This window comes from Dromiciops gliroides, chromosome 4, assembly GCF_019393635.1.
Source record: "Dromiciops gliroides isolate mDroGli1 chromosome 4, mDroGli1.pri, whole genome shotgun sequence".
NCBI lineage: Eukaryota > Metazoa > Chordata > Mammalia > Microbiotheria > Microbiotheriidae > Dromiciops > Dromiciops gliroides.
The window spans coordinates 183,195,089-183,338,933 of NC_057864.1; the positions used below are offsets into that span (position 1 = coordinate 183,195,089).

At 45.4% G+C, this 143,845-nt stretch overlaps 4 protein-coding genes across 14 annotated transcripts in view; 1 reads left to right on the forward strand and 3 right to left on the reverse strand.

Annotated features, from left to right (window-relative positions):
- The first annotated feature begins 5,813 nt into the window (after positions 1 to 5,813).
- On the forward strand, positions 5,814 to 6,833 carry GJD3 (gap junction protein delta 3). The gene has a single exon (XM_043964174.1). It carries the CDS (start codon positions 5,814 to 5,816, stop codon positions 6,717 to 6,719), a length of 906 nt encoding a protein of 301 aa, XP_043820109.1. The 3' UTR covers positions 6,720 to 6,833.
- A 3,698-nt stretch (positions 6,834 to 10,531) lies between these two features.
- RARA (retinoic acid receptor alpha) lies at positions 10,532 to 67,816 on the reverse strand. 11 transcript variants are annotated; one of them, XM_043963612.1, is made up of 10 exons: positions 67,702 to 67,816; positions 41,748 to 41,800; positions 41,217 to 41,266; positions 23,390 to 23,538; positions 21,382 to 21,523; positions 18,647 to 18,807; positions 15,179 to 15,355; positions 14,579 to 14,783; positions 12,910 to 13,068; positions 10,532 to 12,502 (listed from the first exon to the last, which is right to left on the reverse strand). In XM_043963612.1, the coding sequence occupies exons 1-10, from the start codon at positions 67,768 to 67,770 to the stop codon at positions 12,279 to 12,281; spliced, it is 1,389 nt and encodes a 462-aa protein (XP_043819547.1). In that variant the 5' UTR covers positions 67,771 to 67,816; the 3' UTR covers positions 10,532 to 12,278. The 11 variants fall into 11 exon arrangements, with proteins under 11 accessions (XP_043819547.1, XP_043819543.1, XP_043819544.1 ...); XM_043963608.1 differs by adding an exon at positions 48,989 to 49,078 and having other exon boundaries at positions 41,217 to 41,800; positions 67,702 to 67,786; XM_043963609.1 differs by lacking the exon at positions 67,702 to 67,816 and adding exons at positions 48,989 to 49,078; positions 57,410 to 57,617 and having other exon boundaries at positions 41,217 to 41,800.
- A 5,302-nt stretch (positions 67,817 to 73,118) lies between these two features.
- Positions 73,119 to 87,296, reverse strand: CDC6 (cell division cycle 6). The gene is made up of 12 exons (XM_044005499.1): positions 87,059 to 87,296; positions 86,248 to 86,414; positions 83,833 to 84,111; positions 83,504 to 83,703; positions 83,112 to 83,287; positions 82,280 to 82,386; positions 81,264 to 81,403; positions 80,693 to 80,793; positions 79,586 to 79,650; positions 75,121 to 75,332; positions 74,216 to 74,356; positions 73,119 to 73,854 (listed from the first exon to the last, which is right to left on the reverse strand). The coding sequence occupies exons 2-12, from the start codon at positions 86,393 to 86,395 to the stop codon at positions 73,765 to 73,767; spliced, it is 1,659 nt and encodes a 552-aa protein (XP_043861434.1). The 5' UTR covers positions 86,396 to 86,414; positions 87,059 to 87,296; the 3' UTR covers positions 73,119 to 73,764.
- Positions 87,297 to 93,819: 6,523 nt separating this feature from the next.
- The window catches only part of WIPF2 (WAS/WASL interacting protein family member 2), a 63,576-nt gene continuing 13,550 nt past the window's right edge, over positions 93,820 to 143,845 (reverse strand). Inside the window, exons 3-9 of the mRNA XM_044004608.1 lie at positions 112,765 to 112,896; positions 110,189 to 110,321; positions 109,330 to 109,446; positions 108,246 to 108,908; positions 96,298 to 96,510; positions 95,253 to 95,354; positions 93,820 to 95,084 (exon numbers count right to left, since the gene is read on the reverse strand). Of these exons, the coding sequence (XP_043860543.1) occupies positions 95,044 to 95,084; positions 95,253 to 95,354; positions 96,298 to 96,510; positions 108,246 to 108,908; positions 109,330 to 109,446; positions 110,189 to 110,321; positions 112,765 to 112,833 (1,338 nt within the window). The 5' untranslated portion in view covers positions 112,834 to 112,896 and the 3' untranslated portion in view covers positions 93,820 to 95,043. The remainder of the gene's footprint in view (positions 95,085 to 95,252; positions 95,355 to 96,297; positions 96,511 to 108,245; positions 108,909 to 109,329; positions 109,447 to 110,188; positions 110,322 to 112,764; positions 112,897 to 143,845) is intronic.

Here is a 143,845-nt window from a genome sequence, read left to right on the forward strand (position 1 = left end):
ATAGAAATTATACAAACTTTATGATTAATATATAAATTATCATGATATTAAAATTATATCATTCATATCAATTTATTTTATTGTTTTATTGCATTTATTATTTGTAACATTCTAATTTATTGTATAAATTTTATAAATTAAAAATAAGATGAAACTATTTTTAAAATAATCAAAACATTTCTATGGTCACACCTTCAACATCACCTTCACTTTCCGCTCCCCTCTAGCTGAAGCCAAGGGTGGGGTCTGGTCAGGAGTTTTTCCAGGCTGGTCCAGTTCAACCTGACCCGACATAGCAGGAAATGGGGTGGGGGTGGGTGTCAGGCCCTGGGATGGAAAGATGGGCAGGACATGGGGTATTTATGAACAGTTTAAAATTGAACACATGTAAATAATATGTTTGACAGCAAGTGGCAGAGCAGGTCTATTGAGGCTGAGATTGATGGGGACTGGGGGACAGCAGCATCCCCCTCCTCCCCTTCCTGTTTCTATAAAGAGGGCTCCAGCCCTTGATTTCCATGTTTGAATTTCATATAACCCCATCTCCTCCCTCCAGAGCCCTGCCCCAGGCCCCTAGCCCTGTGCAGGAGCAGCAGAAACGTCACAGGTACCACCAAGAGGATCCAACCAACAGTTACCTCCAGGCTGGGCCAGCCCATTGTAAACCAGCAGGGTTCACAGCAGACGGGGCAGGGAAGGGAGTGAGGCTGAGCCTGAAGCTGCCAAACCATTTGTCAGGTAGAGGAGATCACGGGATGACAGATTTAGAGTTGGAGAGGAGACCTCAGAGATCACATGGCGCCGTGGAAAAAGTGGCAGATGTTGGACTCAGAAGACCCGGGCTGGGGCAGAATCCTAGCTGTCCTGCCCACTGTCAGTGTGACCTCGGGCAAGTCACTGTGATTCTCTGTGGCTTGGGTTTCTCACTTATAAAAAGAGTGGAGAGAGCTAGATCCGGGATTCTTAACCTGGGGTTCATGAACTTTTTTTTTTTGTCACTTGTTTCAATAGAATTGATTTCCTTTGTAATCCCATGTATTTCATTTTATGCATTTTGTTTTTTGGGGCAATGAAGATTAAGTGACTTGCCCAGGGTCACACAGCTAGTAAGTGTCAAGTGTCTGAGGTCAAATTTGAACTCAGGTCCTCCTAAATCCAGGGCCGGTGCTTTATCCACTGTGCCACCTAGCTGCCCCCTCATTTTATGGATTTTAAAACATTCTTCTGAGAAGGGGTCCATGGGTTTCACCAGATTACAAAAGAAGGTCACAATACAAATATGGTTAAGAAACTCTGGTAGATGATCTCTAAGTCACTTTCAAATCAAAATCCATGATTTAATCCAACCTCTTCTCTTTCTAGATGAGGAAACTGAGACCCAGAAAATTGTAATGAGTTGTCCAAGATCTTTCAGATACTATGGGTCAAGGCCAGGTCTTCTGACATCAAGTCCAGGTCTCTTTTTTTTTTCTTTCTTTCCCTTTGGAGGCAGTTGAGGTTAAGTGACTTGCCCAGGGTCACACAGCTAGTAAGTCTCAAGTGCCTTGAGGTGGATTTGACCTCAGGTCCTCCTGACTCCAGGGTGGGTGCTATATCCACTGCCCCCCAGGCCTCTTTCTGCTCTATCCTGGTACCCCTCATGTGGGAGAGGAAATTGGCCCAGCCCATGATGGGAGGCAAAGGACATTTTCTCTGGTTCTTGATACTGTGGAAGGTCAAACTGGGATTGTGACTAGGGAACTCTGCCCAGAAAATGAATCCCTGGACAGAGGACAGGAGCATGGACGATGGACAGGAGGAGGGGATGAAAATGACAGATGGGTGATAAATCAACTTCTACCCAAATGGGGAATAACAGCTGAAAGGAAATACCAGCTCCACCCCACTCTAAACCACTTGGGTAGCCACCCCTGCCCTAGATATTAGGCAACAGAACAGTGCCTATGGGCTCAAGCAACATTTTAAAAAGAAGAAAAATAATAAAAACAGAGTTGTTCCACAGGATCACAAAATATGGGGTGGGGAGGTTAGAGTTCATAGATTCAGAGGTGTAAAAGACCTTAGAGGTCATCTAGTCTAATTACCTCATTTTACTGATAGGGAAACTGAGGCACACAGAACAGAAGTGACTTGTCAAACCTCGCCTAGCTAGGTAGAGCCAGGACCAAAACCCAGACCTTAGCCTAGCTCCCAATCCTGTGTTCTTTTCCACTCATCAGCAAGGCAACTTGGAGCTTCATCCCATGACCCTTGAATTAAGAATCTTTTGGCCCTTTGACCAATAGCTCCCAGTGCTAGGCAAATACCCACAGAAATCAAAGACAGAGAGAAGGGTCCCATGTGTGTCAATATATTCGTGACAGTACTTTTTTGTGGTTGCTGAGAACTTGGAACAGAGTAGATACCCATCCACTGGGGACTGACTAAACAAATTGTCGTACAGGAATGTAATGGAATGACATTGGGTTGAAAGAAATGAAGAGAAGGAAGAATTCAGGAAAGTGATAAATGTGCCCCCAAAGAGCATCAATAAAACATTTTAAATAAACAGAAGAAAACATAGACCCAAAAATAAAGCAGTCGTGTTATTATTTTCTGTGTGTATATATATATAATATATGTGTGTATACATGTATATATGTGTACCCACACACATATGCATGTGTGTATACATTGTTGTTGTTCAGTCATGTCCAACACTTCATCACCCCATGGACCATAGAATGCCAATACTGTCCATGGGGTAGTCTTGTCAAAGATACTGGAGTTGTTTGTCATTTCCTTCTCCAGTGGATTAAGGCAAACAGAGGTTAAATGACTTGCCCAGGGTCATGCAGCTAGTAAGTGTCTGAGGTCGGATTTGAACTCAGGTCTTCCTGACTCCAGGCCCAGTTATCTTTTTTTTTAATCATAAAAGTTTTTTATTATTTTCTAGTTACATGTAAAGATAGTTTTCAACATTTGTTTTCATAAGATTTTTCATTCCAAATTTTTCTCCCTTCCTCCCTTCCCTCCCTCCTCCCCAAGACAGAAAGCAATCTGATATGGGTTATATATGTAAAATCACATTAAACATATTTTTGCAATAGTCATGTTGTGAAAGAAGAATCAGAACAAAAGGGGAAAACCTCAAAAAAGAAGAAACAAAAGTAGAACAGTATGGTTTAATCTACATTCAGAATCCACAGTTCTTTTTTTCTGGATGTGGAAAACATTTTCCACCATGAGTTCTTTGGAATTGTCTTGGATCATTGCACTGCTGAGAAGAGCTAAATCTATCACAGCTGGTCATCACACAGTGTTACCGTTACTGTGTACAATGTTCTCCTGGTTCTGCTCACTTCACTCAGCATCAGTCCACTTAAGTCTTTCCAGGTTTTTCTGAAATCTGTTCATCATTTCTTACAGCACAATAGTAATCCATTATATTCATATACCACAACTTATTCAGCCATTCCCCAATTGATCAAGCCCAGCTCTCTATCCCCACCTAGCTGGATCTCTGTGTGTGTATGTATATATACACACATGTATATAAGTACATGAATGGATGTATATATGCACACATTTACATTACATTACAATTCACATTGTATTGTATATCACATCACATCACATCATATCATATCACTAACTTTACTTTACTCCCTCAAATCGTCTCCTCTTCCACAATCACCTTGCTCATGAGCCTTTCCCAAATCGCTCCAGTTCTGGAACCATGAACCATGATTAAATCAATTCTGGGACCACCATTCTTAGATGGGATGTCAAGCTATGTTCCTAAGACACCTTCCTCCCCTAAGACTTTGCATAGCACTGTAACCACCCCTCCCTGGCAAATATTCCTCTATGTGGTTGTCTCCCCATATTGGAAGTAAACTCTTTCAGGACAGGGACTGGCAGTCTTTGCTCTTGTATTCTTATCCCTAGATAGTAGTGGTAAGTGCTTAATAAAAGAATGCTTAAAAACCAAACCATATAATATCAGAAATTCTGTTCCCATATAAACCTTCTTATTTTTTGTAAACGGAAATGTTTGTATTTGTTGATGATTGTTAATTTCATAATAAAAAAGAAAAATTTAATTAAAAATAATTTAGGGAAGTGGGAAGAGTTATATGCAATACGAGATGACCAAATCCAGGAAAACAATATACCCAGTGACTGCAGCCCTCTAAATGGGAAGAATGGAATAACTGAAACAGTGCTGTGCGATTATAATCTTCAATATTGGCAAAAAGGGCAAGAGAATGTACCTTCCTCCCTTCTTTACAGAGGTGGGGGCTTACTGGTATGAAACATTGCATACACTGTCAGACTTCACTGATGGCTTGTTTAGTTTTGCTGAACTGCTTCAATCCTCTTTCTTGATTTATTACACAGGATGGCTCACTGTGTAGGGAGTAGGGTAAACACATACGTGGATGTGAGGGCAATGTAAAAACAAAACAGCAATTCCTTAAAATGTAAGTCTTTTTCTCTGCTGGGAAGATCTTTCTATGACTTCCTCCTTGCTGTAGTAATCAGTCCTAAGTCTGGGAACAAGGCTTCTGCCACTATTTCCAAGCCTGATGCTCTCGTTCCAAAATGGGTGGGTGGGGAAGAGAGGTGAAAGACTTAATGTCTGTTTAGTTGGTTGCTGGAGGAGGGAGTTAATATCCTGTCTCCTAGTTTTCAGGATGGGTGGGAGGGAATTTCTGCCTTCTTTGTAACTCCTTGGTCCCCACATTAAGATGGGCAGCTAGTGCTGGCCCCTATTTCCCACCTGGAAAGAGAGAACTGTAAGTGGGGGACATGAGCTTGGGGACAGAGGCTATCATGCATAGCATAATCCTGAGAAGACAGGCAGAAGTATCAGGTCTTTATCTCTGCCCCCTCCCAGCCATTCCCCTGGAGGGAGGAGCCAACTGGACAGGCCACCCTTGTCCCTTTAAGAGAGGAGAGCGCTCCAGCCCATCCTGACTACTGTGTTCTCCCCCTTATGCTGGCCAAATCCCAATCGGAAAGGAAAAATGAAAGATTGAAAGAGAAAATGAAAGAGCAAAAAGGTCCCTACTTTCTCCTGGGCTCCTGCTGCCCACTCCTCTGATCTCTTTAGCCCAGGGAGCTGCAGCTGCCTGGTAAGCAGGAGAGGGGCATATGTGGGGAGGAGGGTCAGGTGGGGAAAGAGACCAGGAATATTAAGTTTGAAAGTGTGGGCTGAATCCCAAGGAATAGAGAGGCAGGTGATCCAGGACTCCCCAGCCAGGTATTGTGGCAGTTAAGTAAATGAGGATGGGGAAGCTGGACTGGGGGGGGGGGAAGGGGGAAGTGACAATAAGGAGAATAGAGAGAATACAAGATAACCTGGAGAGGGGCTTCGAGGGAAGAGACTGGATGAAGCTGGGGGACAGGGGACACTGGGGAAGATGGCTGGAGGAGGAGGAGGAATGTGAAGGGCACCCTGGTTTGAGACAAGTGTCAATGTCATCATCCTTTGATGTTTTTGTCCCTCTATCCCCCAATCCTGGGCTGGGATTTTTGTTCTTAACGCTATTAGGTTGGGAAAGGGGACTAGGAATGGAAGAGAGGCAAACTATCGAGAGAAAGGGATTCTGGGGCAGTGGTCCACAGCTCTCTGAGCCCTTTCGCTGAAGGCTAAACTAAGCCTAGAAACACCTGGTCTTTCTGGGCTGGTAGGGAGAGGGCAAAGCTTGGGAAGTTCTCAGTGTGTGAGTTGGGGTGGGGTTCGGGGTTGGGGGGTGTGCCTCCCTCTCCAGCCCCTCTAACCAGACTCTCCCACCCCCTGACTCCTCAGAGTGCCCACTGCTGCCATGGGGGAATGGGCCTTTCTGGGCTCTCTGCTGGACTCGGTGCAGCTGCAGTCTCCCCTGGTGGGCCGCCTGTGGCTGGTGGTCATGCTGATTTTCCGAATCCTGGTGCTGGCCACAGTGGGAGGTGCCGTGTTCGAGGATGAGCAGGAGGAGTTCGTGTGTAATACACTGCAGCCCGGGTGTCGCCAGGCCTGCTATGACCGCGCCTTCCCCATCTCCCATTACCGCTTCTGGCTCTTCCACATCCTGCTTCTCTCCGCTCCTCCCGTGCTGTTTGTCATCTACACGATGCACCAGGCCAGCAAGGACCCTGGGCCCCCGGGGGATGGGGAGAGGGAGCAGGAGGAGGGCGGTGGCGGCAGTGGCCACGGCCAGCACCTGGCAGGGCCCCGGGCTCGCCAATGCTACCTGCTGAGCGTGGCCCTGCGTCTGCTGGCTGAGCTGGGCTTCCTGGCGGGGCAGACACTACTGTATGGCTTCCAGGTGGCACCGCATTTTCCCTGCACCCAGACCCCATGCCCCCACACCGTGGACTGCTTTGTCAGCCGGCCCACGGAAAAAACAGTCTTTGTGGTCTTCTACTTTGCCGTGGGGCTTCTCTCCACCCTCCTCAGCGTGGCTGAGCTGCTCCATCTCTTCTGGAAGGGGCGACGGAGTCGGAACAGAGATCCCCTGTGGCCGGGCAAGGGGGGCACGGGGGAGAAAGACAACCACTGCAACCAGCAGCAGGAAGAAGCCCAGAACCTTCTCCTGCCACTCTCCCCCCCGAGACGGGCCCCTCCACTGGGTCCTACTCTGGATGCCCCACCTGCCTATGCCCACAAGCAGCAACAGGGTGGCAGTGAGGGCAGCACCAGCAGGAGCAAGTCCTCCTTGTCCACCGTCAGAGAGGACCTGTCCATCTAAAGGAGGACCCTGCCCCCCAGCTCTAAGATGGGGGATCGGGGTAGGGGAATGAAGATGTGGTGCCCGGCCAACCTCTGCCCTGGAAGATCAAAAGCAGGAAGCACGTGGCCTGGAGGAAAGGATCCTGGATACAAAGCCAGGAAATCTGCATTTAAAGCAGATCTTACCTCTGATGTGCAGTGTGACCTTGAGCCATTCACTTCCCATCCTGGATCTGAGGTTCCCCCTCCATAAAATGACCGGGGAGGGCTATTTAAGGTTCCTTCTAGGTCGGGGCAGCTAGGTGGCGCAGTGGATAGAGCACCAGCCCTGGAGTCAGGAGTACCTGAGTTCAAATCCGGCCTCAGACACAACACTTACTAGCTGTGTGACCCTGGGCAAGTCACTTAACCCCAATTGCCTCACTAAAAAAAAAAAAAAAAATGGTTCCTTCTATGTCTACCGGTCTCTGGTTCTAACTATCCAGCCTCCCCCTGTGAAGTCATCGATCTGAGGTCAGTGGTGGAGAGGGCCAAGAGAGAAGCATCCACACTCCCCAGGGTGCTCCCAGATAGCTCCAGAGGCAGAATGCAAGAACTCAGCTTGCACTGGGGGCTGCAGGACTACTGGAAGTGTGGAAAAGGGGGAGAGACTGGCTAAACAGACTGCTTGTTATCTTGTAGACCACGCAACAGGCAACAATTGTGATTTGTGCTCAGTGTTACTGGACTCTGCATTTCATGTTATGTGACCTCAGGGCTACTGTTCCCAACGGGACTGTGTGCCTGTGTTTCTAACATTGCTCTCAGTGCCTCAAACAGAGCAGGGAGACATCTTTGCTCAGCCCCCAAATTCCAAGGTTCTCATATTTAAGAGCATCCCCTTCTCACATCAGCAAAGGAGGCAAAGCCAGAAGGAAGGTCGGGTACATACCACCTCGGGCTACACAGCGCCCTGTTGAGGCTGCCCAAGATGTTCATTATAACCCACTATTGGGGTTGGGAAACCCATGGTATAATTTTTCCTCTTTGCGACCCCAGTCTAGCTACTTGTTTCTCAGTGCAAATGCACACAGTTGGTCTGTCTGTCCTGTGTGTGTTTTCTTCTCCTTTCTGAATTGTTACCATAAATAGAATACTGTATTTGGAGTCAGAGGCGTCTGACTCTTCCTGACCCTATTTGGGGTTTTCCTGAGAAAGATACTTCAGTGGTTTGCTATTTCCTTCTCCAGCTCATTTTACAGATGAGAACACTGAGGCAAATGGGGTTAAGTGACTTGCCCAGGGTCACATAGCTAGTAAGAGTCTGAGGTCGGATCTGAACTCAGGAAATGGGATTCCCTGACTCCAGGACCAGCATTCCCGTTGCACCACCTAGCTGCCCTCTAGCTGGAATCAGAGGACCTAGGTTCAAATCCCAACTCTACTAATTTTCTTGCCTTGGGCAAGTCACTTTAACTTTAGGCATCAGGAAGCAGTGTGGCATAATAGGAATACTGGACATGGGATTCAGAAAAACCTGGGTTCAAGTCCCACCTTAGATACTTACTAGCTGTGTGACCTTGGGCACATCACTTAACCTCTCTAACCCTCAAGTTTTCTTATCAGCAAAATGAGGGATTTGAACTAGACGGCTTCTAAGGTCCTTTCTAGTTCTAAATCTATCATCTGTCCACACTTGCGTGTGTGCATGGTATGTGACCCAGATCCCGACCCCTTCTACCCACCCGTGACCAAAATCAGGTTACCCAGTCACAGCAGGAAAGGGCTCCCCTCCCCTGCTGCCCTGTGCTGATAAGGGTCCAAACAGGAAGGGGAGGGGAGGAGGCAGAATAACTGGGGGTGGTGGGAGGGGGGACAGGCCTTCCAGGCCAATGCTAACCTCAGGTGGGGAGGGTGAGCAACAGGAAATCATCTGCTCTCTCACCTCCTGGCCTAGTACTGAGGGCACAGACTGAGCCCTTGCCTCTCAGTGTGGGGTGGTGGGAGGCAGGGCCACAAAAGGAACTGGTGGGAGAGAAAGCAGGGGGCAGTGTGCCCTGGGGGGCCTGGGGGAGCCAGTGACTAGCTCAGGATGGCTAGCACCCAGAGGGAGGGAGGAGGAATAAAACCAGAGGCAAGCCAGATGCAGGCTGGTGGGCCGCTGCTGCCATCCGGCGGCTAAGATGGGTAAGAAAGGAGCCCCCAAAGACAGGCCTTGAATAGTAGCAAAAGAGCCTGCCCTTCTCAACCTGGCCCCTGCTCTAGGACAGTCTGAGGCTACTCACTGCTGCTCCCTCCCTTTTCTCACAACAGCAGTAACAACCAGGAGCACAGCAAACAGAGAACTTCTTTGGCCTCCCCGACCCCAGATACATACACTTTCCTAAGCTAAGGTGCTGATGCACTCCAAGAAACCCCCTTTGGCCCTCTCCCACCCCAGTATAGACCGGCCTGTCACTGCAATGAGTATAAGCAGAATTAAGCCCTGCGCAGCCCTCCCCCCACCCCACCCCACCCCAGTTCTTAAGTGAACTGAGTTTCAATTCCTCCACTAACTAGCGGCTCATGACCTTGGACAAGTGACTGGGCCTCTTTGGCCTCAGTTTCTTCCTCTGTAAAAGGAGAGTAGGTCTCTGGGGGCTTCCAGCTCTAACATTCGAGGGTCGCGCCCCTAATCTATTCCCAAGAGTGACTCTGGATCTGCCGTACCAGTCAGTGTTCCTGATGGGACGCTCCAAGCTCCCCTCCATCTCACCCCGGGTGCCCTCACTCCCTGAACACAACCCTATGGGACAGAATGAAAGTCAAACCTGGGCTTAGGGATCCAAGAAGACTGGGCCCAAGGTGGAGAAAGACCTATGGCAGGCTAGGGGGCTAAGTTCTAGCTGGAGAGTGGGCAGGAGAGTTGGGTTCTGATTATATAATCCTGTGATCCCAAGGGCCCCTTCCCCTCCTTCCTTAACTCATCCCTAGGGCAGAGACACTGACCCTAACCGTTCTCCCTCTCACTGTTCCCTGGCACAAGATCTTCATTTCACATACACCATGCCTGCCCCCATTCCCTGCTCAGGCAAAATCAGGCCCTCAAGCTCTGTGCCCCCACTTCCTCAGCCTCCTTTTCCACTTAACCACAAAGCGGACCTCTGGCTCTCATGGGGAAAGGCCACTCCCACCTCTGAACCTCCCAGACTGAGAACCTTGTTTCAACTCTCCGTCCCCACCGGAGCCAGGGCTGGGTCCCTATGAAAGGGTACTTCCTCAGGGAACTTTGGGAGGACGGGGCTACTGCCTTCTTTCTTTCTTTGGCAGCAATTGGGGTTAAGTGACTAGCCCAGGGTCACACAGCTACCGTCTCAGTTTGGATTTGAACTCAGGTCCTCCTGACTCCAAGATCTGTGTCACCTAGCTACTGCCTCCTTTCTCTGAATCCCCCCTGGTCCCTATCTCAGGGTCATAACCAAGAGAAAGGGGTAGGTGGGGAAGATTGAAGGCATATATCTATCCCAGATTCTAGGCAAAGTACTTCACATAGGGACCTGGCCACATTGAATCAATAACTCCCACATTCAGCCCACAAACTTAATGGAAAACCAAGCATTCTGTACAGACTGAGCCCAAATTCTAGGGGCCCAGTCCCCAAAGGACATTTGTGGATATAGGCTGGAGGGAGCAAGGCTCTGAGGCATGTATAGAATAAATATAATTTTATTCTTTATCCAGTAGATCTCAATGGAAAGTTCAACAGTAACAGCTGCACCAGGTTGGGCTCCCTAGGGGCAGAGGAGGGAGCCTGCCCGGAAGTGAGGGGAGCATTGGAGGGGTCCCCACCCTCCCCCCCCAACCACCCCCCAGGCCCCTATGGAGAGGCTGGCAGGGCCAGCTCTCCCAACCCTGGGAGGGAGAGGGAAGAACCCCCCAGCAGATGCCTGCCCTGCAGGGGGGGGACAAGAATAAAGGGAAGGGGGAGATGCAAGGAGGTGAGCAGAGGAGGCCGGGTTGTAAGAGATGTTGACTCAGGAACTCAGGTATCTGTGTCGTCTGCAGTGTGTGGAAGGGGGTGGAGGGGGGGGGCGGGGGCGGGTGTAAGGTGGCCACTGCCCCAGACCACGGTGGGGAAAAATAGGGTTGCTGGTGGCTGTGAGGCTGGGGTGGGAGCAGCAGAGGCCAGTGTCTCTAAGCCTCTGGCTCTCCTCCCCGGCCCCTGTCGCTGTCCAACTCACAGTGGGTACAGGGCAGGGTCCCCAAGGAGAGGAGAGGCCAGATGGGACATGGTGGGGGAGGGGGGAAGGAGGCATCAGCTCTCAGCCGCCTTGTGAGGGGGTGGGGTGTGCATCTTGCCCAGCTCCTCTTGATTTCCCCCCAATCTCTCAGACCAGGACCCTCCAACCCTTGGCGGGGGAGGAAAGAGGGGAGCACCACACAACAGGAGTTAAGGGGGGAGAGGAGGAACAATAAGCCCCTTCCCCAGAACCTCCTTTCTCCCCTGCTCTCTAGGAAAGCCCACACCCAGTGGTTAGGAGTAGAGAGAAGTGGGGTGGGGGCCTGGACCCCTCTTCCCCAGATGGGGAAGTGTTGGCGGTATAGAGAGAGGGTCTGGCTTTAGAGCGGTATTTCACAGTTTGAGAGAGAAAACTGAGGCGAAATGGGCTTGTGGGGGAGAGGAAGGGGTGGGCATAGGAAATAAGAAGGGGGGAGTTGCCTTGAGGTTAGGGTTTTTTTCCCCTCTCCCATTAATCTCCCCTCCCCCTCCCCAGGCTCTGAGCCCAGCTGCCCCCAGGGCAGCACCCCTCCCCCCAATGCACAGCACAGATTCCTTCAGTACAAATGTGCTTAAAATGAAACTTCTTATTTAAAAAAAAAATCAAAACAAAAAAATTAAAATAAAAACAAAACCAGCGGGGGAGGTGGTAATATCTGGGAGGAAAGGGAAGGGGAGGCAGGGCGGGACTCAGTGGGGTATGTACAGGGGAGAAGCCCTGCCCCCCATCACCAACCTGAGGGGATTCCACAGCATGGGGACTCTGCCCCCCCCACCTGAGCCCCCAGACTTCCCCCAGCCTGGGGAGGGGGCGGATGGCTTGCTAGTTTTGAAAATGGTGGGGCCGGAAGCCCCCGGAGTTTGCTGGTGATGAACATGAAGCTGGGGGGTGGAGGGTGGAGTGGAAAGTAGGGGGGTGGTGAGCAAAGAGGCGCCTCCATGAGCATGGCGTTCTCTCCACCAGGCAGGGTCTCACTGCTAGGGCCCAGGCCTGGGATTTGGGAAGAGGGCACCCTTTGGCCCTTGGTCCCACGGCCCAACCCCCACCGTGTCTTGGAGGTCCGTCCAGGACAATGGATGATATCCACTTCAGGCTGAAGTTAGGTCCATCACAGGGACGGAGGGGGCGGAGACTTGGCTCCATCCTTCCCACCTCTTCCATCCTCCCACGCAGACTCCAGGCCCCCAAGAGGTTCAGAGACCTCCTTCAGTCCTGGGAGGGGAGGGTGACGGGAGAGGGGAGACGTGTTTCTTGGTGGTTTCTTTTTGAAGGCAGAGAAAGCCAGGTTGTGGGGTGAGGGCTGTGTCCGTGTTTCCGCAGGGGGGAGAGCTGGGGTTAGGTCAGGGAGAATGGGTGGCTGGGCTGCTTCTGTTGGAGCTGGGGGAGAGGCTGGGGCTGCAGCTGCCCGGTGGCGGGGCCAGGCTGCTCCCACCCCCTTCCCTCCCCCCTCCCCCCTGCTGTCCACTCAGAGTGTCCAGTCCCTCTGAATTCTCCAGCATCTCCTGGATGAGGGGTGGCATAGAGCCCGGGATCTCCATCTTCAGCGTGATCACTCGCTCGGCTCCTAGGAGGGGAGGAGAGAGGGAGGTCACCCACCGACACCACCCCATCCCCGAGGGAGGGTGGAGTCTCCCTCCCCCATTCTTGTTTGTATGTTTCAATGTTTGTTTTGGTCGATGGTTACAATAAAATTTTTAAGGTTACAATAAATTTTTTAAAAGGAGTCTCTCCACCCCCAGGGTACTCAGTGAGGGGGAGGTGTCTATTTGCAACTGGCATTGCCAGAGCAGGAGAAGAGAATGGCTGGGGGGGGGGGCCCGGCGGCTCAGTCCTTCTGAGTAAGGAGAGGGCATCTTGGGCACAGGCAGGCACCCTCCTCACTTAGTGCCCAGCTCCAGGGCCCTGACTGCAGGGGGTCTCACTTGTGAGGAGGGTGAAGGTGTGGGGCTCTGGGCCAGCTGCCTTCCTTACCCTTGGCGCTAATGCTTCGAAGGTCCGTGATCTTCATCAGCATTTTGGGGAACATGTGAGGCCGACTGGGCCGCCGTTTCCTCACATAGACCTTGAGGGCCTCCAGTAGCGGCTCCTGCAGCGTGTCCACTTTGTCTGGCTGTTCCAAGTCCTGCCGGTCTAAGAAGGGAGAGGTGGTGGGGTGAGCCTCCAGCCTCCCTCCCCTTCCCTCTCAAGCGAGAACAAAAATAATAATAATTAATAATAATAATAATAATAATAATGTACTAATCATGCAGTTCCAGCCTTGACCACTGAAGGGCACTGCTGCCCAGGTCTCTGAGCAGAGTCCGGGAGCAGGTGAGGATGGGGGTCATTTTACCTACTGACAGTATCAGTTGTAGAAGAGGACATGTCCCCTTATCTACTGCTCTGTCAACTATAGCTTCCCTTCCCTTCTAAATCCTTGACCTGGTATCTTCAATTGTTTTTTTTCTTTCTGGACTTGTGATTTATTCAGTGTGAAAGAAGTCCCAGAGCGGGGCATCTCTCCCCAGCTGTGCAAACCAGCAACTTTTCTGTGACTTAGCTCAGAGAGCTGTCTTGGCCCACTGAGACTTGGTCACTGTCAGAGCTGAAGAGGGGCCTTCAACCTATGTCCTGCCTGACTCCAAGGCTAGCCCTTTTTCCCTCCACCAGGCTATCCCACACCTGCCATAATTTGTAGGTGGACAATGAAGTGAGACTAGCCACAGTTTAGCAGAGGGGACGATGATAGAGAAGAAATTCACCGTTCTTAGCTGAGATTCTTCCAGACCAGCCGTTCTTGACTGACCTTTTTGTGTGTCCTTGATCCCTCTGGTAATCTAGTGAAGCCTAGGGCTTCATATTATATTATAAATATAATATATAATATGTAATACATATTATATATTATAAATATAATATATAATATGTAATACATATTATATTATGTAACTAACATTGTGGTCCTCAACCTGGGCAGACAAAATTGTTTTCTTGAACATTCTGATTTGGATATAGTTGGGGTTTTTTTGGAATACTATATATTTATATATATATATATATTTTTTTTTAATTTTGTTGAGGCAATTGGGGTTAAGTGACTTGTCCAGGGTCACACAGCCAGTAAGTGTTAAGTGTCTGAGGCCAGATTTGAACTCAGGTCCTCCTGACTCCAGGGCTGGTGCTCTATCCACTGCGCAACCTAGCTGCCCAGAATACTATATATATATATATTTGTGTAGTAAAAAGCATCATTCTGAAATGTGGTCCATCCATTGCTTCCCCAGATTGCCATGGGTGGGTGGGCATCCATAAAAAAGGTTAGGAATCCTTGAATTAGATGGACCGAGAGGACATCACAGGGACCAGAGATGCACCTCTTCCCTGGGGAATCCCCCCAAAGGCTAGGGCTTGTATGGCAGTATTCTGATGGAATCTCAAGAGAGTGTGAAAAGCTACATAAGAATCACCCTGGCTTCATCTGAAAGGCATTATCATAGTATCTCCCCTTCCTCGGCCCCTTCGTGCTATCTTCTATTTTTGTTTCACGTACTCCTGATAGGAGACCCTAGAGGAGGCTTTGGGGACCTGCCCACTCTGCTCCTTGGCTCCTCTCCCACTCTACATCCCCACAGTTCCCTCTGGGTTCCTAAAACCCACCCACCTCCACAGATGAGGCAGATGGCACTGAGGAGCCCGGTCTCAGCATCATCCATCTCCAGTGGCAGCAGCTGGTTGGCGAAGGCAAAGACCAGGTCGGTGAGGGGCCCAAAACCTGCATTGTGCATCTGCGTCCGGTTGAGGGTCAGCCCATCTGAGAAGGTCATTGTGTCCTGTTCTGGTGTGTACCTCGTGCAGATCCGAAGAATCTGAGCAGGGAAAGGTCATACTGGTTCAATATTTTCCTGACACACCTAGGTCCCCTTTAGCCCCTAAGGATTTCATCAAGGGAGTTCAACTTGGTCATCCCCCCGTTTCCAAGCTAAATGAACCCTACCCCAACCCAACTTCCCCAAGTTAAGTACCATTTCCCTGAGGAAGCTTCTGCCAGAGTCTAAAAAGCAATTTCTGCAAGTAAATGTATTTTCCTTTCACAAGAAAGGCAAATAAATGGAAAACAGACTAGCACTGGAAGTATTCTAACTCTTTGAAGACACCCCCTCCCAGACCCCTCTCCTTGTTGGGGACTGGGGAGAACAGGATCATAGGGAAGGTTTCAAATGGAAGGCCAACAGGGAAGACCAGGTTGAGCAGGGCTCCTCACCAGGATGTCCAGACAGGCAGCCTTGAGAAGGGTGATCTGGTCAGCAATGGTCAGAGTGGTGAAGCCGGGAAGCTGCTTGGCAAACTCCACAGTCTTGATGATGCATTTGGTGGACAGTTCACTGAACTTGTCCCAGAGGTCAATATCCAGGGAGACCCGCTGCTCTGAGCTGTTGTTCTATGGGACGGGAAGGAAAGAAAGGAGGCTTGTGACAGGTACCAGCCAACTGCCCCCCAAGGGCTCCCCTACCGATGCCTAACCGCTCAATTGTCCTCAGGACGCACCAAGCTCTGCCCCTGACCCAAAAACCATATTACTGAGGACAGCTGAGGCTGGGCCAACATTGCAACATAGTCAGTGTCTGTTTCCGTCATGCTAACCAAACACTTTCCTCCCTATCCTTGAAGCAGGTGATGTTTCATCAGGCCTAGGCAGCTAGTTGACGGAAGTGAAAAAAAATGCTGGACTTGGAGTCAAGAAGACCTGAATTGGAATTCTGCCTTAGACACATTATCGGTATGATCCTGAGTAATATCACTTAACCTTTCTCTGCCTCAGTTTCCTTATCGGTAAAATGGAGATGATAATAATCACCTACCTTACAAATAAGATAACATGTTGTAAAGTGCTTTGCAAGCTTTAAATCAATATATCAATGTTTATTATTATTATTATTATTATTATTATTATTATCCCTACAGAAGAGACTATAGGCTTAGGATATCAGTCAGTAAACATTTATTAAGCACCTACTATGGGCTGGGCACTGTGGTAAGCACTAGAGATACAAGAAGAAGCAGGACAGTCCCTGCCCTCAAGGAACTGACAATTTACCAAGGAAGACAACAATAATATGTACACTGAGGGAAAGTATTGGAATTAAGAGGGGTTGGGAAAGAGGTCCTGCAGAAGGTGGGATTTTAGCTGGGATATAAAGGAAGCCAGGGAAGTCATGAGGCAGAGATGAGAAAAGTATCCCAGGCACAGGAGCCTAAAGCTTTAAGAGGTGCAGGTGACTTACCTAGGGTCACAGAGCAGATGATAGCAATAACAGCAATATGTATTTCATACTTTAGGATTTGCAAAGGGCTATAATATAGAAGGGAAGTGTGATGCCCTGGGAAAAACACTGCACTTGAAAACAGGAGATAGCTGGGATTATATTGCACCTCTGACCCATCCTAGCTGTGTGACCATGGACCGGTCACTTAGTACTTCTCTTCTCCTAGTAGAAAGATGAGGTGCCCTGGGGATGGTATGGGAGGGGAGGGAGGAGGAGGAGGAGGAGAAGAATACTGAATATACTGGTTTTTTTTAGTTTTTTAGGGTTTTTTTTAGTGAGACAATTGGGGTTAAGTGACTTGCCCAGGGTCACACAGCTAGTAAGTGTTAAGTGTCTGAGGCCACATTTGAACTCAGGTCCTCCTGACTCCAGGGCCAGTGCTCTATCCACTGCGCCACCTAGCTGCCCTTTGGATATACTATTAATGAGGTCTGTGTGCCAGGTGGCTTAGCTTAACTGTTTTTCTTTAACACAAGGAAGGACTCAGTGTAGGGTAGGATAGCACAAAATGACTGTAGTGGGGGGGGGGGCAGCTAGGTGGTACAGTAGATAAAGCACTGGCCCTGGATTCAGGAGGACCTGAGTTCAAATCCAGCCTCAGACACTTGACACTTACTAGCTGTGTGACCCTGGGCAAGTCACTTAATCCCCACTGCCCCCCCCCCCAATGACTGTAGTCAGGCATCAATAGATCTTTTCAAAAAATTTGAAATACCTAGTATTATCAACTTCTCAAGTTGTCAAAACTCAAAGATAACATATGCAAAGCACTTTGCAGAGCCTAAATAAACTGCTATTTAGGGTACCCCAAAAACTTTAGTTCAAATTTAGAACTAGGCCCAAAGGGCTATAAAATGGCATACCCTTTGACTCAGCAATATTGCTTAGTAAGTCTGTATCCCAAAGAGATCAAAGTAAAAGGACCTATATGTACAAAAATATTTATAGCAGCTCTTTTTTTGTGGTGGCTAAGAATTAGAAATTGAGGGGATGTCCATCAATTGGGGAATGGTTGAACAAGTTGTGGTCTATGACTGTCATGGAACACCACTGTGCTGTGGAAATCATGAGGGGGGTGGTTTTAGAAAAACCTGGGAAGACCTAAATGAACTGATGCAAAGTGAAGTGAGCAGAACTGGGAGAACACTGTACCCAGTAACAGCAGCATTGTAATGAAGATCAACTGTGAAAGACTTAGCAACATTGATAGATATAATGATCCACAATTTCAAAGGACCAATGATGAAAAATGCCATCCACCTCTGGAGAGAACTGATCAACTCTGAGTGCAGACTGAAAGATATTTTTTTTCCACTTTATTTTTATTGCCTTAAAAAAAAAAAACATGGCTAATATAGAAATATGCTTTGCATGACTTCACATGTATAATTGATATCATATTGCTTGCCTTCTCAATGGATGGGGGAAGGGCTGGAGGCTGAGAAGGAATTTAGAACTCCAAAGTTTAAAAATGTTCAAAATAAAAAAAAATGTTCAAAATAAATAATAGGGCGTGTGTGTGTGTGTGTGTGTTTGTGTGTGTGTGTGTGTGTGTGTGTGTTTAGGCTTCAGTTTTTTAAAACAGCTAGGCAGAGCAGTCAATAGAGTATCAGGCCTGGAACCAGGAAGATTTGAGTTCAAATACAGACTCAGACACTTTACTAGCTATGTGACCCTGGTCAAGTTGCTTAACCGCCTTTCAGCCTGTTTCCTTATCTATAAAATGGGGATAATAAATGCACCCACCTCCCAGAGTTGTTGTGGGGATTGTTTGTTCATGAGAATATTTGTAAAGAGCTTGGCAGAGTGCCTGGCACATAGTAGGTGCTTAATAAATGTTTATTTCCCTTCCTCTTTTGGTTAAAGGTTAAAACTTCACTAAGATTTTTGGGACACCCTGCATATAAATGTCAGTTGTTATTACTGGGTCTCCCTCCCTGGCCCTGCCCTGCGATTTCATCAACACAGAGATCTCCCAGTATGGAAACCCCCTCCAGCCAACAGCAGGTAAAACTTTACTGACAATGATCTAATATGATTTTCAACAGAACTCTGTTAGACATGGAAACTGAGGCCCTGGCTTGTTGCCTACATCCACACAATCCCTAAGAGTTGGATGCAGGATTTTTTGGACTCTAATCTCCAGCACTCTGTTCTATGCCACCACGCAGAGTACACAGAGCTCCAGAGGCAAGAAGGCAGGGCAGTGGCAAGACTGACCCCTCATGGATGCCTCCAGTGTCCCCATAGCTGGGCCTTGTGGTTGTCCCCCATGCTGCCGATATTCAGCCCCACAGCCCATTCACCTACCCATCTGCCCCATTCCCCCTCTTCCCCAGCCCTTTCGAGGTCTCCATGCCACCATCTCCCCATGCTCCCTGCGCCCTCCCCCTGGGTTCCCATACCGTAGTGTATTTCCCGAGCTGACAGAGGGCAGGAAAGGTTTCCTGATGGGCTTTTCGGACCTTCTCGATCAATTCCTCCACCTCAGGGGTCAGCGTATAGCTCTCAGAACACTCTGCTTTGGGTGTCTCTTTCTTTTTCTTATTCCGATCATTTCTCACGGCTGGAGGAGAGAGAGCAGGGGAGGAGGGTCAGAAGCTGTGTGATGGGTGAGGTCCTTTCATGAGGCCCTGGGCCCCCACCCCAGGGGGCCCCTCATATCTTAAAGGGGGGGATTTCCTTCCCAGGCCAGCACATCTGGGCCAGGCAGAACTGTTATCTCCTTAGCAAAGTCATCTTTGTGAATGCAAACACACACATATAGAGTGAGAAAACTGCTCCTCCAGCCTCAGTGCGCCCTCTCTTCACTTGAGTCAGGAAGCAAGGTTCACATGTGGACATACTATAGGTAGCAATGTTTTGACCGTCTCTTCGAGCCTATAGCATGGCTAGGAATAGGCCCCAGGCATTGCCAAGAGGCATGAGTATGTGTGGGTTTTTGCATCCCCACACTCTGGGCTATGAATTTGTTTGTGCCCATCCATGTCACCTAACTCTGTTCCTCCAAGGTCCCTTGCTTTTCTTTTCCTCTTCTTCCTCCCCCAGGGCCCTCGCACACCTTGAGCCTTGGGCCCCAAAGTGAATGATGCCAAGGGTCCCTCTATCACTTCACCTGAGCAGAGCACCTAAGGGTGACTGGGAGGTGTCAAGAGGAAAGCCTAAAGGAACAGTGATCTCGGGAGGCCCCGAAAAGGAAAGGGAACTGGGCAGGAGGGTGGGAATGGGGGGATCTCTTGGCCCATTAGCCAGGGAGCTGACAAATCACCGTGGGCGCTGAGCCGCACACACCACTCGCCTTTAAAGAAGCGATGGGGTCGTTACCAGCCGATTATCCCCGACACACAATCACTCACAGGGCAGGGACTCAGCCGCTGCTGGGTGGGGGAAGGGGGGAAGGCTGAGGAGGAGATCTTGGAGAGTGAGGGGGATGGGGGGGCTGGCAGTCGAGGGGGGGTTAGGGAGAAAGGAAGGGAGGGGGGAGAAAGAGAGAGAGAGAGGGGGAGAGAGAGGGAGAGAGGAGCTGGCATAATTTGGAGATCACTCATGTCGACTCTGCAAATTCAATAAAGTGCAGAAGAGAGAGAGAGGGCGAGGGTGAGGGAGAGGAAGAGAAAGCGGGGGGATAATTTGGGAAGAGAAAATTGCAGCTGTGACAAGACGTTTATCATTCGGAAGCTTTAATTCTATTGAAATGGCAGCTGCTCAGCTCCAGGGCACAGAGCTCTGGGAAGGCAGGGAGGGAGGAAGGGATGGGGGGGGGGTCCCCATGGCTGCCTGTCCCCAACCTATTCCTTTTTCTCTGAGCACATATATACAACTGAGGTGGAGTTAAGGAAAACCTGAAGGTGAGGTAGGATCGGTTCAAAGGTGGGTCCATCTCTAGGGGTTCAGAGCTCCCTACTCCACCATGAAGAGAGCCTGGGAAAACTCCTATGTGTGTTGGTGTGGGTGTGGGTGTGGGTGTGGGGGCAGGTCTTGGATAACAAGGGTAGCAAATCTTATCCTCTACCTCCTGCAGTGAGCTAGCACCAGCACAGGCTGGGGGAGAGGGGGGAATAGGAAGGGTGGGACAGAGGGGGTGGGGAGGGAAGGCAGCGCATGCTCAGTCCCAGAAAGAAGCCAACACTACACAGTATCTGTCACCAAGGCTGGGGCACAGTGGACACTGGGAAACTCTGGGCTTCCCAAAGGTTGCAGACTAGCCCTGCTTATTCCCCCAGAACTCATGTAGCTCCCACTAGGAAAGGGGATGGGAATGGAGGGGGCTCTACATATCTGTGTGTCTCTATCTGCATGTGTCTGAGGCTCTGTACACACGTGGACATGCATCTTTCTTCCACGCCTCCATACTATCCTGGGCTATGGATTGGGGGCAGGGAAGGGGAGTCCTGCCGCTGCCCACCTCCCCCAAGTCTGAAGGTTCCGGCTCCATGACAACGGCCAACGCAGACGGAGGCTTCTGTCAGCGTCATTTATCTCTGACATCATCAATCATCGGTTGCCATAACAACACCCATGATTCAAACACAAGAGGGTTCCCCCCCACCCTGGGTCCTGCCTCCTTCTAGCCTGCCCTCTGCTCAGCCCAAATTCGAAATCCGTGTTCCTCAGAGTCAGACTGAGAACCCCAGATCTGAGACAGCCTGGAGCACAAGGAGGGGTGGGGAAGGAAGGGGGTTTTCAATTCTCTTCCACTGCCCCTCTCCCCTAGGGATTCCTCCAGAGCTCTTCAGTCTCTGGGGCCTCAAGGCCTTGGTATTCCTACCTCTGAAGGGAGCTGTGCTAAATGAAATTTAGTGCCTCTCCCTCTCCCCCCAGGGTCATAGGGAACCCAGGGGTTCTTCCTGTATCTCACCATACACTAAACAGTGAATATGCAGCTTCTACACACACACACACACACACACACACACACACACACACACTCTCTCACTCTCTCTCCTCCTTCACTGCCAACTCCTTCATGGAAAGCTGGGCTTCTCCCTCAGCTTTCCCCATCTCCCCAAAGCCCCACAGTTCCTCCTGTTGCCCAAGGGACAAAAGGGAAACCCAGGTCACATATTATACAAAGCGCCATGCCCTCCCTGCTTTGGCTCCCCAGCTGTGGTGGGTGAGGGTGGCAAGGTGTGACACTCACACTCCTTGGACATGCCCACTTCAAAGCATTTCTGCAGCCGGCAGTACTGACAGCGATTTCTCGTCACCTTGTTGATGATACAGTTCTTGTCCCGGTGACACGTATACACCATGTTTTTCTGGATGCTTCGACGAAAGAAGCCCTAGAATTGGAAGGGGGGTGGGTTGCAGAGGTCAGCAACCACAGAGCAGGTAGGGAAAAGGGGGCATTTCCCCATCTGCAGTCTTTGGGTGAAGACAAGCCAGCATTTCTTCCCTGCTCAGACTCTTCACCACCTCCCTGGGCAGAAGAGACCCAGGGTCAGAAGAATGTGATTCAGCAGCAAGAAAGGGAACTCCCAGAGGAGAATCCCAATGGCTGCCTGCTGAGGCTGCCACTTCCGCCACTGCCCCTCCAGCCTCTGGCATCCTTAGCTGCTTCTCCTCAGAGGAACTAGCCCCAGGGTAACTGATGAGTCAGGGAGGGGTGTGGAGGGGTAAAGATGGGGAAGAGGCAGAGCCCACAGTCTTGGTGGCTAAGAACACACTGGCAAGCAAGCACAGGCACAGACTGACGCACAGTAAGCAGATATACAGGCACAAAGGCCAGCAGGCTGGCAGGCAGACCAATAGAGGCAGACAGGAAGAGGACCAGACAGGCAGAGGCAGGCATGCAGAGAGATGGACAGACGGGCACAGAGGTGGGCAGACAAGTAGAGAGGTAGGTAGATGGGCAGAGGTGGACAGACAGGCAGAGAGGTGAGCAGACTGGCAGAGAAGTAGGCAGATGGGCATAAATAAAAGTGGGCAGAGGGGCACGAGAAGCCAAGAGCCAGGCAGAAAGAGGGACAGACAGGCAAAAAGATGGACAAACTAGAGCACAAAGACAGATAGGGGCTGAAATATAGATTCACAGGCAAACAGAGAGCCAGCCAGACACGGGTAGAGAAAAAGGTAAGAACGAAAAGAAGAGACCAGAAAGAAGGCAGAGAAGCGTACCTACATAGGCAGATGAGCATGCAAGCAGGACATGACATGAAGGTAGTCAGGTGACCACACACAAATTCACCAGCATTCCCAGGGAGGACCCACGTAGCATACAATGCCACACATGTATGCACACCAAGACACAAGCACAGGGAGGCAGTGTGAGGACTTGGACTCTGCCTTGCTCTCTCTCTCCCCACGTCCACAGACAATTTGCCTAGAGTTGGAGAACTCAGCTGTGTAACTAACTTCTCAGGCCTGACTCCGGTGGGAGCTGGAGGCCTTGGGGAGGGGAAAACAGCAGGATGTTCCTGCAGTGCCGGGTGACTGACTGTGCCATCCTGGGAATCTCTGACCTGTCCTCTTCCCATTCGAAGGGCCAATTCTAGGGCAATGGGGTCGGAACAGGGCCTGAGTGAGTGGCTGGGGGCTATAGGAAACCAAGATAAGGCAGCCTTGGGAGAGGGGGATCCTGGGAAGCCAACCACTATGGCACTTTCTGAGAGCGGGATAGGCAACTCCCAAGGGTTAGCTCTACACCTCCTCTCACCGGGCACTCCTGCCAGGTTATTCCAAGAGGGTTCAGGCAGGGCTGCTAGGGGAGGCCTCCTGGGTCTCTTGCCAGGAGCAGGTCAGATGCCAGCTCACCATGGTAACCCTAGCAGCAGCAGTGGCGGGTACTCACCCTGCCATAGCCAAAGGCATCAGCCTTTAGTGGGGAGGGAGAACTCCCCACTTTGGGAGGGCAGGAGATAGCCTGAGGAGGTGTTTGAGGGAAAGGGAGAGGTCGATCATCACCAGACAGCCCTCCCTTCTTAAAGATCAGAACAGCCCTGTTTGTTCCTTGCCCCCCTCTATGCTCTCCCAAGGAATGCAGACAGGACAAATCCAAAAGACCCAGCTCCCCCTTCCCCTTGCCCATATCGAATTATTGAGGGGCACAGACTGTAACCAGGAAGGAAGCGGGGAGACCATAGATACCTTCTGCATTTCACAGTTATCTCTTCCCCTCATCTTTCAGCGACTCAAACAAGCTAACTCACCTTACAGCCTTCACAGGCACTGACCCCATAGTGGTACCCCGAAGACTTGTCCTGGCAGACAAAACACGGCTTGTAGATTCGGGGGAGAGGAGGTGGTGAGGGGGGGCTGGGCACAATCTCCTCCGAGCTGCTGCTCTGAGTTTCAATGGCTGAAAGATTTGTCAAGAGAAAAAAAAGAGCAAAAGCACAGGTTAGAAACCCTCGACTTCAACCCCCATTCCACAACACCTCCCCTGACTCTCATAAGCAATAGGATGGACTGGGAAAAGCATGGGGTTAGAAAGAAGAGGACCTGAGTTAGAATCCGCATCACTTCCCCTCACTGGACTTAACTTCCAGCTTCCAATCTGTCATTTCTGAAGCCCCCCTTCTAAACTCTTCCTGGCTCCATCGCACCCTGGTGGCCACACAAGGTCCAGGGAGCACTGGCCAAACAGACGCTACCTTACACAATGTCATCATAGTTGGATAAAGGATCGCTAGTGGGGGCCTCTATCACTCACTGGGTCAGACTGAGCACCTGCTGAAAGTCTTTCTCATTAATTCTTCTCTCCTTCTACATAGTTAGGAAGGAGTTAAGGCAAGATGGGAAGAGGGGGGAGGGCCAGAGTCTGGATCAGAGGAAACTGGGGTCAACAGGATGTTCAAAGGCAGTCCACTCCCCCTCCTTTCTCTGCTTCCGTTCTCTACACCCCCCCCACCCTGAAGCACTCATGGCCCCTCCCCTGGCCAGGAAACTATGGGGTAGACCAGGAGGGCAGAGACACTGCTAATCTCTCTCTCTCTCTCTCTCTCTCTCTCTCTCTCTCTCTCTCTCTCTCTCTCTCTCTCTCTCTCTCTCAGTTCTTGGCCCACCGAATGGGAGAGGGACAGAGGTCCTCTAACAGTGTCCCTTTCCAGGAGTCAAAGACTAGGGAAGCTCTTGGCACTCTCTACCAGCCAGTCAGTTGTGTGTGGATTTGTGCTATTGAAGGGATGTGTTGGGGTGCTGCCCCCAAGCCCAAGCGTGGGGGAGAGGGGGAACCAAAGGGGTTTGTTCCTACTCAGTGATCAGCCTGTCCTGGTCTTTTTACTGTTTAGGACTCATGCCACTCCTCATGCTATTGGGTTTCCAGCAAATAGGCAGGTGAGTGACCTGGTGGGGTGGTGGCTGGGTACACAACACAGGCCAGATTCTCCACAGCCACACCTTCTTCCTAGGGGCTGGGGGGTAGGGGGGAGAGTTTGGGGGTCTATTTGAGGGTAGGAGATCCAAGTTAGAACTCTTGAAGTAGGGCTGGAGTGGGTCCAGCACACTACTGCAATGCTAAAAAGCAACAGACACCTCTCCCACCCTTTGGGGTCACCTTTTTTCCATTCCTACAAAGCTCTCACCAACAAGTCATGGGCATAGTGTCCAGCCTCCTTCCTCTGTGTTAGTCCTCTCTCTGACCCCCCAGCCAAGTCAGACAGTGGAAGACAGAGAAGGTTTGCCCATATGATGATGTAAAGGGAATTCCAGCCCCTCAAAACTGATTCTTTATCCTACCTAACCACTCCTCTATTTACCTAGCTCTAGCAAGAACAACTCTGAACCCACAAAATGACAATCCCCAAAGATGCAGGAACCCTCTCACATCACAACATCATCGTGTTACTGCCAAAAGTCTGTCTGTCTATCTCTCTCTCTCTCTCTCTCTCTCTCTCTCTCTCTCTCACACACACACACACACACACACACACACACACACACACACACACACACACACACACACACACACACACACGGCTCTCCCACTCCCAAAGCTTCCTGCTTGATGAGAAGGGAAGGGATTGGGTACTAGGAGACAGAAGATACTACTCCATTCCCCTTCCCCCACCTCAACTTCAATGATAGACCGCTTTCTCTCTGGGGGTTGCCAGGAGGATGGAGAGAAGGGCACTGTGCCAGCCCAATTGGCTAGGGCCTACCATCATCTCAGAGAAAGGCATCTAGACCCTAGACACCAACCTGCCCTGGTCACCCCAACCTGAAATGTTAATGGTTGCTGAATCCAATCTCTCTATCCTGACCTCAGTTTCTCCTATGAACCAGAATTCAATGCAGGAAAGCACACAAAACTTAGATCTCCTGGGGGCCTTCAACCTCACAAAACTGTCTTATACCCTGCTTCCCAAGTCACTTCCACTCTCCCTTAGCACTAGACAAGTAAATCAGACAGACAGGGAGGGCTGAGAACAGCTGCTGGGGGGGGGGGGGATAACTGGAAGGGGGGTGAGGGGCCAGGGTGAGGCTGGGGGGGGAGGGGATCTGGACAAAGGAGTCCTTTGTTGTGCTAACTTTTTCCAAGACGCAAACCAGCAACAATAGACAATCCAGCCTGGAGAAGGTGGGGGGTTGGGGGGGAAGCGATATCAAGGACAAGGGGGTGTGGGTCCCCACTGCCTGACCAGGAGCCTAGCATTCCAACAAGCAGAAGGACAAAGGCGATGACCCCTCCCCTCCTACCCCACCTGGCCTTTGGCCTCCTGGCCCCGCCTCCCCTAGGGGACCAGACCCCACCCCCAAGTGCCACTTTCAGCAGAGGATTGAAAACGGTAGCTTCTCTATGGGGAGGAAAGGCAGAGACAGAGCCCTTGGGGAGCAGAGGGAAGGAGATGGGAGACGGATGAAACAGGATGAAGAGCCAACAGAGAGAGCTGAAGGAAACAGAGGGGGGCTGGAGAACTGCAGACGATGGGGAGGGAGAAACTGATGATGGGGGGGGGGGGAGTCTAAGCAGAGGAAGAGAGACTTGAGAAGAGAAAAGTGATGGGGGGAGGGGAAATGAGGAAAGCAAAGGCCAAGCAGAAATATGCAGCAAAGGCAAAGTCCAGAGGGTGTTGGTGGAAAAGAAAAAATTGCTTTGGGGAAAGGAGGGGTAAAAGAGAGCCAGAGAGCCAAGCAAGAGAAAGGGACACGAAATGGGCTGGACTTGCTTCCAACCACTTCTTCACCCCACTTCTGGAGCTGGATCAGTTTGCCCACATGCACATGCACACATGCTCGGGCGCGCGCACACACACACACACTCTCTCTCTCTCTCTCTCTCTCTCTCTTTCTCTCCCCCCTCTCCTCTGTCTCTGTTTCTGTCTCTGTCTCTGTCTGGCCCAGTCACCCAGGTAAGCCCAGCCCTGCTCCTGACACAGCTGCTTCAGAAGCTGAAGGTTTGGGCCCCCGCAGTCCACCCCCTTTTCTCCCCAGCTTTATTGCCAACTGAGGAGAGCATGAATGAGGGACTAAGGGGCTCCAGCCTCTCTCCTCTCTGCCCGCTAAAAGTGGAGGGAGATCCTGAAGCTGTCTTCACAGCCACTAGGTCCGCCTAGGAGGCCACTTCCCTGCTGCAAACACCACAGGGTTGTCAGCCCCAGGGAAGGAAAAGCTTACTTACTATCTGACTCTCTCTCACTCTCTATCAAAGCTCCCACCCCTCCCCAAGAGAAGGGGAAAGCTGAGATTAAAGGAGGGCTAGAACCTAGATCAAAGTCCAGAACTCCCCAGAGAACTAAGGTGCCTTGATTCCCAGCCAGGGACAGGTTAGGCTGTGGAGAAAAGGGGCATGTTCCCATTCGGGTTTGGAGGAAAGAAACTCCCTGGACTGACCCCACTCTCCACTACCTCCCTAGCACCCCTCTGAGGGGCCAGTTTCCTGAAGATCAGCAGGAAATCGGATGGGCCCTCGGCCAGGACCTCCCTTTCCCTCCCCCACCCCAAGTCTGGAACTTCTACTATTGCCCACCCTCAGCAGCCCCCAAGGGGAAAAGGAGAGGTCTCCAGGGACCAGCCCCTTCCTCAGATTCCCCAGCCCAGAGCCCAAGATGGGGGTAGAGAGGGGTAGAGTGTGGAAAATGTGCACTGGAGAGGGGCAAAGGGGGAGGAAGGGGGAGGAGTAGGAAGAGGTCTGGCCTGGCTGGGCTAACTCCGATAAGCATCTCCCCCCCTCAACACTCCCCCCTACTCCCTGGGGCTCCCACGTGCTCCACATTCTTGGATGTCTGGGAGCAGGCAGAGGCGTAAAGCAGTGCAGAGTATTAAGGCAAAGGAGGGGGAGCTACATCCTGTCCCTTCAACATCTCTACCCATCTCTATCTCCATGCCATCTCTAACCCCCAACAGGGGTGGAGTAAGGAAGGGGTCCCTGGGGTTCTGACGCCAAGCCCTTTGGCAAGGTAAGAATCCAAGAGTCTTCACCAGCCCCCTACTCCCAGCCTGGAAAACTCCTCCCTCTCCCCCATTGGAGGGAGAGGAGAAAGAACTCTCCGTTATTAAGGGGGAAGGAGAAGAGATTATAATAACAGGAGCTGCCCTGTCTTCCAAGCTTTGTGTCTGTTGTTGTGGGCACAGGTTGTGCCCTTCCCTCGAAGGGCATCTGCCCCCATATCCCTGTTCCTCTTGACCTCAACTTTGTGCTCACAGCTGACCACAGCCTTTCTTCCAACTGGGAAAGTGGAGGGGGAAGGGCACAGTAAGTCTAGGAGGGTTAGTCCAGGCCCCTTGCCCTCCAGATAACTGGCACACGCCACGGGTCTGGGATCCCAGGAAGCGAGGATGCCATTCCTCAGCTTACAACAGCCCACGACTCAGTTTCCCCATCCATCTGGGGACACAATCTCCCTCTACCTAATGGGCACCTGAAAGGGTAAGACAAGGGAAGGAAACTGATACTGGAGTGGCCTAAGACCCAGTCCTGGGAAGGGGCATTCAGGGAAGATGGATGAAAATGAAAACACGGACACTCGGTCCCCAACCATTGGAGGGGGATCCTTTGGTGATAGGAGTGGGGTAAGACAGGAGAGCTATCAGCAAAGCCAGATAATTCCAGCAGTCACCTTCTTCCTTGAAGTTGGGAGTCGGGGTGGTAAAGAAACTTCATCCAGAGTTCTCACTTCTTCCTCTGCCTGACCTCAGTCTCCACCCATTATCCAACTAAAGTCAATAAGCAATCTCCCCCTCCCCAAAGCCAAGCCCTCCCCCCTACTGGATTCCTGGATAAGAATCAAAGGTCAGGGGCCAGAACAATGGGAAGAGATGGGTGGGGTGGGGGTGACCACAGCCCGGGCCAGGAGAGTAGGCTGGCCAGTGCCAAGCCAAACCACAGATCTCTACCTGGTGGGTCTCTATGTCCTTTTCCAATTTGCATGGTCCCCACCCCCTCCTCCCATCCAGGAATGCCTTCCTCTAGACGAAGGGATCCACTCTCCAGCCTAAGAAAGAAAGAGGGGAGGGGAGGTGGGCAGGCGGGCAGGCAGGCAGGGAGGGCGGATTGGAAGCGAGAAGCAGTCAGTCCTCCAGAGAAACCCAAGAAGCCCAAGGAGGCAGAAATCTGAGCCCATCTAGCAAAAACCCTCAGGAGAGGGCCTTCACGGCCAGGTACTCTGTACACAGAGACACACAGCTGGGCACAACATACACACACAGGTGTATACACAATACACAGCCTGCAGAGTGCACGAGCGCGCGCGCACACACACACACGTGAGGTGGAAGACTCTACACCAAGGGTTCCTGTGTCAAGGACCCCTTCTGCAGTCTGGTGAAGCTTAGGGACCACCTCACATTGTTTTCGAATGAATAAAATAAAATTCTAAAATGGAAACTAATTATATTTAAATAGTCATCAAAATATTAAAAAGTTCCAAGTTCTCATCACCCTGACACTCATCCAAGGACCCTAGATTAAAAACTCTCTAAAACGCTCTAAAGGGTCCCATAATATGGAAAAAGAATAGAGGGTTGGATGAGATGTCCTGAGTCCCAGGATCCCTAAGAGAAAGGATAAATAGCTAGGAGGAAGTGTTATGGGCAGGGGGGTAACAATTTATGTTGGCAGGGTAACAAGCTGATTTTCTCCTTTGGGAAGAAGAATAGAGGCACATCCCCCCCCACCCCCAGTGACAAAAGGATTAGAGTCAACTTCCTAAGCTTCAAGATCTTCACGAATCACTTTGCTTCCACATGCTGACCTGCCCCCCCCTCCCACCACCACATTCCTGACACCCTGGGTGAGAAAGGAGATAGTCTAAGGCAGAAAAGAGCTATAGGAAAAATTCCAATTCTACCCCCAATCCCATACCTTACTCCCCTACTGGGGAGAGGTGTCCTCCCACCTTCCACTGGAGGAGAGGGCGTAAGGATGCTTAAAAGCACAAAAGATACCAGTCAAATAAAAGAGGCTCAGTCTAACCCCAGCATGCCCCACTGGGTACCGGGCTTCATCTGGATTCAGGAAGAGATAGAAGAGGAGTTAAATAAAGTTCTTTCTGGTGCACAGCCTCATCTTTCCAAACAATACACACACCAACATACTCCCCTGACACCCACATTAATGAAGTGTGAGCTATGAATTGGAAGCAGCAGCTGTCACCATGGAGGGGGGGGGTGCCAGTTTGGGGGTAGGGAGATATTTTTCCTCTGGGCATGACAGCCCCCAGATAGTAGCCCTTTGCCCTCCCCCAAGTTGATATCACCCCTTTAGTTGAGGGCAAAATAAATGAAAGCTCATCTAAAGGAGGAGAGGGGGAGGGTGCCTATATTCCTCTCTGCAAGAAGAGGTACTGGGGTGGCAGGGACAGAATTGTCCAGTGAAGTGTCCAAGTTGAAAGGAAGGGAAGAGAAGACCAGAAAAGTGGGGTGTCCAAAGAGAAGATCAGGCTTCCTATCCCAAGCCCCTAGAGGCACCCCACAATAGGAAGAGGGGAGGGCTGGTACCTACAGCGGCTCGAGTTGTTCCAAATCGGAGTCCGGAGAGGGGTGGAGTAGGGACCGGAGGCGGGAATCCCCTTCTCAGGGAGCAAACAGGCCCGGCTCTGATTATAAAAATCCACCACAAGGAAGGGGTTCGGGCTGGGGGTGAGCACCCCTACATCCACGCTCTCATACATCTTTCCCCCAGCGAGCAAAAAGAGGAGCAGGAAGATTGGGGAGCGAAGTCCCCAGCGGGGAGGTACTCCGAGGAGAACCCCCCCCAACTCACTCTCTCACTCCACTGGCCAAGGCACCATCCAAAGAGTGGGGCCAGGGAGCAGTCGACAGCCCTCTACCCCAAAGTCCCTGAGTTCAAATTCCACAGCAGCAGTGACTGCTACTCCAGTCCTGAGTGGAAAGGGGGGGGCGTCCCCCAGGTCCTCCACAGAATAGCCAAAAGGGGGCCCCCAAATTCAGTCCAGCAATTTCACCTCAAGAGAAACCCCAGTCTCCAGTCTCATGACGTCGGGTGTATTGGGGGGAAGGTCACAGCAGAGGCGGGCTGCTCCCCAACTCCGCAGGCTAGGGCAGCGGGAGGGGGAGACGCGGAGCACAGGGGTTTTAGGCGCTTCCTCCTGCTCTCTCTCGATCCTGCCCCCCAGCCCAGGGTGGGGGCGTCCGTCCGCCTTTCAGGAACCAGTCTTCCCCTCCTCCTCCCAGAACCAAGGATTCCCAGGTCACGGTCGGGGTGGAGACCCTGGCTCCGGTGGCTCCTCCCTCCGCAAGGGCCCCCTAGTCCTTTCCCTCTCGAAGCCGCTTTCCTGGGCTCCCTCTGGGGTTGTAAGAGCCTCCGCAGCCGTCCACCTCTGCTGGGGGAGGGAGGGGGGCCTTCCCCAGCCCGCCCCCTACTCCCAGTCCCCTCCCCCTGGACACCCCTCCCCCTCAGCTCGCCCCGACCCCGCCCCGTCCAGGTTCCGCCCCTTTAACCCCTTGGCTGTCTGGTAGGTAGCAGTAGCAGCAGCAACAGCCACCACGGAAGCCACGCCGTGGTCCAGACCAGGGAATCAAGAGGAGAGAAGAGAAGGGAAAGGACAGGACAGGAGGGAGGGAGGCCGGGCGGGCGGGGTAATGACTCTCTCCAGAAGGGGAGGAGAGGGGAGGGGAAAAGGAACAAGGGGAGGAGGAGTACAGATAGTACAAGGGAGGAGGAGGAGGTAGTAGGGTAGGAAGGGAAGGGAGGGAGGGAGGGAGGGAGGAAAGGAGGGAAGGAGGGAAGGAGGGAAGGAAGGAAGGAAGGAAGGAAGGAAGGAAGGAAGGAAGGAAGGAAGGAAGGAAGGAAGGAAGGAAGGAAGGAAGGAAGGAAGGAAGGAAGGAAGGAAGGAAGGAAGGAAGGAAGGAAGGAAGGAAGGAAGGAAGGAAGGAGGAGAAGACAGGAGAAGAGAGGACAGGGCAGGAGAGGACAGGACAGGGCAGGGCAGGAAAGGGTAGAGGTGTTCTGTCCTTCCCCTGCCCCAAACCTGGGCTCTGGCTCCCGGACCCCTGGATAGCGAGCTCTGTGGCCTCAGCGGGTTGGGTGAGGGTAGCCTAGGGGGTGGGGGGAGATACAAGGGGGTGGTCCCGGTGCCCTAATCCATCGGAGGCCCGGGTTCCAGACTCATTTGCCTAATGCAATGCGGCTGAACTCTCCATGAACTCGCCCAGCACTGGCGCCTCACCTCCCAGTGACCCACCCACCCACCCACCCACCAGCCAGCACCCCCGTTGATGCCCGTGACATCACGCCCCTTGCCCTCAACCAGAGAAGCCTGCCTGGCCAGTCCCCAGCTCCTTAGCCATTCCCACCTGCACTTTGGGAGGGGGAAGGGGGAAGGGGGAAGGGGGAGAGAAAGTATCTTAGGGGAGGGGGTAGCAAATGTGTGGCATTCACGAATGTGACATCGTATGCCACGAAGTGTAGCACTGTGGCATGCCTTGTAAAAATTGGTGGGTTGCTTTGACACTAAACTTTGATATTGTGAGACCTAAAAATATTTGTGGAAATGCTATTTGTATATAGGGGGAAATGTCCCCTCCTCTGATACCCATCACAGGAAAGAAAGGGCCCATCCATTGTCCCTCATGCCTCCCCAAGTCCTTCGGGCTCCTTGCTTTACCCAGAAAATTCTGGTACATCAAAACTCTAGGCCTGACTAGCTTCTCACATGGCAAATACCCTTCCCTGTAGAAGAGGGGCACAGAGCAGTTTCTTTCTCCCCCATTCTACCCCCATTACTGCCCTTAATCTTAACCAAAATAAATGAGGTGGTGAAAGGGAAACCTTGGCCAATGTGGGTGATGGGTGACCCACCCCTCCCTCAAGAGGCAGACATCCCTCCCAGAGGATAAAGTTCCTCTGTGTCCTTATTCTATCCCTAGTCTGAATCCTATCCCAAGAGGCCATGGCACAGGGAATCACATAAAAGCTATTCCAAGCAGAAACCAAAGTCTTAGTACAGACTTGATGTCCCTAGAAATCTTGCCCAGCTTTATCCACCTGCTGTATCCTACCACACTCCCTCAACAGGGCATTGGACATTTTTGGCCATGGAGTTGAGTTCAGGTCACAATTCATCCTTCTTTCCACACCCACTTTCACCACCTCAATTCAGGTCCCCAAATCACTAATAAGAGAAATGCAAATTGAAAATAATCTGTCAGACCCAGGAAAAAAACAGGTAAAGATGACAAAAAATGATAACAGTCAACGTTGGAGGGGTCTGTTGGTAAAACTGAATCGGCCAATCGTTCTAGAAAGCAATTTGGAGTTTTTCAAATAAATATACTAAAAGGCCTATGCCCTTTGACCCAGAGATACCACTGCTAGGCATCTACATCAAAGAGCTCAGTGACAAAAAGAAAGCTTCTGGGTACACCAGAATATTTATGATGGCACTTTCTGTAGTAGCAAAGAAGTGGAAGTCAACTAGATACCCATCAACCAGGCAATGACTAAAAGAGTTATGATGCGTGAATAATGGAATATTACTGTGTTGTAAGAAATTATGAATATGAATATAGAGAAACTTGGGAAGAATTATATGAACTGATTCAAAAGGCAGCAGAACCAGGGAAACGATATGCTTAATGACTACAACAATATATGTGGAAAGCGTAACAAAACAATAGAAACTCAATCCTATCAAAATATAGTAACCAATCTATCTCACACTCATTAAACTGGCAAGATTGACAAAAAAGGAAAATAACAAATGCTGGAGGGACTGTGGGAGAACAGATACATTCATTGTTGGTGGAGCTGTGAACTGGTGCAGCCACTCTGGAAAGCAATTTGGAACTATGCCTAAACAGCTCTTAAACTATATATACCCTTTGACCTTGCAATACCACTATCAGGTCTATTCTCCAAAGAGTTCAAAGAAAGAGGTAAGGGTGCCATATGTACAAAAATATTTATAGCAGCTCTTTTTGTGGTGGCAAAGAACTGGAAACTGGGGCAGCTAGGTGGCACAGTGGATAGAGCACCAGCCCTGGAGTCAGGGGTACCTGAGTTCAAATCCGACCTCAGACACTTGACAACTTACTAGCTGTGTGACCCTGGGCAAGTCACTTAACCCCAATTGCCTCACCAAAAAAAAAAAAAAAGAGGAAAGAAAGAAATAATGAAGAGGATGGCTGCAAAGAAATCTGGGAAGACTTGTACAAACTAATGCCAAGTGAGATAAGCAGAACCAGGAGAACAATTTATAAGACAATAATATTGTAAAGATAGACAACTCTGAAAGACTTAGAGATTCTGATCAACATAATGACCAACCACAATTCCAAAGGATTCATGACAAATCATGGTACCCACCTCTTGATAGAGAGGTGATGGTCTCAGAGTGTATATTGAGACATATTTTTTGGACATAATGCAGGAATTTGTTTTGCTTGACTACACACGTTTGTAAGAAGGGTTTTATTTTTCTTTCTTTCTTTCTCAGTGGGAGAGGGGAGTAGAAACCCCCCCAAAAGAGGTGGGGATAAGGCATATCTTCATTTGAAAACAAAATTTAATTAAAGAACAACAAAATGGAGTGACTAAGTTTCACCCAAGAGAAGAGATCAGAGAAGGCACCTCCCCTGCCTCTTTGCAGAAGTGGGGGACTATGGGTGTGGCACATTGTATAGAATGTCAGACTTTTTTTGATATGTTGGTTACTTCTGCTCAACTAAACTCTTATTTCCTTCTTTTTAATTCTTTGTAAGGGATGGCTCTCTGGGAGGAAGAAGGGGACAGGATACATTGGGAAATATAGATGATATAAAAACAAAAGGTATCAATTATAGTTTTTTTTAAGAAAAGACTACATGTTCTCCCACTCAAAAGGAAAACTCCCCGATACCTCCTGAATAAAGTTCAAAATTATCCTAGCATTTGAGGTCTTCAACTCTGACATCATTCTGCCTTTCCAGTCTTGTTTCATATTCCTCCTCTATGCTCCACAACAGAAACTGGGTTCAAATCCCAGTTATAGCACTTATTACTTGTATGATCTCAGAAAAGTAAATCTTGGGACCTCAGTTTTCATATCTGTAAACTAATGTGGGGGGGGGGGCAGGGTTAAACTAGATGATCTCCAAGGTTGCTTCCAGCTCTAAGGCCTAGCTTGTAATCCTGAGACTCACTGTTCCCCAGCTCATCCTGTCCCCTTGCCTAAAATAAGCTCCTTCCCCATGTCCTTTGAAGTCCTCACCCTCCCTGCCCCTCTCTAAGCTACAGATGAGTGCCTATTCCTTCCCCCAATTTCTCATATCACTGTTCTGCTCTCTCCTGTGCACTTAATCACATTCTCATTTGCATACAGAGCTCATACAGCTACTGTAGAGTAAGGTCTTTGAAGGCAGGACTGTGTCAGAGACTGTGGTTTACTGAAAAGAGAACCGGATTCGGAATGAGAGGACAGGAGTTCAACTTACAGAGCAGAATTATGTGACTGAAGGCTCGATTTCCCCACCTGTAAAACCTACTTTACAAGAGTTGGGGAGAAACCCAAATGAAACATTTTTCCTCTTTGCATCAGCCCCACCCCTACCTGGCACACAGTAGCTATTTCATATATTTTTTTAAGTTTTTTAAATGAATTGGAATCTAAAGATCTGTCTCCACTCTACCCTAAGGAGATCCAGTCCCCACTAATTTCCAGTCTCAGAGAGCTTGAGAGAAGAGAAGCAAATGAAAGATGCCCAAGCAAGCTAAACGCACCACCCTGCTTCCTGGAGTAACCTGGGGAAGGGAAGAGGTCTCCTTTTTCAGGAATGAGCTTTTCCTAGCTCCAGGTCTTGTCTCCCCAACTCCTTCAAGGGCAAAGTAGGTCAGTTTTGCCCCTAAACACATTCTCCATTGATTTGGAGAGAACCTCAGTAGGGGCCATCCCAGCTAAGTTTCCCCACCCCAGTACACATTCTGGTTCCTGATGGGACTGGGTAGGGGGGCCCTCCATCCAACAGGGAAGGGGGAAGAGGGAGGGCCTAGATTCCAAGTCCTAACTCCCTTCCCTTCACTCCACCTGGGTTAATCAGTGCTAGGAAATGAAAGGTAAAAGGGTCTCTTTATAAAAAAACGGATTTTACAGTGTTTGGCTGACTCAGCATCTTGGACCCTATGAATGGAAGGGCTCTCTAGGCCAACCACCCCCCCTACACACACACATACACCTCCCTCTATCCCCCCCAGCCCTCAGTGCTTACTGTCCTATTATTCTGGGGAAATGGGGTGGGAGGGAGTGTCCAGCAGGAGGTGGTGAGGAGGAGAGAGGAATGCTCTAACAGACAAGCACTTTTCAGCATGACTGCTAAGACTCAAGAGTTCTTCAAGTCACTCAAGACATTTTCTCCACAGAGAGACACATACACACAGAGAAAGATACCCACACACAAGGGGTGTGGCAGAGAAGGACCTCAGGCCCTGCTGCTATGGTTCCTCTATGCGGTCACATGCCAGGCTCTATACTAACTGCTGGGGAGGCAAAGGCAGCAAAAAAACGGGGTGTCCCTGCCCTCAGGGAGCTTACAATCTACATTCATGCTTATAATCTCATCCTACCACCGGCACCCAAAGGACAAAGCCTGTGATTCTCAAAGCCTTCTTTCTAGATGTGTGTGTTGGGGGGGTGGGGGTGGGGATGATGAGTTATACAAACTCCCAGTGGTGGAAAGGGGGCAAGTGTGGACAGATTTGGTGACAGGGGAGTAGGTGAGGACAGATTTTATCTACAGCTTTCAAAGCAGAAAGTAGATCTCCTCTCCCTCCCCTGGCCTCTTCCTTAACTCTCCCTCCTGGGGTGGGGGCCTCCAGCCAAAAGAGAAGGGGGAGAGGGGTGGGGCTTAGGTTCCAAGTCCCGACTCTCTTCCCTTCACTCCACCTGGCAGAAAGGGGCCTCCCCTCCCCAGCCTGCCAGGAGATCAAGGGAAGGGAGGAGCAGCGATCCATCAGTAAGAGGAACCAGCACAATGGGAGAGGGCTGATGAATGCCTATCTGGGCATTTCTTTCCCTCTTAAATCTGATGGGAAGATAAAGGTAACTTCAATAATAATACTCTCTCCCTCTCCTGAAGAGTTAGCCCAACAACAGATGCCTTGGGCCCCTTATTCCCATTCCCCTTAGCTACAGTCAATTAACAAATGCCTTCTCCAGTTGGCAAGAGGGGGGCCCTCAAGGGGAGGAGATCTAATGAGAATCTCCCTTATCTCTTTTATCCTCTCACTATGAACTTAGATCCTTTTCATCAATCCTCAGGTCAAGTTTGGAGGGCATAATAATAATCATCAGCTCAGGATTAGGGGCTGACCAGTGATTTCATTGATAAGGGAGTTGATATCAGGGTAAGGAAGCTCCCTCCACTAATGCAACTGAGCTTCCAAAAGCACCCCTATATATCAGAGGGCAACTCAAATTCAGGTCTTCCTAGAGTAGAGGACAATTTTCCCCATACAGCTGCTCTAATGTGTGAGATAAGAAAGATGAGCACTTGCGTTCTTTTTCCTCTCCCCCAACTCATACAAAAACTAAATAGGGGGCATGGGGATATGGCATACTAACTCTTTCCCATATACACAATTCACTGATATGTGCCTGCCCCCCTCCCCAGTACTCAAATACCACTGAATCAGAGCTGATCTTGAAAAACACAGCCGAAAACCCGTTTGGTTGAGGTCTCATATACCTAACTTCCCCTCCTCTCCCCATACACACATACACACACACACACACACACACTCTCTCTCTCTCTCTCTCTCTCTCTCTCTGTCACCTCCTTTGTTAAATAACAAGGGGGAATGCAGTAGTCTCTAAAAAGCCTTGAGTCTCTGGCTCATAGCTCTGGCTCCTCTGTCCAGCACCCATCCCCTGCCCCTTCACTGGGGCCTTGATATGGAAAGGACACCTGCCTGAGTCTTCTGGAAGAAGCCAGACAGAAGGACACTCCTCTCCACCCCTCCCCCAGCCCTACTTCCCCCAACTCTTCCTTAGGGAAGGCTTTGTTCTTACCTGACCACTTCCTCTATCAGCTGTCCTCAACCCAATTCTGCCCCTATGCCTTCCCACGAAGAATGAGGGAGAGTAAGGAAAAGAGACGGATCTATTATCTGGAGGTCACCCCTTCCCAGAGTGGACTCTTGTCTAAAGAGGAGGCTACACTGAGGGCCATTCTGCTCTTGGGAAAGAGGGGTTCTCATCTTATTCTCCAAAATCCCTGTACCAAGCAAGTAGCCAGAGGCTCTCGGGAAGGAGAGGTTAGCTTTAAAGGCCCCCTAGAATAGACCTGGTCCCCCAGGCCCACGAGGCAGGATCTGCCTGCCTTGGGAAGGCTGCCTCCTAAGGAAGCATGAATCTTTTATCAGCCATGCTTGGATGCATCCAGCTAGAGAACTGCCATCACGAGGGAGAGGTGTGTGTGTGTGTGTGTGTGTGTGTGTGTGTCTGTGTCTGTGTCTGTGTCTGTGTCTGTGTCTATGTGTGTCTGTGTGTGTGTGTATCTGTATATATGCCTCTGTCTCTGTGCCTGTGTGTCTGTCTCTGTGTGTGTGTGTGTGTGTCTGTGTCTGTGTTTGTCTCTGTCTCTGTGTGTGTATCTGTATGTGTGTCTGTGTCTGTGTGTGTGTGTTAGGGTACAGAGAGAGGAGGAGCAGGAAAGGCAGGCTCCTGCAAAGAAGATTCACACGCCCCTTACCCAGGGACCCTCACTCTGGTCACAAGGAGAAATCTACCTTCACATTTCCCTGGCAAAATACCACAAAGTTCTTCCCCAATTACTGCGTGTGACAGGCACACACAGATTGGCGTTTGGGGGGATGGGGAGAAGAGGGAGGTTGGAAATGGTCATGGTGTTATTGTTTATGTGGAGGGGAGGGGGAGTTGCCTGGGGAAAAAACAAGACCAATTTGGGGGGCAGGGAGAGGGTAACAGGAAAGAGTATTGCCCAAGTGTGGGTGAGGGGGCCCTACCAGGAAATTATGAACCCACACCTCTTTCTTCCCACTCATCCCCCTCCCCTGCACCCAGAGGAGATGGTTCCCAGGGTGAAGAGTAGACAGGGGATCCCGGAAGCCACACTCCCCCTCAGTGAACATCAAGAAAGAGGAACCAGCTTGCAACATTCCTGGGTAAGGGGGAAACCTCTTCCCAGGCTGGCATGGGAGTGGTAATGGGGTAAGGGAGGCAAAGGATAGGCAGGATGGCCCTGCTAATGCCAGTTGAAGACCCATATTCCCCCATTATGCAGTATCCAAGGATTTGGGCTGCTACTTTTCTGCCCATCCCATTCTAGAAAAAGGTGTCCCCCCAGACACTTGGGCACAGGACCCAATGCCCAATGGAAGTGCCAACCTGGCAAGAAGGGGAAGCTTTACAACTTCAGTTCCTGGAATGGGGGCTGTGCCAACTTAAGGGAGGGATCAGTCCAGCTGCCCGCTCCCAGCCCCACCTCCAAAGGCCTCAACTATTCCGGACAGACACCAGATCCCTAGATAAAGCATATGGGGTACAGGGGTAGGCAAGATGCAAAATAAAAGAACCCCTCTCCACAATCACCTCAGACTTGAAGCCCTTTAAATGTCAGTAGAGAGCAGGGTGGACAGAGGGCGCAAAAGACAGGAAATAATGAGAAGGGAAAAGGGACTGAAACCAGGTGCTCACAGGGCGACTTTGGGGGTGGGGGAGATATGCAGAGTGGCATTCAGGCAGCTCTATGGGGTGGTACCTTCCCAAGCAGGGCCAGGGTTATCCTCTGAATACCAAGAAGTATTCCTTCCCCTGAAGTGGAAGCCTGGAGAGTCAAATGGGGAGAGGGGCACCAGAATGGCAGACACATTTGCCCATTTCAATTTGATTAATTTAACAAGGAGCATTTATGAAATGTTGACTGTGTACAAGGTCCTTGCAAGTCCCTTGGCTTTGGGGGGGGAGGAGACAGAGACAGAAGAGGAGCTCCTGGGAGGGTTAGATGCCATGGGCAGCTGGCCAGAGCAAATAGGGTGGCACCATTCCCAGGTCAACTCCAGGGACAATGAGACTCCCCTGGTCCTAAGGAGGAGGGCATTGCCCTGACCCAGAGAGGGGAGAACTGACCCAGGGCAGGGAGCAGAGGGCAGCCTTGCCAGGTGCCCCACTGGTACCAATAGGCGAGGCAGTGGGTGTCTGGGGCAGTGTTCATCCTGGACAGGCCAGGGAAAAGCACAGAGGAAGGAGGGAGGAGGGAGAACAGGACATTTCCGAGGTCAACAGCTGCCCTGTCCATCCATCTCCCAGCCTCTGTTCCCTCTTCTCCTGGCCCAGCCAGGCCCCAGATCCCTCCCCCTCCTAACTTGGCACTGTGCCCAGCTCGGCCCTAGGGGCCAGAGTTACAGTAAGAGGCCTGGCAGGCCTCTGGTCTGAGCTATGCCAGCTGGCAGCAACTACTGCCGCCTCCCACTACCTGGCTTCAGACAGGCCAGGGATGGAAGAGACCCCCACCCAGCCGGTGCAAGACTCTCATGGGAAAGATGAAGAGGAAGGGGGAAACAGGGGAAAAATCAGAGACTGAGCAAAAGGGAAGAGGGAGGGGCCTGTGTCTTTTCCTTACAGCTCAGGTCCCACCCAAGACCAAGGCAGAGCTTCCCTCCCCACCCCCATATTGCCCCCAAAGCTCTTCCTCTCGGTGGCCTCACTCCCCCCCACATCTCATCAGGTTCATGATACTGCCTCCCTCCCTTCTCCCTCCATTCAGATGGGGGAATTAGCAGCAAGGTATGCATGTGGGGACAGGCTAGGGGGGGCAGTTGGCCTTCCTCCTCCCCCCTTTAGATGCCTCCACAGAAGGGCACCTGGTACAGGGGACCCTGAGGGTAAGGATAAAGGAGGAAGAGGGCATGTGGCTGCCTCTCTAGGTCACGATGCTGTTCCCGCCAAATGTCGAGAGGTTTGTTTATCTACCAGGGGCCTTTGTCTGCTGCCAACCAAGCTATTTATAAGATTCTCAGTGATGAGGTGGAGGGGAGGGGGGAAAGCGGGGGCCGAGAATGCAACACAAATAGCCCTAACCTTTCTGCAGCCCTCCGGCCTAGCATACACTCAGGCAGAGTCCAGCAGCCCCTATCTCGCCCCTAGGACACGGCCCCTGCATTGTAGCATGCCCTGCAAAATAGACGATAATAATAAATAGGATTCATACAGTGCTTTGAAGTTTGCAAAGCACTTAATCTATCTTATCTCATTGGAATCTCACAACAACCCCAGGAGGTGGGAGCTATTATTATCCTCATTTTATGGATGAAGAAACTGAGGCTGAGAGAGGTTAAGTGACTTCCCTAGGGTCACACAGCTAGAAAGTGTCTGAGGCAGAATTTCAGCTTGAGTTTTCCTGATGCCAAATCCAGAGCTCTATCCAGTGTATCCCTTAGCACCCTTACCTGCTGAGTCCATTATTAACCACTCTCTCCTCGTCACCCCCCAAGTGACTGACACCCTGCCCTCCATAGTGTTTATTTATACCAAAGGCACCACAAACCATCCCCTTAACAAAGCCCTAATGCTAAGTCACCGGGTTCTCCTGTGATATCTATGCCCTCAATCCTGCCCCCCATTCCCGCTCTGTCCGGCAACTTACTGGCTGGTGACGGAGTGCTGTACCCACTGACAGGAAGCTGGTGCTGGATACTTGTCAGGGTGCCAGGTGGAGAAAGTCCGCCCAGCATGGGAGGGAAGAAGAAGGCATAGTGAGGCACCGGGTACCCGTTAAGGTGCCCACCCCCAGGCGTTGGGCATGAGCTGCTATTGCTGGCCATGCCCCGATGAGAGTCAGAGATATAGGCAGAGAGTCCAGCTGGGAGGGTTTGAGGGGCTTCTGGCTGCCCCTTCTCAGCTCATTGGGGCCTGGAGTTGGGAGGGGTTGTGGGTGATCAACCCACCCCCTCTTCCTGTCCTGCAGCTGAAGAGGGCAGTGCCCAACAGGGTGATCTTGGCCTTCTGGAGCCACCGCCCAAACCAGGGGCAAGGTGGGGAAGGGAGGGGGGGTGCTGCTCGGGTCGGCGGTGGCTAGGACAAGCTGGAATGAAACTTGGAAAGCTCAGGGCAGCTTCCTGAATGGCCCCCCGCCACGGCTGGCTGCTGGGCAGAGTGTCGAGCGAGGTATCCTCACCTAGATGAGTGCAGATAATGCTGGTGCTGTTGGGGAAGCCATGTCTTCTGATCCTGAAAAGGAGAAGACAAGACAGGTGAGTAGGCACCAAGCACAGGGAACAGGGGTTTTCTCCATGGGGCTCCCCCCACCTGGGCAGCTGGAGGTTTTCCCGTGACACCAGGCTAAGCAGACAGATGGCACAGTGCCTGGCTGGCACAGACAACTTGGGAGGAGGGCCCAGACACTGCAGAGGAGGAGGTGGGGGTGAGAATATTCCCACAAAGAGAAGAACCCAAAACTTCAGACCCCACCTCTCACCCTAATGTGGCCAAAGGGCCTGTTATGGCTCAAAGGGGGTATCCCTGGAGATCAAGAGTGGCCACGGTGGGACACAGCCAGACCCAGAGACCTCTCCAAAGAAAGGTTACCTAAGGTCAGAGATGCAGAGAAAGCTTGGGGATGGTGGAGGTAAGCGAGGGAGGGGAAGGGGGAGAGAAGCTGCTTCCCTAAAGCTTGCTACTTCTCAGAATCATGACGCAGCAACCCTGGGGGCCTCTTACGCCACTTCCCCCCCACCCCCACCCCTGAAATCCAGGGACCTGACACCCTGGACGTTTATGTCCCAGAGGCCCTGGGTGGGTCTAGGGATGCTCAGCCTGGAGAAAAGGAAGAATGGGGGGGGGGGGGCCGGGGCACAGAGCCACCTTCAAGTTCTTGAAGGCTGGAGTGTGAAAGGAGGATTACACCTGTTCACTTCAGCCCCAGAGGCCTGAACTAGGAGTAATGGGTGGAAACTGCCAAGAAGCAAATATAGGCTTGATGAAAAAAACATGATAACAATTAGGAGATGCCCAGGACGGGGCAGCTAGATGGCACAGTGGATAGAGCACCCGCCCTGGAGTCAGGAGTACCTGAGTTCAAATCCGGCCTCAGACACTTAACACTTACTAGCTGTGTGACCCTGGGCAAGTCACTTAACCCCCATTGCCCCACAAAAAAAAAAAAAGGTCACAGGGCAGCTAGGTGGTGAAGTGGATGGGGCAGCTAGGTGGTGAAGTGGATAGAGCATCAGCCCTGGAGTCTGGGGGACCTGAGTTCAAATTCAGCCTCAGACAAACCCCAACTGCCTCCCCCCTCAAGAAGAATGCATTGGTAAGGCTAACGATTATCAATAAAAATGGTCTTTCAGCTCCTCAATAAGCCAAAAAAGCCCTGGGGATGGGATGGAGGGGGGGCAGGGTGGGATGGAGGCTCTTCGCCCCTTTACCTCAGGCTAGAGTTTGCTTCCCTAGCCTATCAATTACCATGATTATTAATTTTGACTACAGAAACACACTTCCAGGTCTCTGATGAAGTCGTCCTAGGCCAATAAAGGAGGGTGACATCAGAGGCACAGGGAGCCCCACCCAGCCAGCAGCCAAAGTGCCACACCCAGGACCTCTGTGGAACTTCTCCAGATGGGTAAACTTCAGCAGTGACGGGAGACAGTGACCTGGACCCTCGGTGTGCACACAAACACACACACACAGAGTCATAGGTTTGGGTGGAAAAGATAAATAAGCCCCAATCACTCTTCTGTGTTCTTTTACTTAAATGTTTTCAGGGATTTTACTTGTGGGGAATCAATTAGGTGGAGGCTTGATGTTTCAAGAATAAAATTTATCAATACAAATTTTTGTTAAAAAAACAAACAAACACATTCACCTCCAAAGGGATAGGGGGTGGGTGGGGGAGAGAGTGAGAGTGAGTGTGAGTGTGTATATGTGTGTGCACGAGCGCTCCCATGCGTGCGTAGCCAGGAGATAGTCATCACTATACCATACAATGAACACAGTTAATTACTTTTGTCCCTACACCCAGAGTACAACCCCACATGGGCACACAACCCCCCACACCCCCCCACACCCACACACAGGAAAAGGCACAGAAAAGTGTTTATTCCACTGTAGATAGATTCCCAGGCCTCCACCAGCAGCCTGGCCCTTCCAGCTGCCTCTTCTGAGAAGAGAGGCCCTAAAAGCAGCACCCCTTGGTAGCCCAGCCATGCCACCACACAATGGGATGATCAGACAAACACAAGCACTTGTGCCCGCCCTCCCCAAGACATGGAAAGTGGTCACTCTCACAAGGCCTGAGCTCAGTCTGCACAGATAAGCTCAGTGTGAGACAGCAAAGCAAAGGGAGGGGCAGTCTGACCAGGGGAACCCTTGCACACCCCATCTTATCCAACTTAACTCCTTTTTGAGCTTATCACTTGTTGGCCTACAGGCCCCTCTCCAGCCTAGCCCCCCACATCTTAAGGAGCCCTAGGCCACAAGACACTCCAACGGCTATGCACCCCAGAGACCCAGCTGGACAGAGATCTCAGCTCTTGAGGTTCCCCCTCAGCTCTCTGAGATCCCACAACCACCCCCAGAGGGGCCAGAACCTCGGCTACCTTGGACTCACCACTGAGTACTGTACCGATGTAGAGGCAGCCCCCTGACCCTCACCTAAAAGGACCAGAGACTGTGTCCAGTCCACAGTTCCCCCTTCCCTCCAACCCATCCACCTCCATGTAAGGGCTGACAGTCTCTCTCCAGTGTAACTCAGCCTCTGCTATAAAGTTTGGGGCAAAGTTACTCAGAGTTCTCAAGGGAGGGACTTCCAGCCAAGGGGAGGGGGAAGCAACAGAGGCGGGGGTAAAGGTCACAGAGATCCTGCCAAAGGCCTAGGCAATGCCAACTGAACAGGGCTTGGCAGAGGGGTGGAGATGGTGGGAGGGACTGAGGAAGCATGGACCCACAGAGTCCGAGAGTCCCTGAGAGCCCAAGGACTCCTATTTACTCCTCAGGAAAAGTTCTTCCCCCCAAAGGAAGGGCAAGACATGTATATGTGTGTGTGTGTGTGTGTGTGTGTGAGAGTGAGAGAGAGTGTTTTTGAGCAAGTGCGTGCCCTGTATTCACCCACTTAGTCCTTCAGCTCTGCACCACCTCATCCTAGAAGCATGGCACCACCTCATTCTCCTGAGGTAAGAGGGGCACCTTCAGAGAATCAAGGCAGAGAAGGGAAACAAGACACCCACATCCAACCCACTCCTATACCTCGTGGGCTGCCCACAGGGTCCCCTTCCCCCCAGTGTGGGCAGCAGGGGCGGGAAAACCACAAGCCCACAGTGCCAGGATATCCTGAACCCTTCTTGTGCCCCACCTGGTAGTGGCAAATAAGAGGGAGGAGACACAAGCACAATGTCAAGGGGATTTCAGAGAAGGCGGCAGACACAGGAATGGTTTGCTATGTCATCTACCCTTATAGAGTCTACCCCATGGACCTCCTCTCCCTCTGATTTCCTTCTCATGCTTTAGCCCCATACTAGCATACGAGAGGTCCCCGACAGGATGTCATCTTCTCTAAAGCTGAGAGGACTGAACTGATTTGAGCTGCACCCTCCTGGTTTCCACACAAAAGCTCAGCTGCCTGAGGTTCCTCTCTACAGCACATCTTCCCATGACTCCCAGCACTAGGCTTATACTTGGTTTACCAGAGTGATACAAGCATCATATTCTCCAGGCAGCTTCTCCCTTTCCCCCTGCTTCCCCAAATTAGAAGGGGGATAATAATAATGGTGATAATAAATGATATAAATGTCAAAAAACCTACACAAATACTTTTGGAATAAGCCACCATCACTTTACTAAGCAATAGTGATGGCTGATAACAGGTGCCTGCCGTGGAATTCAAAAAGTGGTTTACCAGGGCAGCTAGGTGGCACAGTGGATAGAGTACCGGCCCTTGGATTCAGAAGGACCTGAGTTCAAATCCAGCCTCAGACACCTAACACTTACTAGCTGTGTGACCCTGGGCAAGTCACTTAACCCCAATTGCCTCACCCCCCCCAAAAAAAGTGGTTTACCTCTGGATGGAATCAACGAAATGACTATAAGACATGAGTAGTATCAAAAGGCCCTCCACAGGTAACATCTGCATAAACTCAGCCAACAATATGCTGATGAAAAAGGCTCAGACAAATAGTTGAGTCACATGGATTTGTTTGTGGAAATAGAGGCGTTAACAATGGCAACTGAGGACCAGATCTTACCACCAGAAACTACAGGAGGGTTATATTATATACTTATATTTACAGCCATACCACTCTGAACACCCCTGATCTAAAAAGGGGACACTACTCAACATGTTGCTACGGGCTATTAATGCAAAGTTTAACATCTACCAAATACCTAGCAAGATGTGGCCTGAATTAAACAAGAGAAGCTCTGGATCTTTCATTTTCTGACAAAACAACAATTCCCCAAACTACAAAAATATAGACTTGAAAATATCCTGGAGGACTTTACCAATAAACTATATTGGAACTAGATCACTGTCACAGACTAAATTGTCACCCATCATCTCCCAGATGTAACACTGAGTCATCAAAAACTTTAAAACAATGTTTTATAGTAGATATCACTATTCCCCAAACTGATGGGATGAAAAGCCTGCAAAGTGTGGAGCTCTGCCCAGAGAGGTCAAAGGTTATGTGGGAGCACGCAGAGGGGCTTATCATCTCCATCATCCTGTCTGCTGATGCATTTATATCAAGGATTCTGTGAGTGAACTACTAAGGATGAGTTTGTCCTAATCACTTTATCTAACTACACAAAGCAGTTATTTCATCTATCTGTTTAACAGTCCCTAGGATAGTTCATACAAGGGAATAATAACACAATGATGACTTGTCCTCACAAACCTTTTGTATCTGAACCCCTTTGAAAAAGAAAAGAACAAGATAACAATAGTAAATACAACAAGAATTATATCTGTGATTTCATGGGTATAGGGAACTCCCAGTTGAAGAAAGTCCCTCTACTAGTGTGGGCTGGCCCAGTCTCTACAACTTAAGACTCTTGAGAGACTCCTGGAACATCTAGAGGTTAAATGACTTGCCCAGGTTCATACAGCCAGTAGTTATCAGAATGGGGACCTGAACCTAGCTCTTCCTGGCTCGAGATCAGCTGCCTAATCACTACAGCATGCCACCTCTCTAATAATAATAATAATAATAATAATAATAATAATAATAATAATAATAATAATAATGGCTATAACAAGTCATGTTACTACAGAACTGCAAAAAAGCATTTTCTTCACAACAATTCTGTGATGTGGGCAGCATAACTATTATTCCCCTAATTTTATGCAACAGGAAACTGAGGTTGAGAAGAGTCACACAGTAAATCTCAAAGGTGAGATTTCAAATCTCCTGACTCCAAGATAAATATTCTTGCCTTTACTTGGGGCTGTATGGATGAGAGTGTTGGGGAGAACATCCTACCTCTAACCCCCCCACACCCAGCCTAGGTCCCCCACTTCTATTTTTACAAAACCAGTAGAAACCTTTGGATTAATAGGGAGGGGCACGTGGAGAATGACACAGAGTACTACCTTCATCCTCCAACCCTAGTCAGGCTGAGAAAGCCCTTAAGGAGAAGAGGGAATGAGACCCCTACTCACTTACACTCCCTCTGTCTGTCTCCCCACTACCACCAGAGACTGGATGACCACTTGTAAGGAGCAGTGTGGAGGGGATTTTGACTTACAAATGAGATGAACTAGGATGGCTTTTGAGGAAGCCCCCAACTCCTATGACCTCTCCCATGATCCCCTCTACCACAGCATTGACTCAAGTCTTTCCCTTCATTCCTTCCTTCTGTCCTATTGGGGGGGGGGACCCCCATGAGTTGTGATGGTTCCATTTAAAATAAGTAAGCTTGGCATTCTAGGGAGTTAGAGAGACCCTGAAGGGAAAAGGTGGGGCCCCAATTCGATTGGGGTCAGGGGATTCCCATGCATTTTGCTAGTCAGTGATTCATAAACAAATGAGACTCAGAAAACAAATTTCATTTTTGGGGGGAGTAGCTTCAGTCACAGCCTAAGTGGGTGAAGTCAACAGCTGCCCCCCAGGACCCTGTCAGAGGAGCCAGGCTAAGCTGGGCTGGGCAGGGTGGGGCAGGCAGGGCAGATTTCAAACAAGGGATAGGGCTATTTATAAACTTTCCAAGAAAAAAAAAAGCCACAGCCTTTCTCTTCCCTTTACTCCATCAGCTTTAGAAAGAGAGCAGGGACTCTCTTCTCCCTTGTCCCAGCAGCCTTGGACACTTCAGGCTCCAAAGCCAGAGACAGGGAGAGCTAGAACTAGGCTGGGCAGCAGCTCCTTCCAGCTCCTTCCCACCCCAACCCCTCCACTAGGCGATCAGACAGCTTCAGTCTCAGTATTTACCTTCCCTACTGCCAAGAGCTGGGTGGGCAGGAAGCCAGGCATCCAAGTCCAGGCCTTTGGCCAGAGCCCCCCCCCAATTCAGGGGGGACAGGGCCTCACACTCCCTCGGGCCAGGGAGGATGGGGGAAGATATAAGAGGGCGGTGCTGGATAGAATCAAAACAGGGAACTGGGGGGGGGGGGTGATAGGGTAACTACAGACCACCAACTGGACTTAAGAAAACAGACTGATCCCCACTTCCTGTTCATTTACTAGGGGAACCCCAAATGTTCCCTTGCAACCTCCTCTGTGCCCTGGTGCTATTATAACCCAGATCTTTTCCTCAACACCCCCCCCAAAAAAAAACCTCTAGAAACATCCTTAAATCTGATCTCTGAGCATACCAGCGCCTTTCCCAGATAAGGCTCAGAGATCCTGGTTATAAGGGGCCTTAAAGATCAAGTCCAATCCCCTTATGTTTCACATAAGGAAACTGAGACCTACAAAAATGAAATGACTTGCTCAAGGTAACTCAGCCATTAAGTAGCAGACCCAGAATTCAAACCCAGGTCTTTAGACAGACACTAAAGTCAATGTCTGCCTTCCCAGAGTGGGGGGAAAGACCCCTAGTCTGGCAAATCGGAGGGGCTTCTCGGCTCTAGCCTGTCTCCCCGACTCATCTCCACCTCCTTCCTACCTGACTATACAAGAGTATGCAGGAAGTCCTTCTTGCTGTCTACCCTCCAATACTTCAGCAGCAAACCTTAACAGATTCCCGAGGAGGCCTTCAAGAACTTCAAACCCTGGGGCCTCTTCAGTCCCCTTCTTTCATATTTCTAGCGGAATTGACTATAGCCAGCCCTACCAAGAAAGAGAAGCAAGAATGGACCTGCCCTAGATTCGAGGCCCAATTGGGATATAGGGCCCTGGATGCCCTCCCTTTCCCCAAAGTGGGTAGAGAGACAGAAAAGCATGGAGGGCATTCTGATGAGGCGGGGGGGGGGGGGGTCCTCCAGCTCACCTCCAACAGTTTCTATTCCCAGACTTCCCCAGAACGTCCTGCTCCAAACTTCAGGCTGGCCCCAGGAAGGAATCAGCTTGGGAGAAGGGTCTGAGGAGGAAAGAGAGGATGGCAAATTTGCCACGACTTTTCCCTAGGTGCCTTCCAGGTCTTTTCCCCTAAGGCCACAGAGGCAAAACCCAAGGGCCCAAAGGATGCCCCATTGTCTTGTCTTTCAGAGAACATCATAGGTAAAAAGGTGGGGGGGGGTGGAGAGGCAGTGGAGGGTAGTAGTCCCCGAGACTCAAGGAGAAGGACCAGGGAAGGTAGGGGAAGGAAGAAAACAGGAAGAGGAAGAGAAAGATGAAGCGGGCGAGGTCGGTGGCCTAGACCACAGGATTGTTTGGTCAATACAAAGGCAGCTTTGTCTGGGGGGGGCGGGGAGGGAGGGTATGCTGGGGCAATACCCCTAAAGAGGACCCCACCTCCCCCCACTCCTGGATGGAAATCACCACTCACCCCCTCCCCACTCGGATCCTGGCACAGGGCTTTCCCCACCCCCACACTGGCATATGCCCCTTCTCAGTACCCTTTCATTCTCTTACAGAGAAGGGGAGGAGGCCACAGAGAAAACCAGAGGGCAAGAGAAATAGTTCCTTTCTCCCCTTCCAGATTCTCCTGGCAGAGCTCATCCTGGGTCTGCACCAGAATCTACCCACCTACCCACCCTCAGATTTTCATTCCCACCAACCCACAACTTGTTCTAGTGAGTCGTCACACTCGATGTCTAAAGCCAGATGCTCCACCACGGGGATTCTGTGTGACCCACCCCTCTTATTCACTGGAAGGCCCAATTCTATTCCCTCCCACTACGGTACATACACACACACACACACACACACACACACACACACAGAGTCCCTTCCCCAGGGACCTAGGACGTGGGGAAGCCGGGGAACGCCCCCTTCTCTCCCTCCTGCCTCAGGATATCCTCTTGGCACTGACCCCAGACCAGGCCTGACTCAGGCTGCCTTTCTCCCACCCCACCCCTAGGACCCCCAGGAGTTTCCTGCTCCAGACACACCCCACCCAGTTGAGCCTAGATCTAGGGTCTCTCCCCACTCACCCTCCTCCATTAAAAACACACAAACACACACACACACACACACACACACACACACACACACGGTCTAGGGGAAGGATAAGGAAAGCAGTATATTCCTGATCTATCTTCTCCCCAAAGGATCTGATACACTAAGACATACACGGGACAGGGGGAAGTTGGAAATAAAGGGGTGACCTGGGGGAGAGGTAAATTTAATTACGCTATTCCCCTCCCCACCATACACAGTTTGAAATATTTAGCCAGCCCCACAAGTGCTCTCCCAATCTAGCAATGCCGGGAAGACGTGAAAACTTCCTGGAAAAAATGAGCATTTCCAACTGCACAGGGTGGGAAAAGGAGTCCCCGATACAGTAAGGGTGGGGTGGAAGCGGCTGGGTAAAGAAGAATCCCCATGAAACCTAGCATCCTTATAAGAAATACCGGTGACTCTCTTACAAACACACAAACACAGCATCAGACACAGCCAGAGCTCTGCCACTATCCCTGTGTGAATCCAGTGGCTAGATAGGGACTGGACCGGCGCTGTCAGTGATGGAGGGAACTTCTGGCAAGGAAATTCCCTCTACCAGTTCAGGTCTCCACCTGTGCAACTTGGGTTCTTTGAGGATTTCCTAGAGCTCTGGGACATTAGGAGATTTGCCCAGGGTGGCACAGCCTGTACATGTCCAAGGCAGATCTTGAACCCAAGTCTTTCTTGGCTTTGAGGCCAGCTCTCTTTAAGGACTACACTATTACTGCTTCTTACTCTGTGTGACCTTAGGTAAATCACTTCTGGACTTTAGTTCTCTGATCTGTAAAATGAAAGGATTTAGGCTAGATGGCTTCCCCTGAAGCTCTGATATTCTGTCTAGCCATTTATAGCTTCCAGATCACAAATGGTCACTCACATACATACATACATACATACATACACACACACACACATACATGGGGTAGAGAAAGGCAGTCATCCCCTATCCCACCATTACTAACATATCCATTCAGCCCTACACAAAGGGAACCTAGGGTACAGGCCCCCCAAAGCTGATCGGGCCCTCTCCCCAAGGGCAGGCCTACACACTGTTGGGAGGGTGGGGGAGAAAACATCTCCCGAGGGCCCCAGGGGTGGTGCCCACGGTGGCCGTATCCATGGTAACCAACAACAAACACGGCCCTGAGGAGCCCAGGGGTGAGACAGGAAGTGGTAGCCACGTGATTGGAAGTACTTTTTTATGGGGAGGGGGTAGCACCCTTCTGATAGTCAGTACCCCTCACCCAACCTGGATTGGAACATGTGAGGGGGCAAGAGAGGAAGATGTGGAAGTGACCACTCTGCCCCTCCCCTTCCCTCCACACTGAGGTAGGTCAGGGCCCTTCCCTCTCTGCCACTCAAGGGCCTGTTTCCCTCCCCCCCCACCCAGACCCCCTCCCTTCAGCTTCCTGCCGTGACTGTAGATCAGAGAACTCCTCACCACAGCTTCCCCTTCTGAAGTCTCGATTCCTAGGCCTGGAGGGTTTCATTTTGGACTAGAGAGACTCAGAGAGCTGGGGACAGGGACATTGTGTGTGTGTGTGTGTGTGTGTGTGTGTGTGTGTGTGTGTGTGTATGAAGGGGGTGCATGCATTAGGCTCTGGGCTCAATGGAAGAACAAGATGCACTCCACAAGAGGTGTATACACTTATATACACACACACACACACACACACACACACACACACACACAGGGTCACAGTGACACAGAGAATCGGTCACAGTGACGCACACAAACACCCAAGTGTCTGTCCTTAAGTGACTCTAGGATGGGGGGAAATGGGAGTTGGACCTGAAGTGTGACAAGCCCAGAGCCCTAGGACTTGACTGTCTCCTCACACTCCCCCTCCAAATGCCCCCCTCCCTTCTCAAAGTCTCAAACCCTTCCTAAATTCATCTCAGCCGTCTCCTAAGACCGGCCATGCTCTCTGCGCCTGGGAAGAGAAGCTCGAAGCTCTCTCAGCTGCTCTCTCTGTCCTATGCCTCACACATGAGTGCCAAGGAATACCCCTCCCAGTTCCAAGGTGCCCGGTCAGGAGAGGGCACCTTGGCCCGAAGGAGGGAATGGAACCTCCCCCCTCTCTCCCCCTTCTCTGCAGATGTCCTGAACTATATTTAGCCCAGGCCGGGCGGCCAGCCAGACCCAGACGCCCCACTGGTCCTGAGCTGAGCTCCCAATTTTCATGCCATTAAAATATTAAGAGAGAACTACCCCCCAAGTCCCCCAACCATCAGAGGAGCCACAGCAGGACCTAGAAGGAAAAGGGGGCAGATCCGAGGGTGTGAAAGGAGTGGCTTCAGGGCCTCTCCAGGCTCCTTCTCCTCCATTCTATTTGTGGTCTTTGTCCCACTTCCCCCTCCATGGAGAGATAGGGTGGGGCAAGGGGATAAGGTAGACCTGAGTAGGTTTGGGGGGAATCTAGGTTGTTGGGGGAAAGGGGAGGAACACCTGCTGAGACTGGCATGGGAGGAGGGGATGTAAGTCCCTAGAAATTCCACCTGTCACATTTCAGCCCCCACCCCTATGAGCTCTGGTTACAGGACAAGACAGAGTGGGAGAGGTTGACAGGTGCAGGACCCAGGCTGTGGCATCAGCTTAATCCCTGCTGGGGCTGACAATGGGGTGGGGGGCCCAGTTATGCCTGTGGGGGCATTGACCAGGGCTTGTTACCTCCTCCCTGGCTGAGGGAGGAGAGAGCAGAGTAAATCTGTATATGTGTTCCATCTTTTCTGATCTCCGACTCTGTGTAGGAACTTACTGGGGAACAGGGCCGGGGGTAATAGGACTCTGGGGAGGCACCTCTTTCCTACCATACCTATCTCCAGGGAAGGAGGGAACCCAGCATGCCCCCTCTCTCCTCCCCTCCCCCTAAGATGCCAGGCAGGCGGGCCAGAGTGTGGGAGGTCTGTCTGCCTCCTCCTCCTCTCCAAATTCCAGAAACAAGCAAGAAGAGGCTCCAATTGCAGAAAGAGCAGCAGGCGGTCCAGGCTGTGGGGGCTGTGGGGAGGCAGAGACCCAGACTGAGAGGGAGACAATACCCCCCCACCTAGACACAGACACCCCTGGACTCTGGACAGACACACAAACACAAACTCTCCCTCCCTTTCTCTCTTTTACACACACACACACACACACACACACACACACACACACACACACGCACGCGCGCGCGCGCCGCTCTCACCTCCCACAGAGACACCCAGACACCCAATCCATACAATTCCCAACACACACCCGGACACACACAGAGATCCAGGCACACTTTGAAAACAGCCTCTCCCTCCTTCTCCCCCAAACTGTGTGGGCTACAGACAGCAGGGGTGGGCGGGGAAGGTAGTGAAGGGGGAAAGCAGTTTTCCATGCTAAAAAAGAGAGGGAACTAAGAAGGGAAGGAGAAAGAAGGCGTTAAGAGGCATGTGAAGCAAGCATCACTGATGCCAGGAGGAGTCAGCCACACATTCTCTCTTCCCAAACCCAACGGGACGAGACTCCACCCTAGGGACTCACACCCCAGTCATCAACTCCCAACACCCCAAACTAGGCTTTCTAGACAAGGTCAGAACAGCTCCCCAGTAGTGTGCACGAAGATGATGTTGGACAGAAGAGAGATTAACCCCATTTATCCTAAATCCATTTGTTACTGGCACGGGATTACAGGGGAGAGGGAGGGTGGGAAGGGCTGAGGACCTGTGGCTAGGGCAGGGAGAAGAGTCCAAACCAGGCTCCCTGGGGAGCCTGCTACTCTTAGCCTGCTGCCCTCACAGACTCTCTGAAGACCATCCTGTCCTGTATGTGCCACCCCACCATCCAGAGGGCAGAGAGCCAGAGGCCTGGGGCTTATGCCCATGTTGTCATCAGTGCCAGGGGCACAGCTGCCAGGTCCTACCCTTTTGGTCCCTCTCCACAAGGTCCTGGGAACCATCCCTGTCTAAGATTCTAAGGAGGGAGTGAGAGAGAGGGAAATGCCAAGCGCACAGGCCCAGCCCTTTGGGTAGGGAAGCCCAGGAAAGGGGTGGCTCCAGACCCTTGAAGGATCTTCGCCAAGACCTTCCACAATACTCCATAGATTAGGGGCCAACTCAGATAATGCCAATCCCCTACACACGAGTAGCAGGAACTACGTTGTGGCACGTGTGGGTGACTGTGCCAGGCAAAAAAGCAAAGTGGGGGTTGGGGTGGGGGTGGGGAAGGGACAATGAGCCAAGTGAGATGGGGCTCCCCACAGCCAACTTCCTGCTAGGCTGAGACATGAAGGAAGGGGCCCCCAGGGTAATAAGCCAGAGGTGCCACAACTATCCCAGCCCCAGTGTGGGTGGGGGCTGTGGCTAGCCCCAGCTCCAAGTGGGTGCAAGACTGAAATGGAGGGGAAGTAAGAGGATATCTAAGAATCACTAGGCCAGAGTTCATCTCAGCCCTTCACCTGTGTCCACAAAGGGCTGCCCTCCCCCAGATCAGACTGTGAGGCTAGGCAGAGAGATTCCCCATTGAAAAAGGTACCTGTCACACACACACACACACACACACACACACACACACACACACACACACACTCACACACACTTCCCCTTGCCCAAAGAGCAGGGATCTCCAGTTCCCAATGGCTAGGAAGTCCTACTTGGTCTGACCTCAGTGACCTTTCTGGCTCAGGACATTGCAAGATTCCAGTCAACACTGATCTCACACTTCCCTCACCCAAACAAACTCTCGACTGCATTCTAAGCTCACTTGACTCCGCCAAAACCTGGTCCTTTCAATTTGCAGGTGATATAAGGGCAAGGTAACAACCAACCACAAAATGTTAATACCCTTGGCTCCAAATGGCTGGGCTTGACCCTCATAGCACAGAGATAGGACTAGGAGGCTGGGCCCAGGTAGGAAGTGTTTCCAGACCCTTCCCCACCCCCAGGGGAAGCCCCAAGGCTCAGAACATACCCCACACACTGGTTTGGGGGATTCCCCAAAATCGCTACCCTCCCACAACACAGGAGATGAGTTTGGGGTTTGCACTCTGGTCTCCTCCCAGGAGCGAAATGACTTTGGATTGGGTGATGGGAGGGTTACTTGTTCCCAACTTGGACATATGGCAGCTCAGGATTAAGGAAGGGACAAAAAGAGGCTCTAGATCATCCACCCACTGCCCCAGGAAGAAGGAATATGCACTTGGATGAAGACAACTGGGAAGTAGGGAGCAAGAGGGAGCAGGGTGGGAATCCTTGGGTGGGGGCGGGGGCAAGGAAGTCAAGGAGATGTAAGGGAAAGTCTCACAGCAAATCAGGGGTACCACATGCACACATGTGAGAAAAGACGCAGACACACAAACAGGCCAGAAAAAGGAGACTTGGAAATCTAAACATTCAATAGTCTGCGGCAGAAGAGGGGGGTAGAAGAAAAACTTGGTATAGTTTTTTTGGGGGCAGTGGTACCAAGAACAGTTGGGGATCCTTGCCTGAGCTGAGGGAGGGGGCATCCTTGAGATAAGGGGACCTTTCTGCTCAGATCTCTAAACTTCCTCCCTGTCTAGGAAGAAGGGGGAAGGCTTCCCTCTTGTTTTTTCCCTGACTCCCCCCACACACTATTAACTCATCACATAGGCCCAGGTAGAGGGTATGTGCCCAGGGCAGATAAGGGCAGTGGGTAGGATAAGAAGAAAAACTGATTTCTCAGTGACCACCCCCCCCACACACACACACATCTGGCCCACAGCTTCCCAGCCTCTGTGGGTGGTACTGGAGTCAGCAAGAATCAGGGTTGTACCAGGTCCCAGACAGTTCCCAGCAGAGCCAATCCTGGGCAGAACAGACAGCCATGTTTCTCCTCCCTTCCCCTCCCCCCCAAGACAACCCCCTCATTAAGGAAGGAGTCAATATAATCCCCCGATGTCAGTGCCATTCCTAGTGAGAATAACTGGACTATACCCCAAACCACCTCTTTGTAATTCTACCACCAACCCTGCCTACTACCTACCCTATGAGCGTCAGCTCCAGAATCTCAGATTGGAAAGCCTGTCCTTAGCTCTCCCCAAGATCCCCTCCAAAGCTGCCCAAGTCCTCTTTTCCCCAGCCTGCCTCCCCTGGGTGGGGGTGGGCCCCCAGCTAATTCTCCCAAAACCACAGGAAGGCTCAGATAACAGGAGGGAGTGAGGGAGTGGGCCAGCCCTTTGGGCATCTGATCTCTCCCCAAACAGGTTTGAAAGTCTCTTTTTTGTTTTGTTTTTCAAAAGTAAAAAGGGAAAGTTTTCTATGGTGTCTCTCCCACAGACACCCACAGAGATAACACACATATACTCACAGATCCAGTCATGTATACACACACACACACACACACACACAGAAGTCCAGACACACAGAATCGAATCAACACACACAGGCCCAGATACACATATACATATACAAATCCAGACCTAGGGATACAAACAGAACACACAAACGTGCACAGACCCAGACAGATACAAAGATTCAGACAAACACACCTAAGCACTGAGATCCAGTCAGATGGACATAGAGAACCAGACAGAAAGGCACAGAAGATTGAGGGGGGGGCATACAAGACAGACTCAGAGGCCCCTCCTAGCTCTCTCGATGTGTGATCCTGAGAGACACAGATGTTGATGGATAAAAACACAGCCCCAGACAAGGACAGAGAGACACACAGACCACACATGGGCACACACACGAAATCATAGGCACAGAGACCTATACACATCCACATGCAGACTCAAGCTCAGACACCTATACATACACCCCCCTCCCCATTACTCAGATACACACAGAAACACGGATTCAGACACATTCCCACCGATACCAATAGACACGCCCCCACAGACAACATCCCCATACGGTCACATCACATACACACCCCCAGACACATAACACTCATCCACAGTCAGACACCCAGACACCCAGACACCCCTACAGATACACACACCCAGACCTTACACAGACACTCACTGACACATACACACACCCAGACACCTAGATACAGTCTCACAAAGACAGACACTCATACAAAGACACCAACACGCACGCAGAGGCGGCCCCTCACACACAGGCGCGCACGCACGCACACCCACACACAGCCAGAGCCACCCCCACTCCGTGGGTTTCCCCAGACACCCTCCCCCCCCCTTCCATGCCGGAGGTTACGTCCGGTCTGGGAGCCTGGTAAGCCCGGGCTCCCCGGTCCCGCGCCTAGTTGTCCCGTTCCTCGCCAGCTTGCAGAGCCCGGGCGCAGCTGGAGCGTGGAGGGCTGGGGGTTGGGGTGAGGTCTCCCCAAGTCTGGGGGCGGAGTGAGGGCGGCGAGGACTACCTGGCAGCCGAAGGAGCTGGTCCGTCTGTCTGTCTGCCTGTCTGCCGAGCGGAGTGGAGCGCGGCGCGCCCGGCCGGGCCCCTCCCTCGCTCCCTCCTCCTAGTCCTCCGGCGAGGGCTCGGGTCTGGGACCTCGGAGGGGGAGAGTCCGGGACAGGGGCCGCGCCGCTGGGCTCAGGGGCGCGGGGAGAGCACAGCGGCCATGGCGAGTCACGTGCCGAGCATGAAACTTTACCCGGAGCCCGGGGCTGAGAGGTGGGCGGGGTGCTGGAGGGGTGGGGGTACCGGCCTCCTCCCCACGGGTCCGCCTCCCGCCCAGGCGAGCCGGCCAATCCTCAGGCGCGGGGGCGGGGCCCTGGGAGCACTCCCCCCCACACTTCTCCCGCAGCTAGCCGAAGAGGTGTGTTAAAGGAGCGGAGAGGACAGGCGGGGGTGGGGGGGATACGGGAGCGTGGGAACCGGGGTGAACCCCCACCTCCCTCCCCCGACAAAGGCGGCTCCGGGAGGGGAGGCTACAGCAGCTTACTGGGGGCGTTAAGGGAAGGGCCCCAGAGCAGGGGTGGAGGACTGGATCGGGAGAGGTCAGAATGACACCCATCCACCTAGAGTCCCAGGCGGACCCACATCACCTCTGCCGAGGCGCTGACCTACACAATGCCGGGGGAGATCGGCGAGGGGCAGGCTGGGGACCAAGTAATCCTATTGACCTAGCCTCTGACTCCGGGGGTTTCCCCTCCCCTAATGTTCCCGAGGAAAGGGAAGGAGAATCCCCGCGCACCCCGGGAGAGGCAGGTATCCGCACGGTAAGGCACCAAAGCACCAAGCAGAATTTGAGAGGACCCGGACCCCGAAAATACCACCACAACTCCCTTTCTCTCGCTCAAGCCTAGGGGGCGTAAGGCCCCTTTTCTTCACCGCCACCCCTTTTAAAAAGGGGGCCCCGCCCCCTCACCCCCAAAGACAGCAGGTCTCTAAAGTTCCAGTAGGGGGAGCCTGAGAACCTTCTTCCCTTGCCCCCCTCCCCCCTTTCCGCGTACCTCTCCCCCCACCACCACCCCCGGGAGAAATGCAGACTGATTCATTTTCCTTCTTTGGCTCTGCTGGGGGCGGGAGTAGAAAGAAATAAGAGCCAGGTCCCAGCTCTTCTCAAATAGAATCAAAGAATGTCAGAGCTGGAAAGGGCCTTCCCCTCGATTTACCCAACAGAAAACTGACGCCTGAGTGAGGCAAGTGACTCGTCCAAAGTCACATGGATAAGAGGCTTAACCCAGGGCAGCAATGCCTTTGAGACCGAAGATGAAATCTGTGCATTGGGATCCCCAAAGTTATGGAGAAAGGGATGGGGGCAGGAGCTCTCACTATTTCTGAAACCTAACTCCCAATCATACCCATGCAAACGTATTTTTAAAAAATACACATTTCTATCCAGCTTCCCCGGAGACAGCTGGCTACTAAGACCTATGCTTATTCTTGGGCGGGAAGAGGCTTAGACAGTAGGAAACCCATGGGGATATATCAGAGCGAAGAAGAGATAGACACAGGGCCCTGAGCCACAGGACCTCCTGAAGGGCTTCCCAGCTTTGGAGGGGGCCAAAGGCCTGGACCTAAAATTCAGCAGAGACAACCTCAGAATATTAGAGATGGAAGGGTCTTTAATACATAGACCGTCGGAGAGGGGTGCCACCTTAGAGATGGCCTAGTCCGACCTCATTTTACACAAGGAGGAAACTGAGGCCCCAGGATTCACAGTAAGCTCCTTGGGTACAGGGGGTTTTAATTTTTGTATTCTCAGTCCCTAACCCCATATGGCATATGACCTATCCTGTTTTTATTCTTTTTTTGGGGGGGGAGGGGTGGTGGTGAGAGAAATGGATGAACTGTTATGACCTGGCATCATGGTGGTATACCCAGCTGGCTCTGGAGAGAGTCTCTATCCCCCGCCCTCCCCACTCCTTCCTGTCGGATCAGTGCTCTATCTCCTCCTCCCGCCTTGATTTCCGTCTGCCTTTTCAGCCGCCCATCCCCTCCCACCCCATCCAGGCCAGATCCATCCGCAAACATGTGCTCAGCGGGTAGGAATGCACCAATGGCTCCCAGATGTGGATGCTAATGCTTAACTCCTTCTCCCACCCACCCCCACCTCCCTACTGAATCAGTTCAGCAACACAGGGTGCTGCTGGGGTGGGGGTGGAAGTGGAAGCAGAGCAGATCAATCACCTGCCCCAACCCATAAACCCACCTACCCCCACCACCGGCCAGCCCTTCCATCCTGTCTTGGCTTCCAACAGCTGGATTGAGCTTGTGTTGCCTGCAAGGGGCAAGGGGCTCACACACACACACACACACACACACACACACACGCAAATAGCCTCACACATAGAACAGGGACATGTAGTGGTAAGACCAGACTGACAAATGAATCCTTTAGGTCCCTCTACCCCAGGAAATGGACCAGAGTTTGATCCCTGTCAAGCTCATTGCCCAACAAGCTTTCTCAGCTCCCCCTCAGGCCCTGCCCTTTGCCATTTATTTCCCACCCAAAAGTACACAGATTTGAGGAAGGTAAGATAGAGAAAGGAAGCCTGGGTGTCCCATAGCCTACAGGGGGCCTACAAGAGGAGCAGGGAGCCCCAGGGACTGCCCCAAAGTCAGCTTTTTTCCAGAAGCAGCTGAACTCCAGCTGTGTTGGACACACACACGTCTGAGCAGGGGAAAGCTGCTTCTCCTCCCCATCTCCTCCGCCCCCCCCCCCAATGACCTAGAAGCAGAATTCCAGACCAAAGAGCCAAGGAGGCTTCAGGGGAAACAGACACAAATGGTAGGAGATACTGAGAAATGAGTGGCTTTTCAGGGCACACAGAATGAACAGAAAATAGGCTATTCTTTGACTTCCCTCTCCCCCCCAAAAAAAAAATTCTTAGTCTTTTCAAGACCCAGCCTTTCCCTTCTCCTCACAACCCCCTCAATACATATACACAACACACATAGAGCAGAGATTCCAACCACAAATTATCCCAGACTAGGCATAGAAGAGGTCGGGATTGGGGGGATAGAATCACACAAGTTAACACAAGATCTAAAACCCAAACAGGCATCTCCTCACTCCCCATCCTGAGTGCTTTCCATTATACTACCCTGTTTCACCAAGGGGTTTATGTGTAGTGTAAAGACTTGAGTGAGGGTGTGGTGCAGGGTCGAGAGGAGACATTGTCCCCTGACCTCCAATTAGCAAACAGATATGTAAACTGGCACATTTTGAGTCAGGAAGAGGAAAGGTTTTTTTCTGTTACAAGTAGGATTCCTCTGCACCTTTTAGTCAGCGTTTGAGAAAGGAGCTACCCGCTTCAGAACTTTATATACCTTCTTTCCCATCACCAGCACAAGCCATCAGCTTCTTTTTGGAATACTTGAAAGGTTCCCCATACCAAGGCAGTGCCCCCTCCCCTACCTGCAGCCTGCCACATCTAGGAAATGTCACCCTTACCTGATCACTTCTATAAAGGAAGAACTAATTGGAATGGGCAGGGACATGACTGAAGAGATTAGGGGAAAAGCGGGGGAGGGAGAAGGGAACAGAAAAATCTGTTAGATCCAGGACAGACCAAGACACCAGAGGCAATGTCAAAGGAACTGTCTGGGGCTAGAGTATAACCCAAATCACAGGCCCCTGGGACCCAATACCAGCCACCCCATTGGACACAACTAGGGTGACTCAGCTGCATCCGGAAGAGATGCCAGGGCAGTGACTCACCTGCCGAGAAGAGCTGAAATTGGCATCATGCCAGCTTCTGGGACAGAAGTGACTTAGTCACTGGGGTTGCTGTGCCTGTTAGGCATTGCCAAGGGAATAAGGGCTGTGGGAAGGTGGTGGTAGCATTAAAGAGTTGGAACCTCCTGCATATTGCCCGTGACCACCCCTGTGTAGAGACACAATTCAGGGCGTTCCGATGTCAATGATTCCCATTCCTGTCCTCTGCCCCCTCAAGCTGGTCATTCTCCACACTGCCAATGCCCAATCTCTAGTTCAAACAAGTTAACCAAGACCCCTGGGATGCCCTACCCCCATGACAATCTGCCCTCTGCCCATCACTCACCACCCACACTACTGCCAGCTCCACCTCCTTCTGCCACCCAAGTTGTACCCAGGCGCCATGTCTCGCTCAACATGCCCTGGCAGTACCCCCCCTCCCTGCCCTTGTTACCCCCACCCCCACATCCCAGCAGCTGCTGAAGTTGTCAGGCAAGAGAACTGAGTGGGTGGGGGATTGGGTTACTGGTGGCTGGTGGGATGGGCTATTATCCAGTTCCTTTCCCTGGTCCCCCCCCAATGGCATTCTTCCTTCCCACTGTCACCCTGGTGCCAGCCTGGCAGAAAATGTCCTAAAATTGGACTCCTCCACTCCCCTTCTTTACCACTACCAGTCGGCAAATGAAGGTTCAAGAATATTTGCCAGGCATAAGACTTATTTCCCCACCCAACTCCATTCCCCCAGCAAAATAATTTCCATATCCATCTGATTCCCCCTTCCCCAAGCCATAATACTTTCCCCCAAATCCTTTACCATTAACCAACAGAGGGGTAGAGGAAGGTTAATCCTAATGGTTCAAATTCAGTGGGATTAAATTCTCCCCCTGAATCCCACCTCATTCCCATGTTATCTGGAATCTCTAGTCCCAGAAGATTGGGGGAGGGGATAGGGGAGCCCCTAGGGGAACCAGCAGGCCAGACAGCCTCAATCCTCAATCCATTTGCACTATCGATTTCTCACACACGGTGGCAGAAAGCCCAGAGGTTGGGGGTGGGGGGATGACATAGCCCCCCAGAGACAGAGACACAGACAGTGACTGAGAGGAAAGGAGGAGGGGCGATATCTGCCCAAGTCAACTAAGATCAGATGAAGGTAAGGGAGGAAGAGAGCACATCCTTCCAGCCAGATTGAATATTAGCATGAAAGGTTGGGAAATCGGGGTTGGAATACTGAAGGAGTGAGGGCCTTAGTAGACACTCCCTGGAGCACCAGTTATCCTGGTCAACTTCAGCCCACCCAATAACCCCCACCAGTTTTCTTTCTTCCTCTCTCCTCTCTTCTCCATCCAATTCCTCATCCATCTTTCTGCTCCAAGTCTCAAATTTCTGTCTTTGTTCTCCTTCCTCCTCCCATTTCCAAGGGGGGGGGGGAATTTCGTATAAGGAGCCTCAGTCATACCTGACTATGCCAGTAGGGTACAGTGAAAATAGTGCTGGGTTTGGAGTCAGAATACAGAATACAGATACCTACAAGCTGTGTGGCCTTGGGTCACTTTTCTGAGAGTTTTGGATCAGATGACCTTAGAAGGTCCCTCCAGCTTGAAATCTTTTTATTTCTTTGGGGGTGAAGACTAGGTTCAGGACCCAAGAAATATAAGGTTTTGTCACAGGAGTGGGTGCAGAGAACCCTAGTAAGCTTCTTCTTTTGAAATGAGAGCTACATAATAATGCTACAGAAAGTCTCAGTCCAGGAGCCAGGAACCTTGGTTCCCTGTCCTGCCTTTGCTTACCTTGGTACCCGGTTTCTTCGTGTGTGTGTGTGTGTGTGTGTGTGTGTGTGTGTGTGTGTGTGTGTGTGTGTGTGTGTGTGTGTGTGTAAAGCAAATAGGTTAAATCAGGGGAACAGAGATTTAGAGCTAGAAGGAACCTTGGAGGTAACCCACTTCTAAATTTTAGATATGAGGAAAAAGGTCCAGAGAACTTATGAGATGAGTGAAAGAGGCAAAATTCGAACTCAAGTCCTCCAATGTCAAATACAACACAACATTCTCTTTGTTGTACTAAGGTCCCTTTTAGATCCAACATTCCATAATCCTAATCCCCCCATCTCAACCTGACTGTCCAAAATAATCCCCAAACTTCAAACCTGTCTTCGTTACGCCTTCTGGGAAAAGCTGTTTCCAGAAATCAGAGACTGATAAACCAGGGTATGACTCTGCATCCACAAAATGTGGCCTCAGCAGATACCAAAGAAATTAGGACTGACAAAAGAGACCCTAGGGAGCGGGTAGGTGGCACAGTGGATAAAGCACTGGCCCTGGATTCAGGAGTAACTGAGTTCAAATCCGGCCTCAGACACTTAACACTTATTAGCTGTGTGACCCTGGGTGAGTCACTTAACCCCCATTGCCTCACTAAAAAAAAAAAGAGAGAGAGAGAGACACCCTAATGCAACGTTCCGGGGAAGGAGGCAACCTTTGGCAAGACAAAGACCCAGATCGACCAGCCAGAAGAGCTCAGCATAAGGATGAGGAAAAGGCTAGGGCTGCCTTTCCCTCCTCTCCTGCCGACTTTCTCTTAGCTGCACTCTCTCGGGCTGGGTCAGGCCACATTCCAGCCCCCTGGCTCTGATGCTTATATCTCGGATCTGACTTCACGACCCATCCTCCCACAACCACCCCAAGTCTAGTGCCCACTCCTACCCTTATGCAGCTCACTCCCCACTGCCAGCAGTCCCTCCTCTCTTCTTCAGCCCCCACCCACCCACCTTGGCCAACAGTCCCCCTCTGCCCGGCTGCCCCGTGCCTTTCTGCACGTCTCTCCTGCTAGGGGACAGGCCAACTAAAAATAGTCCCTGCTGCCTCTCGCCCACAGCTGCCCAAGGAGCAGGAAATGAGGGGGGAGGGAAAGGACTGTGTGCCATCCAGTCCCCCCCCCATTCTGGGCTCAGAATGACGTCCAGCACTTCAGCCTAGGGCAGGTGCCAAATTGGCCATCCTGAGGGCATCCTACCCTCTTGGGCAGTTCTAGTTGTCTGTGTCCACACTCTCAGAACCAGCTCCCACCACTACCAAAAAAGAAAGGAGAGAGGGGGCAGTCGTGAGGATTCTTCCTTCCAACCCTCAACCAATCAAGGTCAACCACATTGTGGGCATCAAACAGGATGGTGACTAGCCCAAAAGATTGAGATACTGGAAGCAGGAGGGGACAGGATAGATTTGAGAGTTGGGTGAGGAAATACCAGCTCCCTGGCCCAATCTGAAGGACAGGGGAGTGGAGACTCCCTCCCCTTCTCCAGCTCTCCTGGGCATAGAGCCCTTTCTCCCTACCAGCTGGAAAAGGTCAGTGCTCTAAGAATTTAACAAGGATTCAGAGCAGAAGATAGTTAGTTTAGTAATCATCCACCTATATGAAAGGGCCAAGCAGGGCATGAAGAGGCTAAAAAAAAAAAACCTCAGCTCCCTAAATACAAAGCTGGAGGCTGCTATCTTCACTGGACACACTACTAGGCTATACATGCCTGCTTGATCCATTCCCAATGGCTTTGAAAACCTGGGAGTTAGGTTGGGAGTGGGAGTTGTGATGACATTAATGGTGTCCTGGGATTTCCAGTCACCTCCCAGCCCAGAGAGACGGTTCTCCCAACCCCATACAAAAGGAAACCAGCTCAACAACTCTCCACAGGCTGCCAGAGAAGACATACACAGTGAAGAGGCAAACCCAGGAGTCCTGGATCCCAGCCCAGAAACTGAGTGAGAAATACCTTGGAGGTGAGGAAAAGCCACAGAAACACCCAGACTGTAGGTTCAGTGGGAAGTTCCAATAGATGGACTCAGAGGTAAGTACCTCCCAGGGCATCAGGAAAAGACAAAGGGCATTAGGGATTGGCAGCTGGGAGCATCTATGGATCTTAGAAAGCATATTCAATATTTATTTATTAAGCCTTTACTAGGGTAGCCAGGTGGCACAGTGGATAGAATGCTGGGCCTGGAGTTAGGAAGATTCATCTTCCTGAATTCAAATCCAGCTTCAAACACTTTCTAGCTGTGACACTGGACAAGTCACAACCTTGTTTGCCTCAATTTCCTCATCTGTTAAATGAGCTGGAGAAAGAAATGATAAATCATTCCAGTTGATCTTTGCCAAGAAAACCCCAAATGGGGTCATTATGTGCCAGTCACTGTGCTAAGTATTGGGAATACAAAAAAAAACCCCAACAACCCAACAGTTCTTTTCCTCAAGGAGCTACATTTTATTGGACTGCAAGCAAGAGACAAGGGATATCGTCTATTCCCAGAAGAAAGAAGTCCCAGCTGTAGGAAGCCATTGGCTCTGTCCCACACTATCTAGGTCCTCGTCTTCACTCCATCCCAGATGTGAAAAACATTAGCAAGAAGCAGACACCAAGTATCTGGCAAGCTCTCAACAATCCCTGGCCACCACCACTAAAATCCCCACCAACTTGCAGTCCCTCCAAACCATTCATTTCTAGTATCCCTCTTCCCCCTGGCCATGCCAGGTGGAGTTGAGGCATGGGTACAACCAGGGTGGTAGCGGTCTGGGTGCCACTCTCTGCCTATCCCCACACCCCTAGACTGCTTTCTCAGCTACCACACATCTCAGCTGTCCAATCTGATTAGTACTCCTGCCCACTGAGCCGGACAAGGAAGCCATGGGGCAGGGGAGAGACAAGGCCAAGGACAGCATTTGAAGGATGGAGGAAAGAAGGGGGAGTCAGGGTTGGGGTAAGGAGGTACAGATCCGTAGTGCAGAAGAGCCATTAGAATTCATAGGGGAACAAGAGCCCCTGAGTCAGGGATGATGGGAGAAAATTGCAATAGCAGCAATGCCCTCCCCCTATAATAAAACCTGATCATTTATTGATTCTCTTTCCCCAAATCCCAAACTACTTGAATGACCTGAAATCAGAGAATATTTTTTGGAAGGTAGAGGAAAGGTAAGATAGAGAAGCTGGTGTTGAGCTGCTAGACAGCTTTAGAAGTAGACCATAAAAGCTGCCCACCCCCAGGTTCATATTTTATTACAAAGAAAAAAGCAAAACCTCCAAATCAGCCACTCCTGCCCCCCAGGTCAAAGGCCAACAGCACTGTGGGGTCACCAGAGCACATGCACCAAACCCAGGCTCATGCTGCCCCAAGAAAAGATAAGAGCCACATTTGGTGGCTCCAAGGCTGCCCTTGGTCATTCCCAGTGTCTTGTTCTGCCTCCCTTCCCCTCCCCAACCTACTTCCCCTTTCTAAAGGGGAGCAAGATACACATGAATACAGAATAACTGAGATTGTCACACACATTGACACAAAGTCACACTCTAGAACTGCTAAGGATAGGACCAGTTCATCTAGCTACTCCTCCCCACGGAAGGAAAAAATAACAAAGGGTGAAGATGGGAAAGCAGAAAGGCCTCAGGGCCACCCAGCCCCAGGGTAACACCAGAAGCCCAGGGCTCTGGAAAGAGAGGAGCCCAGGGAGTTGGCAGGGCTGGGCGACTTCCCGGTGGCCTCCTCCATCTGGCTCACAACACCCCCCCACCCCCCCAGCCATCTGGGCTCAGCCTGCCTCCCTCCTTTCCTGGGCCAGACTCTGGAATCCCTCTGCTGCTCATTCAGCCACCTCTAGGACAGCACAAGATCCTACAACCAGACACCCAGGGCAAGGCTGATCAAGGCAGGGACAAGGTCGTGTCTGTTTTGTTGCGCGTGTGGTTTTGGTCTGTTTGTTTTGGGTAGGGGGGGGGCGAGGGAGAAGGGGAACAGGTGCTGAAGGAAGGAAAAGCTCAGGAAACTTCCGAGAGGTTTGGAAGAGAGGGCCAATACAGGGCAGGGCCTCACTCCCAGGCCCACCCAACAACCCTTAGAGCTGCCCATGAAATTCCCTCATAACCCGCTCCCCTAACCTTTACCTGTGACCAACACGGTGAGAACAAGGGCAGGCCCTGGGAGGAAGTATTTCAACTCCTTTGCTTCTCTCCGATGTTCAACAAGCCCCTCCACCCCCATTCAACTTTACCTTCTTCCCCTCACTGGCATGAAGGGGCTGAGAGACAAGGGTAGCCAGCTTGTTCTCTCGGATGTTCTCCATCTCTCCATTCCCCCTCCCCTCCCAGTTTACTCTATTTTCTGCACACACACAGACACACACACAGACACACACACACACACACACACACACACAACTTGCTGAGTCTTCTTTTTTCTTGGGGAGGAATAGGCATTATTCTGGTATTGGGTTTGGTTGTGGGGCCTGAGCAGACCTCTTCTCCACTTTCTGCTTTTACCCCAAGCAAGGGGCAAGGACAAGAAGCAAGAAGAAAAGAAATGCCAGGGAATAAATATCGAAGGTTGGGGATCCCAGAATTGGGAACTTTCTGGGGGAACCCCCGCTGTTCTTGTTCCAATAGCCCTAGACTATGGTGGCTAGGGTTGGGGGAAGGGATGGGGATAACCTGAGATGGCAAAAGAGCTGAGGCTCAGGCAAGTGGCCAGCCCTGGGGACATGTGGGTGGGGGCGGGGGTGCATAAGCCTACCTGCTCAGGTGTGTGCTGGCAAAGGGGCGATGGGGCTCCCAGGAGATACGGGGAAGCCCTCAGCTCCATTCAGGATTCCCCCCTGCTTCTGGATTAGGCTGCTGCAAGAGGCGCCGATTCCCGTTGGGTCCTAAAGCCCATGCTCCAACTCACGTTCTCTCCGCCCTCCTTTGCCAGCCCCAGCTGGATCAGTGGGCACAAAAAGCTGGAGCCTGATTTTTTTTTTTTTGGATGGGGGAAGGGGAGTTGAGTCACAGGAGGGGCTGAAAACTAAGGGGTATCTCCACACACACCACTGTGGGGGTGGAGTGGTTTCCACCCTCCTACCCCTTCTATAGGTGTTGGAGTGAGCAGACAAGGCCTTTCCTTCTTTGAAATAAAAAGGACTTTGGTAGTAACACATAGAAATCTAATCTAATCCTCTCATTTTACAGATAGGAAAAGAGGTTCAGAGGGGGTGGGTGGCATGTCCAAGATGGTGGAAGCCCTGGATTGAAGATTTGAACCCAGCTTCTGGAACTCTGAATCCAATATTTCCTTGGTCCTGGGCTAACTTTGGGCAGTTTGGAGAGGAGAGGGGTAGACTTCAGGGTCACTTTTTCTCCTACCTCAACACCCTGGCAGTGATGTAGAAATCTCTGCTCCCTCCCAACTCTTCACCAATGCTACCCTACCTTATCAATAACTTGTACCTAGGAATCTTTCAGACCATTGAGGGAAACAGGAACCTGATTTCTAACATGAAAGAAAGACAGGATTGGCTTCAGAGTTGTTGCTAGAAGCTAAGAATCTATGATGAAAAGCAAAGTATGGCTTAAGCAGAGATTCTGTTATTTGGAGAAGGAATACTAGAGTTTCAAGACAACAAACTTCATCCCCTATATGGAAATTAACCTGACCACCTCACCCCACTCACTGACAGTCGGTCTATACTGCCAGTGAGCAATCTTTAGAAAGGATTTTTTTTTTAGTTACATGACACTCATAGGCACCCTTTTAGAAAGGATCGGTGAACAGATCACTTGGCAAATTAGATCAACACCAAGGTTACTGACCTAATTTAGGGTGGCCAATCATCCTAAGCATCTTAGAAAGTTCAGGCTGGGACAGGGGAGAGGGGCCAGGTAGGTAAGAGGGGCAGAGCTGGGTAAGACCAAGCCCGAGCTGGCTGCTTGGGAGCATTTTGTAAGTAGTTGCAGTTCTCCTCAGCTTAGAAAAGCTGCTGGCGGGAGAACAGGGAAAGTGTCATGGGGTGGAGGGCTAGGGGAGCCCAGGGACAGATTTCAGTGAGGGAGAGGGTGTGGACCTTTCCTTGAGAGGAGAGGAACTTCAGTGAAGCCTGTAAGGCCCAGACACCTCCCACCACTAACAGCAGCCAACTGAAGAAAGAAGTAAAAGCAGGCAGGGTGGGGATGAAGACCCTGGGGTGGAACCAGGCAGGGTGATCTGGGGCCAAACTTTTCACCCTGATGTACCTCAGACCTCTTCAAGCTGTAAAACAAAGCTTATAGTCCTTCCCAGGAAGTTAATAAGTATTTATAAAAGGGCTTGGAGATCCTTAGATCTCAAAATGGGCCACCGATGTTGTGAGTCCAGTAAAGGAGGCTGTGAATATGTTGGAGTAGGGGTGGGGGGATGGACTAGTGCCCTGCAAAATAAAGACAAAGCCAAGTTTAGGGAAAAGTACAACGCTCCGCCACAGGATATCCTTGTGCCCAGAAATGGAGGTCACCCCCCACTCCCCAGCAACCACCAGAGGCTGGCCCCAGCTGGTTATAGGCAGAGCCCAGACCAGCAGCTGGTCTTCGTTAACTCCAGCTTTTTTTCCACCCCCCACTGGTAGCCCACAGCTTCTGCAGTCCTAGGCTGAAAGGGGGTTGCCCAAATCAGACCTTGCAGCTAGCTCTAGAGTGGGGGTACTGCACCAAAGGCCAAGTGGTTGAGAGGGTCAGAGCAGAAGCTTCTTTCTTTCATAAGGAATAGGGAGATGGGAAAGAAAGGAGTATGGGGGTGAAAGGGTGGAGGTGGGGGAATTTAGGGCAAACAGCAGGCAGTGAAGTCAGCTGGATTTAAGCCCAGAAACCCCCACACCCTGGGGCCAAGTCTTACTCTTTACTCTCAGCTCTAGTCTTGGCCAAGCACCAAACTGCAGGGAAGGCCCCGGCTGCCCCCTTCCGCCTCCTTGCTTCTCTACCCCCCCCCCCCTTATTAAATACACATTTTATCTCTCAGCATCTTCATTATCTTAACTGAAGGAGACAAGCAGTGTATGGCGGCAGTAGAGAGCGTCAGGGGAGGGGGGGCACAGTGGCGCACCCTTGTTAGAAAGTGCTGATCTAGCTCTTTCAGGCTGTGTGGGAAACAGAGGCGAGATCAAAGGGATTGAGGCTGATTCAGAACTCAATTAGTGCTTTTTAAAAAGGGAGCTCTCTCTCCTCCTGCTAGTAGTCAAACTGCCTTCACCCAGGCCCCCTGCATCCAATTAGCTTCTACAGCCAGTGCCCTGGGGCTAGGGCTAAAAACCAGTGGGGAGACAGCCACAGGAGTAGACTCCCACCATCACTCTTGAAGTATCACGGTTTGAAAATTCACAGAAATTGAGGGTATCTTGGCTAGGGTATATTTCGGAGGGCAGAATAGGGTGGGTGGTAAGGCAAGATAATTTGACAACCTCCCCAAAAAGGTAAAAAAGGAAAGGTAAGTTTAAGATTTTGATAGCTGGCAACTCCCACCTTCTGGGTATACCAGTCACAAGCCTCTACCCAACCCATGAGGCCCTTTCTTTAACAACAGAGGCTTCGGAAAGAGAGCAACATGGAGGTCGCCTGAAGCAAAACACTAAATCAGAGAGGATAGGAACGCATCTGCGAGGCCAATAAACGCCCCACAGACCATGCCAAGACACATTTTGAAAGACTGAGCACCCTCCTTGTGCAGGGGCCCAAGGGAAGCCAGTTCACTGCTACAGTGCAAAGGTACCAATAACATAATTTCTCACCTTGTAAGCCAGCTCTCCTCAAAATGGAGAGGTGGTACCTCTGCTGGACTCTGGGATGTCTCTCATCTACAGTTAAGTTATGCTAGAACAGAATGCCATCAGAAGGAATCAAAAATTCAACGTTTCCTTTCTCAGGTCTTACTCGTTAAAAGGGCACTCTAAAGAGATTAGTGGTAGTGGGCAAGAGAACGGGCTCTGCTAACTTTTGATCTCTAGATTCCCTACACCTTAATGGCTCTCTTGCTGGGTTTCTGGCCATATGCAAATCCTTATCGACTGAACCAGAAATGCCTAGGCTGAAACTGGTTCACATTAACACCACTGCACCTATATTCTTGTACCAGCAAAATCCAAGGAATCCAATGCACTAACAAAAACTGGAGGGAAGAAAAGGCAGGGAAAATTCATCTGGTACAAATTAAAACAGGTATAAACACCACACACACACACACACACACACACACACACACACACACACAAATGTAGGTCAGCATCTTTGCCATCACCTAGAACTCCTAGGAACAAGCCACCATCCTGGCTAACACTGGCCACCACTAAAAATCCCACCACCTTCAATAGCTCCCATGACTAGTTGGAAAAGCCAGCAAGGAAAGGACTTTCTTCCTCTACTCAATTTGCTCACTGGCTGTGTGAGTTACACTTAAGACTTCTCTGACAAACACACATCAGCTTCTGTTCCCACAAGAGCAGCCGAAGCCAAGCTGGGACTCTAAGTCTGCTTTACGCATCATTGACAGAACCAACCCTGTTCCAATTGCTGGCTTCTTAAGAGCAGCAATGACCTAGAAATTGATTTGGGGGAGTGGGAGGGGGAGATAGGATTAAAAGGAAGGAAAGTAACAAATCAATGCATATTTACACAGCCTCATATCCTAATATGAGGGAAAGGGGGCAAAAAGGGAGAAGAGGTAGATTAAGAAATTTAGCCCCTTTTAATCTGTAAATATGATCTTGGCTGGAAGTTACAGAGGATACATGGAAGTCCCACTGTGAGTCAAGCCATGTTCCTGACTTGAGCCCCAGAGTTAAGAGGAAGGCGCCAAGCCTCAAACACAACGTGGTAGGGAGGCTGCTCCTTTCTGGGCAGAATCCTACTGTGGACACAGAACAGACAGCAGCTGCCCACAGTGTGGAAACAAACTGTAAAGCAGTCATGTCTCTTAAGGCTGCAGCAACCAATAAAATGTAATTTAAATCAAGGCTCGCATCTGTTCCCAATCCCATTCAGTCTCTGCTTTCCATCAGCCCTCGGACAATCTTTGCAATTATTCCTGTTAACCCTTAGGACCCTGAATAGGATCCAACCTTTAAGGCATGAAAGTAAGTATTCACCACTGCCCTTTACCTTCAGACAGAAGGTTTCAACACAGGTGTGTGGGGGAAGGGAATGGTATTTAAACCCCTATCTACAGAACAACTTCTGCCACACACACCATGGATGTGGTCTTCATTTTACAACATACACCATGGATATAGTGTTCATTTCACAGAGGAGACTCTCTCTGTGCTCTTCTTCCATCCCATACCACCTGCTATAACAGGATCACATTGCAGGGATAGAGCAGGCAGAATGAATGAAACAGAGGCCAACAGATCATTTGTACCTATATCAAGTTCCCAGTCTAGATTCTCTATGTCAAGAGGAAAGTAGGAGACACAGCAGGAGTACCTAGGTATTGCCCAAGTAGGAATAAAAACACGTTAGACTCAGTCTTGTCTTCAGTCCACTGATACCACACACACTCTCTATTTAAAACATTTGTTTTAAACACAGGAACATTTTTAAATCTGTTGAACAAAACAAACTTCTAGGACACATTTACTCCCGCAAAAGCCCACCTCAAGCCCCATCAGTGTTATAATGGCGCCCTCTGGTGTACAGACCACACTTTGGCTCAGAGCTTCCATTAAGTTTACTGGAAACCAAACTGGAAAGAAGGAAGAAACAATAACAAACGGTTTCAGATGAGAGGGAAAAGAGGTGGCTTAAAGAGAAATATAAATTCATATTAAGCCAGTATAAAATAAGTAACTTCGGTGCCTGAGGAAGATATTGAACAGCAGAATTTCCGGCTTTCAGTCCAAGAAACTTGAAAACTAGACACATGAACTGCTTTAAAAAACAACCAATGGGGGGGGCAGCTAGGTGGCACAGTGGATAGAACACCGGCCCTGGAGTCAGGAGTACCTGAGTTCAAATCCGGCCTCAGACACTTAACACTTACTAGCTGTGTGACCCTGGGCAAGTCACTTAACCCCAATTGCCTCACTAAAAAAACAAAACTAAAAAAAAAAAATTAATAAATAAAAAACAACCAATGGGGCAGCTAGGTGGCGCAGTGGATAGAGCACTGGCCCTGGAGTCAGGAGTACCTGAGTTCAAATCCAGCCTCAGACACTTAACACTTACTAGCTGTGACCCTGGGCAAGTCACTTAACCCCAATTGCCTCACTAAAAAAAAAAAAAATTGCACAACTAAGATTATACTACTCAATAAATATATCCCTATATAGAGTTAAAATTTTTCTCACAACCTTGGAACTGCCCAACAATATATCAATGGGTCTTAAATGGCATAAAGAATGACAGTCTCCATAATGTGAACAAAGCAGCACTTCAAAAAGAACTGAAGGCTTTGACCAGTGCTTTCTCCAATTCAACAGGAACGTGTAGGTTTTCTGGATGGACTTCTATTGTTCTTGTTATACCAGTCTTCATGGTTCTCATACAGACCCTTAGCTATTTGATGAATCTTTACTTCGTAATATACATGAGATAAAGATACACACAAGAGCTGGAGATGGCACCTCTCTTAGCCACCATTTTTTTTTTACTTTGATAAGGCAAAATAAAAGGACCTCAAGATATTGGTTCTACAGTTATGACTGCACATGCCATGAATATAAATTCATCTAATTCAAGTAAAAACAGGTCATTTTTCTGGGACCTGAGGATAGCGTGCATACAGTAACATATCACCACAGTTGTGAGGTCCTGTAAAATGCCATCGGGAGGGACACTCAAGGTAAAAGACCACAAGAATTTAAGGCAATCCATTAGTTAAAATGGTGCCAATTAAGACCCTATCCTTCAGTGCATGCTCCATCTCCCTTTCTTCAATCTTCAGAGATACCTGGGAAAAAAAAAAGATTCCTTGTAAAACTCACAAAAGCAAAGACAGTAACAAGGGATGTAGTAGTAGTACATGTTATTCCTCAAAGTGAGATTTCTGCCATGTTAAGCTTTTCTCAAAGGAGGAAGGCAGACCATTAGCCCTGCTTCCCTTGATTTCCCATGGTGACTTCTGCCTGATGCCTCCCCCGCTTCAATTCCCAATCATCACAGATAAGATCTAACACCTAAACAAACCTATACACAAAACTGTGGGTTTTAAATTGTAACTTAAGCAAAATATAAGAGTCACAAAGCTTTCTTAGAAACAGCAACTAGGACCATCAGCAACAAAGACATAGCTCTCTAGAGAAAAATGGTACCTTTGTGAGTCGGGTTTCTTTGCTTTTCTTCAATCCTAAAATGCCCCTGGTCTCTAAAAGCCCTGAAAGTGACAAGCACTCTGACTGGTCCACTGCTGCCACCTGCTGTTTTCGACAGACTTTGCTATAGGCTTCATATAACTGGGAGGAAAGGAAAAAAAAAATTCTGCTTAAAAGTCATGTCTCTTGACTATTCACAACAATACAACGATCCAAGACAATCCCAAAGGACTACTGATGAAACATACTATCCAGCTCCAAAGAAAGGACTGATATTGATGGAACAGACTGAAACACACTATTTTTCACTTTCTTTCATTTTTTCTTTTAATCAAGTTTTCTTCTACAAAATGACAAATAATGGTAATGTCTTACATAATTATATATGTATAACCCATATCTGATTGCTGCCTCAGGGAGAGGGGAGGGAGGGAAAGAGGGATAAAAATTAGAACCCCAAACTACAAATAAAAATGTTTATTATTAAAAAAAAAAAGTCATGTCTCAATAACCTAAAAGTTTGTGTAGAGTCATGCAGAGAAAGCACTGTGCACAAAATAGGATAAAAAAGACGGACAGCTCAAGTCCTCCAATGGTTCTCAGGTACTGGAAAAAAGGATTAAAAATGGAGAAAAGAACATTGAGCAACTCTCTTCCTTAAATCTCCAGGAGAAATAAGGTCAGCTAGCTTCAAGCTACAGTTGGACATAAGTTATCTGCATAAAAATCAACAGATTATTTATCCAAATACTCTTTGTGAGCAATAACCCACTTTAGATTTACGTGTACTAGGAAGATCCTATCCCATTCAAAACTAGTTCTAAACCCCTATCTACAGAATAACTAGAAAGTAATCCCCACCTCACCCTCCCCACACCAACTTTATTTCAGCCTTTCTAATTTACCTTCCCCAGGGTGACCTCTTTGGCTTTCAGCTGTCTGGTCAAGAGCAACAGAGAACAAACTAGAATCTTCTGTTGGAGAGGAAAGGAATCCTGAGCTCCTTCTTGGCTCAAGGCTATTCTGCTGCCGTAAGTATCTGAGATGACCTGGGATATATGAATAAGACCAACCCGCTTGGGAACTGGAGACTGGAATGATGACATAGCAGATTTACCTGAAAAGTAAATTATTTAGTTAAAATTCAACAAACATTTAAGAGCCTATTACGTGCCAAAGACAAAACAAAAAACAAAAAACTCCACACACACCTACACTAAATCCCTGCCCTCAAGGAGCTTACAGAGGGTGGAAATAAAAATATGTATGATTTATACAGCTAAGTAAATACAAAGGAACCTCAGGAGAGAGGGGAACTAGGAAAGGGAATACACTCTAGACATAAGGGACCAGCAGTGCAAAGGCATGGAGATATGGGATAGCATGTTGACTTCAGGAGAACAACTAGTGGGCCAGTTTGGCTGTAATGTAAAGAGAAAAATAGGAAAGGTAGTTTAGGATCTAGATTGTGGAGAATGTCGAGGGCGAGGGATTCAAATGCCAGACTGAGAAATTTGTGTTATATCCTAGAGGTAATAGAATGCTATTAAAGATTTTTTTGAGTAGGAAAATCACATAGTCAGGAATATTAATTTAGCAGCTATGTGGAGCATTAAGAGAAGGGAAGAGACTAAAAGAAAGGAGATCAATTAAGAAGATATTACAATAGTCCAGGTAGGAGGTGATAAAGGCTTAAACTGCCTTTGTAGGAGTAGTGGCCTTGTGAGTAGAGAGGAGACAGATTCAAAGAATGTGGAGGCAGAACTGACAAGATTAGGCAACTGACTAAATATGGGGAATGAAAGAGAGGAAGAAGTCAAGGATGACTAAGAATGTGAATCTAGATAACTGGGAGGATGTTGGTATCCTCAATAGGAAGAGCAAAGTTCAAAGACAGGATGAGCTTTGAGGAAAATGTAATAATATAATAAAGACAGTTGGACTAATTAAATTTGAAATGCTAACGGCAGATCCAGGCGAAGATATCCAGTTGGCAATATGAGACCCGAGTTCAAGGTAATGATTAGGGCTGAATATATAGACTTGCAAATCATCTGCATAAAGATGAACTGATGAAATGAGATGAAAAGAAGAAGAATTAGATGATGTTCCAGAAATGGAAACTGGACTAGTTAAATAGGGAGGATAAAAACTATGAAGGATGTATGGAGAAAGGTACCTAAGACATCATGGTCTCTATTCTCTCAGTGAAATAGGAGGCAAGATTCTTAAATGAGAGGGATGGGAGGGATGGCATAGGAGGCCTAAAGAAAGCCAATGTGAAAAAAGGTCAAGAATCGTAAAGGAAATAATGAAAAAAAAAAGGGTAGGGAAAGGACCTGGAAATATCACATGTAAGATTTTGAAAAGCCACTGTAGAGTTTAGGAAAGGAAATCAATCAAGGAATTGGTGTTTAGCAATAAAGGCCCCAAATTAGCAAACAAACTTGTAGAAGACTTTGTTGTATTTTTACAGTACTTTCCCCAGAAGTATGTGAAGTATGGTGACGACCCCAGGGTTGGGGTGTGACTGAGGATAGGTCAAGAGGGCGAGGGATTCAAAGGCAGAAGACTTTTGAAATTGAATATAGTCCACCCAAGTCAAGAATATGAGACCACAGCAGACAGAACTGATAGACTAGAACAAGGAAAAGTGGAGGGTGTAGAAATGACAGTCCTATGAGATGGGTAGGTTATTTTTTGTTTGATTTATTTACTTATTTATTTTGGTGAGGCAATTGGGGTTAAGGGACTTGCCAGGGTCACACAGCTAGTAAGTGTTAAGTGTCTAAGGCCGGATTTGAACTCAGGTACTCCTGACTCCAGGGCCGGTGCTCTATCCACTGCGCCATCTAGCTGCCCCGATGGGTAGGAGGTTAAAAGATTTCACACCTGGATCATGTAAATAGCAGTTATGGTATGATCAAAGATATGGTTGAGCAAAAATGGAGGTCATAAGAATTGAGGAGGTAGAATGGGAGGCCAGGATACTTGAGAGGACATTGATGTGTAAATACTGAAATCTACTAGTATGAAGGCAGAAGCTAGACTATGAGATAGATACTAACACTTTGAGAAAGAAGACAGAATGAGTTGGAGGTCAGTACCACAACATGGATCTGGACAATAAAATACAGACAGCTGGAGTATACCCTCAAAGAAACTGCTGAGTGCTGGTGGCAGAGGAGGATAATTTTTAAAAAGATTTAACATATGGTGGTAGGTTACAACCATCGTGATCCAAGTAGATGTAGACAATGATAGGGCAGAGGTTTCACTATCCAGCTTAAGATCACAAAATGAGAGACAAAACATTCTGAGTGGTAAGAGACTGAAAAATGTCCCGACTGTGACAGAAGCCACCCTTTTAGGCACAGCAGTGTGAAATCCAGTCCTGAGGACATCACTGAATGCCAGAGGAACAAAGCTAGCTGAAGAGGGGGAAGGACTGATCAGAGAACTGGCTAATAGAGGAAAGGAGCAATTGCTCAGGAAAAGAATTCCTGAGGCAAAGGTAGTCAGTCTATTTGAGAGTAAGGAATGGTGTGAGTTCTTGCTCAGATGAATATTGGACTTGTCCTCAGTATTTGGAAATGATTAAGTAGGTGAATGTGAATGGCAAAGCTAATCACATTCCCACTTTCCATCTTGATTTACTTCCCCAAGATGACCACAATGAAGAAATAATTATGAAAACATTACTCTCTTTCCTGCTAGATGTCCTCATCTTAAAACTTGAGTTTGTATAGAGAAATTATCAAGAAACTGCTTCAGAACCATGGCAGCTGAGGGGATCTAGCCCTTCTGTATTTAGCTATGAGACAGGAGAGATCTGTTCTGTAACAGGCTTAACCTGAAATCATTCAACCAAGAGGATTCTCTTCACTTTTTCCTCAAGCTGCTTCTAATTCATTATAGCAATTGGGATGGTAAGGACCTAGCTCAGGGCAGGTGATAGAAATAAAGATCACATTCCAAACGGAACTATTGGAAATACAATTTCACAGTTACTAAAGGCCACAAAAAAGGAACCAGGAGACCAAAACCTACCCCTACCAGTGGTTATTGTGCTCTTTAGAATTAGCTCTTCTCACAGATTCATATACAAAATGAAAATTTTCCCAAAGCAAGAAAATAAAGAGAGAAGAAGAAAGGTAATGTAAATTAATGTTTAAAATATACATATGACCGAATGAGTACTAAAAAAAAAGGGGGGGTGGGGGGCAGCTAGATGGCGCAGTGGATAGAGAACTGGCCCTGGATTCAGGAGTACCTGAGTTCAAATCTGGCCTCAGACACTTAACACTTACTAGCTGTGTGACCCTGGGCAAGTCACTTAACCCCAATTGCCCCACCAAAAAAAAAAAAAAAGGGAAGACAATAAGTAATTACAAGGGAACAAATGAATAGTTTGGGCCAAGGGATCAACAACCACTTTTGCTCTAAGCACCATTAGTGTCCTGGGGGGGCCACTGTCAAACCCAAAGAGACAATCAATGAAGAAAAAAAGTAGAAAACTTGCAAAGAGAAAAAAATGTATGAAATGATATATGTAGATATAGTAGGATGTTGTAGAATACCAAGCCCCTCAGGTGACACTTTGTGGCACTAGTGTTACCCTATATTGCTTACAGCTAGCCCTGAAACTAAGTTTAACAGAAACATTTCAAAAATATTATCTATTTCCCCTTATTCCCAAGCAAAACTAATTTTTCTAAAAGTGATGAGTACAAAAGGAAAACAGAAGAAAAAGAAACAAATAACTCAGATTGTTCTCCTGACACAGATTAACGACTTCAGAAACAAGGAATTGTGGTTTGTAGCCACTCCTTACTTCATTTCTGTCTCAGAAAGAAGGGAATGAAGGAGTCAGAAAGGCATTCTGTATTATGATTTTAGTAATGATTTGCTCTAGTCCTCATTTTGCTGGGCTAATCTACTCACTGCACTCTCACCCTACTGGACTTATTTAGCTTGAGTTATCCTAAGGTAAATTTACTTCCCTTTCTAACTTTCTACCCCCCTCCAGAGTTACTGGCCTTTGCTCTCACACCTACACTAAGATACAAAATGTGCTCAGCTAAAGCCCACAGAAAAGCAGAGCTGACCATATTGTCTGCCGTTTTCATTTCCAGAGTTTTGGAAGGCTATCCTAAGCATTTATGTAATACCCTGGGGAACTTACTTCCAGTAATGCATGAAATATAGTACTGGCAGGCAAAACTGCAATCTCACACACACACACACACACACACACACACACACACACACACGGTATATTTCAATTTGCACATCACACCCTCCCTCCCACCTTCAGAAAAGTCAAGCTTTCAGTTAAGAAGAAGACAGTAGGGAAGATAAGCCACTTACATTCAGACAGTGGTTTGAGGACAGTCTGGTTTCTGACATCTGACTCTACAATTTCAACAGCTCTCCTGTAGGATAGATATTTCTAAAATTAATTTTTGCTGAGCCAAACCAACCACCACCAAATGTTTGAAAGTGAACCCTTAACTGAAAACAATGGATTTTATACAATTAAAAACAAAAACTGGGTTATGTTTCAGCTAACAGAGTCTTCACTAACTTGAAATAATTCAAGTACCAGGGAATGAGATACTTCACCACTACGCAGTTTCCTTAAATGGCTGCCAAGTAGGTCACCATACTGGAGGACAATGAACCAACACTGGTGTTTCAGAAGCAAGTCAAAATGGGGAGAAAAGCAGCACTTCGTTACTGCCCAAACCCTACAACCTCTACCCAGGAAGTCTGCTGACTAGGGGAGATGTTCAGATTCAGGATCATGCAATTTAGTACTAGGAGGGGCTTACTATTCCAATGCTCTCTCCAAAGTACTTTGACCACAGGAAGCCATAAGGCAGACCTGTATCTCCTGCATGGCAGTGGGGGAGCCTGGACCAGTGGGCCAGCTCAGCAAGTATCATTTTAATGGACCCAGTGTCCCTACTGGGAAGGAAGTAATTTCATCAGCCAGCACAGAGGATTTCCCCGGCAGGAGGGAATGGGGGATGGGAGGAGAGGGAAAGTGGTCTAGGGCACAAGTGTGGGAGAACACAAACTGGAGGAAAGGGGTCCTCACAAAATCGAGTGAAGAAAAAAAAGTCTAAAGGCAAAGATGGTTCAGGTCCATAAATAAACCTGCTTGAGACCAGCTAATGGAAAAGTAAACTGGAGTCTTTTTTAATACAAATGTAATTAACCAATCTATAATCACCACAGGGAGTGCCAGCAACATCTCATTTGTTTCTCCCTCTGTAGGTAATGGACTGATAATGTTTCAGACATTAACACGGTCGAAATGCAGAGCTCCCCACTGAGAAACAAGTCCTCCTTTCCGAGCATAAAAAGCAGCAGAATGGAGCCTCTTAAGTCACATTCACTTGAGTTACAAGAGACAATTAACAGCATTTTTTTCTTTTTTTAATAAAAGCGGCTAACAGCGCTATAAATTACCTGCAAACATCTAGTGCTTTGCGAGCATCTCCTGACACAGCAGAGATTTTTCTAGCACAGAACTGAATTGCAGCATTGTCCAGGACCTGATCACTAGATACCTTTATTAAATAAGACAAAGCACAAATCAGGGTCATCTCCCAATTCTGGGCCCCAGTTACACAAATATTTTCACATCGAAATCTCAAACTGACAGGTCTCCCAGTGCATTCTATGAAATATTTTTCTGGTCAAAAGAAAGTTTCCAGAGAGCCGGTTTTCACGTGTTTAACTGTTTTTCTGAGAGAAAGAATATAAAGTTTCATGAAATGAAAATAACAAAACAAAACATCCTTTTAAATGAGAAAGGTTCCCACAGGTTCAATTTGTTTTTAAGCTATGAGTATAAGTGAAAAATCTGACTGAATCCAGTTTCCCCTCTCACTCATGAGCTCTTCTCACCATAACCCAGAGCAAAATTTTAGAAAGTAAAATATTCAAACAACTTTTAAAAGATGCCCCTAGTTTTTGTTACCCCTCAAGTACTCTGAACTTTTGTCAGGAAAACAATTTGCAAGAGACTGCTGCTTACCTGCTTAAGTCGGTCCTGTAAGATGGTGGCTATCTGCTCTTTTGTGTAAGGTGGGAAGTTCACCAGCTGTGGCCTGCACTTTGCTCTAGCTTGAAGTCTAGGTAAGATTCTATCAGTAAGATCCAGGGAATTAGCAATACCTGCAGAAGTTGTTAATGGCACCAGTTAGCTAAGTAGTCACTTCAGTGAAAATCCAGACCTCTGGAAAGTCTCAAGTTTTTATGCTAAATGCCATTTACTCTCCCAATCAAGTACCCCAAGCGACAATTTCCCACTTGGTCCCTTCTACTCATTGGGCAAAATAGGGATTTCATCACCCTAAAGGAAATCATTTGCAGGCTAAGGGAAAAAGATTACTGACATTCAGTTATTTGCACTACTGGAAAGATCATGTAATCCCCCAAATAATTTATATGTTATCTTTTGGAATGCAGTGTTACATATAACTTTTTTTTAGTGAGGCAATTGGGGTTAAGTGACTTGCCCAGGGTCACATAGCTAGTAAGTGTTAAGTGTCTGAGGGTCCTCCTGACTCCAGGGCTGGTGCTCTATCCACTGCGCCACCTAGCTGCCTCTACATATAATTTTTATGCAGATTTAGCTCCCGATCATAGCTAGCTTAAGCTAACATCAGTATTAATTGCCTTCTCCAAGCACCATCTGGCAAGACAGGAGCAGGAAACTTAGAAAAAAAGTAGAAGATAGAGGGCTCTACCTCTTGGAATACTTATCTTCCTCTAAAGTTCAAATCAGATGCTATCTACTCTGTAAAGCCTGCCTTGATTCTCTCAGTTTTATGTGGCCTCTTTCTCTTCTACCTTGTTTTTGCTTTTCTGGATACATACTGCACCTCTTTCCCCACCTAAAATGTAACATATTTGAGGGAAGGGACTCCCCTGCTCTTTGTCTTTATCCTCCAGTGCCCAGCAGTATTAGTGTTTGATTATATATAAGAAATTAATGGTAGAGAACTCACAAATTCTTAAATTGAAAGCTAACAGACAATGAGGACTAACCAATCAACACCAGTCGGGAATCTCTCAGCCAAGGCCATTCAAATAGTGTGTACAACACATCCTGTCCTTTGCTGTCCAACTGATCCATCTCATCCAACACCAATAAGCTACACATAAAAAGAAATTAGTGTCTATGTTAATCTTTTAACAGAAACTTTGAATTGAGGCAAATCTCAAGCTTTCTGCATCCATTCAAGGCTAAACTATTTGGAGGAGCTTACAATGCCCTTCAATCCAGTCACTGAAGTAAAATATGTTTTCCTCCCAAGAATCAGCAAGATCTAGATGCTCTAAAGTAATTTAAATGCTTTTTGGGGGGAGGTAATCAGGGTTAAGTGACCTGTCCAGGGTCACACAACTACTAAATGTCTGAGGCTGAATTCAAACTCAGGTCCTCCTGACTCCAGGACTGGTGTTCTACCCACTGTGCCACCTAGTGGCTCCAATTTTAATGATTCTTGAAATTACTTACAGATTACATATATATTTACTTATATACCACTCATATAACTACTTATATATCCCACTTACAGAAATCACACATACATACATCTCCTACTTATAGAAGTAGACATTGCATTTTATTTTTCTCTTCCTTCCTCCTTCAGCTCCTAGCCCCAAGTTATTTTTTGTTAAATGCATGAATGAATCACTTATGAGGAAAAGAGATTTATAATTATAAGACTGTCATTATCATTCACTCAGACTTGGACACCATTCAAAGCTGAGCAACAATAACCAGAATAGTACCCTTCATGGAACACTAGGATGTGGGTGTGCAGAGAGATTTCCAGATTTATAACAGAACAACCCAAACCCAGGTGAAACTTACATCATGGGGACCTTCTCTGAAGTCATATGCTTTTCCAATTTCCTCATCAAGTCCTTCCCAGATGACTTGGATACGCTTTCCTGACAGATCTCCTGAGCAATAGCTGGGAATACAGCCTGGGATGTCCTCAAGGACATGCAATTCAGCATTACAATTTTAATGTCTTTTAGTTCTTCCTAGAAGTATACAAACACAGGAGAATATCTTTAACATTAACTAGAGAATCAATGGAACCCAAAAAAATATCTGAGGTTTCAACAACACTCAAGATAAAGAGAAATTTGATGCCCTCTATTCATTTCTACTCCCTTAATCTTCAAAGTTCAAATAAGGTGATTACAAGGTATTGATGACTTTGGCATGAAGGTCATACCTTAAGACCCACTAAATACCTTGAGGTCCTGCAGAATTCGGTTTAAGCATGCTGTTTTGCCAGTTCCAGGAGCACCAGAAACATAAAGGCTCCCAGCTTTTTTTCCACAGATATGTTCCTTTAGGAAATGCCTGATGACATCCATCTCCTTCTCCCTGGCAGGCAGCCTATCTGGGACAGCTGTATTCAGGACCAGCTTTGCTTGTTGGTAACAAGTGCCTATTCCAGACATAAAGGGACAATTAGACACAACAGAAGGTGACTGAGAAGACCCACTGGGTTTTATTCAGAGAAAGTCATAAGCCTTGTTTATGAGGCTGCACTAACAGCTGTCATATAGACACTAACCTTCTTGCTTGAATAGGCCAACACACACAAATTTTTTCTCTGGTGGGCAGCTGTGCTCGGAATTCCTTGATCTCCCTTGACCCTTCTGAACTGGAGAGAGTTCCTTGTCCTGATGGACTACCACTAGATCTCTTTTGCTAGAACTGATTTCCAGCTGACTGTCAAAAAGGAGTCCACACTTCTTAGAGGTAAGTGAAAGAACAGGACCATTTTCTTTCCTACTCCGTTTTGAAGGTGAACAGGTGAGCACATGGGGAGTGTTGCACAGATTGTCATCTCCTGAAACATATTAGGGCCAAAATTCATTATGAAATCCAACAGTTATTAAGCCCTTCTTATATATCGTGAATATAAATAATGAAAAGATTAAAGAGGAAAAGAACCCATATGTACAAAAATATTTGTAGCAGTATTTATAGTGGAAAAGAATTGGAAACTATGGGGTGCATGCCCATCAATTTGCTGAAGTTATGATATGTGAATATAATGGAATACTATTGTGCTGTAAATCATGAAGAAGACCATTTCAGAGAAAAGTGGAAAGAATTTGTATCAACTGATGAAAAGTGATGTGAGTAGAACCAGAACATTTATTAAATAGCAACAATATTATAAAGACAAACAACTTGGAATATGGAATTCAGATCAACCCAATGACCAACCACAGTTCCAGGGGACACATGATGAAACATGCTGGCCACCTCCTAATAGGGAAGTGATGGACTCAGAATGTAGGCTGAGAAATTTTTTTTAACATGGCCAGTGCCAGAATTCTTTTCCTTGACTATACATGTTTGTAACTAGGGTTTTGTTCTTCTTGTTTTCTCAAGGACAAGGGAATATAGAGAAGATGGGAGGGAGAAAAGGCAGATCTGCATTTGAAAATAAAATATAATTTCAAAGAAGGAATAAAAACAGTTACAGAAGAGCCTAAATTCCACTAGGGAACAGAACATTTACACAGAAAAGTAAATAAAAAATAATCTGATAAGGAAGAATGCATTAATAATTAGAGGAATCAGGGTCTGCACAAAAAGTGGTACCTGAAGTGAGGTAACCTAAGAAAGCTAAAGGTTCTAAAAGATGGAAGTAATGAAGTAGTGGGAAATGGCTTTGCAAAGGCATAGAGATAAGAAGTAGAATGCTGAGTTTTGAAAACAACTAGTTGGCTAGTTTAATTGGAATGCATGATGAAGAATATCACATGATAACTCTGGAAGGTAGGATGGAGCCAGATTGTGTTGGATTTCAAATGCTAGGCTGGGAGATTTGTATTTTATCCTAGAGGCAATAGGGAATTACTTGCAGTGAATGGCAAATGGACCCCCAAAGCAATTTAAGAGATGTTCTGCCATCTGGTCCAACCCAGCAAGAGATGAATTTTCCACTTCATTGTCAGGACTTGTTAAAAAGCAGACTCAAAATCCATGGGAAAAAATGAGAAATCACTTCTTGGAAAACAGATTGCCTACCTCACCCTAAAGCTAAAAATGCTTTTAAGCAAGCAACTACCTGTCACAACCTGGTCCACCAGATGGCGCCAGTTCATCATCTTGATTTAATATGAGCACCAGAAAAGGTTAGATGAAGTATAAAAAAGTTGGTGAGGAGGGCTATTCTTTTTTTTTGGTGAGGCAATTGGGGTTAAGTGACTTGCCCAGGGTCACACAGCTAGTAAGTGTTAAGTGTCTGAGGCTGGATCCGAACTCAGGTCCTCCTGACTCCAGGGCCAGTGCTCTATCCACTGAGCTACCTAGCTGCCCCTAGGAGGGCTATTCTAAAAGAAGTGTGTTCCTTGGAAAGAATCTACTTGTTCTTTTCTGTAATAATAATGGCTCATTATCATAAGGTCATTTAAAAGTAAAAATTAACCCCAAGACCTAGTGAAATACTAGGGAACTAGAAGTCGAAGTTCAAGTATTACATCCAATTAAAAAATTATACAATAATACTGTAAGACTTGAGAACTCTGATCATCTAAACAACCCCACCATCATTCCAGAAGACTCATGATGAAACAATCTACTCAATTCTGGACAGGTGACTGGCCAACCCATACAATCAAGACAAACATTTTTAGACAAGGGCAATGAATGCTTCACTACACTCATGTATTACCAGGGCTTTGTTTTTCTTTCTTTTTCAATTATTCACTACACTCATGTATTACCAGGGCTTTGTTTTTCTTTCTTTTTCAATTGGATAGGAAAAGCTGGACAGGGAGAAGGTAAGCTATGGTTAATTGGAAAAAAAAATTCTAATAAAATCTGGTTTGGAACATGACCTCTAAAAATAACTCCTGGCAGTTTGCAGTTAAGGGAAAATTCGGCTGATTTTTGGAAATTGCTGCAAAAAACCTGGAGGTGAAAAAGTCGCGCAGAAAATTGTAAGTCATAGAGCTGCGTCTATAATTACCTAGCCGTTTCCTGGGACTGAGAGGCAGGATTTTAACATTGGTGGACGATCTGATATCTCCACGGTTTTTTCCTCGGTCTGATGTCTTGGCTACTTTCTTCTTTGGAAAGTCAATGGTGGCCTGAGATTTGGATCTGGTATTGGGCATGATGGCAATACACTCAGGGCTAGAAAATAAGCAGATTTAACAACTCAAGAAACATTTCTTTTTTTCCTTTTTTCGGGTCAATGAGGGTTAAGTGACTTGCCCAGGGTCACACAGCTAGTGTCGTGTCTAAGGCTGAATTTGAACTCAGGGCCGATGCTTTATCCACTGCGCCACCCAGGTGTCCCCTCAACAAACATTTAATAAGTGCCTGGAAGTAAGACAATGTGGATGCAAAGACAAAAAGGGGAAAAAGGGGTCTTTGCTTTCAAGGAGCCTGTGTTTTACTGGGGTAGTGGTTCTGAAAGTGCAGTCCTCAGGAAAGCCCTAGGGATCACCCGGTCAAAACTACTTTCGTAAAAATTCTAATACTTTTAACTTCTAATAGGGTGAATAACCACAGACATAAGCCATGTAAATAAATGTTAGTAAGAACAGCAGGAGTCAGCGGAAGGCTCTCTACCTCACACACGCACACAGACGCTCCCCACCCCCCGCCCGCCATCAGGGCTCATCACCCATACTCCTAGGCGCGCCGGCTCTTCCCTCGGCCTCAGCCCGCGCCCCTTCCCCACCACAACTATCCTCCTCCCGGCTGCCCCCATGCCTGGACTGGCACCCGAGCTGTACTCGCCCTTCGCCCTCTCCGGCTCCTAGCCTCCTCACCTCAATTCACCCAAGTTCAGCTCAAGTCAGCTGCTCGAGCCACACAGCACCGCAGTGTTTTCCACAGCTCGCGCCAATTCCCCTCAGCTGAGAGATTCCCGTTTCCCGCCGGAGAGGGACCGCACCGCTGATTGGCTGGCATCCTGAAGCGGGAGGGGAAAGGCTGCCCCGCTCTCCCGCTCGCTTCCCCTCCTCCATTGGCCCTTGAACCAATAGAAAAGCCCCAAGTCTCTGGCGCGCCAAGAGGCCGCATCCCCTGGGAGTGGACCACATCAACATCCGGCTTCTGAGCGGAAAGTCATGAACATAGCGGGGTTGGTAGGCTACGGCAGCCGAGAAGGGGCCGCAAAGGTCCCTGGGAATTGTAGTCTAGCTACGACTAACACACAACCCATCTCACCCGCTAAAGTTTACTCACGATTCGTTTTTTAAGTATTAAAGGATTTTCCCTTCAAGCAAATAGTACCCCAAACTGCGGGCATCCCAGAATAGTACGACACATGAGAGAATGCGTACTTAAGATTTCAGTTTATCTTTTCTACTGCAAAATCGCAAACTCTTCCCCCGCGAAACCATAGGTTCTTAAGCAAAAGGTCTTCTCTCGGCCTAAGGTCAGTAATAGAGGGAGGGATACGGCTGGGTTTTCAGAAGTGTACCCCAGGATTCCCTTGAGATTCTGGATTAGGAAAGCGGTCAAGTCCCTTTCCCTCCCCCCCCCACCCCAAGGGCAATTCGGGTTAAGTGACTTGCCCAGGGTCACACAGCTAGTGTCAAGTGTCTGAGGCAGAATTTGAACTCAGGTACTCCTGAATCCAGGGCCGGTGCTTTATCCACTGGCCACCTAGCGGCCCCCTTTCCCTTTTTAGGAAAATTCAGTTTTCCTAATTAACAAAAACCAGGGGAGAGACTTCAACATCAATCTATGCCAAACATCAGGATGGTTTGGCTACTACTTAATTAGCCTTTTCTTCCATAAGGTATTAAGCCTGTGATGGGTACAAATGAGCATTACCGAGATGCACAGGCCAACTCTGGAACACCCAAAGAGCATCCCAGACAGAAACATGGGTTCCAATATGACCAAAACCCAGGGGCAGGTGGTGTTAATCATTAACAAGCTTATTTAATCAGCTTGATCTTTTAACCCTTCATTTCTAATGAGAGTGTTGAAAACTGTCACAAGGAATCCAGATTGAAACCTTCAACTGATTGTGGCTAGTAGTGGGAGGATAAAGAAAATAAGATAAGCACCCGCCCTGGAGTCAGGAGTACCTGAGTTCAAATCCGGCCTCAGACACTTAACACTTACTGTGTGACCCTGGGCAAGTCACTTAACCCCAATTGCCTCTCTAAAAAAAAAGAAAGAAAAGAAAAGATATAGATCTCAATAAGAGCAGGTGAAGAACCAAGGGTTCCCTACCTGGTTTTACTTGTGCGTCCTCCCAAGAAGGTACACATTTACTTTTGTTTTGAGTGAGGCAATTGGGGTTAAGTGACTTGCCCAGGGTCACACAGCTATTAAGTGTTAAGTGTCTGAGGCCAGATTTGAACTCAGGTCCTCCTGACTCCAGGGCCAGTGCTCTATCCACTGCACCACCTAGCTGCCCCCCCTCTAAACTTTTGCTGAGTAATATGATATGGCAAGGTTGTGTTTAAGCCAGCTTTCTAAACGAGTTGTTGGGCATGTGAATGTAGCTCAACTAGGGGTCAAATGGAGGAATCACGGGCCAATTAATGTGTAAATGAAGTCCTCTGCAAATGTTTAAAGGATCACCATAGAAATATGCCTGATTTTTTTTTGAGTTTTGAGTTCCAAATTCTCTCTCTCTCATTCCCTCCCTTCCCTCCCCCTCATTGCAAGCAAATCAGTATAGGTTATACATGTGCAATTATGTAAAACATTACCATATTAGTCATTTTACCTAAAAAGACTCAAGCAAAAAAAAAAAGCACAAAATAGCATGCTTCAGTCTGTGTTCAATCAGTATGTTCTTTCTCTGGACCTGATTCTTAAAACACCCCAATGCTTCTACCTCTGGACCTCAAACCTAGGACAGGCACAGATGTGAGACAATCCAAATTGATCCAATGATCTACTAAAAAAAAAGGTATTCCTCCATAACTTTCCTCTGGGGAAGACAGACAGAAAATAGTGTGTTCAGTTCTCCAAATTTCTTCCTGAGAGTTACTGAGAAACCAAACCCTTCCCCAAAGCCAGGCTACCAGAGAAAGGAGTCCCACAGTTTAAAGACCAGCTGGACTAAAAGAGTATGAGACATCTTTTGGCTCCAAGCAGCTGTGCCTCTGTCATAATTACAATAAGCAGACTTGTGGCCCATCCTCCTAATGCCTCCTGCAAAGTGTAATAGGAGAATAAAATCATACAGGAAGGCTCTGTCTGCATTCTTTTGTACACAGGAGAGGGTGGGGGATGAGGTTCAACTGAGGAGGCACCCCATTTCCTCTGGACAAAGGAACTCTTACAGTTAACAAGTTATGGGTCTCGGGGCAGCTAGGTGGCGCAGTGGATAAAGCACCGGCCCTGGAGTCAGGAGTACTTGGGTTCAAATCCGGCCTCAGACACTTAACACTTACTAGCTGTGTGACCCTGCGCAAGTCACTTGACCCCAATTGCCTCACTTAAAAAAAAAAAAGTTATGGGTCTCATCAGAATTGGCTCAAGGAGGGAATAACATACACACTCAGTTGGGTGGAGTAATCTAACCCTGCAGGAAAATAGGAGGAGAAAGGGATAAAGAGAGAGGGGCAAAAGAAGTAAGGGCAAATTGGGGGAGGGGACAGATGGAAGCAAATTCCTTCTGAAGAGGGATAGAGTGAAAAAAGGAAGAATAGAGTAAATATCATGGGGAAGGGAATAAGATGGAGGGAAACAGTTAACAATAGTAATCGTGAAAAAGAGAAAAGGGGGAAAAATTGTACAAAAAATATTTATAGCAACTTTTTGTGGTGGCTAAGAATTGGGAATCAAGGAAATGTCCATCAATTGAGGAATACCTGAAGAAGCTGTGGTATATGATTGTAGTGGAATGGTATTGTGCTATAGAAAATGACAAAAGGGATGATCCCAGAAAAACCTGGAAAGACTCATATGAACTGATGCATAGTGAAGTGAGCAGAACTGGGAGGACATTCTGCATGTTGACAGCAGTATTGTTTGATGAGCAATTGTGAATGACTTGTGATGATCTGAGACAATTAATCCCAAAGGACTAATGATGAAACATACTATCCACTCCCATAAAAAGAAGTGATAAAAAGAGCACTTGTGAATTGTGCATATATAAACTGGTTGATGTCTTGTGGAGGGGGGAGGAAAGGGAGGGAGAAAAATTTGGAACTCTAAAATCTTATGAAAATGAATGTTGAAAACTACCCTTACAAGTAACTGGAAAAAATAAAATAAATGTTTGCTGCAAATAAATAAATAAATAAAATTAAAATTAAAAAAAGTTATGGGGGCAGCTAGGTGGTGCAGTGGATAAAGCAACAGCCCTGGATTCAGGAGGACCTGAGTTCAAATGTGACCTCAGACACTTGACACTCACTAGCTGTGTGACACTGGGCAAGTGACTTAAACCCTCATTGCCTCACCCCACCCCTCCAAAAAAAGAAGTTACGGAGCATTTTAGCAAGCCTCTTTTGGTGGACAGTATGAAGTCAACCAGAGCACCAGAGCCAGGAAATATACTACAAGTTACTTATCTGTGTTAATAGGAAGTTTAAGGAAGTAGAGATTCTGCCCCATAAACCCAACATGGTCCTTCTCCTCAGCTCCTCTCCTTCCACTCATAACTTAATAGGTTTTTGTGTGCAAGTGATTCATAATACCACACAGTGAATTATTGAAATTCATCCTTCAAATCTCAACTTTTGTTTAGAAAATACTTTCACACCTTAAGTCAAAGTTCAGGTGAGTAATCCTATATTTGAACTAAAAGCTACCTGAGAACAACCAACACTCACATACTCATGCACATACAAAAAATGATTACATGCTATTCCCCCACTTTCTTTCATTCCGTAAGTATTCTGCCACCAACCACATCCTGGAGAACCAAGAAAGGTATTTTAAGAGCTCATACCAGGATCTCAGGGGATAAATATAAAGAACTAAAAAGTCCCTGAAATCTGAAAAAGGCAGTCAGGTATAGGCACAAATTGGCAAAGGTCTCCACTAACTGCCACAGGGTACAACTTTAGAATATGACTGAGCCAAGAAGAGGACAGGAAGGAGTAAGACTACATACCTTATGTCAATATTTGAGCTTTCCTATTACAACACACTTTCACATACATGAGCCCTTTTGACTCTCCCAACCCTGTGAGGTAGGAAACGTACATTATCATAGCCCACTTCACCCATGAGGTTAAAATGATCAGATCTTCCCAGGCCTTATGGCTGGGTGGCAGAGCTGGGGCTCAAGTCCAGGTATTCTGATGCCAAGACTAGTATTCTGTTCATATTAGCATACTGCCTTAAGGGAAAAGGAGGATGAGAAGACCCTTGGAGAGTTGCAGGTATCTGTCCAGCTTATGGGCAAAACAGGAAATTCAAGAGGTGATAAGGTCTTCCTCCCTGCCCCGACCCCCACCCCATTCCACTGCCCTGGGGTGGGACTCCAGACACAGCACACAGACTTTGTTTGATTTGGTTTGTAAAATGAGGTTTAATTAAATAGCTGCATGGCACCCAGAAGGGAGAAGTAAGTGTACCAAAGAATCCAACCTGAGACCAGACTGTACATCTTAAGAGGAGGGGGGGAGGGGGGAAATCAACACAACTAGGGAAGGAGAATCGTGGATCAAAACATAATGTCCATATATTCATACAATAAATTATTTTTAAAAATCCATCTACATGCAGACTACACACACGCTCGTGCACATACACATGCATGCGCACACAGGCACACACACATCCACACACTCTCTCAAGCATACATGTGCACACACCCTCTCTCAACATTCTGGGTGTATTTATACAGTGTTGATTACTGTGACATCCATGCTTGTCACTCTGGGGAAGAAAGAGAGGTAGGGAGAAAGAGAAGCTGGTCCTCTGCCACTGGTGGAATGAGACTCACAGGGATTAGAGAAGAAGCCCACCAGGTTTACAAAGATGTGTAGAGGAAGAAGGAAACAGCAGTAGACAAGGAAGATTTAAATTGCTTCAGTCCAATAGGAATACGGAGCACAAATGCCTGACATAGGGTAAAGGCACAATGAATGTGGAGTTGAATGGATCCAAAGACTTCCTTCTATTAAACAGTTTTTCATTTTTTGTTTTTGCACGTTCTTGCTTTAGTTGTTTCAAAGCAGACGAACTTCAAAGGCAATGTTGCAGTGGGCCAACTCTCCCACATTCCCAATTCCAAGGAATGACTGGCAGGGAGCCACCTTGACCTTAGAGTCAGGGGCTGGGATGTAACTGGGAAAGAAAGACCAAGACTGGAATGTGAGGAATTTGGTTTGCCATTGATCCCAGGTTGGGTTTCTGGGACAGACAACTCAGTGTAGTGCCATTAAAAATAAAAACAGAGCCTCAAACGACCCCTTGTTTACCTCCCCCTTAGCCCCTCAGGATATGAGAACCATGGGGACACATTTCCTCCCCCATTCCAAAATTCAATTAGTCTATGAGTTATTTCAAGTGATCAGGATAATTAAAATATACCCCAGCCCTGAGTTACTCTGTAGCAATGCTTAAGTCTATTTACACATTTTCTTCTCACCTCTCCCTAGAGGTTTGTTTGGGCTTCAATTTGGGAGACCAAGACAGGTCCTCCCTGCCCCTTGCCAAATAGAGAGGGCTAGGATGTGTTCCTAGGGAACCCTACAGCCACTCCAATAGCCCAAGAGCCCCGGTTTGAGGAAAAGCAAGGGTTTGAAGCTTGAGCAGCATTCCAACCCCACAATCCACAGAACCATATACAAGGTCAAAGGGCTTTGACCTGGATAGATTGACAGAAGTAGAGGGGCATTGCTCTCATTTAGGCTTGAGGCTACCCATCTGCTTTGCAGCCAAGGGCAAAAGGAAACAAATATTAAGTTTTTCCCATTAGGGAAAAAAAACACCAAACCCAACCAGGGGGCTTTTAACTCAGCCTTCTGATGAGCAGAGCTGGGCACTGCCTCTTCCTTCAGAGAGGGGACATAAGGGTTCGTTGACTGGGAGTAGCCTCAACATGAGACCCACCCAATCTTCAACTAAGGAGGTAACAACATTCCCACAAGCAGAGAAAAGAGCAGTTCAAAGGTGAGAAGTTTTAGTGCCCTTGCAGCCAGCCCACCTTAAACCTATATTACAAGTTTTTGTGTTTTTTTTTTAACATACAAAATAGATCAGTAACTATGAGTCACATTCCCATTACTCAAGAGTAGGCTCTTAATAAATTTGTTGAATGAATGAATTACTGTTCTGGTTGTGTCATGATAAAAAATCTAGTACCAGTGGGACAGAGTAGTGTATAAGGCAGACGTTCAAATACATAATGGATCACCAACACACTCTGAAGAAGAAAAATCCATTTGACTTGAGCTTAGCCAACCATTTTCAGGAGGCAAGACAATCAAAGTACAATGGATGCCAATGTGACACAGTCCATAGTCCAAAGGAGCAAGTAATGGGAAAAAAGGTGCCGACCCCACAAGAAAAGGTAGGGTTCAGCTTTTGTGATAAGTATTTCTTTTTCTGTTCTATGTTTGAATATTTTAAAGAAAAACACCATCACAGAACATTATGTAAAAGTTGCCAATTTCCATTTCAACAATAATCTGAAGACTTCACAGTCAGGACTAAGTAAATTATCAGTACGATTAAATATCAAGCTTTCCTCCTTCCTTTCCCCAGTCTAGGACTCCTTGCCAGGGAAGTCTTTCCATCTCCTCCCAATCCCAGGTGCTGAGGGCATCTCTGAGGGATAACTGCAACCAGGTTTTAAAATAAGAATAGAAAAAGTTTCCCTTCAACAGACCCCATCAAAACAACAGTACATGGAAAAATAATGAAGGTAATCCAGCACTGTGTTTGGTCTTGGGTATAACAAGGAGTTTCTGGTCATATACACATATGCAATTCAGCTCCATCTTCTTCCATAGGGACTACTATGGACCTGCACTGGTGACAGTTCCTTAGCATGTGATCCAAAGGATTAGAAAGGTTCCTCAACTGAGCCTACTTGGGGATTTGGGGTAAATGAGGCAGGGGGCCCCTGAGGACTCAATCCTCTTTTGGTCCTTTTGCTATGGAGGAAATGACTTGAGCTGAGAAGCCCTTACCTTGAGCCCATTCTCTCATTTTAGTATATGCTTTAAGCTTAACTGATTAGTATGTAGTATTTAAACCCAAATGTAGTCTAGAACTTGAACCTGTGTTAAAAAAAAAAGACACCCCAAGAAGAAAGAAGACTCCTTGCCTGTCCCACTTTGCAACTGTGACCTTTGAAGAAGATAATATCTCTGCATACATCTTTCCTATTTTACTGAAGATGGCACTCTCCCCACAAAGAACAGAGGTGGTAATGGCTATGCCAAGCTCCCTAATGGCTTGAAGTCCACATAACCCATTTGGCTTCCTGGGGTCGGGGAAGGGGAGAAGGATTTGACATGGAAACAAGAAGGATACTGTCTTCACCCTGCTCTGATTAGTGAATTCATCACAAGGCACCTCTCTCCAAAGAGAGAACAGGAGACAGAAGCTACTTCCTCACACAGTTAGGAGGGTTCACCAGGTAAAAGGAATTGGAGAAACAGGGAACCCACTGCCAGAGTAAGACAGTCCAATCAAGTCCAGTGAGGAGATGCATAGATGAAGATGAGCTGGGAGGGATGTTGAATTCTGAGCGGTTGGTTGCACTGGAAGAACACGATGGGAGTTCTCATGCAGGTTTTGGGGAAACAGTAGGGACCATTTGAGAATTGGAGAAGGTCCATCCTTTTGCTGAGGAATAGGATGCACCTGGGCTTCACCTGAGGACAGGTGGCAGGGGTGGAGCCCCACGAGTGGCTGGAAAAACAAACAAACACCAGAAGCAAATGTCAATCAGTAAATCTGAAATCATTTATTATATACATGCTGGACATCTCATAATCAGTTCTAAATTGAGAAGTAAGAAATGATGCCCATTAGCTAAACTTCTATACTCTGTGCAAATTATAAAAATACTTTCCTCACCTCGGTTTGTTTTGCTGGGGTAAATTCTCTGAAAATGTTTATATTCTTCTGGAGCAGGGAAGTCTTCCACTGGATGGAAAGAATACTTGGACTCAAAATCATCTGCCAGAGGAAAAAAAGTGACTTTAAGCTGTTTCTTTAAATTTCCTCAAGAGAACGCCAAAAAGACTACTAATAAGTTCTCAATACTATTCTGTAGTAGGGAGAAATATAGCTGTGTTCCACAGACAAGATTATCCTGGGTCTTCTCGTGTCTATTTAGAGGACAAGTGAACTGGATCCATAAATTGATATAAACTAACCTAGAAGAAGTATTAAGAATTCCTCTCCTTACCAGGAATCTTATTAGCAATGGAGTTGTGGCAGCATATCACATGATTCTGCCCATACCACTTCCTGAGGTTTCCCTGGAAAGTTGTTCAAACTTTCAATAGGGCATAGATCAGGTATTTCCAAGAAGCCTACACAAAATGGCCTAAGGGAATGAGGACATCTGTTTTGGTCCGGATCAAAGAAACATTTCCAAAGCAAAGGAAGACATTACAGTCCACCAGGAAATAAATCTCAGAAAAGGATAAGTAGGCAAAGAACAGGAAAGAGGGAACCCTTAAGGGAGGGATGGTTAGTATCACACCCTCCCCCCCACCCCAGGGCAATGAGGGTTAAGTGACTTGCCCAGGGTCACACAGCTAGTAATCGTCAAGTGTCTGAGGTCAGATTTGAACTCAGATCCTCCTGAATCCAGGGCCCAGTGCTTTATCTACTGTGCCACCTAGCTGTCCCCATAGGATCGACCTTTAACCAGTAATCCAAGGATACACAAACTATCTGGTTGGAGAAGACACCAAGAGAAAGCACCAACTGTCATACTATGAAAACTGATAAAAATTCACTATATTAAACTCAAAACCTGGGGGGAAAAGATGGAAAGGGACATTATAAATCACTAATAAGACAACAAAAGTTATCCAAAGAATCCCATCTGAACTGCATGCAAGCTGGGTATCTGTTGTGAATGTGGCCTTCTCAGGAGCCAATTACATACCCAGGAAGGATCGGACAGTTGCAATGGAATCTCTGTGGCCATTCCTCAGGGGTGGTGGAGGTGGCGGAGGTGGCCCAGCTGGTGTCCTTGAAGGTGGAGGTGGGGGTTTTCCTCTGCTCAGGGGTTCTGTAGAGCCATGCATTCGGTATGGTGGAGGTGGAGGTGGGGCATCTCTGGCACCATTTCGAATTAAGGGGGGTGGGGGTGGTGGAGCTGCAACAACCCACAGACATTTAGAAGGCTGAATTAGCAAAAGGTAGGTAAATTTGGGGACATGTTTTAGCACCTCCTCAGACAGAGTCTTTACCTGATCTCTCCAAGGAAGCATCTCTGAAACAGTCAAAAAGCATTTATTAAGTGCTTACTATGTACCAGGCACTGGGCTAAGCAGGAGACACAATGAAAGGCCAAACCAGAACTATCTTCCAACTAGACAATCTTTCTACAAGCCAGCTACTTCCTATTCCAAACTTTTCTACTTCACTAGCTGGCTCCATCCTAACCTTTCCAAAATTACTGTATATTATTATTCCTCTTCAAATGCTCTACAGTCTAGCCAAAATGGCCAGTACTTCTGGACCTCAACTTATACTAAAAAAGCAAAATCATCAAAACCATCTGATACTGGTTAAAAAACAGAAAAGCAGGTCAATAAGACAATCTGGATAATGATCAGAAAGTGAACTTGGTATCCGAGTGTTGGATAAACCCACAAACATAAATTAATTAAGGAAGACTAACTCCCTATTTAACAAAAATTGCTGGGAAAATTGGAAAGCACTTCAGTAGAAGTTGAGTTTAACTTTTTTTTTTCATGCCTTGCCCAGAGTCACACAGCTAGTGTCAACTATCTGAGGTCGAATTTGAACTCAGGTCCTCCTGAATCCAGGGCCAGTGCTTTATCCACTGCACTACCTAGCTGCCCCCGAAATAGGGTTTAACCTTATACCACATACCACAGCAAGCTCAAAATGGATGTAAACTGATTATTAAAAAATATTATCATAATATAAAAAATTAAGAGAATCTGATCAGACATCTTTCATTGTGTTAGCAATTTGAATTCTTATCCAAAGGAATAAAGGCAATCACAAAAATGGTTATAGGAAATTTAAAACTTTTCCATGGCGGGGCGGCTAGGTGGCGCAGTGGAAAAAGCACCGGCCCTGGATTCAAGAGTGCCTGAGTTCAAATTCGGGCTCAGACACTTGACACTTTCTAGCTGTGTGACCCTGGGCAAGTTACTTAACCCCCATTGTCCCGCCCCCCCCCCCCAAAAAACACTTTTCCGTGAATAAAATTGATGAAATTAGGGTAAGAAAAATTGTTAACTGAGAGAAAAAAATCTTTGCAGCCAATATCTCTAATAAGGCTCTGATATCTAAGATCTTAAAAGGAATATGGCAAGAACATAAAACCAGATAAATGGTCAAAGGATATAAAAAAGCAGTTCTCAAAATAAGAACGGCAAACTACTAACAATCATATGAAAGAATGCTTCAAATCACTAAAAATAACTCTGAGATTTCACCTAACATCTAGAATATTAGAAAAGATGACAAAATATGGTAATAGTCAAAGAAGGAAGGGTTGGGGAAAACAGGAGCTGTGAATTGCTTCAACCATTCCAGAAAGCAATGTGAAATTACACAAAGTGGCTAAAAGGTTCACACATTCTAATGCAGATTGATTCCACGCTAGGTATATATATCCCAAGGAGGTCATGAGGGGATGAGGAGAGAAAATTACATGTACACAAAAATATTGATAGAATGATTTTTTTGTGCCAGCAAAAACTCAGAAAGGAAGTAGATACCATCCAATAGGGAATGGTTAAAGCAACTGTGACACATGAATGCAAAGGAAGATACTATGCTATAAGAAATTTTTAAAAAAATATGAATACAAAGAATAACAAAAAGACTTATTAATCAAAGTGAAGCTGAGCCAAGAAAAAATATACATGACTACAACAATGTAAATGGAAAGAATGACCACAACAATCAAAAATTAATGTTGTGAAGAAAAGGAGTCAAAATGGCAAATCAGAGGCAATACAGCTGAACACTCTCAACATCACCCTCCGAAAAACTTTAAGGTAATGCCTCAAATCAAATTTTGGAGCCACCGAGCCAATAAATGGTCAGGGTGAGATATTTTTATGATCTAAGAAAACTTAGGAGGTGAGCAAGAAAACTCTATGACACCAGGGTGGAAGGCTGTCTGAAGCCATATGTGCAGGGGCAGCAACAGTGGCTACAACAGCAGATTCAGGAACTCTCAGCCCAGAGCCAGTAAGAAAGTTGGACAACTGGTCAGAAAGAGATTGCAGGGAAACCTTTGCTGGCACTGAGTAGAGGTGGCACTGATTGGCAACTCTATTGCCCATACACAGTTCTAGGTCATAGCTGTAGGGAAGAAAGGAGCACTATGATTTGGTCCCAAAGCAGCAGGGGCCTTGGTCTCAAGGCAAAGAGAGCCTAGTGCTTGTGGCTTTAGGGGCCCAGGACCCCTACCTGGGTAAAGACCAGAGTTCAGACCAGGAGAGTACTAACCATACCTCTTTTCTCAATATCATACCACCCTGAGAGCAACAAAAACATGAAGACTCCCAGAACTAGCACTGAAAACAGCAGCACAAAAAAACCCTAAAGCTTAGAACAGTACCTCTTCACCCTCCAGGTGAGTAGAGCTCAACTCTTTTTTTTTTTTGGGGGGGGGGGGGAAGAGGCAGGGCAATGGAGGTTAAGTGACTTGTCCAAGGTCACACAGCTAGTAAGTGTCGTGTCTGAGACTGGATTTGAACTCGGGTCCTCCTGAATCTAGAGCTGGTACTTTATCCAGTGTGCTACCTAGCTGCCCCAAGCCCAACTTTTAGCATAAAATTCAAAGTCAATAAATAGGCTGGAAAAATGAGCAAATGATAAAAAAAGAATCTGACCATAAAAAGCTAGTACGGTGGCAGAGAAGACCAAGATAAACTCAGAAGACAACAAATAGCTACAAACAAAGCTTCAAAGAATGCAAATTGGACAAAAGCCCAACAAGAATTCCTGGAAGAATTAAAGAGATGACAATAGTAGAGAAAAAACTGGGAAAAGAAATGAGAAGAACACAACAAAATTATTAAAAGTTAATAGCTTGGTAAAAGAGGCACAAAAAAATACTGAAGATAATAACACCTTAAAAATATAGAACTGGGGGCAGCTAGATGGCGCAGTAGATAGAGCACCGGCCCTGAAGTCAGGAGGACCTGAGTTCAAATCCGGCCTCATACACTTGACACTAGCTGTGTGACCCTTGGCAAGTCACTTAACCCCAATTGCCTCACTAAAAAAAAAAAAAAGAACTGGCATAACGGTAAAAGAGGCACTAAAATTCAGTGATGAAAAGAATTCCTTAAAAAGCAGAATAGGACAAAAAGAAGATACAAAAATTCACTCTAGAACTCCTTAAAAACTAGAATTGGTCAAATGCAGGGGCGGCTAGGTGGCGCAGTGGTAAAGCACCGGCCCTGGATTCAGGAGTACCTGAGTTCAAATCCGGCCTCAGACAGTTGACACTTACTAGCTGTGTGACCCTGGGCAAGTCACTTAACCCCCATTGCCCCGCAAAAAAAAAAAGAATTGGTCAAATGGAAAATAATCTCACAAAATTTCACTGAAGAAAATAGTTCCTTAAAGATTAGAACCAGGCAAATGGAAGCTAATAACACCATTAGATATCAAGAAATAATAAAGCCAAAAGAATTTAAAAATAGAAGAAAATATGAAATAATTTATGAAAAAAAACTGAACTGGAAATAGATCAAGAAGAGATCATTTAAGAATTACTGGACAACCTTAAAGTCATGATCAAAGAAAGAGTTTACACACCATATTTCAAGGAATTATCAAGGAATACTGCCCTAACATCTTAGATACAGACAATAAAATAGAAATGGAAAGAATCTACTAGATCACTTCCTGTAAGAGAACCCAAACTGAAAACTTCCAGGAATATTACAGCTAAATTCCAGACCTCCTAGGTCAAAGAGAAAATACTTCAAGCAGCCAGAAAGAACAATTCAATAATGGTGCTATAAGAAATGTCAAGCAGGATGATTTCAGAAAGGCCTGGACAGACTTATATGAACTGATGTATAGTAAAGTTAGCAGAACCAGGAGAACATTGTGCACAGTAACAGCAATACTGTTCAATGAAGAACTGTGAATGACTTAACTCTTCTCAGCAATACAATGATCCAAGACAATCCCAAAGGATTAATGATGAAGCATACTATCCACCTCCAAAGAAAGAACTAATATTAGAGGGCAGCTAGGCGGCACAGTGGATAAAACACAGGCCCTGGATTCAGGAGGACTTGAGTTCAAATCTGACCTCAGACACTTGACACTTACTAGCTGTGTGACCCTGGGCAAGTCACTTAACCCTCATTGCCCCCCACCCCACAAAAAGAACTGATATTGATTGAACACTGAAGCATGCTATTTTTAACTTTCATTTTTTCTTTTATTCATTTTCTTATAAAAAATGACTAATATGGCAAGGTTTTATGTAACTGCATATGTATAATCTATATCTGATTGCTTACAGCCTCAGGGATGGGGAGGGAGGGATAAAATTTGGAACTCAAAACTATAAATAAAAATGTTTATTATTTTTTTAAAAAAGGAAAAAAAAACAACTTAAATATTGCAGAGCCACAATCAGGATTCACACAAGATTTAACAGTTTATACATTAAAGAAGCAAAGGTCTTGGAATATGATATACCAGAAGGCAAAAAACCCTAGGATTGTAACCAAGAATAACCTACGCAGCAAAACTGAGTACAATCTTTAAGGGGGGAAAATGGTCACATGATGAGATAGAGAACTTTCAAGTATTCCTGTTGAAAGGACCAGAGCTGAATAGAAAATATGACATGTAAAATCATGAAAAACATATTTTCATATTAGCCATATAACAAAAAAGCAAAAAAAAAAAAAGCAAGAAAACCATATTTAAATTTGCAGTCATTCTTTATCAGTTCTCTCTCTGGAAGTGGATAGCATTTTTCATCATGAGTTTGTTAGAATTGTCTTGGATTATTGTATTGAGAATAGCCAAGTCTTTCACAGTTGATCATCATTATAACAAGGGTGTATTATGCACAATGGTCTCCTGGTTCTTCTCACTTCACTTTGCATCAGTTCATGTAGGCCTTCCCATGTATTTCTGGAACCACCTTCCTCATCATCTCCCGCAGCACCATACTACTCCATCACAATCATATGCTACCATTTATTCAGCCATTTCCCAATTGATGAGTATCCTCATAATTTCCAATTCTTTGCCACCACAAAAAGGCTGCTAGAAATATTTTTGTACATATACGTCAAGTAGAACATTTTGTATTAGCTCCTGAAGGCAAGTTTACATAGTAGGGGGTTTTCAGAGGAGGGAGTGCCATGGCTGGACCACTGCTTTAAAAAATCAATTTGATGGGTAAATAAAGAATGGACTGGAGTGAGGAGAGACTTGAGGCAGGCAGACCCACCAGCAGTGTATTAAAATAGTCCAGGCATGAAGTGATAAGGACCTGCACTAGAGTAATTCAATGTCAAAGGAGAGAAAGGGGCATATTCAAGAAATGTTACAAGGTGAAAATGATAGGCCTTCACAATAGATCAAATTGGGGGGAGGGAGGAGAGGGGAGTTGAGGATGACACCCAAGTTATGAGCCAGAAGGACTGAAAGGATAATATAGCCCTCTACAGCAATAGGGAAAGTAGGATGTAGGGAGGGTTTAGGGGAAAAGATAAGAAGTTGAGTTTGGAACACTGAGTTTAAAATGTCTGTTGAACACCCAGTTCAAGATGTCTGAAAGGAAGTTGAAGAAGTGAGACTGAAGGTCACCAGAGAGGTTAGGGCAAGGTAGGTAGATCTGAGAATCATAAGCTTAGAGAGGGTAATTAAATCCATAGGAGCTGATGAGATCATCAAGCACGGTAATAAAGGAGGAGAAAAGAAGAGGGCCCAGGACAGAACCCTGTGCTGTCAGGAGAACCAAGAAAACTATTCATAACTACAATGTAAGTGGGGAAAAACTGCAAAAAATCATATAAACTAATGACTAATATTGGTATGAGAAGGCACTTCCTCTTTCCCATTGCAGAGGTGTTGAACTAGGAGTGTAGAACATTCCTATATTGTTGGACTTTGTTAATTTGTTAATTAAGTTTTGTTGAACTCCATTTTTTCCCTCTGTTAAATGGGACAGCTATAAGGGAGGAGGGGAAAGGGGAATATGTTGGGAAATGTAGATGATGTAAAACCAAAATATATCAATAAAAATTTTAATGCCATGATCTGATATTTTAAAAACACTTGTAGGCTACAGATTTTGCAGAAGAAAGAAGCTTAATAAGAGAGGACAGCACTACATTACTGAAGAAAAGTTATTTCTTTTCCCAAGATGCAGTTAAATAATCAAATGCAATGATAACTCCCTCTCCAAGTCTTCAAAGAGGCATGAAAAAGGATATGCTGAAAAAAATACCACCCGACTACCTACCAGCAAGTATGTGAGCATCACCTTCCCTTTAAACCAGCCCATATACCTAGCATCCCTTTAAAATCACCTTTCTTCACATGGAAAGACTTATATGAACTGATGCAAAGTGAAATGAGCAGAACCAGGAGAACACTGTACACAGTAATAGCAACATTGTATGATGATCAACCATGAATGACAGCTATTTTCAGCAATACAATGATTCAATTACAAAAGACTCATGACAAAAAAATGCTATTTGCATCTAGAGAAAGAACTGATGGGAGTCTGAATGCAGATCAAAGCATACTAAGTTTCATTTTCTTTATTTTTTCTGTTTTATTTTTTCCTTTTGGTCTGTTTCTTCTTTCACAACATAACTAATAGAAGATGTTCTACATAATTGCACATATATAACCTATATCAAATTGCTTACCATCTTGTGGGGAGCAAAGGGAGAGGAAATTTGAAATTCAAAAAAAAATTTTTAATGAATGTTAAAACGTCTTACGGGGGCGACTATGTGGCACAGTGGATAAAGCACCGGCCCTGGATTTAGGAGTACCTGAGTTCAAATCCAGCCTCAGACATTTGATACTTACTAGCTGTGTGACCATGGGCAAGTCACTTAACCCCCATTGCCCCGCAAAACAAAACAAAACAAAAAAAGTTTTTACATGTAATTGGAAAAAAAGAGTATTTAAAAAAGAATAATTTTTTAAAATAAAGACTTTGAAGAGGAGGGGAAAATCACCTTTCTTCTCCTTTTTTGGGGGGGCAGGGTGTTGGGCAATGAGGGATAAGTGACTTGCTCAGCTGAAGCAAGGGGGAGGAGCACCAGCCCCTCCCACACAGAAGAGACCCTGACGGCCTAAGGCTTTCCAATCTCAGCCCAAAGGTAGGGTCCCCAAATCAAAATAATTTCCACAGAACTTAGAGGAAGGAGAATTGATATAAAATTTAAAAGAACAAGAACCATCCCCCAAAAAGTAAATGGTCAAAGGATAATGAACCTGTAGCTTTTTGTTTGTTTGTTTGTTTTGCAGGCAATGGGGGTTAAGTGACTTGCCCAGGGTCACACAGCTACTAAGTGTCAAGTGTCAGAGGCCGGATTTGAACTCAGGTACTCCTGAATCCAGGGCTGGTGCTTTAACCACTGCACCATCTAGCTACCCACGAAACTGTAGCTTTTTTTGTTTTTGTTTTTGTTTTGGGGGGGGGAGGTTGTGGGGCAATGAGGGTTAAGTGACTTGCCCTGGGTCACACAGCTAGTAAGTGTCAAGTGTCTGAGGCCGGATTTGAACTCAGGTCCTCCTGAATCCAGGGCCAGTGCTTTATCCACTGTGCCACCTAGCTGCCCCCCTGAACCTGTAGCTTTTTTTTTTTTTGGTGAGGCAATTGGGGTTAAGTGACTTGCCCAAGGTCACGCAGCTAGTAAGTGTTAAGTGTCCGAGGCCGGATTTAAACTCAGGTACTCCTGAATCCAGGGCCGGTGCTCCATCCACTGCGCCACCTAGCTGCCCCGAACCTGTAGCTTTTTAAAGAAATGGAAGCAGGGGGCGGCTAGGTGGCGCAGTGGATAAAGCACTGGCCCTGGATTCAGGAGTACCTGAGTTCAAATCCAGCCTCAGACACTTGACACTTACTAGCTGTGTGACCCTGGGCAAGTCACTTAACCCCCATTGCCCCGCAAAAAAAAAAAAAAAAGAAATGGAAGCTATGAAAAAATATTGCAAATCACTAAATCAGTAAAAAGAAAGATGTGAATTAAAACTCTCAAATTCTACCTCACTGAAAAAGTTGTTGAAGGAAGGCACATTAATCATTGATGGCGTTATGAATTTACCTATTTTAGAATCAATCTGGAACTATTCCCAAGGTCATTAAGTTATGCAACTCCTTTAATCCAGTGTTAGCATTAATTAGGCATATAACTCTTTCCTAAAAGTCAAAGATAGAGAGAAGGGGTCCAGATGTACAAGAATATTTACAGCACCACTTTTTGTTGCAGTAAAATAGGTGCCCATCAATTGAAGAATACCTAAAAAACTGATAATGAAGGTAATGGATTGTTATTGCACCATAAAAATGAAACCCAGGAAAACCCTGTATAAAGTGATACAGAGTTAATTGAGCACAGCTATGACCACATTTATGCGATGACCACAATAATTTTAAGGAAAATCACATAAAAAGATTTCAAAGCTCTGATCCACCCCATAACCAATCATGACTTTTTTTTAGAAGACTGATGATGAAGCATGCCATTTCTTAACAGAGATGTCATGGGCTGCCCTGAATTGTTTTGCCTGACTATACTTATTGGTAAGAAAATATGACTTCAGGGTGGCTAGGTGGCGCAATCGGTAAAGCACCAGCCAAGGATTCAGGAGTACCTGAGTTCAAATCTGGCCTCAGACACTTCACACTTACTAGCTGTGTGACACTGGGCAAGTCACTTAACCCCCGTTGCCCCGTTAAAAAAAAAAAAAAAGAAAATATGGCTTCTATTTGAGAGGAGAAAGGTGTGTGTGTGTGTGTGTGTGTGTGTGTGTGTGGAAACAATAGCGTCTAAAAAAACAAAACATTTAAAAATTACACAGAAGAGAGCAGAAAAAATCTAACAGGGGTAGAGAAAAGCAAAACAATGTTGGTAAAATCGTTTTTTAAACCATACATAATAGAAATTTATGGTTTTATATATATAATTCCCTTATCTGTTCTTTGTATATGAAAATCTTTGTTTTGTTTATGTTTGCTAAGTTCATAAAAAGAAAAGACAATTTAAAAAAAATAGACCTATAAGGGCAGCTAGGTGGTGCAATGGATAAAGCACTGGTCCTGGATTCAGGAGGACCTGAGTTCAAATTTGGCCTGAGACACTTGGCACTTACTAGGTGTGTGATCCTGGGCAAGTCACTTAACCCTCATTGCCCTGCAAAAAAAAAAAAGTAGACCTAAAAAAGGGTACAAAAACCTGAGTTCTGAGTCAAGATACATCATGGCTTCCCCGGGTATTTTAGCCCTTTAGCCTGGGTTTATATGCAGTTAAGTTTTATGTACAAATTACATTTAAGCTGTAGATATGGGGCTAGAATATACAGGGCTGCTGCATGCTTTAAGACAGTGTACCTCTCTAAAATTATAAGCTCCTAGAAGGAAGCCATCTTACCCTATTTACTTCCCTAACCTAGCTACAATAGTTCTAATTTTATAAGTAGTGCTTTATGAAGACAGTGATTACTTGGCCAACTTTCATGAGCCATCCCTTTAAGAACTGGTACATGCACCTGACAACTATCAGATTGGCTAAAATGACAAAAAAGGAAAATAATAAATGTTGGAGAAGCTGTGGAAAAATTGGAACATTAATGCATTGCTGGTGGAGCTGTGAACTGATCCAACCATTCTGGAGAGCAATTTGGAATTATGCCCAAAGGGCAATAAAGCTTTGCATACCCTTTGACCCAGCAATACCACTTTTGGGTCTTTTTCCCAAAGAGATCATGGAAAGGGGAAAGGGACCCACATGTACAAAAATATTTATAGCTGCTCTTTATGTGGTGGCAAGGAATTGGAAGTTGAGGGGATGCCCATCATTTGGGGAATGGCTGGATAAGTTGTGGTATATGAATGTAATGGAATACTATTGTGCTGTAAGAAATGATGAGCAGGAAGAGTTCAGAGAAACCTGGAGGGTCTTACATGAGCTGATGATGAGTGAGATGAGCAGAACCAGAAGAACATTGTACACAGTATCATCAACATTGAGTGTTGACCTACTGTGATGGACTATATTCTTCTCACCAATGCAATGGTACAGAAGAGTTCCAGGGAACTCATGATAGAAGAGGATCTCCAACAACAAGAGAAAAAAAAAAAGAAAGAAAGAACTGTGGAGTATAGATGCTGATTGAACCATATTATTTCTTTTGTTTTGGGTGCTGTTGTTTTTTTTTTTCTATTTTGAGGTTTTGCATCACTGCTCTGATTCTTTCTCTTGTAACAGGATTAATGCAGAAATAGGATTAATGTTATTATGTATATATAGATATAGATATAGATATAGATAGATATATATATGTATAGAGATATATAAATATAACCTATATCGGATTGCCTGCTGTCTGGGGGAGGGGGGAGGGAGGGAGAAAAATCTGAAATTGTGAAGCATGTATAAACAAAAGTTGAGAACTATCTTTGCATGTAATGGAAAAAATAAAATACCTCATACATTAAAAAAAAAAAAAGAAATGATGGGGGCAGCTAGGTGGCACAGTAGATAGAGCACTGGCCCTGGAGTCAGGAGTACCTGAGTTCAAATCCGGCCTCAGACACGTAACACTTACTAGCTGTGTGACCCTGGGCAAGTCACTTAACCCCAATTGCCTCACTTAAAAAAAAAAAAAGAAATGATGAGCAGGAGGAGTTCAGAGAAACCTGGAGGGTCTTGCGTGTGCTGATGATGAGTGAGATGAGCAGAACCAGAAGAACACTGTACACAGTATCATCAACATTGAGTGTTGATCTACTGTGATGGACTATATTCTTCTCACCAATGGTACAGAAGAGTTCCGGGGAACTCATGATAGAAGAGGATCTCCAAATCCAGGAAAAAAAAAAAAAGAACTGTGGAGTATAGATGCTGAATGAACCATACTATTTCTTTTGTTTTTGGTGCTGATGTTTTTCTATTTTGAGGTTTTTCGTCATTGCTCTGATTTTTCTCTTATAACATGACTAATACAGAAATATGTTTAATGTTATTATGTGTGTGTGTGTGTACATATATATATGTATATAACCTACATCAGATTACCTGCTGTCTAGGGGAGGGGGGAGGGAGGGAGAAAAATCTGAAATTGGAAAGCTTGTATAAACAAAAGTTGAGAACTATCTTTACATTTAACGGAAAAAAAAAACTTTATTAATTAAAAAAAAAAAAAGAACTGGTACATGGAGAGTTCTAAGCACGAGTCCAACAGCAACATGTGGGGATTTATATTGCTTGAACTAGAGGCCCCAGGAAGTCCACCCCTCAACTTCTTCTTTTTTGGGGGGAGGGGGAAGGGCAATGAGGGTTAAGTGTCTTGCCCAGGGTCACACAACTAGTTAAGTGTCAAGTGTCTGAGGCCAGATTTGAACTCAGGTCCTCCTGAATCCAGGGCCAGTATTTTATCTACTGCACCACCTAGCTGCCCCCACCCCTCAATTTCTAACCTGCTTAGAAGTTATCCTCAGAGGAGGAGATTCCATAACTTTCTTTAGTCATCCCTACAAAGAGTACTCAGTCAACTGTCAAGAAGATTTTCCCAAAAGCTAAGCTAGATTTCCTCAATTTTTCAGGCATTAGGCAAGTTATCCCAGATAAACAATAACATAGTGAGAAAGAAGCTTTAAAAAGCACTTACCTGCTCCCCGACTGGGAGGTTCTCGGGCAGGGGGAGGTGGTCTACTACTCTGTAAAGAAGGTGAGACTGAGGTGGGTGGGGGAGGTGCCAGGCCTCTAAGGGGACCTGGTGTCTTCCTATGTAAAGAATTGTGTCTCTGTGGAAGCTCAGGGGCTGATTCATTAGTGGGGCTTGAAGGCCCATTGGGAACACCAGGGGGCTGACGGTAAGGCGGTGGAGGGGGAGCCAAAGACTGATTATGTCCACTTGGTCCTGTCCTAATATTCACAGGGGAAGGAGGTGGCTTAATTGGAGGTGGAGCAGGAGGCCCCTCTCGGCCAGGGGGAGGCCTCTGTCCAGGAGTTGGTGGCAAAGGCTTCTCTCTGTTGTAGGCTGGGGCTTTGCTGCTGTGCATAGGCAAAGGTGCAGGGGGTGCATTGGCACGCCGCCCAGGGGGTGGTGGCGGGGGAGCTGAAGAACTATGTTTCATGCCCGTGCTGCTGGTGGAATTGGGCCGGGATAGGTCCGGTAAAGAGGGTCTCTGCATCCGCGGCAGTTCTGGGGGGGATGCCCGGCTACTGTTTGAATCATCTTGGGGACGGCTATTGCCTGTGGACACTGGGGGCCTTGGGGCATTGGCTCGGGAACCAGAGACCTGTACAACTGTCTTGCCAGCTAGGTTCTCTGCAAAGAAACCAGAAATAATAGGATCAGCAAAAACAGTTCATGACACATTTATTAGACCTTATAATCAGTATTGCTTCATACTCAGAGAAAGAAAGAAAATTTTAGTTCAGGGTTCTTTTTTTGGGGGCAATTGGTTAATTTTTTGGGTGAGGCAATTGGGTTAAGTGACTTGCCCAGGGTCACACAGCTAGTAAGTGTTAAGTGTCTGAGGCCGGATTTGAACTCAGGTCCTTGTGAATCCAGGGCCAGTGCTCTATCCACTGCGCCAACTAGCTGCCCCTTAGTTCAGGGTTCTTAATTAGTCCAATTGGAAATAGCAACAAATTTACTATATTATACTGTTTTTTGTTACTTTTAACCCCACCCCCCCCCCCAATATGCCTTGCTTTGGGAAGAAAAATAAAAACCAACGAGATACCTGAAATGTCCTTTGTTCCAACAGGTCTGAGTTTTGGCACTCCTCCTTGGAAGAGACCTCCCTTAGGTTGCAAGACATTTCCTCCAGAACCATAACCCCCACTTCCTCCTTTAGGTTCTGCAAAACATGCAACCACTTCCAAGTTATTATTATTTAGTGTAAGATCACTTGATGTCCAGGTGTAGTCCTTAGAAAGAGTCCATTTCCCTCAATCCTGACCACAATAAGCAAACATCCCAGCAAGAAAAAGAATACATTTATTTTCCTCATTCAAGGAACAGAAGGCGGGCTTTGCTCCACAGCTTTTTAAAGGGAGTAAAGCTATTCTTGACTATGGCAAAGATCTCCCCACAATCTCAATACATCAAAGAGATTCTCCCTGTAATGTTGCACCCTCAACTCCAGGTAACATTACTCTTAAAAGTCCCTGGTGTCAAAGGTAACAACAATTAGGAGACTTAGATATGGAAGCTGTGCCCACAGGTCAATAATGGTGGCCCATAGAAACATCCGTAAAATCTGAGATGTTTATGGGGATTTAGGGATCTCTTCTAGGAGATAAAGATCTGTCCCTAACATGTACAGCAAGCACAAGAGCTATGGCAGATGGGAGTCTGACAAAGAAAACCTTTCCTAAAGACTGGGAGGAAACCTGTCAGCTCGGGTTTGTAGCAATTAAAGTAGAAACAAGACAACACTGACATAAAGGACTCAAATTCTTCCCAGATATAGCCAAAAAAAGACTATGAGCCACTCGAAGACATTTATCACTAACTCTGGGTTGAGAAACAAGGAAATTTCAGAACCAGCCCTGGGGGGCTAGGAGCTTACAGATGGCATGATATAACTTGTCACTTACTCTCAAGGACTGGAGCACTCCGATCATTGATATGAGTCACTTTTTTCAGTCGAGTCCCTTTGCATATGTCCTGTAATAGGGCTCCTCGGCCCCGCTGTTCATCCCTACTCAGCTTGGGCGGTTCTGTGTTTGCCTAGAAGAGTTCATACCAGAAAGTCAGCATCACCATAAATAAGGGCTAAATGCCCTCCCACAGGTTGTACTGGCCTACATATTATGGCACAGATTCTAATCTCTACTTTTAAAGACCACACACCCACTTGGGGAAAGATCCCACAGCCTTCCTCAGTCACTTGGTTCCTGGTACTGGCAATTCCCTAATCCTTCCTATTAAAACCTAGGCTAAATTTGATTTACTTCCACTTTGATTCTTCTCCCCTCAGACTGTCCTCTGGAGAGGTAGGGAACGCTAACTTCATCTCTGGAAGCTTCCCCAACAAACACTCACATTTCTCCTCTGTTTGATCCAGCCAGGACACTGTAGACCATCACCTCAGATCAAAGTTTAGGAGGCCAGGGGAAGGAGAGGGAAGAAAAGGAGGCAAAAGGACCACAGGAGGGAGTTCTATACTACTGCCTCGAGGCCCCCACTGCCTTGGCAATAGCAAACCCGAGATGATTCAAACAGCAGCTAGGTCGGGGCTATATAGCTAGGTAGAGACAAAAAAAAATCTCAATGCCCAAGGCAAACATAATTTCCCCTGATATACAGTAGCATGAGGTGGTGGATAGAGTGCTAGACTGGATCAGGAAGACCCATTCTCATACTCCACCTCAGCTGTATGCTCACAGGCAAGTCACTTAACCTCTCTGATCCTCAGTTTCTTCATCTCTAAAATGGAAATAACAGCATCTACCTTACAGGGTTGTGAGGATCAAATGAAGTAAGGCACATAAAGCATGTTGCTAACCTTAAAGGACTCAACAGGGTGTCTCAAAAATCTTAGTGCTCTTTAAAACTTAACAGCTTAAAACTTTTGGGAAAATTAGTTAAAACAGCACATTATATAGTGGAAAGAACAATGAACTCCAAGGCAAAAGCCTTAGGTTTTTATCTTGGATATTCTACTAGGTAGCTATTTAAACTTTAAGTAAATCATTTAACTTCTCTAGGTTTACTCATCTGTGAAATGAGGTTGGACTACATGACACCCAAGCCTAACATTCCACATTTCCATAATGTGAGTTATAAGAGCCATGATCTTGGACACTTTAGGAGCTTACAACCTAAGTTTTTTTGTCTCCATTTTCAAGACTGTGGATGAATTTTACCAATATATTCCACAAGCTTCCTACCCTTTTCTTTGTTATCTGGGGAATGTCAGCTTTGGCTAGCCCTACCTTTGATAGGAATTGATTTAGGGAGTAAGGAGAGAGAAGTGGTACACTGAATCAATTAGCAAGTAGGAATGCCATTCCCCTTTCTCATGATGACCAGAGGAGTGACACATTCACATTTGTAGGACAAATAGTTTTATAGTGAAACAATAGTTCCTCCTCCTACTCCATCCTATCTTAAAAAAAAAAAAACAACCTAGAAATCAGTGTAGAACAAGTTCAGTATGAGTCAACAGTGTGGCTAGATGGCAATCAAAAAAGCTAAATGGATATTCAATTGAAACAGAACAGCAAAATGTCCACAAATATGAAACTGATATTCCTGCTCTGGTCTGTCACGAGTAGAGTATAATAGAAGTACTGTATTCTGGACCCCACACTTTAAGTAGGACATAAATAACCTGAAAAATGCCCATAGGAGAGCAACCAGAATAGTAAAGGCCCTCAATACCATGCCACATAAGGATCAGTTCAGAGAAATGTGGTTTAGTTTGGAATCTAGAAGGACATAATAATAGCTGTGTTCAAGTAGCTGAAGCATCTTCATGTGGAAGGATTAGATTTATTCTGCTTGGCCCTAGAGGAAAGAACTACAAGCAATGGACACAAGTTGTAACAGAAGTTGCACAAAGATAGATTTGAGTTCTATAGGAAAAACTTCCATAAAATTAAAGCTAACTGAGAGGGGAATAGACTGCCACAGGAGGAGGCAGTAGGCACTCCCTCACAAAAGGTCTTCAAGGAAAAGCTAAGTGGATGACCATTTGACAAGGATGCTGTCATGATTCTTCATTAGGTGCGGGATGGACTAATTGGCAGTAGGTGCTACTGTTTTTCTGTTAAATTTCTACCCATTGTTTAAAGCTTAACTCAAATGCTACCTACTAGGTGAAGTTTTTCTTGATAAGGACATTCAACCTCTGAATTCACATTGTACTCTGTTTTCTGATTCTCCAATACATTTATCACAAAGTATTCTATGTCATCATTATCTGTGGTTATGTCTTATGACTCTACTTAATTGTAAGCTCAATGAGGAGAAGGATCCTAGGAGTAACAGGTGTTCACAGAATAGGTGCCTGATAATATTTCTGAAGGAATGATCTGAATGAATAAATGACTAACAAGAATTTGTGAAGAGAAGCAAAATAACTCAGATAATAGCTGTACAAGTAGATTAATGAGAGACACTTAAACCAAAATTTTGCTGTTTAATGCTCTAGTGGTCAGAACGCTACCTGGTTAAAAGTGGGAGGTGGAGGTGGACCAGGTGGAGGTGGAGGTGGAGGAGGAGGCGGAATTGGCATCCTTGCCCTGCTCCCAGTTGGTGCTGTCTTTTAACGGTTGGAAGCGTTGGGCCACTCATATACCTGCAAATGAAATTAAAATATGCATAAAAACACTTCTTCACAAGTAGAAGTGGTTAAGAGAACCACTCACTTACTGTTACATACCACTCCAGCTGAAGCAGTGTACACAACACAGCCACCTCTCTGAAATTTGACCACACTATTAACATTACCTTTATATTTTAGTCATCAATAAAATCTCAGATACCTTTAGGAAAAAACTCTAGCTGTGTGCCCCACTGCGGTCATCATTTTACCAATTCAGAGAGAAATAAGAAAAACTGCAGTCGCCCAACACAGTAAGAACCCTTACTTACTCAGCCATAAAGAACTAATAAGGGGGCAGCTAGGTGGCGCAGTGGATAGAGCACTGGCCCTGGAGCACTGGCCCTGGAGTCAGGAGTACCTGAGTTCACATCCGGCCTCAGACACTTAACACGGTCTAGCTGTGTGACCCTGGGCAAGTCATTTAACCCCAATTGCCTCACTAAAAAAAAAAAAAAAAGAACTAATAAGGCATTATGAACCTGATACCCTCACTGAAGACCAAAAAAAGAAACAAAAACACACAGGTGTCAGAGAAGTTAGTTTCGCTAAACCACAAAATCACCAGAGTTCAGTGTCTCATAAGATCAGGACAGGAGAAAAGCCAGAAGATTGTATGCATTAAGACAAATTTCAAAGATCAAAACAGCAAAGAAATTCCCAGAGAGAATGAAAAGTAGGAATCAGGCTTGCTAGTCTCCTTAGAAAAAAACTGATCAGAACTTCTGTGTGGAAAGAAAGATAACTATGAAGTATATTTTCCCCTTGGAGACCTAAAATACGCTCTGAGTCTGTGAATAGTTACAGAAAAGGTCTTAGTAACAGAGTATGGAGTTGGATGAGAGATACGACTGAGATGGCCCATCCAAGTCAAACCCCTTCCAGTACAGTACTTTAGGGGACTGTGTCAAATAGAACTAAATTTCCCCCTTGGCCTTATATAAAGAAAATTACTATGTTGAGGTGACCACATTAACTGGGTAATGCCAACAGTAGAAGCTGTGTCCAAATTCACCTCTAAAGAGTAGTCATCTCACCTCCAAGAGAAAAACTTTTCTGTTTCTGGTTTCTAAGCCAAGTACAAGTTTTTGCCAGCTGACCTAACACAATGGGCCTTAAAAAACTGAACCAGCAAATTCCTATAAGAAAAGCACCCTTCAGAGGCAGCTAGGTAGCACAGTGGATAAAGCACCAGCCCTGGATTCAGGAGGACCTGCGTTCAAGTCCAACCTCAGACACTTGACACTTACTAGCTGTGTGACCCTGGGCAAGTCACTTAATCCTCATTACCCTGAAAAATAAAAAAAATTTAAAAAAAAAAGAAAAGCATATATTTTTTTAAATTACAAAATGCTGTAGCTAGTTGGGGACCTACTAGTGTGATAACTAGTCCAAGAGCTGAGTCTCCAGAGCCAAGATTTATCATTACAACTGCATCATTTGCAGTTTCAGGAGTCTTTTAATTCTTTCCATTCGCACTGTTAAAATCTTTGTGTATGTTGTTTTCCTAATTCTGCTTACTTCACTCAGTATCAACTCAAATAAGTCTTCCCCTGCTTTCCTGAACTCTTCAGTCTTACAGCACAACAATATTCCAGTTAACTCATGTGTACTACAATTTGGCCACTTTCCCAATCTATGGGCAATCTATGTTTGTCTGGATTAGATAATATAGCTTGAATTGTATGTTCAGTAGTGGGATCTTTGGGTCAAAGAGTATAGATAATTTGGTCACTTTTTTCACAATTCTAAATTGCTTTCCTGGATGGCTGGACCAATTCTTAGCTCTACCAACAGAGTATTATTGTATGTCTATTGCATAAGTATGCTTCTCATCCCTTAGTCCTTGCTGTTTAGTCTTGTTATCTTTACTAATTTGTTGGACATGAAGCAAAACCTGCTTTAATTTGCATTTCTCTTACCAGTACTTGAGAGCAATCTTTAATGTGGTTAAGTTTAACTTTCTCTTCTCATCAGCTTAGAATTCTTACCTTTGAAGGCTCAGCTCAAGCACCAGCTCCAACATGAAGCCTTTCCTAATCTCTCTAGTTTTTTAAGTGAGTCCCCCGACATTTCTTCCATTTACTTTGTGTATGTACATATATATGTGTGTATACACACATGCATATAAAATACATATAAATAAAATCGTTACTTATACCCATTATTTCCCCAGAAAGAACTTGAACTACTTAAAGAGAGCAACTATTTTCACTGTTTTCTATCTCCCCAACATCTTTACAGACACTGGAGATATTAATGAATCCTTGTCAACGGACAGAATTATTTGTTGCTGTCATCTGACCACTTATCCAATGGGGAATAGCTCTTGCATATTTGTGTTAATTAGCCACATATTTTGGATATTGGGGGCTTCGTTAGATATATGTGATGCAAAGATTTTCTTCCAATTGATTGTTTCTTTGAAGGATTTTAAAACTCTCTTTAATGCCACAACCATATTGCCAGAGGACCTCTGATGAAGCATGCTACTCACCCTCCTGACAAAAGTGATGAATACAAGGGCAGAAGCCTTTATTTTTGGACATGACTACTGCAAAGATCTGTTTTGCCTGATTTTCCTTGTTGCAAGGGGTTTTCCCCCTTCTTTCTTTCTCTGGGTTTTTAATGGGCATGGAAGATGTTTGTCAGGGGAAATGGTGGTTAGCAACAGTTGGTGCTCCCCCGCAAAAAAAGAAAGGTCCTCTTTAATACATTTTTTGAAATGCTTCATAAAAGAAAGCATAAGGAAGCACTGAGAAGCAGAGTAGTTTTCTAAAATAACAAGCAGAAATTATTATATATATATATTTTAAGTGCTCTGAAATAGAGAATTTCAGGGTCATAAAGATTCCTTCTTGTGTTTGGCTCTGTGTATGAAAATGCTAATTTTTTTCATTCAGAATAATTTCCCCCCCTTAAGATTAAATAAAGGAGCCTAAAAAGCAGGATCTCATTATACAAACAAAATTTTCTAATAAAAAACAATAAACACAATGAGATTTTATATTCACTACATCTTTCACTTAATTCTTTTTTTTAAATTTTAATTGGAGAGAGAGAGGACTGGCACCACGAAAGTATCAATTATTCTCACAGATTCTTGAACACAATCAGAAAATACTCTTTATCCAGAGCACCAAGATCTCATTTTTCTTCAAGCAAATTTGGAGGGCTATGTGGGGGTGAGGGGGTCAATGTCATGCCCCAGGTCTTCAGGATGAAGTTGTAAAGTACAGTGGCATACTACACTACAGTGTAGTTGTCAAATGATGTTTTCAATGAGATCTCTTCTACATTGATCACAATAATTTCTTTACTCCTTTTGGCTCTGAATGTGCTTCATCTCCTGATAGAAACAATAATTCATCTGACAGCCGCACTGGCCAGAGAAAGTCTTCATCATAGTGATCTGTTGTTAAATATTGTTTGCAAAAAGCCCACCCAGTAGAGTGGCAATCATGATCTCAGACAAAGCCAAAAAAAAAACAAAACCCTTAACTGAAAGATATAATCAGAGAAACTACATTTTGCTAAAAGGTACCACAATGAAGTAATATCAAAAAAATTTACAGCAAGTTTCTCTGATAAAGGACTCATTACTCAAGTATATACTGAGTAGTGAGTCAAATTTATAAAAATAAGAACCATCCTTCAATAGATAAATGTTCAAAGGATAAAAAAAGAAATCAAAGCTATCTACAGTCATATGAAAAAATGGCCTAAATCAATACTGATTAGAGGCAGAAAGGCAAATTAGAACAACTCTGACGTACTATGTCACACTTATCAGAAATGACAAATGATGGAAGGGTTGAGGGAAAATACACGCATTAATGAACAGTGCAGTAGTGAACTGGTCCAACCATTCTGGAAAAAAACCTGGAACTAGGCCCAAAGGGCTATAAAACTGTGCATACCCTTTGACCCTGCAAAACCACTACTAGGTCTATACCCCAAAGAAATCAAGAAAGAAAAAAACCTATGTGTACAAAAGTATTTATAGCAACTCTTTTTATAGTGGCAAAGAATTGGAAATTGAGGGGATGCTCATCAACTGGCTGAACAAGTTTTGATATATGACTGTGATGGAATACTATTGTTCTGTGGGAAATGATGAGGGGGTGATTTCAGGAGGAAAAAAATAAACATGACAAGACCTATCTGAATTGATGTAAATTGAAGTGAGAAGAACCAGGAGACCTTTGTGCATAATAACATCCATGTTGTAATGATAATCAACTGTGAAAGACTTGGCTACTTTGATCAATACAATGATGCAATTCCAAAGGACTCATGATGAAAAATGTTATCCACCTCCAGAGACAGAACTGATGAACTCTGCAAACTGAAGGACAATGTTCTCAATTTATTTTTTTCTTCTTTTTGCAATATGACTAATATGGAAATACTTTCCATGATTTCACATGAATAACTAATGGCATATTGTTTGCCTTCTTTGTGGGTGGGAAGGGATAGGAGGGAGGGAATCTGTAACTGAAATGTTTTTTAAAATGTCAAAATAAATAAATAATGATTTTTTGGGGGGGAAGGGGAAGGCCTGTCCTTGGTTGGATGATGACTATCAAAAGTTTTGTATAGATGGAAAAATAGGCATATAGGTCAGTAGTTAATGATTTTCTCTCAGTCACTTTTTTTTTCAATTACTTTGATAATACTTATCATGCAAGCAAAACATAAAATAGGGAGATGTTTGCTCACCAAAGGTATTTACCACTGTGCTAAGGTAGGAGGGGGAAAGTGGAGGGGAGCTAGCACAAAGTCCAGGTTAAAGAGGGATTCCCTATGGCTGAAGAGGTATATCCCTATTTGCTGATGATAACTATACTGAATGCAGAAGACCTCAGAACTACAAAGCCACTTGCAAGAGTATTAAAATCACTCAAAGGAGTTTGACCTGTCCATATACACAGGAAAAAATCAAGTAGGTGAAGAATTTCTATTGCCTAGATTTTAACACCTTATAGTTTGTCCAACTCTGTGTGTGTGTGTGTGTATACACACACACACACACACACGAAGAAAACAGTACAGATGAACAATAAACCAAGCCCAGAGTTAAACAGCTGGAGAAAATCAGACTGTACTGCTTTCAAAGAAATGGCAAAGCTCTTTCAGTAATGCCAAGCTTCTCATTATAGAAAAGGTCACTTTTTCAATATAAACATTTTACTGGTGTTGCCACAGAGCAGTCACACTACTACTGCCATTGAAGAAATCAAGAATATCACATAGAAGGCAATAGAGGGGCAGCTAAGTGGCACAGTGGATAAAGCACCAGCCCTGGATTCTGGAGGACCTGAGTTCAAATCCGGCCTCAGACACTTAACACTTACTAGCTGTGAGACCCTGGGCAAGTCACTTAACCCCAATTGCCCTGCCCCCCCAAAAAAGCAATGGATGGGTATGAACAAGTTGCCACATACAAGCTATGAGAAACTATTAAGAAAGGAACAGCATAAAGAACGCCATCAACAATCTGTAAGAAAGGAACAGAGAGTTGTCAGAGGACAAGAGCAAGGGATGACAGGTAGACAGCCAGCCTGATCCACTGGAAACCTCATGATGTCAGAGGAAAACCTCCAGTTCATTGGGTGGGCCAATTCCCTGTGGTGAACTCTTGGGAAAATAGGGATGAAACACAGGATAGGCAGGCATGAGTTGTGATATAAATCATTTGAGGGAACTATCTAGTCAATGAGGCACAAAATTTTAAATATATTTGCGAATACCTGCTATGTAAAGTGTGTGAGAAAGGGGGGAAATGTTTTTTGAGGGTTTTGGTTTGGTTTTACTATAGGAGAGCAGATGACCAGGAATTCAAAAGGGAGGAAAGGGAGGAGGGGCAAAGCAAACATAGGAAACAGCATGAAGTAAAGTCTTAAAGGCAGGAAGAGTGAGACATCTAGTATGGCTGGAACACAGAGATGTAGAGTTGAATAGTGAAAGATATGGTAGTGCCAAACTACCATAAAGGCCTTATGTAATTTAAGATTCTAAATGCGGATTCTAATCTGTTCCCCCAGTTTTGGGGGAAACTGACTAAAATCACTGATAAAACAAGTTTAGGTTTTTAAGGGTTTATTGGAAAACAGAAAGAAAAAGCTTGAGAACAGAATTCCAACAGCCTGGCATTCCTATCTTTCCTCAAATTTCCTGTGAAGTCCTCTGCCACCACCACCACCATCAAGTCAGGAACCCAAAAGAAGTGAGAGCTCTCCGCGCAGGCTCTCTTTCCTCCTTCCTGTCTCCTCCCAGAAAATAGGAGGCTCCTCAAGTTGATTGGCTGGTAGCCTTGATAGATAGCACCCATGAGCAAAACGTCATTTCCTGACGCCAAGGAAAAGCCACATGGCCTTGCCCTCTGAGGCATTTTCCTCATGGCGGAGCTTTCCCACAGCAAGTAGGTGGCATCATTCCAATCATTACAGCCTCATTACTAAAGTATATACTGATCAGAAAAGTGAATCAAATTTATAAAAATAAGAGCCATCCTTCAAGAGATAAATGGCCAAAGGACAGAAAAAGAAGGGTAATAAAGCCAGGTTGAAGAGTCTGTGCCATATAAGGAAGGCTGGATTTGAAATCAGAAGACCTAAATTTTCATCATTTGTTTACTCACCCAACCAGAAAAATGAGGGTACTGGACTAGATGAACTCTAAAGTCTCTTGGCAGATGATTGGGGGGGGGGGGGGGTAAGCAGATAGAGCACTGGGACTGGTGTTAGAAAGCCTTAAGTTTAAATTTGACCTCAAATGCTGACTAGCTATGTGACCTTAGACAAATAACCTGTTTGCCTAAGTTTCCTCAACTGTAAAACAGGGTTACTAATGGCACCTACCTGCAAGGGTTGTTGTGAGGATCAAATGAGATATTTGTAAAGCACTTAGCACAGTTCCTGACACATAGCAGGCACTTAATAAACACTTATTGTCCTCCCTTGCCCCTTCCCTTCCAGTCTAAATCTATTACTATAATTTGTAGTAATCATTATTCTTAACAAGTAGTTCTGGCAGGCTGGTGACTTACTGTAAGATACAATTTGAAGTTACAAGTTTCTTTATAGAGTGTGCGTAATACGACAGAAAGAGATTTGGATTTAAATAGTCAGAGGACCTGAGTCCTTGAACCTACTTGAAAAAAGAAGTCCATCTATAATATCCTCAGCATCTTCTGAAAGAAATCAGGTGAGGAGGAAATAACTACTTCCCAAGGAAGCTCACTCCACTGTGGGGCAGTTTCAATTTTAATTTTTTATTCCAATGAGCTGAAAATCCACCTCTCAGCAACTTCTGTCTATCCTCTTAATTCTCGATGGAGTCAGGTGGACTACATAACAGCCCTTGGAGAGAGTAATCATATCTCTCCTACAACTTTTATCCTCTCTCTCCATTCCCAATTATTTCAATCAATCCTATGCTATCATTTCCTCAGTCTAACCACACTGCTCTGGGACTTCAGTTTGTCAAGTCCTTTCTCAACATGACACCAAGAACTGAACAAAGGCTTTATTCAAGATATAGCCTGACCTGGGGAGAGTACAATTTTTTTTTTTAATCAGTTAAAAAAAATTATGGACATCCCTGTTTCTCCCCTGATCTTATTGGGAATGGATCCAATTTATCCCCATTACATATAATGTTTGCTAATGGTTTTAGGTAAATACTGCTTATTATTTAAGGAAAGCTCCACTTATTCCTATGCTCTCTCGTGTTTTTACTAGGAATGAGTTGCTGTATTTTGTCAAAAGCTTTCTCTGCATCTATTGAGATAATCAAGATTTTGGTTAATTTTGTTATGGATGTGGTTGATTATGTTGATAGTTTTCCTAATGTTGAACCAGCCCTGCATTCTGGGATAAATCCCATCTGGTCATAGTGTGTTATCCTAGTGATGAATTGCTGTAATCTCCTTGCTAATATTTTATTTAAGATTTTTGCATCAATATTTGTTAGGGAAATTGTTCTATTATTTTCTTTCTCTGTTTTGGCTCTGCCTGGCATCAACACCATATTTGTGTCATAAGAGGAATTTGGTAGAACTCCTTCTTCACCTATTTTTCCATATTGTTTGTGTAGTACTGGAATTAACTGTTCTTTAAATGTTTGGTAGAATTCACTTGTAAACCCATCTGGCCCTGGAGATTTTTGCTTAGGAAGGTCATTGATGGCTTCTTTTTCTGAAATGGCATTATTTCAGGATTTTATTTCCTCTTCTGTTAATCTGGGCTGGGCAGTGCAGTGCAGCACAGAGGGGGTCTGGGCAAGTCAGCTGGAGGCTCTTGGCCACAGCAAAGACCAGCAGCTGAGGGCCCTTGATCCTGACTCAGCAGGCTGGTGGCTCAGCAGCCTCATTGGGAGACCCGCCAGCCCCAGCTGAAAGGACAAACAGCCAGATAGAGAAGCACCCAAAGGACAGGTGCAACTAGGCCAAGCCATCCCAGCACAAGGAGCAGGTCTAAGGTGGTGAGGAACCTGCAAGCCACAGAGGCCTCAGAGGAGAAAGCCAGTGACCAGGCCCCTATCCACCAACACAAGAACCTTGCAACAGTGGCCCCTGTGCTCCAGGAGCAGACCTCAACTTTAAAAATAAAAAAATAAGCCACAACATAAGTAAGAAACAGAAAAGGGCCCTTACCATTGAGAGCTTCTATATCAACAGGGAAGACCAAAACACAAATTCAGAGAGGACAATACTCTCAAAATGAATTGGTCTCAAGACCAAAAAGCCTTACTGGAAGAACTCAAAAAGGATTTTAAAAATCAAATGAGGGGCAGCTGGGTGGCGCAGTGGATAGAGCACCGGCCCTGGAGTCAGGAGAACCTGAGTTCAAATCCGACCTCAGACACTTAACACTTACTAGTTGTATGACCCTGGGCAAGTCACTTAACCCCAACTGCCTCACTAAAAATCAATCAATCAATCAATCAAATGAGAGGTAGAAGAAAAAATGGAAAAGAAATAAAAGTTATGCAAGAAAACTATGAAAAAAGAGTCAACAGCTTGGAGAAGAAAACACAAAAATAAACTGAAGAAAACAATTCCCTAAAATATACAATTGACCAAACGGGGGGTAAAAAACTGGTGAAATGGAAAAAGAGGTGCAAAAGCTTACTGAAGAAAATAATGCCTTAAAAATTAGAATTGGGCAGATGGAAGCTAATTACTCTGTGAGACACTAAGAATCAGTCAAACAGAATCAAAAGAATGAAAAAATGGAAGAAAATGTGAAATACCTAATCCAAAAGACAACTGACCTAGAAAATAGATCCAAGACATAATCTGAGAATTATTGAACTACCTGAAAGCCATGATCAGAAAGAGTCTAGACACCATATTTCAGGAAATTATCAAGGAGAACTGTCCTGATATTGTAGAACCAGAGGATAAAATAGTCATTGAAAGAATTCACCAATCACCTCCTGAAAAAGACCCCAAAAGGAAAACTCCAAGGAATATCATAGCTAAATTCCAAAATTAACAAGTAAAGGAGAAAATACTTGAAGCAGCCAGAAAGAAGCAATTTAAGTATCAAGGAACAACTATCAGAATTACACAAGATCTGGCAGCTTCAAAATTAAAGGATCAGAGGAATTGGAATGATATTCCAGAAGGCAAAGTAACTAGGATTACAACCAAGAATGTACTACCCAACAAAATTAAGCATAATCTTTCAGGGGAAAAGATGGACATTCAGAGAAATAGGAGATTTTAAATCTTTCCTAATGAAAAGTCTAGAACTGAACAGAAAATTCAATCTACAAATACAAGACTCAAGAGACACATGAAAAGGTTAAAAAAGGGGTGGGGGGGATAGAGAAACCATGTTATTCAAAATGGTTAAAATGTTTGCATCCCTACATGGAAGAAGATACAGGAGACTTTAAAACTTTCCTAATGAAAAGTCCAGAACTGAACAGAAAATTCAATCTACAAATACAAGACTCAAGAGACACATGAAAAGGTTTAAAAAAAAAAAAAAGCAGTGGGAGAAACCATGTTATTCAATATGGTTAAAATGTTTGCATCCCTACATGGGAAGAAGATACTTGTAACTCTTGAGAACTGTATCTTTATTAAGGCAGATAGGAGGAGTACACACAGACAGAAGGTGTGGGCATAAGTGGATTCTGATGTGATGTTATTTAAAAAAAAAAAAAACTTAAGGGGCAGCTAGGTGGTGCAGTGGATAAAAGCACTGGGCCCTGGATTCAGGAGGACCTGAGTTCAAATCCAGCCTCAGACACTTGACACTTACTAGCTGTGTGACCCTGGGCAAGTCACTTAACCCTCATTGCCCTGAAAAATAATAATAATAATTGGGTATAGAATTCCATCTTACCTTGTAGGGAAGTAAAGGGGGGAAAGGGAAAGAAAAGAGTGGAGTGCTGATAGAAGGGAGAAAGGGGAAGGGGGAAAAGACAAAAAAGGAGGTAGGGTTGATAGAAGGAAAGGTAGACTGAGGGGGCCAGAAACAAAACACTAGTGAGAAGGGAAAGGGGAAAAGAAAAGAGAAAAATACAAACAAGGGAAAAATAGGATGCAGGGAAATACAAGTTGGTAATCATAACTGTGAATATGAATGAGATACACTCTCCTATAAAACAGAAGCAGATAGCAGAGTAGATTAAAAACCAGAATCCTACAATATGTCAATATGTTGTTTACAAGAAACGCATGTGAAGCAAGCAGAGAGACACACACAGAGTAAAGGTGAAAGGCTAGAGCAGAATATATTATGCTTCAAGTTAAGTCAAAAAAGCAGGGATAACAATCCTTATCTCAGACAAAGCAAAAGCAAAACTTGACCTAATTAAAAGAGATAAGGAAGGAAACTACATATTGCTAAAAGGTACCATAGACAATTAAGTAATATCAATACTAAACATGTATGCACCAAGTGGTAGAGCATCCAAATTCTTAGAAAAGTTGAGGGAGTTACAGGAAGAAATAGATAGCGAAACCATCCTCCTCAACCTCTCCCTCTCAGAACTAAATAAATCTAACCACAAAATTAGTAAGTTAAGGAGGTGAATCGAATTTTAGAAAAGTTAGATATGGTAGACCTCTGGAGAAAACTGAATGGGGACAGAAAGGAATATACCTTTTTCTCAGCAGTACAGGGCACATACACAAAAACTGACCATGTATTAGGGCATAAAAACCTGACAGTCAGATACAAAAAGGCAGAAACAGTAAATGCATCCTTTTAAGATCATGATGCAATAAGAATTAAGTGTAACAAAGGGCCATGGAAAGACAGACCAAAAATGAATTGGAAACTAAATAATCTCATCCTAAAGAATGAGTGAGTCAAACAACAACTCATAGAAACAATCAGTAACTTCATCCAAGAGAATGACAATAATGAGACAACATACCAAAACTTATGGGATGCAGCCAAAGCAGTTCTTAGGGGAAATTTTATATCTCTAAATGCCTACATGAATAAAATAGAAAAAGAGGAGATCAATGAATTAGGTGTACAACTAAAAAAGGTAGAAAAATAATAAATTAAAAATCCCCAATTAAATACCAAATTGGAAATTCTGAAAATTAAAGGGGAGATTAATAAAATCAAAAGTAAGAAAACTATAGAATTAATAAATAAAACTAAGAACTGGTTCTATGAAAAAAATAAAATAAAATATATAAACCTTTAGTTAATCTGATTTTAAAAAAGAAAGAAGAAAACCAAATTATCAGCATCAAAAATGAAAAGGGTTGGAGTCAGCTAGGTGGTACAGTGGATAGGGCACCAGCCCTGGATTCAGGAGGACCTGAGTTCAAATCCTACCTCAAACACTTGACACTTACCAGTTGTGTGACCCTGGTCAAATCACTTAACCCTCATTGCTTCACAAAAAGAAAAAGAAAAAAGAAAAGGGTGAACTTACCACCAATGAAGGGGAAATTAAAGCAATAATTAGGACCTATTTTGCCCACCTATATGGCAATAATTTTGACAATCTAAATGAAATGGATAAATATTTACAAAAATAAAAAAAAATATGAACACTATGTATCTTGACATACTGTAAAATCTTCAGCTTCATATTATCCCCTACTTCAAAACTCAGCTAAAGCACCACCTTTCTCATGAAACTTTTCCTGATCTCCCTAACTCCAAAGACCTCCCCCCATCATAACTACTTTGGAAAGGTCTCCTGCAAAGAATATATGCTCCTTAAAAACCAGGGACTATTTCATTATTTGTCTTTTTATCATTACCATCTAACACAATGCCTGGCAAATAGCAGGTGCTTAAAAATATTTATCTATTGATTTAAAAAAAAAGTATCACTGGCTTTTTTGAATTCCATTTCATGCCACTGATTTAAATTGAGTTTTTAATCCACAAAAACCCACCCTTCACAAGAAGACCTGTCATCTAGCCAGGAATCTCCAATCCTATACTTCTGAAGTTGATTTTTTTTTTAAACCCAAGTGTAGAAATTATTAAATGTTATCTTATAAAGTTCACAGCAGTCTGTGAAGCCTTTTCTGGATCTTTAATCTAGAATTTACAGAGAGGATAGGGCTCAAGATTCAGATTTGGGGATCATCTATTAAGAGGTGATAGCTGAAACTGCAGAAGCAAATGAGCTTTCTTCTGACTCTTTACCTGAACAAATGAGCCTATCCCAACCCAAAATGAAAACAGTAAAGGCAGGGAAGGAATAGATAGATAAGCAAGAAGAAACTAAGTAAAGTGTCTTTTCTTGGCAGCAAAGGAAGGAAGGCTCATCCAAAAGGTTGTGAGTATAAAACAGTCCAAGAGAGTCAAGGATAACAACTGATTTTTCAACTGTGATAGACTTGACTCTTCTCAGCAATACAATGGTCCAAGATAATTCCAAAGGACTCATGATGGAAAATGTTCTCCAAATCCAGAAAAAAAGAACTGTGGAATGTAGATGCAGATTGAACCATACCGTTTCTACTTTTTTGTTTTTCTTTTTTGAGGTTTTTTCCATTTTGTTCTGATTCTTCTTTCACAGCATGATTAATGCAGAAATATGTTTTCTGTTTTTGTTTTTTTGCGGGGCAATGAGGGTTAAGTGAATTGCCCAGGGTCACACAGCTAGTAAGTGTCAAGTGTCTGAGGCCAAATTTGAACACAGGTCCTCCTGAATCTAGGGCCGGTGCTTTATCCACTGCGCCATCTAGCTAGCCCCAGAAATATGTTTAATGTGATTATACTTATATAACCTATATCAGATTGCTTTCTGTTTTGGGGAGGAAGGAGGGGAGGGAGGGAGAAAAATTTGGAACTAGAAATCTTATAAAAACAAATGTTATGGGGCAGCTAGCTGGGCCCTGGATTCAGGAGGACCTGAGTTCAAATCTGGTCTCAGACACTTGACACTTACTAGCTGTGTGACCCTGGGCAAGTCACTTAACCCTCATTGCCCCGCACCCCCCCAAAAAATGTTGAAAACTAACTCTATGTTTAACTAGAAAATAATAAAATACTTTTGTGATTAAAAAAAAGATAACTGATTTCGACAGAGTCCTTTAGAGTTTGCCAAGTGCCTGACAGACCTTCTCTGACCTTTCTAATAATCCTGGGAGGGAAGTACTAGGGAAATTATGACCCCATTTCATAGCTGAGAAACCAGAGGCTCAGAAGTAATCAGGAATTTGCCCCTGGTTTTATGGATAGTAAATGTCAGAGAATTTTAAAAGGTCACTGGATTTGGCAATGATGAGGTCACAGCCAACTCAGAATTCTAACCCTGAAAAAGGCTGCTCCTTCTACAAGAACTGGCTCTTCAAGAAGATGGGTGGAGGAGAGGAGAACATCTTGTTTTCTGGTGTGTTTTTAAATACCAGTGAGTTGCAACCAGAAACTAGAACCTAAAGCTCAAAAGCTAAACTACCAGTTAGAAGCAAAATGTTCATCAACAATGACATAAGGTGGGAGCAGAGTCCCCAAGACAAGATGCTAAAACCAACTACATAAAAATGGAAAAATTCCCCCCAAAGTCAGTTAATTCCATTCCAAGCACTACAACACTTTAACAGAGATTCAAACTCTACATACTGGAATGAAAACTCATACCTAGTCAGAGAAAATAAGCTATATTCTATAAATGGTTATCTTGAATATAAATAATTCAGGTACCTTTAATAACAATGTTAAAACTTCTCAAGCTAAAGGGCTACTTTTTAAACTTTTTAAAAATAAGTTTTACTTTTTATTATTATAAACCTAATACCAATCAATATGGACATTTAGCCATACAAAAAACAAAAAAGGGGACTACATATGAAGTAGTAAATCTCCAAGTAGAGTTAGGATTTTTTGCATATTTAAATGTTAACATGGTATTTCTACCACAGCCTTGCCTAACTGTGTTCCTTTCTGAAATCATTCCTGCTCATTTCTATTTATTTAAAAGTCACTGATGCTTTTTTCCTTCCTTTTTTTTTGGGGGGGGGGGGGTAAATCACTCCCACTACCCCTTCCATTCTTCCCTATATCATCTCACTTCCTGACAAAAAAATAAAAGCCCTCTCATATAATGATCCCAGTAAGTATACTGACCTGGCACTGGAAATAAGGGTCTATGTAAAGGGATAAAATCCCCAACAGTTTTCTACTGGAGCCCCTTGGAGCTGGAGGGCTTTGTCTATATCTAAAAAGATAGACTTCCTCCTTTCATCTTTTTTTTTTTTAAGTGAGGCAATTGGGGTTAAGTGACTTGCCTAGGGTCACACAGCTAGTAAGTGTCAAGTGTCTGAGGTCGGATTTGAACTCAGGTCCTCTTGAATCCAGGGCTGATGCTCTATTCACTGTGCCACCTAACTGCTCCCCTCCTTTCATCTTAGAAAGAGTGGGGGGGCAGCTAGGTGGTACAATGGATAAGGCACTAGCCTTGGATTAAGGAGGACCTGAGTTCAAACCCAGCCTCAGACACTTACTAGCTGTGTGACCCTGGGCAAGTCACTTAAACCCCATTGCCCTGCAAAAAAAAAAAAAAAAAAGAAAGAGTGGGGAGCCAAGAGTAAAGTAAACAATGTACTTGGGAGAGAACAGATTCATCTATAAGTCTTCTGGAGTTATGACCAGTCACTGCAATCATAGTCCTTAAATCTTTCAAAGTTGTTTTCTTTTACCATATCATTGTATAAATTCTCCTGTTTCTGATCACTTTACCATGCATCAGTTCACGTAAGTCTTCCAAAGTTTCTTTGACTTTATCCTTTTGTCATTTCTTATAGCACAATAATATTCCTTTATATTAATATGATAACTATCAATGTCCCCACTATATGCCAAACACCACTATAAGTACTGAAAATACACTTGTCCTCAAAGCACTTACATTCTTTCTTTTTAAATCATAAAAGTATTGTATTATTTTCCAGTTACATGTAAAGACAGTTTTCAACATTTGTTTTCATAAGCTTTTTTTTTTGTTTCATTTGGTTGGTTGGTTTTTTGGGCCAAACAATGAGGGTTAAGTGACTTGTCCAGGGTCACACAGCTACTAAGTGTCAAGTGTCTGAGGCCGGATTTGAACTCAGGTCCTCCTGACTCCAGGGCTGGTGTTAAGAGCTTACATTCTTACATGACGTTCATCTTAATGGATTCAACCCAATATTCAAGCCTTTCAATATTTTTTGGATCCTATTTTCCAACTCAGCTTTATCTACAAATCTGACTGGGAGGCTGGGGAAGGTCCAGGAGGCTAGGAGCATTCCACTTCTACCCCTGTAGCATCTTCCTCTGGTTGACTGGTTTTTCCTAGAACCTCCATTTTTAGGAGGATATGCAGCAGGCCAATCATGTCTTTATTCCTCTTCAAGATGCACTCCTAATTCTCTGGATATTTTTTACCATGCCCTCCCCCCACCAAATATAGAGGGTCTTTCCTTGACTTTCCCTTTGCCCTGCTTTGTAGCTTCCTTTTATGTGGTGTCTTCCTCAGTTAGAACAGAAACTCCTTGAGGACAGGGTCTGTCTTTCTACATGTATTTGTATTCCTAGTGTTTGGTAGATAGTAAGCCTTTAATAAATGCTTGCTCACTTGGCTTGGCAATCTCCTGACACCGAATCATTAATGAATAGTCTGAATGCAGCCATCTAATCAGTCCAGAATCCATCTAATTATAATATAATCTGCATCTCTCCTACAAGAATAACATGAGATACTTTATCAAGGGCTTTGCTAAAATCTAGGTAAACCTGAAAGGCTTCAGAATGCTGATAAATGCAGTACTCTAACATGACTTTGGTGGACTGATAGCAAAACTGAACTCTTGATTTAGATTTAGATTTATAGCAGCTCTTTTCTGGTGGCAAAGAATTGGAAATTGAGGAGATGCCCATCAATTGGGGAATGGCTGAACAAACTGTGCCATGCAATTTTAATGGAATACTATTGTGCTTTTAAGAAATGATGAGCAAGGGGGCAGCTAGGTGGCGCAGTGGATAGAGCACCGGCCCTGGAGTCAGGAGTACCTGAGTTCAAATCCGGCCTCAGACAGTTAACACTTACTAGCTGTGTGACCCTGGGCAAGTCACTTAACCCCAATTGCCTCACTTAAAAAAAAAAAAAAAGAAATGATGAGCAAGATGCTCTCAGAAAAACCTGGAAAGACTTATATGAACTGATGCAAAATGAAATGTACTGTCTACAAAGTAACAGCAAGATCAGCTGTGAATGACTTAGCTATTCTCAATAATACAATGATCCAAGACAACTCAGAAGAACTTCTGATGAAAAATGATATCCATCACCAGTCAGAGAACTGATGGTGTTGGAATATAGATTTTTTTTTGGGGGGGGTTCCTGTTTTCTTTCACAACATGACTAATATGGAAATATGTTTTGCATAATTATTCATGTATAACCTATATCGAATTGCTTGCCTTCTCAATGAGGGGACTGGGGAGAAAGGAAGGAAGAGAATTTTAAACTCAAACTTTTAAAAACAAATGTTTAAAATTGTTCTTAGAAGTAATTGGGGAAAAATACTAAACAAAAACCAAAAAATTTTCTTAGAAAATGTAAAAATAAGACTTGCCCTATCATTCCTTTGAACTATTTGAAAAATGCTTTTCAAAAATAAAGGGTATAGGGGCAGCTAGGTGGCGCAGTGGATAAATCACTGGCCCTGGATTCAGGAGGACCTGAGTTCAAATCCGGCCTCAGACACTTAACACTTACTAGCTGTGTGACCCTCGGCAAGTCACTTAACCCCCATTGCCTCACTAAAAAACAAACAAAAAAAAAAAAATAAAGGGTATATGTCACATTATACTGGGCCTCCCTCTCCTCTATCACAGATTCTAGGAGGGAGTCTTCCTATCATTTCCATTCAGGCAACTTGTTAGTGAGAATCAGATCCAGGATAAAATTTCCTTTTGTTGGTCCTCTGCCTTTTGAAGGATCAAATAATCATTCAGGCAAGACAACAAGTTATGGCAGAGAGAGAGTACCATCAGATGTCCGTGTAATTGAAGTCTCCTATTACTACTACAGCAAGACTCTGTGCCAGGGCTGTGATCTATTTCCTGAACTCATCTATTTCCTTTATCTGTTTCAGTGGTCAACAGTATATTTTAACCACAGAATAATTTCTATCTTCATCTAAATGCTCTTTGCTAGTCTTTCCTACACTTGTTCTTAGGTTTCCACACTTGAATATACCTTCTTAATTAACAATGCTGTAGGGAAGAATAGGAGAAGAAAGTAAGTCTTCGAAAGAATCTTAAAGTTAGTATTTTTGATCTATTAAAACTAAAATGGCAAAACTCAGCATCTGGACTCCTTAGATACCTTACCACACCATCCAGACAGACAGGATCTGAGGATTGCCCTCCAGTTCAACAATATTGCCACTTTCACTGTCGTGCCCACATATACTTTACTTTTTTTTTTAATTTTAATTTTGGTTTTGTTTTGCAGGGCAATTGGGGTTAAGTGACTTGCCCAGGGTCACACAGCTAGTAAGTGTTAAGTGTCTGAGGTCGGATTTGAACTAAGATCCTCCTGAATCCAGGGCTGGTGCTCTATCCACTGTACCACCTAGCTGCCCCCACCCACATATACTTTAAATCAAGCTGTAAGCTTTTCTGAAGCCCGAGATTTTGACATTAAAACCAGAAAGCATTATTCGAAATTCTTCTAATAGTGACAGAATACAGGCATGTGGTTTTGTTCAAGTCCCACTTCATTTCTTCTAGGAAATATAACTGATAAGGACAAGATTTGTTTTTCTTTGAACCTCTTGCTTTTAGGTGTTTTGGAGTTATCCTTTTCAGCATTTGTGTCTGCAGCATCCCTGGTACCATAACAGTTCTTTATCATTTTTTGCTTCCTCATTCTTCTAGCATTACTTTCCAAATTAGAGCTTTGTATTAGGTACAGGCTCTACATTTCTGGTGGGGTTTTTGTGTCCTGGTTTGGTCCTTCCCTGTCCTACTGGTGTCCTTTCACTGTGTTCCCTGGGCACTGTATGCAGTGTTCTTTAAAGACCACAGGGGACTCAAGCCAGGATGCTGAAAACTTTCAGCAGATCCTAAGCAGATTGATCAAGGAATCTATCTGATCTTTTTTGTTAATTAATTAATTTATTTTTTGGTGAGACAACTGGGGGTTAAGTGACTTGCCCAGGGTCACACAGCTAGTAAGTGTTAAGTATCTGAGGTCAGATTTGAACTCAGGTCCTCCTGAATCCAGGGCCAGTGCTCTATCCACTGCATCACCTAGCTCCCCCGAATCTATCTGATCTTTATCCTCCTGAGCTTTCCAGGATCCCAACTCTAGTTCTGAAAAGGGTACTACAGCGGGGGCAGCTAGGTGGCATAGTGGTTAAAGCACCTGCTCTGGATTCAGGAGTACCTGAGTTCAAATCCAGTTTCAGACACTTGACACTTAACTAGCTGTGTGACCTTGGGCAAGTCACTTAAGCCTTACTGCCCTGCCAAAAAAAAAAAAAAAAACCACACCAAAAAAGGTACTACACCTACAGACTTGACCCTGAGTGAAGCTCCAGTAGCCAGCTGCTGGCTCCAGCTCCTATCAACCAAGCAAAAGGTTCTGCAGGTTCAGAGCAACTGCATACTTCAGTTCCCTCTTTGGGTTTTAGAGGGATAACACCACAACCCCATCTGTCTCGGAGACCCCAGGCCATTCCTATTCACAGTTCCTGCTCTGGTCACTTGCCTATAGGTCAAATTTGTGACCTTACACTGTAAAGATGGCCCACAATGTTTTCTTCTTAGGTTTCCAATCACTCCTTAGTCTAGCATTCTTCTGAAATCTTTGTGGGAGCAGCTATGAGGGAAGTTGGGCTGTTCTGCTTCCTTTGCCTGATCTGTGACATGTTTATAAATCTTATAACCAACATGGTATGCGTTGAAAAGAAAGAGATTCTACTGGATTCTGAGTCAATGGGCTGTGGTTTGAACCCTCAATCTTCTAACCTCCCCGGATGACCTTAAATTTCAATTTCCTCGCCTATAAAATTAGAAGATAGGACTAGCTGTCTCCTAACATTCTTCTCTAGCTCAACAGTAATGACCTTCTTTTAAAAGTGTGTTTCAGGGGCAGCTAGGTGGCGCAATCAATAGAGCACCGGCCCTGGAGTCAGGAGTACCTGAGTTCAAATCCGGCCTCAGACACTTAACACACACTTACTAGCTGTGTGACCCTGGGCAAGTCACTTAACCCCAATTGCCTCAGCAAAAAAAAAAAAAAAAGTGTGTTTCAGGGGCAGCTAGGTGGTGCAGTGGACAAAGCACCAGCCCTGGCTTCAGGAGTACCTGAGTTCAAAAATCTGGCCTCAGACCCTAGACACTTACTAGCTGTATGGCCCTGGGCAAGTCACTTAACCCTCACTGCCTCACCCAAAAAAAGTGTATTTCTAGGGGCAGCTAGGTGGCACAGTGGATAGAGCACCAGCCCTGGATTTAGGAGTACCTGAGTTCAAATCTGGCCTCAGACCCTTGACACTTACTAGCTGTGTGACCCTGGGCACGTCACTTAACCCCAACTGCCTCACCAAAAAAAAAAGAGTGTTTCTCCGCACCAGAAGATCAAATGTCTGGAAAGAACATAAGCTCCTAAAAGAGAGGGACTCTCTATTTTGGTCCTTGTATTCCCAGTGTCTGGCAGTGTCCAGCATACATTCAGTCATTTTAATCATGTCCAACTCTTCAAGACCCCATTTGGGGTTTTCCTGGCAAAAATACTGGAGTGGTTTGACATTTCCTTCTTCAACTCTTTGACAGATAAGGAAACTGAGGCAAACAGAATTAAGTGACTTGCCCAGGGTCACACAGCTAATATCTGAGACCAGAATTGAACTTAGTAAGAGAAGTCTTCCTGACTCCAGGTCCAGCACTCTATGCATTGTGCCATCTAGCTGCCCATCATTACCTAGTAAGTACTTAATAAATGCTTCCTGATTATCAAATGTATTTCTTCAATTTAACTTCCTAATATTTTGCTGCAAATCTCAGAACATAGATTTTTTTTTTCCCCTATGCTTCTCAGGAACAGGAGACTTCTCAGCACAAAGGCACTAACTTGACAATGTAAGAAACTGAGAATCTGATTTATTTTAAATCAACCAAAACAGACTAGAAAGTAATTTAGATGCCATAACCAATTTTGAGCTTCTAATCAAGTAACATGTCTATAAAACCAGAGCCTATACCTTATAAAGTTAAAAGATAAAATCCAGATAAATTCAAAATCCCAACACCCCTAGAACCATCTTATTATACTTACTAAGAGGCCTTAGTTCAACTATGTTTACTTCTATCTCTGCTTTGTTATTTCACCAAGAGGCCTTTGCCCCCCCCCCAAAAAAGTGCCCTGACCTGAATTAGGCTCCTGTAAGGGGCATGAGGAATGGCCTGAGCTCAAAAACTAGGCAGTTTTGATTTCAAAACCTTAGGAAAGGGCAGCTAGGTGGCGCAGTGGACAGAGCACCGGCCCTGGAGTCAGGAGTACCTGAGTTCAAATCCGGCCTCAGACACATAACATTTACTAGCTGTGTGACCCTGGGCAAGTCACTTAACCCCAGTTGCCTCACTAAAAAAACCAAACAAACAAACAAACAAAAAAACCCTTAGGAAAGAGGTTCCTAAGTTTTGCAACAATCAATTTTCAAAGCACAAGAATTCTGAAAAACGAATGACTTACTATATTTCAGCTCTCCTAATTAACAAACACCAAATTATTTAGTGTCTTATTCAACTTCTCTCCAACATAAGAAAAACAAGAGAGCACAACAAGCATCTACTGAGATCTATGTCTGGTGTGTATGAAGCAAATCAAGAGTAGAGCAAAATTGTTTCTTTAAAGAAAAAATGGTTCTAAATGTTCCCAAGATGTAAATCTTCTGATCACAAGGTCCAAACCATACCTTTAACAGTGTCCAGTGACTGGGATTTGGTTAGTAGAAAAAGAAAGCTAATTGTTCCTGGAGAGAGAAGTGACACAATGAAGAATGAGGTTTTTGTTTAGTGTTTGAATCCAGCCCTGTCAGTAACTAAAGGTCTTCCTGGCATGGCTTCTTTAACTCACTTACATAGGGGTAGCAAAATTTAACAATTCACTGGCAAGTATGCCCAAAGATGGGCATTCTAAGCACTACACCAAGCATTTCCCACTGGCATTTCTGATTGATAGGAGATGGCCATTTTCTGTAGCAACCACCCAGAGATATTTATTTATTCCAATTAATAGTACAAGAAATCAAGTGTCACTACAACAAAATGAATGTAAGTGAGGGGCAGCTAGGTGGCGCAGTGGATAGAGCACCAGCCCTGGAGTCAGGAGTACCTGAGTTCAAATCCGGCCTCAGACACTTAACACTTACTAGTTGTGTGACCTTGGGCAAGTCACTTAACCCCAATTGCCTCACTTAAAAAAATGAATATAATTGAAAACTGATTCACTAGGATGCTAAGAATTTATTTACAAATTCAAAACAAATTCTGTTATCAGTTCAGTTGAATTACTGCCCTTTTTTATCCCCAAATACTAGTTCACATTTAATAATGATTTAATGTTTGCACTATACATATTCTTATAACTATCATCATCTCATTTGATCCTTGTCCAGAGAGAAGCTACAAGCACCCCTGAATGTCCCACATCTCTAAGTGATTTGATAGGGACACGGGCTTCAATTTCTTGTCCATGACTAGGACAGTGCTTAGCAACTGAACTGCCTGTAAAACTTTTTGTGCACCAGGATCAAATACCAATTCGTTTGTCCTTCACAATTAATATAACCATAATGGAAAGCAATTTGAAATTATGCAAATAAAGTAATTAAAAGATCCATACCATCTGACCCAGAGACCCCACTATTAAGTATATTGTCCGAAAAAGCCAATGATAAAAAGAAAGGTTTTACACACACAAACACCCCCCCCAAAATATTTATAGCAGCATTTTTTTTTTTTTATAGCAAAGACCTGGAAACAAAGTAGATGTCCATCAATTGGGAAATGGCTAAACAAAATGTGGTACATTGATGTAATAGAATATTACTATGCTATAAGAAATAATAAATATTAATATAGAGAAGTATTTTAAAGACTTTCACAAACTGATACATGGGGAATTAAGTAGAGCCAGGGGAAAAAATTTACACAATGACTACGACAATGTTTTTATATAAAACAAAATTTTTAAAAGAAAATTACAAAATTATAAAGGACAAAGACTGGTCCTAAAGAACGAAAAAGATACCTTTCCTCACTTTGCAGAGGTAGGGGTTTCATTTGTGTGGAACATTGCATATAACATCAAATTTTTCCATATATTGATTGATTTTGTACTTTTGCGGGGGGCAGGGCAATTGGGGTTAAGTGACTTGCCCAGGGTCACACAGCTAGACCATGTTAAGTGTCTGAGGCCGGATTTAAACTCAGGTCCTCCTGAATTCAGGGCCCATGCTTCATCCACTGTGCCACCTAGCTGCCCTTATATATTGCTTGATTTTGATAATTCTTTCCCTCTTCTTCAATGAAATTTTTTATAGGGAATAGATTTCTAGGTGGAGGGAGGTATTATAATATTACATTATAAAGTACAATGTAAAAATGAAATAAAAAGCAAGTCATCAATAAAAACCCATTTTTTAAAAATTAAGTCCTTCTGAACTTATTTGACTTATACAACTTGCCCAGCTTTGCTGTTTCCCCATGATGACATTTTACCTTTGTATGAAACTTCCTCATGCCTAAGTTTGCACTCCTGCTTCCAAAGTTTTTGCCAAATTCAGGTCAAGCCTTACCTCCCCAGTCTTTTACTAATCCCTCTCCCTAAGAAATTACTTCATATTTACCTTTGTATAATGTATTTTCTACTTATGGGGGTTTTTTCCCTTAAAGAAATGTAACTGCCTCAAGGTCAAGGATTTTAATTTTTTACTTTGTATCCCTAGTGCCTAGCACAGTAGCTGTCATATAGAGCAGGTGTTTAATAAATGCTTTCCAATTAACACCCTTGTAAGGGGGATGCCATTATTACCCCCGTTTATTGATAAAGAAACTAAGGCTAGTAACTTGCTCGTCATGAAACAACTCAGTGTCAGATGTAAAATTCAAAATGAGTTTTCCTGCCTCCAAACCCAACTCACAATCTAACATATGAAGCAGCAGCACCAGAAACATTAACCACTTCTAGGAAAAAAGCAGAGGAAAGTTCAGACAGAGAAGGGAGAGGGAGGAAGCTTTAGAGCAGGTGTTTTAAAAGTGGGGTCCATAAATTTGTGTTTTTTTTAAAAATATATAATTGGTGTTCTTCACAGTCCTATGTATTTTATTTTATGTACTTAAAAACATTAATCTGGGAAAGGGTACATAGGCTTCACCAAGCTACCAAAGGAGTCCATGATATAAAAAATGATTAAGAATGCCTGAAGAGGGGAAGCTAGGTGGTGCAGTAGATAGAGCACCGGCCCTGGATTCAGGAGGACCTGAGTTCAAATAGGGCCTCAGACACTTGACATTTACTAGCTGTGTGACCCTGGGCAAGTCACTTAACCCCCATTGCCCTGCAAAAAAAATTTAATTTAATTTAATTTTAAAAAGATCTCATTATAGGAAATGATCCCATGAATAAGGTGGCAGCTACACAGGAGCATTCACAGACCATTTCAGAAGACCAAAATACTCATCAATGGAAGGGACCAAATGGAGTTTCTATTCTAGGTGGAAGTATTTGTAGATACAGATCCAAAACACCCTCTTCAAATGTTCCAAGGCAGAATATGATTTCAGAGTTTGTCAAACGCACATCCAATTTCCATTAAAATAATTTATCTAGGATCCTAAGATGGAGGAACGATTCACATTACCAGTTTTATGACGAAAAGTGTCATGCCTTTAAGATAATGCATAAGCACATTGGGTCTGGCTTTCTGAGTTGGGAACGAATGGGAAAGGCATATTAAAAAATGTGATGTAAAAGCAAAAAAATTAATTTAAAAAAATTTTAAAGAAAGAAATAAGACCTTAATGTCATGTACTTTTGTTTTGTTTTCTTTTTTGGTTGAGGCAATTGGGGTTAAGTGACTTGCCCAGGATCACACAGCTAATAAGTGTTAACTGTCTGAGGCTGGATTTGAACTGAGGTCCTCCTGACTCCAGGGCCAGTGCTCTATCCACTGTGCCACCTAGCTGCCCCAATGTCAAGTACTTTGCCATTATATTTGATATTCACAGGAAATCCTTTCTAGGATATAATCTTACTCATAGGACTTTGGTAGAACAAAACCTATTTCATGGGTGAAAGGGTTTTAATTCAAGCTCTAACACTATATTCAAGAAAACAAACTTTTTCTTAACAGAAAGCATTTTCATGGAAACAATATTATTAAAATATGGCAAATTCTTAACCAAACAAGGAATAAAGCTCATAAAAGACAAAACAGACAACTATGACAACATAAAATTTTAAAGTTTTAACATAAACCAATGAAAATTCAATATGACAAACTAGAGTTAGAAAAAATGTTTGTATTCATATCACCAATAAAAAGTGTGATATTCTAAGAAACATATCTGATATCTAAGGAATACCTATGTGCACATATACATACAAATAACACCAAAAGCCTTTCTCTAAAATATAAGTTGTCAAAGATATGATAGGATATTTTCAAATGAAATGCAAATTTTAAATGACTATATAAAAACCCGTTCCACAACACTAATAGCATAAGTAATACCACAATGAAAACATTTCTTAGGTTTCATTCATCAAGCAAGTTAGCCAAGATGACAAAAAACAAGAATAATCAGTGCTTGAGGAACAGCTAGAAGGCAGAAACACCCTACTGGTGTAACTGTAACTTAGTCCACCCTTGTTGAACACTGATCTGGAATTATGCAAGAAAGTACTTAAACCATCCCTTTGACCCAGTGATCCCAACACAAGACATATGCATCAAGGAAATTAAAGACAGAAACAAAGAGGGTACCTATCAATGGGTGAACACCTGAAAAAACTATTACATATAAATATAATGAAATATCACCACCATGTAGTAAATTAGAACATCAGCAAAATGTGGAAAGATGGCCAAGAACCAATGAAGAGTAAAATGAACAAAACCGAAAGAATACAGGAGACAACAACCAAAAAAAGAAAATCTTTAAGAAAATTGAGCTCTAAGTAACTTCCTGGAGAATGAACATGAAGCCTAATTCCCTCCCTCCACACAGGCAAGAAGGTTGTGGTTCTTAAGTTAAGAAGTTCTTAAACTGGGGTCTGTGAATCGAATATGGGAAGGAAAGTTCCTATAAAATTAGATGGGGGGAAAAAATGACATTTTTATTTTCTCTAACCTCCATCTGAAATTGAGGATTTCCTTCAATTGTGATTTTTTTTTAAAAATGTATTCTGAGAAGGGATTCTTAGGCTTTACCAGACTACCACAGGGATCTTGACACAAAAAAGGTTAAGAACTTCTGGTCTCGTTAGAAAGAACATTCATCCAACAACAAAAGAAGAAGGAAAGAATAAAAGAAAGAAAGGAAGGAAGCAATATCCATAACTGACACTGTAAAATAAAGTCATCATCAGATTTTTTTCTTAATTGTTACTCCTTCTCACAAGGAAGTGAAGTGAATAGGAGAGTTAATCCCAGAAACGACTATAACATAAAGACAAAATGCAGCAATAAAACCTTTAAAAAAAAAAAGAAGCAGCAATACTATAGGAATTTTGGTTGTGCATATAGGAATAATTGCATAAATAGCATTCTTGCTATCAGTACTTAAATTTAAAATCTTTAAAAGAAAGAGGAAGGAGGAAATCCTGTGGCTCTCTCTCCATGAACAAACAAAGGTACCTCCTTAAATTTGAGCTCTCATCACCTCTGGTCTGGATTATTTCAACAGCCTCCTAATTGATCTCCCTCCCTCAAGTGTCTCACAACTCTAGTCCAGCCTACACACTGTTGCCAAAGTAATTTTCCTTAAGTGCATGTGACTCCCAACTCAATCCAATCTAGTGGCTTCCTACATCTTGTAGGATAAAATATAAGCTTCAATGTTTAGCTTTTAAAGCCCTTCACAACCTGGCTCCAATCATCCTCACCAACCCAGGTTAATATTACTCCTCCCACACTCTGTGATCCAGCCAAAATGTCCTCACACAAGATATCTTTTCCATCCCTGGGACCTTTGCACTGGCCATCCAACAGGCTTAAAATGTACTCCCATCCCTTATCTCCACCCTGCCTTTAAGATGATGCTTATCTTCTACCCAAAGCCTTTCCTGATACCCTCTCCAATGGTTATTGCTCTTCCTCTCAAACTACTTTGTGCTTAACTACCTTGTGTTTGTTCAAGTTACAATTATACGGCATATACTTATTTATATCCTTGCCTTTCCCATTAAAATGCAAGCTCCTTTTAAGGAGGGATTGTATAATTCTTTGTACTTGTATCCCCAGTTCCTGGAACATAGAAAGTGCTTAATAAGTGCTTGTTGGCTGATTGAGAGAGACAAGGAAGCAGAAGAAAAATATTATATAAGAATTTATGAAAATATATTTTTCCTTTAATAAACACAAAATTGTGGCAATAGAATGCAGGAATGCCTAAGAAGTCATTGTGCCTTGGCAGCTAGGTGGCCCAGTGGATAAATCACCAGCCCTGGATTCAGGAGGACCTGAGTTCAAATCCGGCCTCAAACACTTGACACTTACTAGCTGTGTGACCCTGGGCAAGTCACTTAACCCTCATTGCCCTGCCCCCCCCCCAAAGAAAAGAAATCATCATTCCACTTTCATCTTTTTTTTTGTTCCATAGAAAAACCTTGAGGTAAAAGAGTGTGCCAGAAGTAGATGAGGCTACTCATTCCCAGGATCTTCCTGGAAAGCAGTCACTTTGGATGCTGTACATCAAACTATAAAGGGTAGCCTAAAAGCCAAGTGCTCTCTTTTAAAATGCTTATAGATCAATGAGAGGTCCATCCAAGTGTTCAATTAGATAAACCACAGCTGTAAAGGGTGGTCTCAAGAAAAACAGGATTAGAAGTAGCAAATGCAATCTGAAAATTAAATCTTTTCTGAATATCATCTAGCATAAGGCCCACTGAAGCCAGGGCCCCACCTTAAACGTTTCAGAAAAAGAAAACTGCAAGCCAGATGACTCTGTAACTGCACAATGGGATCAAAGGTACTACTAGTATTATCAGCTTCACCTAATCAAGAAAGTCTCAAAGTATGCCCCAAAGCAAAGTCAATGATCAATTAATAATCAAATGAGACTATAAAGTTTCTGGCTAAGAATTTTATGGTGACTTCATAAAACTATTTCCATAGACTTGGATAATTAGCAGAAATATCTAGTATGCCCCATGTCAATCAGTCTTTATGCCAAAAAATAGACACAGTTCTCCTAGACCAGTGGTTCTTAAGATTTCAAGAAGTCCATTAATTTGGATAGGGAAAATTACACCTTTATTTTAATATAATTGGTGGATCTTTGTAATCCTATGTATTTAAAAATATCATTCTGAGAAGGGAACTGTGTAGGCTTTACCAGACTGCTAAAGGATACTTGATACCAAAAAAAAAAGGAAAAAAAAGTTAATAACTGAACTTTGAGTTATGTATTCCTTAGAACAGAAAACACATACCATTTTCAACTACTCTGACTCCAAAAAAAAACAAAAAAAGAACCCAGACACTCTTATAACTTAACAGTCTGCTTCCCTAGAAGAAGAAAAGGCCCATGGGACAGTAGGAACTACCTTCTAAAACTCTGGACAATAAGACAAACAAGCTTCTTCTCTTAACTGAGTCTTAGTCCTCAGCTTTATGGAAAAAACAATTATCCCATCCTCAGTCTCAAAGGAGATGGAACAAACACCTTAATTTTTTTAAACCAAGCTTCCACCATCTCACAGAAAGATCTAGCAGAAATACAATGCAGATTATTAGTACATTTGTTTGCAAAGCCTAGGTCCAATTTCTCTTATCAAAACACTCAGATTCTTGAATGTTGTTGACAGTGGAATGAATTAATAGGTGGTACCTTTTTTTTTTTTTTTGAGAGGCAATGGGGGTTAAGTGACTTGCCTACGGTCACACAGCTAGTAAGTCTGAGGCCAGCTTTGAACTCAAGTCCTCCTGAATCCAGGGCCAGTGCTTTATCCACTTCGCCACCTAGCTGTCCCCTAGGTGGTACTTTTTATACGTTCACAGACAAAACTTCCTCTCACCCATATACTCCAAGAAATAGTTGACTTGGGAGGGAAAGCTAGCATTTATTTAGTAAGGGTGCTCAATGAGATAAAGAGGAGAGAAAAAAAAAAGAACATAAAAAGATACCTAATCTAAATAAGGCATACACTACAAATCTGGATAATCACCATGTGCCCTGGGCCCAAAGCTCTCCCTTATCCTGTACTCCCAGGTCACAGGAGACAGAATGAAAGATGTATTAAATGGCTTTGAGAAGTCTCCAGAAGGAGAAGCTAACACTTCAGTATAGTCATGAGATTATGTTTGCAGACCCAAGTTTCAAACAGACCAAAGTTTAAAATTTATGAGTAATATTAGACTTATTGCCAGGTGAGTCATAAAGGGCAGAAAAGATCCCAAAGAAATTAGAAACAAGGGGCAGCTAGGTGGCCCAGTGGCTAGAGCACCGGCCCTGGATTCAGGAGGACCTGATTTCAAATCCAGCCTCAGACACTTGACACTTACTAGCTGTGTGACCCTGGAAAAGTCACTTAACCCTCATTGCCCCTCAAAAAAAGAAAAAAAGAAAGAAATTAGAAACAAGAAAAGGATACTGCACACATTTCTCATGCCACCAGCTAGAGTTCAGCTTTAACAGAAGTGGGCAATTGAGTACATACTTTCAGATACAGTCAATGTGCTGTTTTGTTTTGGTCAATTCTATTTTTTGCCTTTGCTTTTCTTTGTAAGCCCAATGCTTAGCACAGTGTCTGACATAGAAGTACTTAACATATAAGTACTGACTGGTTCATTGATCTCTTATTACAACAAAGGGTTCTAGTGGAGAAGCAATAATGGGAAGTCACTGTGTAATAACTGTAATATTAAAAAAAAGTAGCTTCAATAAAACACAGAAAGAAAAATAGAAGCAGCTGTCCAGGGTGGTATTTGCTGAACACCTGGTATAACTAGAGCTCACACGACTCCTAAGAACCTAGTGTAACTAGGCAAACAGGAAAGGGACTTCTAAACCACTAAAAGGTAAGTTAAAATTAAATGAAGGGGGCAGCTAGGTGGCTCTGTGGATAGAGCACTGGCCCTGGAGTCAGGAGTACCTGAGTTCAAATCCGGCCTCAGATACTTAACACTTACTAGCTGTGTGACCCTGGGCAAGTCACTTAACCCCAAATGCCTCACTAAAAAAAAAAAAAAATTAAATGAAGACTTGATTAGAGAAATGCAAATTAAAACAACTCTGAGGTACCACTTCACACCTATGAGACTGTCTAAAATGACAAAAAAGGAAAATAAGAAGTGTTGGAGAAGTTGTGGAAAAATTGGAACACAGTTATGCACTGTTGGTGGAGTTGTGAACTGGTCCAACCATTCTGGAGAGCTATTTGGAACTATGCCCTAAGGGCTATGGGACTATGCATACCCTTTCACCCAGTAATACCACTACTTAGGTCTGTATCCCAAAGAAGTCATAAAAAAGGGAAAAAGACCCACATGTACAAAAATATTTATAGCTGTTCTTTTTGTGGTGGTAAAGAATTGGAAATCGAGGGGATGCTCATCCATTGAGGAATGGCTGAACAAGTTGTGGTATATGGATGTAATGGAATACTACTGTGCTACAAGAAATGATGAGCAAGCAGATTTCAGAAAAACCTGGAAAGATTTAAGTGGACTGTTGCTGAGTGAAATGAACAGAACCAGGAGAACATTGTACACAGTAACAGTAACACTGTGCAAGATCAACTGTGATAACTGTGATAGACTTGATTCTCAGCAATACAACGGTACAAGATAGTTCAAAGGACTCATGATAGAAAATGCTCTCTAAATCCAGAAAAAAAAAGAACTGTGGAATATGGATGCAGATTGAACCATACTATTTTTTTTTGTTTTTAGTGCTGTTGTTTTTCTTTTTTGAGGTTTTTCCTTTGTGCTCTGATTCTTCTTTCACAGCAAGACTAATGCAGAAATATGTTTAATGTGATTGTACATATATAACCTGTATCAGATTACTTGCTGTCTTGGGGAAGGCAGAGGGAGGGAAGGGAGAGAGAAAAATCTGAAACTAGAAATATTATAAAAACAAATGTTGAAAACTATCTCTACATGTAACTGGAAAATAATAAAATGCTTTTATGATTTAAAAAATGACAAGAGGGGGCGGCTAGGTGGCGCAGTGGATAAAGCACCGGCCCTGGATTCAGG

Excerpts from the sequence above, each read along its gene's own strand:
- RARA (XM_043963608.1), bottom strand. The coding sequence starts at position 41,394 with ATGGCCAGCAATAGCAGCTCATGCCCAACGCCTGGGGGTGGGCACCTT. Across the intron at positions 14,784-15,178 it reads CTGCCTGTCTGGACATCCTG|ATTCTTCGGATCTGCACGAG; the intron begins GTGAGGAGCCCT and ends TTCCCTGCTCAG. Across the intron at positions 13,069-14,578 it reads CATCTGCCTCATCTGTGGAG|ACCGGCAGGACTTGGAACAG; the intron begins GTGGGTGGGTTT and ends CTCCCTTCTTAG.
- GJD3 (XM_043964174.1), top strand. The coding sequence starts at position 5,814 with ATGGGGGAATGGGCCTTTCTGGGCTCTCTGCTGGACTCGGTGCAGCTG.
- CDC6 (XM_044005499.1), bottom strand. The coding sequence starts at position 86,395 with ATGCCCAATACCAGATCCAAATCTCAGGCCACCATTGACTTTCCAAAG. Across the intron at positions 84,112-86,247 it reads CAGTCCCAGGAAACGGCTAG|GAGATGACAATCTGTGCAAC; the intron begins GTAATTATAGAC and ends AATATGTTTCAG. Across the intron at positions 73,855-74,215 it reads AAGAAACCCGACTCACAAAG|GTATCTCTGAAGATTGAAGA; the intron begins GTACCATTTTTC and ends TTTTTTTCCCAG.